The 144,179-nt window shown below is 44.9% G+C and overlaps 1 protein-coding gene across 3 annotated transcripts; it reads right to left on the reverse strand.

The window, feature by feature from the left end:
- Positions 1 to 12,464: 12,464 nt before the first annotated feature.
- On the reverse strand, positions 12,465 to 114,276 carry SERTAD2 (SERTA domain containing 2). Of its 3 annotated transcripts, XM_054023128.1 has the most exons (3): positions 113,922 to 114,276; positions 105,154 to 105,399; positions 12,465 to 18,288 (listed from the first exon to the last, which is right to left on the reverse strand). In XM_054023128.1, the coding sequence occupies exon 3, from the start codon at positions 18,282 to 18,284 to the stop codon at positions 17,328 to 17,330; it is 957 nt and encodes a 318-aa protein (XP_053879103.1). In that variant the 5' UTR covers positions 18,285 to 18,288; positions 105,154 to 105,399; positions 113,922 to 114,276; the 3' UTR covers positions 12,465 to 17,327. The 3 variants fall into 3 exon arrangements, with proteins under 3 accessions (XP_053879103.1, XP_053879102.1, XP_053879101.1); XM_054023127.1 differs by lacking the exon at positions 105,154 to 105,399; XM_054023126.1 differs by lacking the exons at positions 105,154 to 105,399; positions 113,922 to 114,276 and adding an exon at positions 38,331 to 38,615.
- Positions 114,277 to 144,179: the final 29,903 nt, after the last annotated feature.

Below are 144,179 nucleotides of genomic sequence, written 5' to 3' on the forward strand. Positions count from 1 at the left end.
CTTAAAGCTATGTCTATAGACTCTACAAGGCAGGGTTCTCCACCTTCTTATTTCTGTTTCAGGGGGGCTGCAACTGAAGACTCAAGCAGCGGCACCCCTCCCTGTGGGGCTGAAGCCAGGAGCCATGGGGCTAAAGACTCCAGGGCTGGGGACTTAGGGCTCTGGGCTCCGGCTACCCGGCAGGCATAGGCATGGTTTGACTTCTGTTTTGGGGGGCAGGGCCTAGAGGGGCTCAGGACAGCTCCACACAGCCGGACATGGGGAGGCACCACCTCCACGCCCTGACTCTCCTCTGCAGATCACCTAGCCTGGCTGGGTTGTGGGGAGGGGTGCAACCAAAAATTATAGCTCAAAGCAGGAGGGTGGCTCAAAAAGTTTGAAAACCACTCAAGGTGCAGGCAGGGTGCAGCTCAGGGTGCAGGCAGTGCGTGAGCAGTCAAAGGGAGCTGGGAGCAGCTGCAACCCCAGGCACCAGCAGGAGGAGGAGACAGGGAACGTTGCCACTGCCCACTCCCTGGCCCCAGCCAAAGCAATAGCAGCTCCCCTGCCCAGCTCTAGCTTCCGGCCCCTGACCTAGCCCGGGGCTGGGGGAGAGGAGGAGGGGTTGGGGCGGGGGAGCTTCCCCTGGGACTGCCCCTTCTGGCTAAGGCAGTGTAGTTTGGATTGCAATGCCCCTATGCCCCCCAACTCCACCCATGGGCTTGGGGCTTTAGTCCTGCAGTGAGAGTCGGGGCCTCAGCCCCACAGCTCCCGGCTTCAGCCCCCCCAGGGGGCATCGGGGCTCCAGGCTTCAGCCGCAGGCCCTGCGTCTTTCCTGAAATGACTTACCTCCGGTTGAGAACCGCTGCTTTAAGGTGTAGGTTCACATTCAGTTTTGTACATACACCGGTAGAGGTGATGCCTTAAAACCTGGCCTTAAAAGAGTATAGTGGTGGACTACATTCCCTCGCACTCACAAGCAGACAAACCGAGGGTGAAAGTTCTCCAAGTTCTTCAGTTAAAATAACGGGAAATGTCCCAAGCTGCCGAGTTCAGATCTGGATGGGGACTCCCTCCCTCCCCCCCCCAATGTCCATCAGGAATGTCTGGCTCTAGGCCTGAGGATTTGGGCCTGTAATGAAAAATAAGCTAGGTTACTTGTAGGACAGCAGCTTCCTGAAGTTTTCCAGAACATTAGCCTTCCCATAAATGAACTTCAGCAGGGTTCCCTGCTAAACGGAGTAGGTTGTGGATGGGTGGGATGTGTGCGAGAGAGATGCAAACTACATAGGGTACATCTACACTGCAAGAAAAAAAAACCATAGACCGAGTTTCAGCACCCAGGCTTGTGGGGCTCAGACTGTGGGGCTAAAAATTGCACCATAGACATTTGGGCTCAGGCAGGTTAATGCAGAAAATACAATACCAGCTGCCGAGAGTCCAGCTGAAGAAAAGGCAGCATTTGCCCAATGATTCCGTTTTCTCCATATCCTCGTACACCCGCCCAGACAAGTGGATTTATTTCCCCCTGCCAGCAGGTAGAGACAGGAGAAGAACGAGATGCGGCCAAAAAAGACCTTGCTGGCTGCATCAGCTCTGCTGGAGGGTTTCCAAGCACTGGAACTAAACTTACCCCGAGCTGCCTAGAATTGTTCTTTCCTCCCCTGAGTGGGAGGCGGAGGAGAAACAAGCTCAACAGGTATGAAATTACCCTGCCCCAAAAATCTTACTGCGGCAGCCTAGACAAGTCGACTACCAAAGCAATAGCCACCGTTCACGCCTAGAAAAGAGACAGGCACCTACGCCCTACAATGGACTGCAGACCCTGCAGCAGCGTCACCAACTCCGGCCACGGTTAGAAAGCGTCACAACATTTGGTGTCTTTCTTAAAGCCCCAGCGCTTGGAGTCAGCTTATTTCATGAGACTCTCAGCTTTCGGTTAAATAAATAAAGTTGGTCACTAGCCCTCATGGTTGAGGAGAAAAGGGGACCCTAAGGATTCAATAACCTCCCCCCCCATTTATTTTCTTTAACATCTGATTGTTGAGCCGGTCGGATGATTTCGGGAGTGCCTGAGGCATGATTTTTGAATGCTTGGGGGCAGCAATAGGGGGGCAGCGTCAGAGCGAGTGGCTGGACTCAGTCAGTAGTGATGGCAGCAAGCGTGGGGACAGGCCCCACGAGCCACTCACTGCACATACATGTCAGGACAAAGCCTTTGCTGTCTCCAGCCAGGATGCTGTCACTGACGTAAGCCTCCCAGGCCTCAGGAGGCTCTGCACCAACGCTGAATAACTTGTTCTCCCTGACTCAGTCTTGACTGTATGACCCCACTCCTGGGTGTCCCCAGGCAGTGCCTGTGGCCTGCTTTCCTAAGGGGGCAGAGACCTCTGAGGGACATAACCAGAGCCCATCTGCCATCCAGCATGGGAAGCCCCGTCTCCTTCTGCATCCCCGGCCAAGAATGCAAGGAAGGTGGGGACACAGCGGGACCTCGCCTGGGGCAGTGAGTAAGGAATAGCAGAGGAGCCAAGTATTGCAACTAACCTCTTCCCCACACTGTTTGTCCCTGACTGGCCTGGCATGTGAGTACGGCATTAACTGGTCCTTCCTGCAGTCGCACCAGGGGACGCCCTCTCAGGCTGGGTAGGGCTCTAATCAAACTCAGGGCAGACTTAACTCCTGGCTGGAGTCTAGAAGTGGCCCCACTAGAAGAGAGAGAGGGGAATAAAACAACAAATTAAATCTCATTAAACATCAGAAAATTGAAATGAACCTAACTGGCTCCGCAGGCCGGCCCTCAGCAAGTGCCTAACTGCCGTGCCCAGCGTCCATCCCTCCCAAGCCAGTCACAGCTGGCAGCAGTACTTCCCCCGGGAACTGAAATTACAGGGGGTGTTCGCTTTACAGGGACGGGAGGGATGGAAAACAACTAAGTTGGCAACACTCCATGTAACTAGTTGACTGCTTGGGTGGGAAGGGGGGTGTTCGGGGCGGGGCTAGGGAAATCCTGGTTGGTAGGCTGCCCGGGCAACCAAAAGGGCTAGGAATTCATTTGCGGAGGAGTGGTGAAGTTAAAAGGAAGCCGAGGTAGGAAAGATGGTGGACTAGTTCCCAGATATAAATACTGAGGGACACACTTCCCTCTGCTCCAGCAGGCAAACAGGAGAGATTACAGGGAAGAGGCGGCCTCCCTCCACCACACATACCCTTCCTGGTGGGGTGAACCCAGGCTCCAGGCTGGTCTTTAACTCCAGGGTTAACGTGTGCGAAAGGCTTTGTCCTGACAGGCGTGTGCAGAGAGCGTGTCGTGTCTACATGACTTTGGGTATAGCTCCAGTGGAGGAAATAAAAGCAAGGCCGCGTGTCTCTGCTCTGGGTTTGGCTGCACTGCGCGTAGCTGGCCTGTGCCGGCTGACTCCAGCTTAGGGGGCTGTTTCATTGCAGTGTCGAGGTTCCATGAGTGCTGGGACCCTCGCAGGGTCCTAGAGCCCAGGTGCCAGCCCAAGTCCTGACGTCTACACAGCAATTAAATAGCCTGAGGCACTACCTGCAGTGTAGCCAGACCCGCAGAGCCCAGGTCAACTGATTCAGGCTCACCCTATGAGGTAAAAGTTGCCGTGTAGGTGTTGCCACTCAGGCTGGAGCCCAGGCGCTGAAACTCAGTGAGGGGAATGGGGGAGGAGGCGCAGAGCCCAGGCACCAGCCGAAGCGGGCATGGCTACATTGCTATTTTTAGCCCCATAGCATAGTCCCACAAACCCAAAGCAATGGACCCAGGCTATAAGCCTTGGGGTTTTTTCACCCAGAGTGCCCCAAGCGCCACTGAATGGGAACAGTCCTGAGGCCTGGTCCACACACAGTTTTGGTACCAGTGTAACTATTTCAGTTAGAGGGGATGCTGTTTACTGATTGATACCAGTCAGCTCTGTGTTCTTGGGGAACCAGGGTGCAGTATCCAGCCTGTCTGACTCATGAAAGACCCCCTCTCCCCCCCCCCCCCACCAGCCTCTGCTTAAACCAAAACCCATCAGAGAAAAGACTTGCAGAGAGCAGTGAAGGGCGTTGGGAGACACACCTTGACCCCTCCTGACAAGGGTGACAAGATTAAGACATCTCCATTAGCATACAGAATGGAGAGCAGAGACAACTCCCCTAGCCTCATCTGCATGAGAGATGGGACAGGGAGACATCACACAGAATGGAGAGCAGAGAACCGCACTGAACTCTGGGACCAGAAAAAAGCAGAGAAGCATTGCATCATGGGAAACTCTGCTCCAGATGCTAATGAACCTATGCCTGCACACCCCCAGCTCAGCAATTACACCGGTCTACAAGTCGTCTGCTTCAGAGATAAAATGTGCTATTTATTATGTATTTTGATGTGCTGAATTCAAATATGACAATTAAAACAACTGATTGGCTACTGTTTCTAAGATATTTAAGTTTTTACATTTTATGTCTATGTATATTGTGTAGATAGTAGAGTTTTAATCATAAATTGTAAACCTAGGTCTTTTCATGTGTTTATGGTTGCTTTACATGATAATATTTCACCTGTCCTGTTTATGTAACACTTTAAAAAGCAGCAAAAGGGTTATATAAATAAAATTTATTATGAAACAAAAGGCAAAAAACTACTATGTACATAGTTTAGTCCTATTCAGTGTCGACTCGGCGCTTCTTGGCTTGTCTCTTGTATTCATTAAATGGAGCATCTCTTGTCACTGTCCAGCAATAGTCTGCAAGCATTGATGGGCTCCATTTGCCCTGATAGCGTTTCTCCATTGTTGCAATGTCCTGGTGAAATCACTCGCCGTGCTTGTCGCTCACTGCTCCGCAGTTCGATGGAAAAAAATCTAGATGAGAGTGCAAAAAATGTATTTTTAGTGACATGTTGCAACCAAGGCTTTTGTATGCCTTGAGGAGGTTTTTCCACCAACAACCTGTAGTTGTCTGCCTTGTTGTTTTCGAGAAAAATTATTGCCACTAACTGGAAGGCTTTCCATGCTGTCTTTTCCTTGCCACGCAGTGCACGGTCAAATGCATCATCTCGAAGAAGTTCACGAATCTGAGGACCAACAGAGACACCTTCCTTTATCTTAGCGTCACTTAACCTTGGAAATTTTCCACGGAGGTACTTGAAAGCTGCTTGTGTTTTGTCAATGGCCTTGACAAAGTTCTTCATCAGACCCAGCTTGATGTGTAAGGGTGGTAAAAAAATCTTCCTTGATTCAACAAGTGGTGGATGCTGAACACTTTTCCTCCCAGGCTCCAATGGCTGTCGGAGTGGCCCATCTTTCTTGATGTAGTGGGAATCTCTTTCACGACTATCCCATTCGCAGAGAAAACAGCAGTACTTTGTGTATCCAGTCTGCAGACCAAGCAAGAGAACAACAACTTTCAAATCGCCACAAAGCTGCCACTGATGTTGGTCATAGTTTATGCACCTCAAAAGTTGTTTCATGTTGTCATAGGTTTCCTTCATATGGACTGCATGACCAACTGGAATTGATGGCAAAACATTGCCATTATGCAGTAAAAGAGCTTTAAGACTCGTCTTCGATGAATCAATGAACAGTCTCCACTCATCTGGACTTGAGAGCAGACCCCAGCCCTCCGGGCAGGTGGAGGGTCTGCAGCTCCCCAGAGCTGCTCGGGCTTCCGGACCACTTTTACCTGAACCGGGCTCCAGATTCTGACCTGGCTGGGGAGTGGGACCTCGGGGGGAAGAGGAAGGGCAGGAGGCTGGGCCCATGCCAAAAAGTGGAGGGGCCAGGTCCATCCACTTTCAAAAATGGGAGGGCCATGGCCCCTTTGGCCCCCCCCTTATCTACTCCCCACCTCACCCCCCCAGCAGCACCTCCCTCCTAAACTTGGAACCCCTAGCGCTCCCCCCACTCCTTCAGATGAGCCCACCCCTTTACCCTTCAGTCCTACATTAACATTAGAGCTACCCCACCCACTGCCCGTTCTCCACACCAACTCTGAGTTTCAGCTTCACAGAAACGGGCTGGATTCAGTGATTGATCAGAAGCACCGGCAGGCTCCAGTGGTAATTCTGTCCTGTTGCCCCAGGTCTAGGGAGTTGCTATGGTGCCTGTACTATGCTCCTGCTGGAAGGTTAGGGGAGCAGGTGAGGAGAAATGGCGTCCCTGGTATGACGAGGGAGGACATCAGATACTCCTTGAACATAAAGGGATAGCCTGACGCATTGCCTTGATGGCTGGCAGCAGATGGCTGCATGAGCAAGGGAGACATGGACTTTGGGAAGGGAAAAGGTGCATTTAGATTGTAGTTGCTCTCTTGCTTTGGGGTGGGGTGGTACATTTAAACTCTTACAACTCCTCAGTGGAGTGACAGCAATACACCTGCATGACTGCCCCCTCCTTCCAGAGTGATCTAGGAGTCCAACTCAAATACCATGGGCCTGAGTCTGATCCCATCTACACTGATGTCATTGCATGGCCCTTAATGGTGCTGCACCTAATTAAACACGGAATGAGGTCAGAATCACAGCACCCCTCATTTCCCTCACTTGAGCCCTATAGCACTAAGAGCGCATCTATTGTTTGAGCTAAAAGAGTAACTCTGTTATCTAGCAGTTATAGTAGACCCTTCTCCTATATGGACCAGCCATTAAAGGGAGACACAGATCACCCTGCCAGTGTAGGGAAAAGCCCTTATTCTTATTGAATTGGAATGATAAGCAGAGCAGCTTTTAAAAAAGGGACAAACCCCACCCCCACCACCAATCTAGGCAGGCTAGAAACTGCATTCTACCAACAGCTTGAGATTTAGACTGAATCTATACCCTATTCTGCAAAAGGAAGGATCCATGTGAATAAATGGCCAAGATATTTTAAAAATTAAATGTCAACCCAAAAAACGGTTACTTACCTTTTGTAACTGTTGTTCTTCAAGATGTGTTGTTCATGTCCATTCCAAGCAGGTGTGTGCGTGCCGCGTGCATGCCAGTCGGAAGATTTTTCCCCTAGCAGGGTCCGTAGGGTCGACCTTGGCACCCCCTGGAGTGGCGCCTCCATGGCGCCCTATATAGGGGCCCACTGACCCTCCACCCCCTCAGTTCCTTCTTGCTGGCACTCCGACAGAGGGGCAGAAGGGTGGGTATTGGAATGGACATGAACAACACATCTCGAAGAACAACAGTTACAAAAAGGTAAGTAACTGTTTTTCTTCTTCGAGTGATTGTTCATGTCCATTCCAAGCAGGTGACTTACAACCTGATCTTAGGTGGTGGGGTCGGAGTTCACTGAGGATTGGAGCACTGCACGGCCAAAGGCTGCATCATCTCTGGCCTGGTGTGTGATGGCATAGTGCGACATAAAAGTGTGGATTGAGGACCATGTGGCAGCTCTGCATATTTCCTGTGTCAGGACCTGAGCCAGGAACGCCACAGAGGAGGCCTGTGCCCTTGTGGAGTGGGCTGTGATCAGCGGGGCAGGGACCTTAGTCCGACCGTAGCATTCTCGGATGCAGGCCGTGATCCCTGAGGAGATCCGCTGTGACGAGACAGGAAGCCCCTTCATCCTGTCGGCCACCGCAACAAAGAGCTGGGTTGATTTCCTGAACGGTTTGGTTCTTTCATTATAGAATGCCAGGGCCCTGTGAACATCCAGTGAATGCAGCCTATGCTCCATGCCGGAGGAGTGTAGCTTAGGATAGAATGCAAGGAGAAAAATGTCTTGACCCATGTGGAATTGAGAGACCACCTTCAGAAGGAACGCCGGGTGTGGCCTGAGTTGGAACTTTGTCTTTGTGGAAGACAGTGTAGGGAGGCTCGGACGTCAGTGCTCTTAGTTCCGACACCCTCCTGGCCGAGGTGATAGCCACTAGGAATGTGACCTTATATGAGAGCTATAAGAGAGCACATAGCCAGGGGCTCGAAGGGGGGCCCTGTGACGGCGGAAAGGACCAAATTGAGGTCCCAAGCCAGGGCTGGTTGTCAAGTATGCAGGAACAGTCTGTCCAGGCCCTTGAGGAAATAACCAACCAATGGGTTCACAAAGACTGAACCACCTTCCGCCCCTGGGTGGAACGCTGAGATGGCCGCCAAGTGGACCCAAACCGAAGAGAGGGGAAGTCCTAGCTGTCTCAAATGAAGCAGGTAGTCCAGGATGAGAGGGATTGGGGCGAGCGATGGAGCTTGACCTTGCTGTTCAGCCCAGATGGAGAAGCGTTTCCACTTGGCCATGTATATGGCCCTGGTGGAGGGTTTTCTGCTCCCGAGGAGGACTTGTCTGACTTGCTGAGAACATTGCATCTCCACGGGGTTTAGCCATGGAGCATCCAGGCTGTGAGGTAGAGCGACTCCAGGTTCGGGTGGCGGAGGTGACCCCGATCCTGTGTGATCAGGTCTGGGAGCAGGGGCAGCGTGAGGGGCGCCCGTGCGGACATATACAGGAGCGACGTGTATCAGTGTTGGCGCGGCCATGCCGGTGCTACCAGGATGACACGAGCGTGATCCCTGAGGATCTTGAGGAGTACCCTGTGAACCAGGGGGATCGGGGGGAAGGCGTAAAGCAGGCCACCTTCCCACGAGAGGAGGAAGGCATCCGTTAGAGACCCTGGACTGCGTCCCATGAGGGAGCAGAAACATTGACACTTCCTGTTGTCTCTCGAGGCAAACAGGTCTATCTGGGGATAGCCCCAGAGACAGAAAATTGAGCGTACTACATCTTGGCAAAGGGACCACTCGTGATCATGGAACGAGCGGCTGAGGGTGTCTGCCAGTCCATTCTGCTCCCCCGGGAGGTAGGACACCATCAGGTGAATTGCATTCTGTACGCAAAGCCCGGCACCCCCTAGTCATACACTGGCACCGGCAAGGATCATGGTTCTGACACCGCAGGCACCGCCCAGCACGCCTCGTTGTTTGGTGTCGACCCCGGTACCGGCCGCGGTGCCACATCCTACATCCGCACTGTCCACACAACCACAGTACCGTGTGCCGCAGGCCCCTGCAGAGACTGAGGGTACAGAGGAAAGCCTCTGGGGTGGCGCGGGGAGGGGACTGAGGCGACATCATGGCTGGCTTGCCCCTTGATTGTATCAAGAGTCAGGCCATGGTTGGCAGCTCTTTCCACCAGTGCGGAGAGGCCAGCACCGGGAGGTTTAATAAGTCAGAGGCCGCCTTGAACGCCTCTGGCATCGATGAGAGATGCACATCCTCGCTGAGGTCTGGGGATCTCAACCGGTCTGGACACGACCGCACCCTCTCCGGGGTGGGAGTCAACAGAGCTATGGGAGGGTTCGTTTGTGGCACGGCTTGTCCCCCTGCACTCGTGGACACCGCCGGCCTTTTAAGGTCCTGGTGGGGTGATGGACCCTTCACCGGCCTCTTCTTTTTAGCGGGCATCAGAGATGGTGATCGGTGCCTTACGGAGGCTGATTTTCTATGTCCCGATTCTCTCTGGTGCTGGGACTTAGAGGTTTTAGACTGGGCCTCCTATCTTGTTAGCGGTGCCGGGGCGCTGTGCACTGAGGAAGAGGTGCTGGACGCTGGGTCGGCCATAAGGCCGCCTCCATCAGGAGCACCTTGAGTCTCTGCTCTCTGTCCTTAAGAGTCCTGGGATGGAATCCCCTGCAGATATTGCACCGGTCTCTCTCGTGGCTCTCCCCAAGGCACCGTAAGCAAGAAGAGTGCGAGTCACTCTTCAGCATAAACTTCCTGCAGTCCTTGCAGAGTTTAAACCCTGAGGACCCGGGCATGCCCCAGCGGAAACCCCCCCCAACAACTATCAACTATCTACAACTAACGCTAATTCTAAACTAAGAGAGAAACAACTATATACAATTAAACGGGACACTGCTAAGCTTGCTGCAAGAGCGAGCCAAGTTCCAGCTAGCCATCACCGGTGGTAAGAAGGAACTGAGGGGCTGGAGGGTCGGCGGGCCCCTATATAGGGCGCCATGGAGGCGCCACTCCAGGGGATGCCAAGGCCGACCTACGGACGCTGCTAAGGGGGAAATCTTCCGGCTGGTGTGCACATGGCGCGCACACACCTGCTTGGAATGGACGTGAACAATCACTCGAAGAAGAACTGGTATTACTTAAAAAACCCAAATCCCCACCCCTTTACTAATAGTCTCCAGTTAGGTAATTAGGCTAATGATTCCTAATATTTGATTAGGAATATTAGATTCCTTAAGTGCAAGAGTGAGTGTACAGTGCAGATGGGTGTGCTAGGGAGAGTGAGCACACACACTACACGTCTGGTCAGGTATCGAAGAGTTTGGGGGGATTGTTTGCTTTATCATTGCACAGTTACATTTCCCCCTTATTTAAATGGTTCCTGGTCTTAAGAGAAATAGGAAAGCAAATTCCCCCGCTACATCCTCACCAGCCTGTCCATAAGCCTCCCACTCATCTCACTGGCCTCAGCATTTCTTGTGCCCTGTATTCCTGCAGCCACTTGTTCCTACTGCCGAGCCGCAGACCTTAGGAGCAGCTGGTCTGCAGCACTGTCACAAGTGTTCCAAATGCAGTACCCTGCCATTGCTGGCTGTGATTCCGGTCACATGAGCCAGTTCTCTGTAGTCGAGATGGTGTCTGTGGCATGTTAAGACAGGAAAACTCACTGCTTTCCTGCGGTTTTGAATCCCCAACTCAAGCTGCATCGCCAGTGTCTGAACCTATGGCCCTGACTGATTTGGTAAGAGACCACCGCCACCGCTGTGAATATGCAAGGCCAAAGGTAACCAGGGTGATATGATTCAACCCCTATGTACCTGACCACAGCAAAACCCAATCCTGATGTAGATTCTGCTCAATAAGATTCATTGCTTAAAACTGCTGGAGCAAAGACAAGCCCTTGCCCTCCCCACTCCTGCTATCCTGGAAAGTAAATACCACTCACCTAGAGCTGGGGTTTTGAGGACAAAATTTTTAGTGGCCTCAGAGTGCGGCCACCAACTCTTGCTGGTGGCCGCTCTCCAATTTTTTCCTAAAACACTTGATTAGCTTTAGGAAAAACAAATAAATATGCACCTAGACATCATTGTAATTCCTTTATTGCCAGCTAGTAAGTCTGGTGTGAAAAGTGATATTAACAAACATACAAGTATCACTTTTCACACCAGACTTACTCAGCCCAGCATGCTTGGGGACAAATTAAGCCCTGGATGTGGGGGGATAGGAGAGTGGGGGAGGCAGTGGGGGCTGGAGCCTGAAACCCCACAGCCACAGCCCAAAGCCCTGCGGCAGAGGGACAGGGCCCAGGGATGGAGCCCAAAGCCATGTGGCTGGAACCTGAGACCTGCCACTGTGCAGCCAGAGCTGAGGGCTAGAGCCTGAAGCCCCACGGATAGAGCCTTCCCCCCTGCCACCCCACAGCTGAAGCCCAAAACCTGGGCCCCGCCCCCCCCCCGGGAAAATGGAGAACTCACCTGCTGCCTGTTCTCCAGGAGGATGCAGGGCTCAACCCCTGCTGGCAGCCCCAGCAAGCAACACCAACTTCCAGGAGCAACAGGTATTGGGAGAGCCCCCCCCCCCCAAAAAAAAAAAAAATATCACAGCCCAGGAGACTATGGCTGCAAGAAAAGTCCCTGGTGGCCATATTTGAGAAATGCTGACCTAGAGGGATGAGAGGGGGACATCTGAAATCCAGCAGTGGATTATATAGCAAATGGTTCCAGCTGGCTTTTAATGTCGTAACTTAAAGTGCCTTCCGTCCCTTAAAACGGGACAGATTCTGTTCTCAACTGCACCAGCTGAAATCCAGAGAAACTCCACAGAAGGCCCCAGGGTTACTCCGGGCTCGCCCCAGTGCCAGTGAGAGCAGGATTGTTCCCTCCTCTCTGTAAACTGACGCAGCCCCACCAGTCAAATGCAGCTACTGATTCTACATCTAACACTTGGTGATTAATGCTGCAGGACATAAAACCAGGACCACACTGTTCCCACACTAAACTCAGGGCTGGCCCACCCTGCCCACAGCCAAACCATCTGGAGGGTGCTCCAGGGGCAGAATCTCCCTAGGGGGTGTCTTCTTATTGTTGTTGGGGTGCAGGGTCTGCTCCCCTGTGGAATGAGCCACCCCCCCCAACCCTGCAGAGGCGACTAATGGGAGTCAAGATCTATCCCTGTGGAGGCCCTGTGCCTGGGCAGTCCTGTTCCCTCACGCCCCTCATCCAGCGTAGCTCCAACTGCCACAGGCCATGATTGCTCTGAGAAGCTCCCTTACAAGGAAACTCCTACCATGCAGGGGGCTCCACAGACAATGCAAGTCAAAGCTGTATTTACCTTTCCGGGAGAATCTCCACAGAGGAGCTAGGGGATAGAATGCATGTGTCTCGCTCGCACAACCGGTCCCATCCAACACTATGTGAGGCCACCCCTAATCTAATGGGGATAGAGAAGTCTTGGGATGCAAACCCCCTTCCTCGGTCAATAAGTCTCCCAAGCCCTGTCTGGATTCCCTTTTAACACAATATTTTGGTCACGAAAATAAAAATAAGGGACAAGAGTTTTGTATCTTTTAATTGTTTATTGTATAATATAAAACTACAAAAGTAAGACTGCTCATTTCCATGTACATTTGTCCAATTGTTTTGATTACAGCCCATACCTACATGTGAATACAGTAATCTGGGTTCAAATGTATATGTCTGTAATATTGCATAGAAAAGGCACAGCGCTAAGGTCTGTGGGGGGAAAAAAAAATACAGCCTTCTTTTTGACAATAACAAGCCCTGTTCAACCACCATGCACTGAACATGTCACACTACATATATATATATATATATATATATACACACCTTTTCCAGAATCTCTGCCTTTACAGATTCTAGCATGGATTACATTGTTAACCCTCTAAAAAGTTTGTTTTTTTTTTTAAAAAGGATTTTAGAATTTGCATTAGGCCTATTTCCTGAAAGAGGGGGGGAGGGGAAGCTTAAAATGAACTAATTTCTGAGAAACATTCAGACTCATTAATGTAAGCACTGAAAGCAACTTTCACAAGAGCAGGATGCCGAAATCTGTTCAAAATTAAATCAACGTTCACGCCTCTTCGGAGTGAATGAACCCATTTCTCAGGCAGGAACCATTACAATTTGAAGAACGTGTAAACTTTGGAATCACAACACTGAAGGCGATTAACATACAGCAGGGAGAAACCTACAATGGCTGCAGCACAAGCTAAGAGTTTATTCTCACACTGGGCATTTCAGGTGGCGTCTCGATCATCTTATTTTGTAGCTCACTGCGAGGAACATAAATAGACAGATGCCTTTAATTTGTAATACTTTACTGCTCCTCAAAGTTTCTTTTAAAAGGAATCTCTCCTTGCTTTGCATACAGATATGTACAGTCCACTAGGACTCTGAGCAGGGACTGTTATTGGGGCCCAATCCTGTATTGCTGGCAACATTCCCACTGAGAACTACATGAATTATGTATGAGCAAGGACTGCCTGATCAGGCCCAATAAGCAATAGTAAAATCAAAACCCATGCAAAAAGACATGGTGCACTTGGAAAGTGCATTTACCACTTTTTGTCTGCATCTTACCAGTTTGCACAAATGCAGTGTCAGTTCTGTTGCACTTTCTGGAGTAAGGGCACCACCCTGCAAACTCTTACTCATATAGCCCCCACAGACTTCACGGGGACTGCTTGCATGAGTAAAGATTTAGGGCAAGTCTACACTGCAGCGCTGTATCAGCGCAGCTGCACCAATGCAACTGCGCCGCTGTAGTGCGTCTGGTGAAGACATGCTTTGCTGATGGGAGAGCGCTCTCCCACTGAGAATTACTCCACCTCGGTGAGACGCCAAAGCTACGTCAGCGGGAGAGTGTCTCCCACCGATATAGTGCTGGTCTGGACAGAGCGAAACTTGCGTTGCCCGGGGGGAGGCTTTTTCACACCCCTGAACGACATAAGTTAGATTGACTTAAGCGGTAGCGTAGACCTGCCCTTCCTCGTGCATTTACAAGATCAACCCTTAAAGGAACAGCGGTGGTATGCTGATCTTGCTGCTGCTTCTACTCACAACTCCATCTGACTTTAAAGAGTGCAAGAGCAGGCCCCTTTAAAGGAACTGACGCATTACGAGTCTGATTTTTAGGACTAATTTTGAGTATTAAAGTCTCCCTCACCCATACTTTTTGCATATTTCAAACAACCAGACCCATGTTGGAAAAGTGTGTGTGTGGGGGGGGGAAATTAATGTGAACCGTGCATATCCTCAATAGAACCCAATGCATTTTCTCTGAATCAAGGCTTCCATCCCCTTTCCATACAGATTTACATTCCTACAAGAGAATACATTCCTACCATACATTCTGTACATGTTACAATCCAGATGTTGTTAGCTTCACAATAAAATAAATATATTTACAATGAAAAAAAGGAATAAATAACTTATGAAAAAATCACTTCAAATCCAAAGCTCTTTTGTTCTGCTCCCATCTTGTCACTTCATTGCACATCATTGTCAATATACATCACCTGGGTATTCATCTTTTATAAAGAATTCTTATCTTGACTGTTATACTCAGACCTTTGCAAGAAGGCCATGCTATAGAAAGAAAGTTACTGCCAAAGCAGAAGATTCCAACAAGCATTTCAATCTATAGAATTAAAGGTTACAGTTCAAAATAAGAATTACCGACCTTTTGCCTAATTTTATAAATCAGGTGTTTTGCTCTTTGTGTATCTCCTGCCAATTTCCTTTAAGTACTCTATTATTAAGGATTTCCCTACTTTATTACCAAGAATACACAGATTTCTTTTGAGTGGTAAAGAGTATTTTGAGATTCTTTCTCCTGGTCTGCAAATACAAAGAGACTTCAAACAACCACTTTTAAACAACAGTTCACTGCTCTGATAATGGAGTTTATTTGAACTGTTGCTTAACATATGGTGCTTGTCTAAAAACACAATTAACTAATCCAAAGAAAGGGCAGTTGTTAAGAACTGATTTACAATAACTTAGAACAACGATAATCAACTGCTTACCATGTTATTGTTCTGAACTATCAACATTATTGCATGGCTTTAGGTTTCTGTATACAGATTGATACACCTTGTAGCCATGGTTCCTTGGGTGTTCCAGTTACAAAAGTTGCAGTCTGTGGCAGGATTGTTCTCTTACAAGGAATGGAAGCTGCTGAATGAACAACAGCCAAACATTACTGGATGCAAAATAGAGCGACCCTTCCCCAGCGCTGGCAATTAAAAATGGTCCCTAATTCTACAGTTGGTTGATGCCATTCTGTTTGAAGTTAGAAAATACTATATTGTAAGCAAACAATTGCGATTATAATCAACATCTTGTTGTGTTAGAGAGTTAGTAATTCACTTTAAAATATACTAAAACTGGCTGATTAATTAGGAGCTAGAAGCATTTCCTAATTGTACATGATGCATTGCATTTAGAGTAGCAGTTCCTTCATTGCAAAATTTATTTGCTTTGTATTATGTGTGTGCATTATATATATTTACTAGTAAATATATATGGCCTGTTTAAAGTGCCAATTTATAAAGCTGCCTTCTTAAAGGCAGACAAGACCCAATTTTATCCACGACAAGAAGGGAGCAGAATTGACTGAATATTGCCAAATGACATAAAACATAATTTAAAATTTCTTAAATAAATATAAAAGTTATTCCTAAAGAAGCCATAGGCATGTCAACAATATAGGTTGTAACCTGCACTCATCAGCTAAAGTACCATTGAAAAACCACAATGCCATAGCAAGTTCAGCAACAGGCAGGATACATTGCAAACGTTTTTTTAAATTAAATGTACACCACAATGAATACAAAAACGCTATTGGTGCAGTAATGAGAAGACTTCTCAGGTGTTACGGGGGAAGGAAACATGCATAGAAAGCCGTGTCTGTATATTCATTGTAAAACAGGTCTATAAAGTGTAAAGCAGGTAACGTGGTTGATACAAGAAACGAACCCTACAGGAGATGCCAAGTGATGTAACACGACTGGCTCCAGTTTCAACAGCAATGGATACTAAAATAAGTCCATCCAGTGCAGATAAGAGATGAGCTTCACTGCAGTAATACTGAAGTTGCATTTTTCAGCACTTATTAACACAGTGAGGGAGAAAGAATGCTCCAAGAAAGGGCAAGTGGAATCTTGAACACCAATTAATTGGAACAAATACCATGTATACCTTCTTTAAGAAAAATTACAAAGAGATGTATTTGTAAATGGCGTGTATATTCCCATTAAAATCATTCGCAATAACTTCAGCTAAGGAAATGCCGACTTGCTAAAAAGGTAACACATTTCAAGTAACAAAGACAATTGGCTGTTCCAAATTTAGAAAAAAACAAACAAAAACTTTGCTTAAAAAGAAAAAGATTATACATTTGCTTGACATACTGGCTTCGGGATCAGGTTTTCAGTAGCCTTGATCTCACAAGAGAACACTTAGAACGAAGTTTCACAATTATCTCCTGCCAACTGTTTAACATAGGTCTTGGAGTAGACATGGCTCTAGGTTTTCAAATCACAGTAGTGCACAGGTGGCTACAGCAGCGAGTAAATATTTGTGAAACAGACCCCGGCCCTTTCTTAAAGCACTGTTTGCATTCAGGGAGACCTAACTGCAGATTTATTTGATCCATTTTTCTCTTTGCACCATACACATATAAAACATTACAACTCTGTATAAAAGTACAAGTGGTTCTTGTACATCAATTATGCAGGAACTATGTGAGCAAACCCTATCAAAATAGCTATTTTTTGTGTGTATAAACAGCATTTGTTTTTAGAAAAAACAATATAATAAACTGCAGAATCTGTACAAAAATATAAAATAAATTTGGGCAGCAGTTTCTAAACAGCCATGTAAATGCAACACTTAAAGAAGACTAGTTAATGCCTCCAAAGGGCTGAATTGCTAAGTCAACCTATACAGGGCTAAAATGCCAAAAAGGTACTGAGATTATCTAAATAATAAATTTTTTACCTCTTGCAATAAAACTTATAGAAAAAATAGACAAATATGCACATGCAAATGTACAGCTTTCCCCAACATAATCCTTGTGCTTAGCTTTTACAATTCAATTTTTTTGTCGTAATAGCATAGTAATATTGTCTACAATATGTATTCTTTCCTATACCAGGGTATTAGGTCTTCCTTGAGGAACCACTTTAAAAAAATACATTGAAAGTGGTCATACATGGATGAAGGCACTCCAACTCTGCTTGAAGCAAAAACTAGTGTGATCCTTTTCTTTTAAAAAAAGGGCAAGCAAGGACGCATGCACAGTGCTGTGAATTTGGAGGGGCGGGGAGGGAGGGAAGGGTTGTGAAAATACTACCAAGTGTATATACTGGTACATAAAAAGTCGTTATACTTTAAGACCCAACAAGCACCTCCATTATGTGATCCAGTTCTGTGAGGTCCATTTTGAAAGGCTGATTTGGGGTTACTGGTTGACTACTATAGGGGGCTAGAGTTTTTAGGAGATCATCTGCTGAGACAGGAGCCATTTTTGAGGCAGCCCCTGTAGCAGATGTGCAAGGGTCAAAATCATACATAGATGTGTCAATGTCAGCAAACAGAATATCATCCAAGGTCAAGTCTGTAAGGAAACCTGTGGAAGTTGTTATCTCAAAATTGCCGGGTAAAGAGTCCATGAGTTTTGATTCACTTGTTCTGCTCTCTTGGACTCCCTCAGACTTTTGAACATTAGACTCACTGGAGTTCTCTTTAGAGTCATCCGTTGTTGCTGCTGCTTCTGTTGCTACTACTACTGCCTCGGTAGAGGTAGGTGTTGGACAGAGCTCCTCAATTTCGTCCAAGGCCGAGGAGAAACTGTCTTTTACCGGTTGGACAGCTGGAGGTGGTAGTTTTGTAGGACCATCGTGTTGGACAGTCTGGGAAGTGCAAAAAGTGTCATCCTCAAGCAAAGAGGCTGGGGTGAGGCAAGACTCTAATGGTGTAGTGCTTACTAAGTCAGTGGGGTGAACAGGCTGAGAGGCAAGATGACTGAACGCAGGCTGAGCCTCTCGAAAGCTGTCACCCAGAGGGTCAGTAGGCTGTGAAGTGGTGATGAACACAGGCCTCAAGCTGCCTTCTTGTTTGAGTTCCTCCTGGATTCGCCTCAGCATGTTGTTAATTAAAACTGTCTTTTGCAAGCTTGGCTCTGTTAATGGCCTGTGGTTATAAAGTTTCATAAGGGAAATGTTGAAGATAGTCTGGCGCTGTAAGGTGTAAGACACCTTAGATGGACCGTCAGTAGGAGACACCACTTTGCCTTCCAGCCCATCTTCATGCTCGTCAAACTTCCGCTTTCCTCCTTTCCCCAACATATATCTGAAAAAGAGGGGGCAGGAGAAACCATTACAATAAATCATTTAAATATTTATATCTTACAGCAAAACATTGTCTTTATGCTTCACACCGACAGCTCAGCGTCAAACAGTTTCTACCTACCCTAGGCAGATATAACTTAGAGAATTTTTTCACTTGATTTCTACATACACCTCTACCCAGATATAACGCGACCTGATATAACACGAACTTTAATATAACGTGGAAAAGCAGTGCTCTGGGGGGGCGGGGCTGCGCACTCCGGTGGATCAAAGCAAATTCGATATAACGCGGTTTTACCTATAACGCGGTAAGATTTTTTGGCTCCCGAGGACAGCGTTATATCGAGGTAGAGGTGTACCAGTGACACAGATGGGCCTGAATCAGATCCCACTCATACTGGTTTCCCACTAGAGTAACTCCATTGAAGACTTCAATGGAGTTACTCCTGATTTACACTGGTGCAATAGAGAGAACAGAATTAGGCATAGATAGGTAGCTTTTGCTCTGACTAGACCTTAGTACAATGCTACAGCTGATAATTTAAACAAACCTCAGTTAGTAAATTCAAAGTATGGTTAGAACTGCAACTATAATCCAGCCCTCTGCACACCTGTAGCATTTACACTATACGCTGATAGGTGCATTAGTTACATCCCTCTCACGCCAATGTGGGCAAACAGGGTGGAAACGAGGCTCTTCCATTCCTCTCCAGCATTTGCTGCTGTTTCCATTTGCTCTGCGGTGTTGAGGCTGACTGTTCTGCCCCCCTCCCTGCTAGGTGTATGCCTTCAAATACAGCTCTCCTACAGGCATTAATCATTCCCTGAGTTTTGCATTTACATTCCCAATCATAACACTGCATTTAACTAAGGGTGTTTTATACTGAATTTCCCTTTTTATTTTAAATTTAAAAAATTCCAAGCAACTGTACACAGAGAGATTGCAGAGTCAACTCTCTGACATGCCACATATATGCATACCTGTTTTATTCAAATGATTAAAATAAACTCTAGACCAGGAAATGCTTGTCTCACTTCTCCAAAGCACATACATTACAAATGAGGGGGGAAAATCCTTTCAAGTCATTTAGTCCATCCTCCTGCCAATGCAGGATTGTTCTCTCCTGTGTATTCTCCCGTTTAGTGTAATATTAACAGCTACAGCCACTTTCAAAAAGTGACTAGTAATTTGGGGCACCCAAAGTTAAGGGTGCCCAAATTTAGACTCCTTAAAGGGGCCTGATTTCCAGAACGTGCTGAGTACCCACCCTGCAGAAATCAGGCACTCCATAATCAAAACACTAAAAAACACCACCACCACCACTACTGATCCTGGTCTATTAGAGTATTTGTTTCTATGCATTTCAATGTCCCAAACCGAGGCAGTCACAAATGCACAGCTAAATTGGTCACCCTATTAACACTGAGCACTAGGATCATGATTGTCTGACAGCCTACCCCTGCCACCACCTGCCCTTTGGGTGGGGGGCTCTCCCTGAATATTTGCAATCACTGTGGATCTTAGGCCCTGACTTTTAAAGGTAGCCAGCATTCCTCTGCTCAAGGTTACAAGGCCTAAGCCCAGATTCGCAAAGGTACTGAGGTAAAATCAATGGGAGCTAAGCACCTAAATACCTTTGAGAATCCTGACCTAAATGGCTTACATGGCTAAGTCCCATCTTCATTTTACACTCCTATGTGCCTAAATCACATGTGGAACTGGGACTCGGCTGTCTAAGTCACTTAGGCCTTGCAACACAGAGAAGCAATGCCTTTACAAATCTGGGCTTAGCCATTTTCCATTTTAATTTACTTAAGGGAAGGAGCTTCCATCATTTTGTTCGGGGCACTATTTAGGCTGAACAACAGGAAACATTTCCTAACAATGTTGTCAAAAGTTTCATTTCACTCATTTTTCACCTTGTTTATCTGAAGAAACATCAGCTACCTTTTTCCAGTTGTTAGATTTGTATATACAACATCCACATGCATCTGATGCGTATATCTCGCAAATCACACTGAATCAACAGGGAAATGACACACTACTGCACATGCACAATGGGTCTTACTTTTAAATGCCTAATCAAAGCACCTTCCTCACTGAGGCCTATATCCATGTAAAGTTGGAAGCTTAAAAATTTCTTTTGAGGTATCAGAGGACATCTTTAAAAAGTGTCAGCATGCACACACACTTTCCTAACACGAAGATAAATTTAAAAAAGGACCATCGGAATTTCATCCAACTTTCCCAAGAACATAAATTGCCTTTGAACTAAGAAAGCAGCATGGTGCTTTTCCAGTCACAGATATTTTATCAGAAAGTTAGAGAGCACCTGAAAAGAGAGGCCTAGAAAGTGTCACTCCCATCTAACCAGAGTACCAGAACTGTGACCATATTATCGTCAGCAGTATTCATTGGGTGGAAAAACATTATATTTGAGATGCGTAGTAATCAGATCAACAAACAAATGCTACCATCATAATAAGAGGTGCACCTTATGCTATACACTTGGTGTACAAACAATACTCAACTACTTGTCAACCACGTGGAACTTCCAATAGTTCTGGAAGTAAACAGAAGTTTGGTTTTGCTTGGGCTGTTTTTTGAATCTCAATTATTACTCAGGAAAATGGATTTCAAAGCCTGATGTGGAAATATATTTTCTGCTACAGATGGCCTTCAGATATTCTTTCAATGCTTGTGAGATTTCAGTCTCGGTCATTTTTTCCCTACAATTAGGCTGCATGGAATGAATATATTGTACAAGAAGTTTTATTGGACCTAATCTAAACAGTCGAGAAGAAAGGCCATCAATACATCTCCCTTACCTGCACCACAAGCTCCACCAACCCCATCTGAGGAAAATCTTGGGGAGAAACTCTAAGCTGCTCTCACTGCATCAATCCACTGTGGGGGGTGGAATATCGCAAGTTCACACAGGGGGTAAAGGGCATAGGTCCCTAGCAAGCCCATACGGGCACAAAAGCCTCCCCCTTTGCATTGTTCACTTGGCTCCCGCACTCCTGAGTGGCACTCTTCACACCCAGGAGCTGTGCTACCACTGGCTCCCTGCCCGCCCTTTCCTCTTACTGGGGCGAGGAGGATAAAGCAGAAAGTGAGGAGCAGAGAACTCACATGGTTTTACCTGGAGACAACACAGAGCTTTGTGAGAGTGCCTTGAAACAGGCCTAATGAGAGCACGGAGTCAGGCGTGAAACACTGCAGAGATGCACCTACGTTTACCTGGAACGCTGCACCTACATTTCCTGCAATGAAGAAATGAACCACAGAGCTGCTGTCCCCTCACCAACCTGACACCTCACTCCCCCAAGCCCATGGAACCCCCAAAGTGCAGGGTTCACATGGAGGGTTATGCAGGGGACTGGAGGTAGGCTGGTGGGGCAGTGCTTCCCTTGCTCTAACATCCCCTCCCCATCGGACAGCGGTGGAGAGGAGGTGGCCTAGCAAGATTCTCATTTAATCAAACCATCTCTGCTCAGGCTCACCCATTTCTCTCTATCTTTTTATTTAGTAACATGTATGAGGGGAGGAGAATCAGTCCCTCGGGTAAAACACCGAGTGGCAGATGAGATCAGCTCCAGATGCACAGAGGGAAATTACAACAGAAACAGAAGTAGATTTGAACCCCGAACCTGACTCTTACACAATCCTTATGGTGTTGCCATAAAGGTCTACGGCAGAGGCCCCTAAACTATTCACAGTCGCGCCCCCCCTTACTCCTATTCACATCCCAGGGCCAGGAGCGGGGCAGTGTGGTTGCAGCAGAGAACTGCCTAAGTACACACACGCAGAATCGGGCAGGATTATACTTGGGAATGCACTCATGCTGCCCGCTCTATTTGTAGCGTGCTAGCTTGAACAGAGCTGGCGTGTGTATGTCTGCACAAGCTGGGCATTTCGTCTTCCAGCTGCTATGCAGACAGACCTTAAGGGGACACCTACATAGCAATAAAAAAAGAGCCACGGCCTGGCTATGGCTGGCTCAGGTCAACTGACTCAGGCTCAGCTTGGGTTCCCGGGCTCAGAGCTCAAGCTCCAGCGTGAACCAGAATTTCTACACTGCAGTTTTCTAGCCCCTGCGAGCCCAAGCCAGCTGACCCAGGCTCGGAGTCTCAGTGCCCCGGGCTTTTATTGTAGTAGTCATATCCCAAGAGACAACTTCTGCAGTCCTTATTCAAGCAGAATTTCCAGTTCACCCAATGGGAGTTTGGCCCAAGGAAGGACTGCACCACCTGTACCCACTGGTTTAATTCTTGTGCAGCTTTCATGTGAATTGATCTAAGATCTCCAACCTTTCTTCTCAGCCCCATGCTTGTTTTAGGAGCAGTTTTAAAAGCAAAAACCCTTTGCAGAGTGGAAGGCAGGAGGCAGGGTAAAAGAAGCGTCAGGGAAATACTCTGACACTTTCTGAAGTTTTGTCTAACATTGAATCTAAAACAAGTGTGGGGAAAGTCAATCTTGATGGCTAAAAATAAATCCAAACTCCAGATCTCTTTCTGGAGTTATACGCAATTTAAAAAGGGGGGCAAAAAAAACCAAACAAACCAAGAAAAGCTGAGGAACCCGTAGGCAATAATCCAAGTTTCTTGGCTGGCTACCAAGAATCCTTGTGCCTGGAATCTCGGGTGAACAAAAACTCTGAAATGTAGCATTACCCCATGGAAGTCTGTGTTTTCTCTCAACCCTAGTGCCAATTTCACTGAATGCTCAGCCTTTTTTTTTTTTTTTAAATTCTGCAGTGGCACGCTTCCTTTCACTTTAAATGTGTGTGCCAAGAGCAGAATCGCAAGGCTGACAGACACAGGATACATGAAAGTAAGTGTTCTGAGCCCAGCAGTTTTAGAAGCTTTGTGCTAGGATGGGCACTGGCAGTGTTACAAGCAGAAAAAGGCTCCATTAGAAGAAGACATATCAATAGAACATAACGGCCATACTGGGCCAGACCAAAGATCCATCTAGCCCAGTATCCTGTCTTCCAACAGTGGCCAATGCCAGGTGTCCCAGAGGGAATGAACAGAATAATCATCAAGTGATCCATCCCATCGCCCATTCCCAGCTTCTCACAGACAGAGGCCAGGACACCATCCCTGCCCATCCTGGCTAATAGCCATTGATGGACCTAACCTCCATGAACGTATCTAGTACTTCTTCTCCAACCTTGTATTTAAAGCAGAGTTTCTTAATGGTGTGGGGTCTGCTGGAGAAGGTTTAAAGTTTGTCAGACCCTGGAAGTAGTTAATGTTTTAATACTAGAAAATATTCACCGTACAAAGCAAACCCTTCCTCCCTCCCACTAAGAGGAAAGCAGGCAGTTTGGGTGGCTAACACAGCCTTCCCATGCCAAGTTTTTTGTTTTTTAAATGAGCTGGTTTCTCTACTAGGCACCAAAGAACACGGTACCTGAAGTAAGCTCCTAAAGTGACAAAGAAGGGAGAGAGACACAACCAATAAACAAAATAACTTCTCTACATTGTTTTCCAGGAAGCTTAGAAATGACTGAAGGCTTCCTGTACACATGACTGTCTAGCTTTCACATATCATTCAGCCTTTATGTAGCTCAGTTGAAACAGAGTGCTGTTGGTGTTCTTTTTAAAGTCAGAATGTATCAAGTAACTCATAACTTCATCTACTAACTTTACAGTATTTCCCCCCTCCAGAAATCCCCTATCAATGGGTCTAAAACTTTCAATCTACAGAAGTAGCTATTTCTAGCCTACACAAGGAGATTTTCATTTCCCTATCTAGGGGATTAGAATGACTAGCAATAGAACATAAGCTTTTAAAAATATTTTGTTCCAGAGCACAAATGGCTCATGACTTCTCCCCCCACCCTACCACCAGTGATCTTGGGTCTACATTAGAAAACATTTCAATTTTGCACATCTTGGCTTGTTAAAGTATCAAGTGATTTAAAATAAAAAAGATACTACGACAATATGCACCACCTAAGAAACACTCTCTCCAGCTTGACTCCACTGGTCTTGGTGAAGAGCCCACTCGTACACTCCCAAGTCAAAACTCCTGTTGAGGAACTGAGAAGGCCAACTTACCAGTCCGGCTAGGCAAAGAGTAAAGATTAGTGTAAAATTAAATATATTCACGCCCTCCACATCTAGGAAGTCACAGTAAGTCTGAGTCAGACAATTATAGAAGGCAGGGATAAACAACCCCACAAAATGCAGCGCTCTCATGGACCAGTTGGTATTCTCAGAATGGAGGTCTTACTGGGCACTGCCTAAGTATATTACATCTGTTAGGAGCTGGTCTACAATGACCTCAGGACCTCTTCCTGGCTATGCAGGTTCCTTTTCCTTGGTATTTGTATCCCATTTCTAGTGATCTCTTGCAACATATTTCTGTATTTGTGTTTATGTGCTATTCATGTCAAGCCCAAAGATGACTGGCTGCATGTTATGGCCACATGTTTTAAGGTTTAATGTGATCGTGGGCATGAGCTACTTTTAAAGAGAGACAATGTAGAACTGATTCAGCCATTCAAAAGAAAAAGAAAAGTTGCTTTGAGATTTTTCCCAAGATATTAGCCACAAAGTAAGCTTCACTGGCTCCAGCTTTTGGAAGACCCAGTCCAAAAAAGCATCTAAGAGCCATCCACTCTGTTTCAGTAAGTCTGAACTTGCTTTTTTGTCCTCTGCACTTTCGGGTGATTACATACACTCTAGCAGAAGATGAACTTTACAAGAGTAAAGCTGGTGTCATTTAGCACAGTGGGTTTGGTTTGGTTTTTAATTAAAAAGACAAGTGATGTTATTGAAAAACATCTTTTGCCCTTTATGAAGAAACTGGTTTTGTTTCACCGAAGAGAAACTGGTTTTGGTTTTGTTTCACCGAAGAGAAACAGCCTGAAGATGGTGGTTGTCTAGAGCCAACAGCAAAATGATTAGTAAGTGTGGGGAAGCTTGTAACATTTCTGGTCCTAATTACTGATATGAGCCCGTCACTCTCTAGAACACACAGGTCCATACACATCTTTGAAGAAGTATTTGCCAGTCCTGATCATAAGGGTATTCTTTGCTATTGCTGGGCCCAATCCTGAAGTCTTTACTAATTGGGAATTTTGCCTAAATAAGAACTGCAGCACTGGAGCCATAAAAAGTAAAATGAAAAAGAAAATGGTTTGGTCATCTTGTCCCTAGACAATACAGGCTTGTTCCCTACTGTATATACTCCAAGGCCTTGCCCGGTTTAGTTTTAAATGTCTCCCATTCACAGTGGCTTTTCTTGGAAAGCTATTCCAGAATGCAACAGCCCTCATTGCTAAAGAAGAAGAAATAAAAAAAGGTTGTTTTAAAAAACAGTTTAACACCTCAAGAAATATATCCTACAGAATCCACAGAATTGGAATAGGATCTTTAAGAAGCCATATCCCCAATCCTTTCACTTGCGCAGTCACCTTAGGAGTTCTCGATACTGAATGGTCTAAGACTCACTCTCAAAACTAACAAGGGAGTGTTTTTCAAAAGGTACTTGTATAAATCTCAACAATTCACAGGCAATGATTTGTCCTCATGGGTCCAAAGTTTGAAGGAAAGAAAAAACTAGGAGGAGCTGGTGTGTGCAGGGTGGTTTAAAGCAAACCTGGCAGCGTCTACTTCCTGACTGAAATCCTGTGTAGCTGAAACCACAGCACTTAAATAAAAATTAAAAGAGGGGGAAAATGGATTATTTCACTTTCTTTTCCCTCAGAAAAAAATAAAGCCCAAATCCTGCAGGGTGAAAAGGGAATTGGGGAAATTTTTTCTGACTAACTGAGTACACAGCTTTTCAAGCCTCAGTGGTGATCGCTCTGAGATTTTAAGTTTTTCAGGCACTTTCTGCGCTGTCTCTGTAAACATGGAATATTAGTTCTCTTCCCTACTTCAAATCTCAGAGGGCCAAATTCTGGTGAAACTGAAGTCAGTGAATGTTTGGTCAGGGACTTCAGTGGAATCAGGGTTTGGCACGCAATGCCACGGGACCACGAGTAAAGGGTATTTTGTGTCAATTGGGTAGTTCAACTGGCAACACCATGGGCCAGCTCTGATCCAGCCCATCTGTGTTTGGCACAAGAACAGAGTGGGCAACTTTAAGCCTTTTTGATACTCCCAGATCCTAGGGCTGGTCAGAGCAGCAAAGGGACAAGCTTAAATTGTACCCAGCCACTCCTGGGTTCAAGAGGCCATTTGGACAGTGAGGAGTAAGCAGAGCAAAAGCACACCTATTCATACACCTTTTCCCTCGGCCACACCCTGGAGTGAATCCCTCACAGGGCCAGACCTGCCAGCTTTGTGGCTGATTTGTGTTGCCCAAGCAAGGCCCAGGATCTAGCCCCTAAATTCCTGGCAATGCCAGCCTACGACTGGCAGCCTATGACCACCAGCTGGCCAGAGGAAGGAGTCAGAAGATTAAATCTGTCCATAAAAATGGAAGCCCTCCAACCTCCTAAAGGAACGATGGACCCCTTCTCCCACAACCACTTGTTCAAAGCTAGAATGGAAAGGTAATTACCAAGGATAAAAAGCGGTTACTCAGCTCTGGCTGGAGAAAGCTAACAAATCTCGCCTCCATTTCTCACTTCACTTTGTATTTTTTAAAAAGCCATACGTACTGGGTTTTAGCCCAAGGAATTGGAAGAACAAATTATGTTGATTTAAAAACAAAACACCCACAGTCCTTAAATACACACTTTCTTTAAGATTTTGTTTGCCTGGTACAAAGGGGTTTTTTAATCCTGGCACAGCAATGTCACACTAGGTAGCTAGTACAGTACGTACTGCATGGTAATGCGCGACTAGATTTGATATGCTGCAGCTGGCTCAGAATCTGTACATTAACTGTTTTTGCAAGACTTCTTAGTGTCAGATTCTGATCTCTACGATGCAGGCTGAACACCAGTGTGATTCAGCTTACTTCTAAGGAGTTTTACTCCGGATTTACGCTACTGTAGGCAAGAATCAAGACCTAGGTCTTGATATTATGGGCACATGACGGGTGGGAGAAGCCAGAAGAGATGGAAGGCTATATGGAAAGGGACAATACTGGGGTTGCTCTCCCCTCTGACTTTTAATAGTTAGGATTTCCCATTTACAGTGTGTTTTTTCCAATACCAAGTTGTTAGTTTTAGGTCAGTTCTGACCTAAGTTCCCTCTAAGCCACGTGGCCGCACAGCAAGCTATCAAGGGCCATGCAGGCAGGGAGAGGCACCTCTCCTCTGGCCCCGGGCTGCTGCTGCGGCGAGACAGAGCTGGGGGGAGTCCTCTCTCCCCGCCGCAGCCTTGGGTCAGCCTGCACCCCAAACCCTTCATCCCTGGCCCCACCCCAGAGCCCGCACCTTCAGCCGGATCCCTCACCTCCCTGCATCCCCTGACTTTTTTTTTTAAAGGAGTAAAAATATTTTTTAATAAGCATTCGCAAAACTTGTTCTGCTGAATATCAAAAATTACAGTTCCACATTCCCAGAGAGCACAGGGCATCACTCACGTTCACCAGCCTTCTCTTCAAAGTGCTAGCAAAAACTGTAAATGCCAGGTAGTTTTGGGGTGTATTCTGTATGAAGCTACTCCCCCCATTTGCTTTTGTGGGGGGGATTATAGCAAGTTTTAAACCTCAATTGTAGAGGCTAGTAAAAATGCACCCCATACATGTCAACTCAAGCCAGAATTTTCAGAGGTGCCAGTCATGCACAACCACAGTCATGACAGCCATTGTGTGTGTTTAGTTCCTCAGAAAATCTGGCTGGTTTTATACAGATACTGTAGTAGACGCACCGACACCTGGTAAATTAAATAATAATGTTTAAACAAAAGAAAACAAAAACCCCACTGGGGAAATTTTTAGTAGCTATCTTAAGTAGGCTTTAGTGCAGTGTAATGAAAGTTATGGCAGTCGTAAGGATAGGATGCCAGAGGAAGTTTAGAATCTGAGTATAGGAACATGTGAAGTCCCGCAGTTATCGCTGGAGTTCTACTTTGCACTTCCAGGAGTTCTGAGGTCCCTGCAGTGACATCCATGTTAATTGGAAAGTAAGGTGAAGCCTTCTCTAACAAATAAGCAATGCAATTATAAAGCAAGTCAATAGAGTAAAGCCAGCTAACGTGTTCCAGTGATATTTTGAAACTGTAATCCGATACTACTGTTTCCATCCTCGTGCCTTGCCTGCACTCCCTTGTTGCATACTGTACTATTTGAGGCCCAGAGGGCAAGGCAAACTCTTGCTGTTTATTAATGATCAGACGCTGCATTTCGACTGAGCTCCGCATGCACACCACCCGCACTACTTTCTCAATAGTTTCTTAAACTTGCAGATTATTGAAACCCTACCAGAAGGTTAACCTTTTTGGAACAACTTAAGCAAGCAACCCCTCCCCGCAACTCTCTCATTTTAAATCTCCAACAGTTTTTACTGTGCTAAAAAAGGCAAAGCCACTCTAAGCAAGTCTCTACTCTTGCAGTCTGCTAAGTTTTGCAGGAAGCATATGCTTCTATTAAATTAGAAACAGTTTCTAATGCTGTCAGTTTGCTAAGTGTAACCTTTTCTCTTGGAAGAAGAGAAGCTGGTTTAATGTTTTTGACAAATTGCACTCAGCAAACAAAACTATGTCAGATAAAGCTGGAACAGGCTCCAATAAATATAATTTAAAATAAATTAGGGCCTTATTAAATAATCATTTGAAAGAGGAGCAGGTTTTGTATGTTATAGGTGTGTTAATAAGAACATTCATAATAGTATAAATTGTATTAAGTTTTATTGCCCTAATACAAGTTGAAATCAAATTTACCCTCCCTTAGCTTGTTAAGCCATTAAAAATTACACTGAAAGAATTAGGAGGTGATCAAAAGTGCACAGGTGCTGTATATGGAAGGTAGACCAGGCATTTTTAAATGGCCACTTGAATAGAAATCAAGAGCAAATAGCACAGGTGACAAACAGAAAAAGGATCTTCTTTCTGATACAAAGGAGAACAAGTGATGTGTTTTTAGAATAAAGTATTAGTATGTAAAACAAACAAACAAAGCACTGCTTATTGTCTAGCGTGGAGCTGTCTTTGAAGTAGGAATGAACTGTTTGGCGGCAATATATATTATTTTTATGTCAGAGCCCCCAGCTAGTCAAAAGGTCAGTTCTGACATATTCTACCTTGTGTAGAACTTCTCTTTTGCCTCCTTGAAACAGTGACCAAGGGCATCAGTCAAGTGTGAATGTGATCACGAGACTCAAGCCTACTCCCTTTAGGGATCAACAACTAGGGAATTTCATGCAAAAATTTGCTACCATTGCTAACTCTGGCTCAGCTCCACCAGTGGGAGTGCTAGAATGGACCCTATGATCACAGGCATAATTTAGACCTGCTTGGGGCAAGAGTAGATAACACTGTTAAATACACTGGCAGCGCATTTACACCATTGCTACCACTGGCATTGGCAACGAGGGGGAAATATTTTCAAAACACAGACATAGCCTTATCCTGGGGACACCTCTTTGTCCAAAGTCCTCATTACTCTTTTCCACGGAATAGCTGCGCATACTGCAAACCAATGAAGGCAAAACCAGAGTTCCTACGTGGAATCTGCAATGCCGCCTGGGAGCGCTGGGAAAAAAAGAGCACACTCTCCCCTGGCAGAACAGGAGAGTTAGCTCTGCAAGGACTCGTCTCAGCAGACATGAAGAGCGAGACTGAGGTTATTCCGAAACTTGGATCTCCACGTGGCAGTGCTAAGGAAGTTGTCAGGCCTGCCAAGCACGAATCAAGTTATATTATGCTGTATACACATGGTTCAGACTCCTTTCAAATGGTGCAGTGAATTGTGCTGCCAGAATAAGAAATGCAGTAACTAAATAGTATCCAAGACTAATCAAGCTGCATGGACCGTACAGAATAATCCTAATCTGACAAAAAACAGGCGACGCTTTTTGTTATCTGAAGCTATACCATGGGGCCTATTCAAAGTTACTTCAGGGGGCTGAACTCAGTTATGACGTCCATGAGCAGGTCACATTAAGGGGCTCTCTTGTCCAGTAGTCAGCAACGCTACAGGCCACAATCCTGAAAGAACCATGTGGGCAGACCCCTGAATGGAACCTCACTCAAACCCATGGGACTCTCTGCAGCATCATACATTTCTACTTGGAGAACTCGGGCCCCAGTTTCTTAAAGCCTTGAAGCCTCAACAGTTAAGATGACTGGGCACTGCTTTAGGGCCAAATCCAGTTGATTGTCCTCCATTCCCACTGACTTCAGAGCCTTCAGGAATCCGTATGTTGAAGAGCCTACCAGGAAGGAGCAGCTTCATTGTAAATTAAATTCAAAACCATCTGAAAGACCTACTACACTAACAAATAGACATTTTCCTTTCATGGTTAAAATTGTAAACTGCGATCCCGGTATGCTACTGCACACAGAGGATAAGGGTGATGCTGAAATATTTAACACTTATTTATCCCTCCCTCCTCCCTTGTAATTTTGTTAATGTGCTAAACAATGGGGTATTGCTGTGCTGTGTCATGTTCAGCTGGTTAAACAAGACATCTTTATTGGCATGTACATGTCATGGTCTGGTTGATGTATTTAGTGTATTTAAAGATCCAAAGTCTTCAGAGTCTATTCTCCCCTGGATGCACGCAATTCCTGTAAAGGTTAATGGGAGTTATGTGTGCATCAAAGGGAGACTAGACCCCTTTGTGTATAATGGAAGGTAGTTTCTCTCATGTATTTATAATTACTTGGATGGAGTCCTTGCTTTCAGCCTTTTCATAGCGTCTTTTCCCCAAAGGTACCTTGTTTTTCCCCTCACATTTTAGGCCCTTAATAAAACACACTGAGAACCGCTCTCCCCCCCCCTCCCCACTTAAAACAGAAGCTGAAGCGTTTGCCAAAATGCATATTATAGCTTTGAAAATGGAGTATTGCATAAGTTACCACAGTCAAACTGAAAAGAAGCGACTTTTTTTTTTCTGTAAAGAAAAGTGTGGCATAAAATGCAAACTACATGTCAGCAATGGGAAATCATCTTAGCTTCTGTCTTGTAGGTTTCATATGTTAACCAGTTTCTTGCCACTGAAAGTAAAAAAAACCATGAACAGACTATAACAGGAAGTATTTCCATGATGCTGTTCTCAAAGCAATTGTTCTTATGTGCTTAGGAGTAGTTTTCAACATTTTTTGCTTTAATAAGCGAAGCACCAATTGCTTTAAAACAAACAGGTCACAACAATCCTCAGGATCGTTAGTTTTACATACGTAATCTAATCAGAGGTAATTGTTATTTTTGTGCCGGGTACTGCAAACTGAAGGCTTCAAATGTTCTGATAATAAAGAATCTGTGCATTATTACATGTAAGAAATCTTAATATGTAGAAAGGAGCATAAAACATTTTAATTTATTTCAATGGGAGGAGTAGCTATTATCCTGCCTCTACCACACATGTGAACACAAGCAGAAAAAATGGTCCCGAAGAGCCGGTGTGAAAGTTTGCCAAGACAGCATTAAATGAGGTTAGACAAGTGGACAACTGTTGGCCTTTCAATCTAGTGCACTAAAGCTCTTGCATTTGTTGAAATACAGTGTGTGTTTTCATGTTTCCTGAAGTAGAATTCCAAAAGCTGATAAAGGGAACTTTGGCTAGCGTTGAACTATAATGAATCTATGGCAATGGCAAGTAAGAGGCAGAGAGATTTAATTTTCATGGTATCTGTTTGATTCCACAGTCAGAATAACTAGACACACAAAAATAGTATAATTATGAATATTAACCCACTTGAGCTGCATAATGTCCAGTAATTGAAGTGCGAATATCCTCAGAAATGGTTTTATCCAATTATCCTATTTTGGAACACTTATATTTTATGGCACACTTTAGGATCAATTCCACATTTAAAAGCCTGGCTAATACAGGTCAGTTAGCCTGGAATACTGTAATTTAAACACTGATACAGCGTGTGCAGTTGGGGGGATGGGAAGCTGGCCCACATTTCACAGAAAAGTAACGTTAAGAACAGAATAAAAAGAAAAGAGAAAGTGTTCTAAGTTGCATTTCTCCTTTAAGCCAGACACAAATCATACATCATAGCCAAGTTCCACATTACATTAGTTTTCTTTCAGAGTTACAGTAACTAGAAAAAAAAATGTAACCCAACGCAGCAACTGTGTATTGTGCATGTCTTTTTGCACTCACAACTGGGGCAACACACCAGACAACCAAAGCTTAAGTTTAAAAATACAAAAAGGTATAATATTCCCTTCTGTACATTTGCAATATTTTGTGCAATGAGTTTGTGTGTAATCTTAGAAGCACCAATTTCCCAACTATATGGGGGTTGGGGTGTAACAGAGGCTATGTATCTGATCACAGGAGGGTAACAGAAGCAAAATTACTGTACCCACTGGAGGGTGGGGTACTAAAGTAGCCCTGTTCAAAGCCCTCCTGACTGTGAGTGATACAAGTTACTGCTCTTGGCGAGAGGAAAGGTAAGGGGATAAGGGCTGATTTGCAGAAAATCACACTACAGTGAATGCTTACATATTGCAGATTGAGAGAGAGAGAGAGAGAGTGAGTGTGTGTGTGTGTGTGTAAGAATGCAATAAGGAAGCAAATTGTACTACTGTTGAAAACACTCAGGTGGATTTCATGCAAACCAGAGTCTCCTTTTTATGATGAATTAAGGAGACTTACTCTAATAAAAGAAAAATGTATATTTTAATATTAAAATATTTTAATATTAAGAAAAATATTTTTTCCAGGGGGAGGGGCTACCCTTTACACATGTGAAAAATACTGAGTGCATGAGAACATAGGAAGATGTTGCCATATTTATGAATTAGATTTAAGAACTTCATTTTTGCAGCTACCCACAGTTAAGACAAAGCTGCCTTTAGGCATTTAAAACTAGTCAGACCTGCTGTAGCAGCTGCACAGTCTGCTTCGAATATGCCCTCCACACTCCTTCCAACCCCCACCCCTACATATCCGCATAGTTTACCTCCAATCATGGGCGTTTCTTTCTATAGTGCAGTTCACTCAACAATCTTATTGCCTCCTCTGCAAGGGAAAGAGTTTCAAAAAGAGCACTGTGAAAGACTACTAAGAAAAAGTTGGATATTAGCAAATCATAGATGCTAATCACATTTCAGTTGAAAGTCTGTTTGGATCCCACAGCACAATTGTTTTACCATGGATTGAAAATCATGCCTCAAAGAAAAATGTTTTGTTTGTTACAGATAATCCTGTCAGGTATTAAATCTGAGGAAATGAAATCCTTTACTTAAATACTGTAGTGACTGAACACGTGTCAGATAGAAGGAAGGGTCTAAACCACCCAATTCAAAATTCCTTGGATCAAATTAGTACAATTTTATGTCACTCCGTTTTTTTAAAAAGCAGTTTTTAAAGATTCCTGTCATGCATTTGTATCTGCTTCATAGAATTTTTATATATGTAGTAACACTTCTCTTTTGCTGTTCTTTTCTTAACAGGAAACACAGGAAACGGGACCAAATCCGGCTCATTCATTGATGTGTAAGTAAGACAAGTAGGATCTGGCTCCCACTGATTACACAGAATGGGACATATGACACTTAAAGTAATGTAAAAACTGAACTCCAAAGCCCCATAGGAGAGGCCATTCCAGCTTTGCCAAAGCACAACAGGGCTGTAATGGGACTGAGGTTCTGGCTCAAAGACTTCAATAGAGTCACACCAGTGTAACGGAGAGCAGAATCTAGCCATGTCATTTACCTACCACAGTCACATATTATTTATATTATGGTAGTGGCCAGGAACCCCAGTCATGGCCCTGGACCCCTTTGTGGCAGGCACTATACAAATACAGAACAAAATGACTGCCCCACCACAAAATGCTTACGATCTATACAGTCACTTTGAATTTGGCTTCTCTGGACTTTTCAGTGACTGTGCAATCTGAATGTTGCAGTAACAGTTTGTTTTCCGTTTACATTCCATATTATTTTTTGCTGACTGCACTGGTAATGCTGGGGAAAAAAAAGCAAGACCTCAGTTGTGGCAAACATTAAAGTTCACTTCATTTATAACAGGTAAAAAATTATATACATTAAAGGTCTTTCTCCATTTAGGAGAAGCAGGCCCTTCTGTTCAGAAGCAGCTATACTTTTCCTGATTGATCAGTGTACTTGTAAAATAACTATTGGTAGAAATGTGTCAATTGCATCTATTAAAAAACACCACCACCACCACACACCAACGATTCTCAGATCTGCAGATTCCACTTTTTATAAACTAATAATTAGCGGGAGGATCAGCTACACTAAGTATTTGCACTATTACCAGCTGGCTTCCCTTTAAACTGGACCTTGCTCTCTTTTCTTTAGTGCATTCATGATCTTTGGACTCAGCAATTGAAGTCTGCTGTTTCTGGCACAGATTGATTTTTTTTTTTTTTTGCCAAGAAACTGTTGCCACTGAAGCGGTCTCCTTTTGTGCCAGGCTTACAAATATGAACTAACTCACAAGAAAGTATACCTGCATTAAACAGAACTTATAAAAGTAAGTGGGTCATCAGAAGATTGTCTATACCTTTGAAGGGATGCATTCCCTTTTATGAAAAGCTACACTGTAGTATATGTTATCTAAATGCAAAAATGGTCATCACAACTCTGGATTACCTGCCTTACTTCAGCACTCCTAGTCGTGGACTATGGCAAAGCATTATACATCAGTGTGAAATATAAAACAACATTCTAAATTGTTTTTCAGATAAACAATTCACAGAAAAAAAAAGGCTCATTAATTGTTGGCAAAGTAGTTCAACTAGATACTACTAAGATCTGCTGCATCCAATGGAGGTGAAACTTCACTTAAAGAAAATGTCAACCTGCATTATAAAGTTGGAGTTTTCATGCTGACTGCTTTTAGTACATTGTGCCCAATTGTGTGATGTCTTTCAAGCAATCATTTTCGTTACTTGGGTCTTACGCATTATTTGTATTACTTCCACCAAAGGCATTGTGAAAAACTCATTGTCTTATATTTTGGGTAAACCATGCTAAGAATAGCAGGTGTCTAAGGAACATAGTTACACATCACAATAAATCAGCATACACGCCTGTTTAATTCTGTATATTGAAATGGTTTTAAATAAAGACAAACCTACATACGTTTAGGCTAAGACGTTTCTTTTGTTCGTCTGTTTTTTAAACAACTTCCGAGTGAATAAAAATCAGCTTGACGTGAAAATCAAAAGGAGTACTTTAATAAGCACAAGGTATAGCTTCATTCTCTAAAGAGGGTAATTCTGCTTCTACTGAAGACAATTGGAGGTTTTGCTATTGACTTACATGGAAGTAGAATCAGGCTCTAAAGGAGGAAACTGCAGCTGTTAGATGCTGCAATACTTGTCTGGACAATGGAAGTGTTCCCTAGGATACATGCCCTAATGTACCTGTCTGGCACCACAAGCTACTAATCCTCCTTCCACCTCTAATAAAGGGAATGACAGTATTAATACTAGCCCATCAAAGTAAATCAGGTTCAGAAGACACCAAACTTGTTTTCAAGTATCAGGGGGTAGCCGTGTTAGTCTGTATCTACAAAAACAACAAGGAGTCTGGTGGCACCTTAAAGACTAACAGATTTATTTGGGCATAAGCTTTCGTGAGTAAAAACCTCACTTCTTCGGATGCATAGAGTGAAAGTTACAGATGCAGGCATTATATACTGACACATGGAGAGCAGGGAGTTACTTCACAAGTGGTTCTCCTCTTTTTACTCACGAAAGCTTATGCCCAAATAAATCTGTTAGTCTTTAAGGTGCCACCAGACTCCTTGTTGTTCAAACTTGTTTTATTATGCATGAAAAAAATATCAGTTTTACTGTGAGCAAGAGCTACTTTTAATTAGCCTACCTAATCAACTGCTTAGTTTATAAAGCAATATATGTATGTTAAGCAGCAAGTTATAAGAAAACTTAATTAGTTATGCAATTACTTTACCATGTGAAAATCCTGATGGCACTGGATCAGAAAGCTAGGTAGGGTGACCAGACAGCAAATGTGAAAAATCGGGACGGGGGTGGGGGGTAATAGGAGCCTATATAAGAAAAAGACCCCAAAATCGGGACTGTCCCTATAAAATCGGGACATCTGGTCATCCTAAAGCTAGGTAGGGTTCACACAATCCTTGTGTACAATTTCTATACCCTCTATACACTTTGTCTAGATGTAGGGAGTTTTATGCAGGTAAATCTCGGCTCGCTGAAAAGAAAAACTATGAACCTGATTCTTCTGTCACTTTAACCCATGTAAAATCAGAAGTGGCTCCATTTACTTAACTGGAGTTACACTAGTGTACAATTGGTGTGATGGGAGAATCAGTCCTCTGCACTGTGGGCATTACAGGTACTCTGTTGGGGCAGAATACAAAATCCACTGGAGTCAGTGAGAGTCTGTCCACTGATTTCAATACACAATGGATAGGCCCTGGGTGAGGGATGCCTGACTGTTGCTTTGGACTCCTCTGAACCCGGACTGCCAACTGCAGCAACTCACATCACTTTCTATGTCACGACTTTGTAAAGGCACCAACCTCCACCTGGGAGGGAACTGAAACTGGCAATTTCATTTTGCACCATCAGCAGATCAGAACTGGAGTCCAAACTGTAATCAACCACTCCTGGCTCCTCCATAACTGCATATGAACAATACGGTACTTCCTATCAAAACTCTCCTTGCATTTCAGAATACACACATCACAAAATGCAAGAACTATAGCATGTGATATGCACTACAAATGAATGCCTTTCCCTTGGAAGACTCACGTTTCCAGAAGGACCAGTGAGTGACACACAAGAAGTGCTAAAACCTCAGGATACCCCAACAGCCAGGAATCTACTTTTACAAATCCCAAAACACTCATGCAAATAAAGCAGACCTCACTTTGAAGCCAATGGGCACTGCAAAAGAATAAAATAATTCTTGCCTAGAATAAAATGTTTCCAACATTCCCTAAATCTGCGTATTCCTTGATGTGCTGATATTGCCTCTAAAAAATGATCAAATCTTGTTCTCTAACACCCCCCGCCCCAAGCATGTTTTTTCCTCTGCTGGCATTGCTTCTATCGAGGAGAAATGTAAATACACTGCTGCTCGATGAAAAGACATAATAACCCCCTGCCCCGATGCCACATAGACACCAAGCATGGAATAACCCAGCTCTTCTGTAACCTATCTGGGACAGGCAGAGCCTCCACCAGGGTAAGTCGTTTCAGCTCCAACATATCTGAAGTCTTCTAGATTCAGAACCCTCCCCAAACCCTTTAGTTTGCCCTGCAAAGATCCACACTTCCAGGGGGACTCCCAAGTCCTGTTAGCCAGGGTCTGAAGGCAATGGGGGAAGGGAGGGGGGAAAAGGTGGGGGCAGATTGCAAGATGCAGCTTATATTGCACCTTGTCTCTTGCCGGTTTCCAGAGCTCTCCGGCCCATATTGAAAGTTATTACAGCAGAGACTGTTCCTGCAAGTTGGAGGTAAACATGGCTCTGGGAACACTAACGCGCAGCGCTCCTAGAGCGCTGCCCAACAACCCCCCTTGAGAAAGTACGTACACATTTAACCCCCCCCCCCCCAACACACACACACACACACACACTGGAGGAGAGCTCTGCACATTTGGAGACAGTCCTTTTAACAGGATCCTCTTTTCTGCTCATCCCGCTCACAGCCCAGCCGCCCCGGGAGGGGGCAGATCCTCGCTCCCGAGGATTACAAATACTGCAAAAAGCACCAGACCCGTGGCTCCCCCCCGTCACTTCTTGCAGAGTTTTTGTCTTTAGTGCTAACCAAGGGAAATCGATTGTTTGTGGACACAGCACCGGTGTCATCGTGTCATTACGTATCGACCCCCCCCCCCCCCCCCACACACACAAACAAAACAAACACACTTTTCTCACCAGTACCTCCCAACCTCCCCCCCACCCCAGCACCTGCAATCCCAGCCGCCCCTGACCCCCAGCAGCTGGACAGCAAAGACCCCCCCGCCCCGGGAGTTGAACTTACCACATGCAGTTCCACCTGAGAACTAAAGCATCAGGGTCTGCTCGCTCCGGATCTACACCCGCTCCATATGTCGCTCGCTGGCGGGGACGGGGGGCGGGTGGGATGGAAGCGGAGGGGAGGGGGGGGGAGAGGCGGAGGCAGCTTGAGGATTTAAGCCGCTGGTTTCTCCGCGCTGCTGCCGCCGCGCTCACGAAGCATTATACAATGGAGGAGGGCGGGGGGCGGAGAGCAGCCCGTGCGCCCAGCACTTGCCATGCACAGAGAGTGACGCGAGGAGCGAGAGAGGCTCTGGCGAGCTCCTTGCCCTCTGGCTCCCGGCGAAGCTCCGCCCCTGTGCTAGTCTCTCCCTCCCCCTTCCCCCTCCGCCGCCTGCTGCTGCTGCTGCTCCCCGGCTCCCGCAACGGGGCTGGGAAGGCAGCGGCGCATCCCCTGGCCGGGCCAGCCAAGGCCAGGCGGAGCTGCGCTCCCCGGGATCGCCTGCACGCGCCTTTGTCCCGGGAGAGCCCAGCGCTGCCCGCCGGGGAGAGGCTGGGAGCGTCCCCTCCCCGAGCCCCCGGGGGGCACCTGCCGGGGTGTGGGCAGCGGCCCCGGGCGCAGGCGGGGACAAAAGGCAGGGGGGCTGGCGCGCACAACGCAGCCGGCCTGCGCAGCTCAGCGCAACCACAACTATGACAAGCATTCGAGCTATCCGACAACTTGGGACTGGTCAACAAGTCGGGCTGGAGCGCGGCGAGTTCCTGCAGCAGCAGGCAGGCTCCGCCGGAGGAACAACAGCTGGGGGCCTGCCCCCGCAGCTCGCAGGCAGGGGCGGGAGCTGGCTGGAGCGCTGCCCGGCCTCAGGGAGGGCCTCACTCGTTGGCATGTGCAAAAAGAGGAAGGGCCGATTGGTCACCGAAGTTGTGCTGGACTTTCTCTAGGTTCCCCAAGCACCAGCCAGAAACCCCCACCCCCGCAGACAGCTAGGAGCTCCCACTGTTAGGTGAACGAGGAGAAATCCCAGCGAGTTGCGCAACTGCGTCCGGGATGCAGCAGAGAAACACAAGCAGCGCAGTGGGCTTGTAAGGTCCTGAGCTCCCTTCTGCTTGTGGACATGCTCTTGGCAACCTCAGAGGGCTCTAGAAACGTGTCAGCAATGTCCTGAACCCCCACGCCCACCCCTTCCCCAGGTCAAAGCCTTCATCCAGCCTGTCTGTGGGCTGCAAAAGGAAGGACTGGCTTAGAACAGTCGTTCTCAACTTTTCCGGACTACTGTATCCCTTTTAGGAGGCTGATGTGTATTATAGGTTTCGCCTCGCTTAAAAACTACTTGCTTACAAAATCAAACATAAAAATACGAAAGTGTCACAGCACATTATTACTGAAAAATTCCTTACTTTCTCATTGTTACCCTATAATTATAAAATAAACCTACTGACATATAAATATTGTATTTATATTTCAGCGTATAGTAATATAGAGCAGTATAAACAAGTCATTGTCTGTATGAAATTTTAGTTTGTACTGACTTCACTAGTGCTTTTTATGTAGCCTGTTGTAAAACTAGGCAAATATCTAAATGAGTTGACCTACCCCACGAAGACTTCTGCGCATCCCCAGGGGTATGCATACCCCTGTTGAGAACCACTGGCCTAGACCCCCGGTCTTTTCTATTTCAGAGTTAAGAATGTGTTTTGGTTTTTCAGAGTTTGTATAGTTTTAGAAGCTAAAATACAAAACAGAAAAACAACGTGCACACATCCCCCTCTCTGAACAGAAAAATAGTGCCTTCTGTACAAACACTGACTAATGGAGTCCTGTGCAGTTAATTATGTATTGCACCCACTTTACAGAAGGGGAAACAGATACAGAGAAATTAAATCATATGAACACGGCAACACAGCAAGTCAATGGCAGTGCTTGGATTATTATTAAATTATTAGTTCACAGACTTGCTTTGGGTGTCACAGTGCCCACCCCTCAACACCTCACCTTTCCAAAAAAGGGTTATGTGGTTTAAAACAAACTAGTAGAGACTAAATTAGCAGAGAAAACTCTGCACACTTGTTCTCTCTCATCTTGGAAATACATTTTTACCTGGGAAATTAATTTTGATAGTGATTTTTCTCCCCTCTATAGAATCCTAGATTCTAAAATTTGGCTTTACAGATATATGCCCATGCACAAAATTAGGCCAAACGGGTGTGTTCAAATGCATAAAGACTTGAGCAGGGAAAAGCTTTGAACCATGTGTTATCTGCAAAGAAAGACTTATAAGTTACGTAAATGATTCTGTTTTAAAATGCATTTCTAGACAGTATTATAAAAAGGCAATACAAACACCTTAACATTTTGGCTGCAACCCCAAAAGCATCTCAGTTCATTTTGGTCCACTAAACCAGTACTTTGTGACAATAAAGCGTTAAGACCTAACATAAAGGAGGTCATTAGTCATTAATATCACGACAAGTTTAGGTATTATGTTCAAAATGTTCTGGAATGATTTGCAATCAATCCAATTTATGATCCTTGTTGCAATTTTCAACCAGAGCACTGAAAGAAGTATCATACTTTTGAAAAAAGTTAAATTCAACTGGAAGCTGCATGCACATAAAATCCACAAAGTCAAAACATTTTAAAATGAAAATTACCAAAACAATAAGAAACCATTGAGGATTTTACTAATTTTTAAATTATAATTTAAAAAGACAGGTAATTTATATTTTAAATTTCTAGTCTTTTAGGGTCATTTTTAGATGGTACTCCACTTCACGTAGTTATGGCATACATCATTAAAAAAAATATTAGACCTGAAGCATTGGCGCGTCTCCATTTCCACCAGAGCTGTGTATTTTGGAGGCCTCCTCATATCTTAGTGTTTTTTCCCATTCCTCCCTTCCTATCAGCCACTCACTTTGAGGAAATCAAATGAAATAATACCTATAATCTCCTGTTGTGATACAAAGGTAGCACTGAACCAGATTTGCAAAGCAATTCATGAACCATTTATTGAATTTTGATAAGCGTCTCATGAATTGATCGGAAGCAGGCAAAAATTAATAGTAGTCTTTCTGATGGCTGGCTACTATCCAGCAGATAGGATAACCTTCTGTCTGCTTGAAGGAAGCAAATCTTTTCTTGAAGGCAAAAAAAAAAGTAACTGCATTTTATTGCTGAACTGAACTGTGATATAGCAAAGACTCAGGCAGGTTTCAGCATTCTCATAAGCCACTACATATTTTTATGTATATTTAAAAATAACTTTCACATGCTATCTCTACTCAATTTTGAGGCCAGATTTTGCTCTCTGTTGAGTCAATGAACATCCTGAGTAACCCTTTGATTTCAGTGGGTTTACACCAGAGAAACTATGAACAGATTTGGCCTACAAATTGTTAGATTTAACATTCCAGACAGTATTATGAATAGATTTTCTCCAATATCTTTCATAAAAGGCGGCCAAGGCACATCGTGGGTGCTACAACACCTACTTATACCACTCCTACACTAGGTGATTAACTCCTCTGTAAATGGAGAGGCCAGATTCTGATGTTTTTAGGCTAGTGTCATTTTGGAGTAATTCCACTGAGCCAAATTCTTCTTAGTTACATCAGTGGAAATCTGGAGTAATTCCATTACTGTCATCAGAGTTACTTCAGATTTACACTGGTGTAATTAAGAGCAGAATCTGGCACTGAGTGTGTTGCCTATATGATACATTCAGATTACAGAGGCCTGCACCATGGAATTCAAAGTTTACCATTAACTTACAGCTTCTGCACGCCAGTGAGCTTGCTACAACAAATGTTTGCTAAAGAAGCAGTTGGATTTGGTTCCGATATCTAAGGGCCCAGTCTTGCAGTTATATATTGCATGGCATAGGGCCAGAGTCCATTTCATATCAGTTTTAAACTGGTATAATGCAACTGACTTCAATGGAGTTGCTCCCAATGTACACCAGTCTGAAGAAAAATCAGATCCCTTCTGCTTATTATGGTGAGCAACCCCACTGAACTTTTCTTGATGAGAGGTTTTTCGGTCACGTTGTTACACAAATGTTCCCTACAGTGGGAATTTAGTACACCTTGCGTCTGTGCACAAAAGTCCCTCAACTGAGTGTCGTCACACATGCCTAGGAGCTTTAGCACAACTGAGGGCTTGTCTACAGTATTGCGCAGGGCCAATCAAAGATACGCAACTTCAGCTATGTGAGTAGCATAGGTGAAGTCGACCTACTTACATCTACTTACTGCGGTGTCTTCACTGCGGTAAGTCAACAGCTGACGCTCACCCATTGACTCCGCTTGCGCTCCTCGTTCTGGTGGAGTACTGGACTCGACGGAAGAGCGCTCAGCGTCGATTTATCGGGTCTATACTAGAGATGCGATAAATTGACCCCCGCTGGATCAATTGCTGCCCACCGATCCCCCGGGTAGTGTGGACAAGCCCTTGGGCTCCACTATGTCAGGTCAATGTCACTGCCAGTGTGCACAAAGGTTACACTACATATATCAGATTAGCCTACCACTGGCTGTCCCACACTGTGAATGTGGCTTCTCTGTAATAAAACTCTACTGCCTCAAGATCAACAAACTGACCAGATCCAGCTATTACGGCTCTAGGCTGAACTCAACCTTAGACCCCTTTCAGTCCCTTTGAAGTAGGTCGTTTAAAGGGCTGCACTAGCTTCCTGCACCTCACTCAGAGTGGAGCCAGGCAGTGTAACCTCTCTGGATGTCAGCCCCTCGGTTCTGAACCATGCTAACAACACAGGCTCAACTTGGTTTTAGCACCTGTAATACTTTCCTTTCAGGAGTGTGACAGTCTAAGTTTGCAGTGACATAGATAGACACAGTGTCTTCAGAACAAAGCCTTCTTTATTCCGCAAAGCATATAGAGCAAAGGGGAAAAACCAATAAGAGGCCCGCACACGGGTCTTACTTGTCCTTAAACTTTCCTTGCCAGCTGTTGCAAGTTCCCCTCAGCCCAGTTACCTTTGTCTCTAGCAGGGAGAAGGAGCCTATTCTACTGCAGCAGGTTCCCCGTCTCTGTGCGTCAGTCAGATGGTCAGCTTTCACGGCCATTCCCTGGGTAGCCTCCGGCCACTCACTCAACCCCTCTTTCCCAAGCATCTTTGAGGTTTAGGATCGCATTTGATCTTAGGCTCAGCCTTGGAAAGAGCCAGCCACTCTAGTCTGGATGGAGCCAGCTGGGGTATTCCCCAACTGATAGCTCCCCCCCATTGTTTCCTCAAGGAGCTTTATCTTTCTCATTGTTTCATTTCCTGTGGATTGGTTTCCCCCTTTACAGCCTCCTTATTTAACTCCTGTCATTCAAGCAGGTTAATATCAAATAGATAATCTAAGGGGCGAATGAGATTTGTGAAAAACACTACACAGAACTCCCTCATTCTCCACAATGCCTACATGAGGTTTGCCTAAACCAGAGGTCTCAAACTCAAATGACCAGGAGGGCCACATGAGGACTAGTACATTGACCCAAGGGCCGCATTACTGACACCTCCCGCCCCCGCCGCCCTCAGCCCCGCCCCCACTCCACCCCTTCCATGAGGCCCCGACCCTGCCCTGCCTCTTCCCACCCCTTCCCTGCCCCCATTCCAACCCCTTCCCCGAAATCCCCACCCCGACTCCGCCCCCTCCCTGCCCCCAGGGGGTGCAGGAGGGGTGAGGGGTGCAGCAGGGGGTTCAGGGCAGGGGGTTCGACTGCAGGACGGGTTCGGGGGGGCATATTAGGTCTTACTTCTGCCAGGACAGGGCATGGAATTAGGAAGGATTTTCAGCTTTGGGGAAAAAAACTTTACTTTAGCTGGAGTGGCTTAGCTCTTCATCCTCTTGGTTCCCCCCATCCCCCAGCATCTCCCATTGGCCGTGAATGGGGAACCACGGCCAATGGGAGCAACAGCAACACACACACCCCTGTGCCCCTGCTCCCCCACATTCTGGCCGCTCCTGGAGCGGCGCAGGGGCAGGACAGGCAGGCAGGGACGGGAGCCTACCCTGCCCCCGGTGCGCGTCGGGCCGGAGCCACTCTAGGTAAACGCTGGGAGCTTACGGGCCACAGAAAATAACCTTGCAGGCCGCATGCGGCCCGTGGGCCACATGTTTGAGACCCCTAAACCATGTCGGTCAGCGTAGAAACAGCTCGGGACTGAGACAGGTGTTGCTGCACAGGGAAATAAGTCGATGGAGGCTTCTAGAACATGAAGGAATTCTGGAAGTTTGACCATAATTCTCCTGGGCATGCACAAGTTCTCCCAGAGGGCAGTTAGCAATCACCCACAATGCACCACAGTTGGAATGGTGTGAGCAATGTTTTCCCAGAGGGCATTGCTGCTAAACTGACTGAATGCAGACCTAGTCTGGATGCAGGGCATAATAACAAGTCAACTAAAACATGAACACAAATGCCACAGGAGGATAGCCTGCATTGTGTTTGCTACAACTGAGTCCAAGCATAGTCTCACACCTTTGCTTTGATTGGTAAAAACATCCACAGGATAGATCAGGCTCTTTTACGCTTTCAAATATTTGATACTGAAGTATGAGCATAACGTTACCATTACAAGGCTCACCTTTGAACTCCTTACTTAGGCAAAACTCACTGGAGTAAGGATTGCTGCAGCAGGCCTGCCATTGGTATCCTTACCCAGAATCCAGGTTTTACAGCATTTACAGCTGCAGATTTTTGGTTCATCTCAAAGTAATTCATTAGACTATTACGAACTGATCAATAACATTTGAATACCAAGATGCGTGCTGATTAGGAAACAACAGCACTATTGAGGCTGCAATATTAGCTTGAACAGCTACATCTTTTACTTTTTCAAAAAGAATCAGTACAAACAGTTTGTTACATTTCTAGTGTGATCCTCTACCTATTTTAAAATGTATCGGACACTAGGGTTTTGTGAGATTTCACCAGGTAATTCTAGTTACAAATCTAGTCGTTAACAGCATTCTCGCGGAATGATTTTGTATTGAACTGAATTCAAACAACAGTATTTGGTGCTATAAGGAATTTTTTCCACCTCGGTTCTCAATTTTTGGACAAGATTGAAAACACAAGTGATGATGTTTTTTAAGACACTTTTTTAAAGAAGTGGGAAAAATAGCAATACGGGAAGGAGTCCTTAGATGGGTCAATGTAAAACAAAGGAATACACTCTAAATAAAAGTGCAGAATTGTTGGGAAAACACCAGAGGAAGCAATCTGGCTATCGGTCAAATTAACCATTGGCATAAAGAGATTTAACTCCATGGAATCTAGCAGAGATGGGCCACTAATTCTAGTTCTGAGCATGCCCCAGTGTGTGGATGGTACTGCTGATTACTTACAGAGTGTGTTAGCCCAACAAGGTCTGTAAAAAGGGCACCCAACTCAGTTTTATTGATGCATTATTCACTTCTGGTTCATAATCAAAATTAGACTAAACTTCAGTAACTTAGTGTACAGCAAGCTCTGCAGATACTACAGATCTTTTTTTGCAAGAATGCTTGTAATAAAGTCATTTCCACAGTGATGTAATACAGAGACACATTTACTAGTGCAGATGCACCCAACACAGATCCTTAACATATTAAAACACAGTTTGGTTCTTTCTACACAGGCAAGACCAAACATGTTATAACATATTTGGGTCATTACCATGAAACAGGGCTTGAATACCATACATTTTTAAGCACGAATAGGACCAGATAGGTAATCACAAGCCGAATTTGGCTAGCATGGCTCATAAAGGAAATGCTCTGGCTCACATTGGTCGATAGCAGTGACTGTTGCTCGTGCAATTTCAGTCCTAGTAAGGATAAAGCCTAGATGCGGATATGGATTGATAAACCCATACTGTCAGAGTTCCAACATGCTCGTTTGTATTTGCTATGAACATGCTTGTGCCGAAGAATAAATTTCAGTCTAGTTTACGTGTGAACATGCATATGCATGTATACATCAAAATGGATGAGCATATTTCTACCTACTTTTGCTTTAAAAAAAAAAGAAAACAAACAAACAAACAAAAAAAAACACACACCACCACCAATGGTACATCAAGCTAAGCTTTCATAGAGTTTCTGAGGTTTGGCACTCTATTAAAAACTTTAGGAAACATCACAGGGAGTACAGATTTAAGAGGTGCCAACTGACTGATACATAGACATTTTATTAATAACCCAAATTTGTAATGATATAACCCTGCTCCGACCACCACAAAAAAGTGCAAAAAGAAAAAAGAAAAAACTATTATGCAAACATGCAATTATCTGAGGGTCTGATCAAACAGTGAATGATCTACAGCAGTGGTTCTCAACCTTTTTGGGCTCAGGACCCACTTATAAATGTTTATTTACTGGGTGGCAACAGGCCATAGTCTGGGGTGATTTTGGTAGGATCCTGCCCCCCCTCTGGGGGGAGGAGGGGAGAGGGTTGGGTGCTGCCCAGCACTCACCCCACAGGGGCAGCTCCTGCGCTGTGTGGCTGGCTGGGCTCGGCTCTCCATTCTGGGTGTTGCAACCTCTAGGGTTGAGCAGCACTGCTCAACTTTGGCCCCGCCCCCTTGACTGGATCCCTCACAGAAATATGGAATTGTGACCTGGCTCATGGGGTTGCAGTGCCACTCACTCAAATTTAGCCTACTCGGACTCCCATCCTCACGATGGCTGGGCGGAACCGGAATGCCACTGGGAGGGACCCCAGAGGTTGCAGTGCCTGGAGCAGGGAGGTGAGCCCAACCAGCCCTGTGGGACAGGAGCTGCCGCCCAACCCTTTGAAACATTCTAGCGACCCAATTTTGGGTCCCGACCCACAGGCTGAAAACCCTGCTCTATACAGCTTCCCCTTACAAAAACAAAACAAAAACAAAACAAAACAAAAAAAAACAGAAGTTGAATCTGCACCACCAAATTCAGAGGAAAAAGTGTCTGACAGCAACTAGCACGAGACCATCAGATGTAGCATAAACTCCCACTGCCGTTCTGTTCCGTTACAAATAACGACACGGCAGACAGAACCTAAACTCATTGAACCAATGCATTAAATTACATTAAGAGTTTCCCCTTCCCTCCCTTTAAAAAAAAAAAAGGGGAAATGTACAATCTTTGAAATCCAGATCAGTGAATAAAGCATCATGTCCGATTCTTTACTGACTACAGCTACAGTAATGACTCACTTGGCCTCATTAGATTTATGTTAGTGCGAAGACGAGTCAGCAAAATCCAGTACTGTATATGCAGGTAAATAGCTACTAGTTGGTGGAAGCAACATTTGCACTCCCAGCACCACCTGAAATCATCATCATAATGGTCATTACCACATTACCGTCTAAATGATTAAATAAAAAGGACTACATATATAATAAAATTCATATATTTCCCTTTTAATCATTTCTAATTCTTTCCCACTTCATGTACAGAATGAACAAGAGCAGTTCTCCATCTGCAGGACAACAATTGGAGAAGCTAAGACTGAAGGCTCTACAAATCACTATTTCTAATGTAGAGGTAAAACGTAATATCCTTGTGGACAGACTCAAGAATCAGTGTCCATCGCAAGGGAGAGAAAGCAGTAGAGACTCCGCAACTTAACACAAAGGGCCATGTACTCCCACTCTTTCCACCTGTGCTAGCAGAGGGAAGCTAAAGCCACCAGAATCTGGCAGGGGGTGTGGAAGTGGGGCGAGGCAGCTGTGCTCCATTTATCCCCACCCCTCGGCTGTCATAGCCTGCGAGTCGGGATTCAGAGGAAGGAAAGGGGATATTACTGAGGCAGGATGGCATGGAGCTGGGGAAGCAGCTGCTGTATGCGGCATACTCCTCCCTGGGCCTGGTGGCGTTCTCTGAGTAAGCTGAAAGCTGCACAGCTTTCAAGTAGCATTAACTCCCGCTTCTGCGCTTTCTAACCACATGGGAGTAGGGAAAGGAGAGGCAATACAGGACACTAGGACGGCGGGGAGCCAATGACAAGGCAGAGCCATTATGCCAGACAAAAGGAGTCGCTAAGTCACAACCCTGGTACCTGCCAGTCTGCAGCCTGGCTAGGCTCAGTGGGGCTTCCCAGCTGCGCCCCTGGGAAAGGAGAATGGGAAGGAAATTCCATGAGGCAAACCAGAGTTTCCCCCCCCAGCTTTTCCTCCTACTGTGGATATTTCAGCACAAAGAAAAGGCCAGGCCCCCAGATCTCCTCTCTTTCATGAGCAGATGAATTGAATTTGGTGGAATAACTTTATAAGCAAGTTTCTATTGAAGCACATTTATTAATGTAAATACAGGAATTGCCATAAGGCCCATAGTCCATCTAGTCCAGCAGCCAATCCTTGACAGTGGCCAGCATCAGATGCTTCACTGCAAAGCGCTAAAATCTCTGTAAGGAACAATTTAGAAGAACATGCCTGCAGGGGAAGTTTCTTCTAACACCCTGTCAGTCAGTGGTTGGTTTCTGCACTGAAGCATGACTGTCTATATCTTTTTATTAGCCTATCTCAGGGGTAGGCAACCTATGGCACGTGTGCCGAAGGCGGCACGCGAGCTCATTTTCAGTGGCACTCACACTGCCCGGGTCCTGGCCACCAATCTGGGGGCCTGTGCATTTTAATTTAATTTTAAATGAAGCGTCTTAAACATTTTAAAAACCTTATTTACTTTACAGACAACAATAGTTTAGTTATATATTAAAGACTTATAGAAAGAGACCTTCTAAAAATGTTAAGATGTATTACGGGCACGCGAAACCTTAAATCAGAGTGAATAAATGAAGACTCGGCACACCACTTCTGAAAGGTTGTCGACCCCTGGCCTATCTAATGGAACAGTGGATGTTCTAAATCATTCATAGAAGTAGCTAATCATTTCTTGAGCACTGCTAAACCTGTGGCAATGAGTTTCACATAGAGATTTCCCCACATGGCTCTGGATTTTAAAAGGATTTCTGTTAGCCTTTAGTTTAAATATCTGTTGATGTTCTCTTCTGCAAACTCCCTTTACTCGAATGTTTAGCCAAGGTCACAGCGATAACAGTAGAAGCAAGGCACATCTTCAAGTACACCCTCTCCCACCCCCCATCCCTGGTCAGTGCTCAGAAACCTCTCACATGCCGGTAGCTCCCCCAGAAGGCAACTCTCTCTCATCTGATATGTTGAGATTCAAGAAATGCAAGTACTGTACTCCTAACATAAGTAGTTATGGTGCCAATCAAAAAAGCTGTCTCCTAAAAATGGCAGGCACTACTTGCTGGCCCCTTAATGTTCCAGACAGCTTATTTACACATTTAAAAAGGAAACCTGGGGTTTGTTTTCTTTTAAAAACACATTTGCTTTTAAATAATATGGTCTCCCCCATGATGTTCAGGTGAACACCTCTAGAATTCCAACACATTTTGCTTGCCTTTTGTTAGCTGTCTCTTTTGGTGGGAGAAAAAAAATGCATTTGTTGTCTTGAACTTTGGGAATGTGAGTGGTCTCCCACTTTACTGAGTGAATCTTCACCTTAAGTAAATTGAAACAGGGAGATCTTTTTGAAATAAGCCTTAAAAAGTTTTAATCACACAATTTCTTGCTAGCTCGCAGTCATTCAGTAGCTAGGTGGTTCTAAATAAAGAATTCTAGTCAACAACAGGAAATAACTCCCACAGAAAAAAGGGCAGAATACAAACTCTCACCAACTCTTGTATACAGCTCACAACGGCCTTTTGTTTCATGCAGAGTACATCTAAAATCTTTACTTTTCAGAACATGTTCTTACTAAAAAAGTTTTTTTGAACAAGATTTTCAAAATGGACTTGTTCTCAGGCAGAGACGTTTTACAAGGGCCTGATTTTCAGAAAGTGCAGGGCACCTGCTGTCTGAAAATCAGACCCTTTTAAAAGGCGTCTCCAGTTGGGAATACCACAACTCACCAGCCATTTTTAACAGTTTAGGCCTTTATCTAGAATGATCTACTTCTAAATTATATGTTATTGGCCTGATCCTGGAAACGCTCTTAGTTGCTTGCTTCTTTACCATGTTCACTTCAATGAGACTACACGTTACCAGGATCGGGCCCTACAAGTAACACAAGCAACAATACAAATCTGAGTCTACATATTCTGGGGGGAAAAGGAAACATTTATACGGATTCTTTTTACACCACATTTCTGTAATTCAGATTAACCAGTCCAGATTGATGGGCTACTCAGGCCTTCATTCTACAAATTAGACAGATTGAGAGGAGGGGAAGATGTTCACACTGACAACTCCTCGAGGTTCCCCGCTCAGTCTAGCCTCCACTTCAATGTTTCTGTAGAAAAATGCAGAGAAAAACTATGCCATCTGCATGAATCAGCTGAAATGGAAGAATTCCGGAAGGGTGACTGAGGGCTTCTCTACATGAGCATTTAGTTCACAGCAAGCGGAGGTGTAAATCTACATCACATTAGCCTGCTGCACGCTACCTTTCTGCACAGACCCTACTGACATGCACTTACAGTTCCTTTGTGTGCTTCGATTTAGCCCCACTTTGAAATGTGACTAAACCAAAGTGCATTAAGAAACTTAGTGTGCATCAACAGGGTCCACCATGACTGTTAGTGCAGGGCAGATTTACACTCCAGTTTGCCACAAACTACATGTTCACGTACACATGCCCAAACTCAAAGAAGTCAAGCTCAGCCTGGCCCAGCTGTGGAACAGAAGTAGTTCTCTACATTGCTGTGTGGAAGACCGGGGGGTTGTTGTTTCCAACGCTGGCTGGGGCTGGATTTGTGGTAGATTCAGTGCTCAGTCTCTTCAGGAAGGAGTCCAGAAAGGGAGTGCTTTGTGTTGCCCCACGGTAACAAGAAGCATTAATGGGCTCTGGAAGGAATCCAATCTTGCAGAAGTCTTTAGCCAGAAGGATGACCAGGATGCAAACCCTAAAAATATGCTGGGCTATAGACTGGGAGCAAAATGAGGAAGGACCCTCAGGGCTCCAATATGATGAAATAAGAAAATCCAACTTACAAGTAGGAAATTTCCCTTCCTGTGCACACGGATAGGTTCTGCACAGTTGTCTCATCCTGCCATTAGTTAACAGGGTGAGAAAGCGAAGAGGAATATACATAGCGAAAGTTAGCGCTAACTTGAATGAGAGCAATGAAAACTCTACAGCCAAAATCCCGCACTAGCAGAGGCACCGACATCTAGTCAACTGCATCTAGAAAATTTATACAAATCATACGCATTCAGAAATAACTCTCTCCATATTCACATAACAGAGCCATTAAGGAAACCTGGGTCAATAATCTGTATTTTTTAAAAAATCCTTCAATTTTCCTTGACCTTACTCTGTTATTGTCAACATCCTGGCTGCAAAACGTACTAGGATTTGGGGGCAGTGGGGTTTGAGTACACATCCCTGTGCTCTCAGTTAGTGGAAGTTTGCTGTTCTCAGCCTCAAAAAAAAAAAAAAAAAAAAAAAAAAAGGGGGGTGGGTGGGTACAATCTGCTCTGTCAGGAGGAGATTTTAAACTAAAATTTCCTTTAAAAAAAATAAGGCTCTGGTCCCAAAGGGTGGAGTATCACGCTGTCACAAGGTGGACTGGGTCCTTTAAGAAGGAACTGCTCCTGCCCACCGGTGCCACATTAACAGCCTTGGTGTGGCCTGATGAAGGACAGGGATGCTGTAAGAGCAGCAGGAAGTGACAGTGAGAGGGAGAGGAAGCTGTGGCAGAGAGCATGAAGCTCCTGGAGACCCTGACTGGGAGAAGGGTGTTTGGGCCTGGAAGCCAGAGCCAGACAGCTGAAAAAGGCTGAGGGCCAGAACAGCAGAGGGTTTTGACTGTTCACTTCGCAAAGCTGGAGAGCAATGGGCACCAGGAGGTTGTTGGACCCTTTCCTGGAGAAGAAAGGATTCCAGGTGGGAATACTGGGGAGTTCTTGCTGGGAAGAGGAGGGACGGACTCCAGCTAGAAGTCCTTAAAAAGCGGGCTGGCACTGAAGAAGAGCCTCAGGACTGGCAGAGCTGAACAGGCGTTGCATTGATGGACGATATTTTGGGACTTAGAGGACAGCTGGAATTATTTTGTGTGTGTATTTGTTATGGATTTAGGACCCAAATCGACCACCTTTACTCAAGTACAGTAGTACTCTACTCCATCAAAAATAACATTTGATATCTCACCGAATGGCAGAATCAGGTAAAAAGATTAAGGGCCTGATCCTGCAATGTAATCCTCACTCATCAAATAGTACCATTTACTTCACTGGGACTACTTGTGGGAATAAGGATTACTTAGGTGAGTGAAGGTTACAGCATTGGTCCCCATGTATAACCATGCATACTGTGAGACATACAAATATACGGATTATTGACCCAGTTATCCCCCATAGATCAACTGTGCAAACATGTAGATAGTTTCAAAATGCATATTATTTGCTAGCTATTGTGTGTTTAGGCATCTTTAGGACATTGTTACACTTTGTAAATACTGTACATATTTAGAAACCACGTTTTAGGGTTACATGTCTCAAGCATTTCTACTTCAAAATGCCAGTGCTATTATACCACATTACAACTTAATCCCAAAATAAATTTAATTTTAGAACTCAAAGCCTGGTTTGAGTCATACAACTGCGAGAAGTCAGTTTGAATTGGTAAGCTCGCTTTTCTTATTCCCCTTCTCCCCCTCGTTCTTCAAAAATTTACAGAAAGGTCAAACCAAATTTATTTTGTAAACAAAAATTGACTCGTAGGCTGAAAATTCTGTATGGAGAGATTTTGCCTGGGATGAAATTTTGTGACTGTGTGACGAAGCCCTGAAAAAAGTAGGTGTACAGAGTGTTGATATCATGGTCTTTGCTACTATCGAGAAGCCGTGGTGGTCACTGCTGTAGTGATCGGACCTGACTTTAGCACTTTCAAAAGGAAGAAAAGCTAAACTGACCAACACATATCCAGCAGCAAATGCACAAAGTTCACAAGCTCTCAGCTGCTGGCTGAAATACTGTAACTATTTCAGTTGATTATCTGACTTTTGAACAAGTACTATACCTTCAATGATATTTCAGCCCACATACACTGACACACACAATGTCTAAAACTGCCATGATTCATCCTCCGTTCTAGTCATGCTCACAAGTGATGTGGCATGCGAGATGTGCCTACAGTATCTGCGTAGTTTAGCTTCATTTTCCTCAGCCCCCACCCTGCATTAAGTGAAGCTCCAACAAAACACAGTCATCCACCTCCAACTCATCCTCCTACCTGCTTGGAGGATGCATACAGCAGGATACTGATGAATAAAGGATGACAAAGGTAGAGAGAGTTGTTAGAAAGCTAACATCTTCCGGGAGTCGAAAATAATAAGGATAATAACTGAAATAGTCACCGTATAGTGTAGCAGTATTGTAGCAGCTGCACTTATCTTAATTAATTATTACACATTTCATATTTGTGACCTTGTCTTTAAGTGACTGTTCGTATTAAAGAAGATTTCTCTCTTCCTTTTTAAGTCACAATCCAGGTTTCATGAAGGCAGGCACAACAACAGCTGCTTTCCACAATAACCCTGTAGCGACCACTAGCTTTCCTACCCTGTCCTGGTCAGACTGCTCCGACTAGGCACAAGAGTTAGTGCAACCTCCCTACCAGTCCAATTGTAGATCTCTTGTATCCATGGCATCCAGTGACTGCCAGCCATTCTGAATTACGTGTGGTGGTTTTGTGATCCAGCTTACAGATCACTGAAGACTGAGCTAAACTCCACTCGGTGGAGACATTAGGCCGGGTTTGAACAGAAATAAAAGGCAAGCTCTTTATTTGACAAATCTCAGACCTCACTGACATTCAAAATACACCCCAGTCACAGAATTACAATGTCGTTCTAAAATTACTTAAAGCGTAGCGATGCTTCAGCAGATAAATGGTGTGTGATTTAGAAAATGTTTACACCTCTTCGCTAACATTTCCAACCTTTTTTCTTGTAACTAGATGGAGGGAATAAACACGCCTTTTTATTCATTTGTTTACAATTGAAAAGCAAAAAAATCAAAAGGTCAGTCGTGTTTCTTGCAGCAGCAGGAGACCCCCAGACAGAATGAGTCACCTCACCTCCCTTAACATTGCTCTAGAGGGGCTGCGTGACTTCCCTCCCGCCCCCAGATGTTATGAAACTGGGAAGAAGGGCAATTAGCATCAGAAGACAGGAGGAGAGAGAAGGTGCTGAAATACTATTACGTTAGGGGCCATAGAAGTACCTAGGTAAATCTAGAGTAGAAAAGAACAACAACAAACTAAGAGAATGGCTAAGTTCCTCCATTTACAGGGTCACTGTGTCTGCTCGTCTGTCACCATCACCCACAAAACCTGCCAGCTAGCCAGTGTCACATTGCTGATTCCCCATTCATGATCCTAGCTGACTCAACACCAGCAGGCCAGAGCAGAGATTAAGTTCCCTACCTGCCCATGGGCCCTCCCTTGCTCACTGAACTGTCATTCAGCTCTGCCTGTCTGGCTTGCCAGCCTGCTTTCTGCTACATCCCTAGCTGTTGCCGGGCACGTGTGATTGACAGGCATGAGTACAACTCCTGCTGGGGTGTACAAGCTGGCTGATATGTCAAGACCCAGTGGATGAAGCTCACAAGACAAACTGAGTTATCCACAGCCTGCAAAAGTTGCATCCTAGTGGTGTGACTTGCTTGATGAGAAAGTGCTAAATTCTGGGCAAGTTCTGTTCAAATCAAACTACGAATCAGTCAGAGGGACTATAGCAGTCTGGCTGCCTCCCCTCCCTGCCTTCTTTTACCAAAGCCCCTGAAGTGGTGAGAGCCACTCTGGATTTTATTTTCTTATGGTACATTTTGTTATACTGCATTGGCTCAAATGCCAAATCATTGCCACTGGGTTTTAACTCTCCCTCATTCCACCAAAGAACTTGCTTTCTGCAGGGCTCGCCCAGTTTTAGCTCTTAGGCAGTTTGAGAAATACACTGAATTTTCTTGTGTTCATTTGTTTCTGCCCCCTCCTTTCCTAGTGCTCACAAATCCTCACAAACAAGTGAAAGAGTTGTCATAGCTTGAGGGGGTGAGTGGTCACTGGCAGGAAGCTACTGGGGTGTGGGTTAGCTATACAGTAGAACCTCAGAGTTATGAACACCAGAGTTACGAACTGACCAGTCAACTGCACACCTCATCTGGAACCAGAAGTACACAATCGGGCAGCATCAGAGAACAACAACAAAAAAGCAAATACAGTACAGTACTATGTTAAATGTAAACTACTAACAAAATAAAGAGCAGCATTTTTCTTCTACATAGTAAAGTTTCAAAGCTGTATTAAGTCAATGTTCAGTTGTAAACTTTTGAAAGAACAACCGTAATGTTTTATTGAGAGTTATGAACAACCTCCATTCCTGAGGTGTTTGTAACTCTGAGGTTGTGCTGTACATGAGGGCTGGAGGAAAACCTAGTCATAAGTTGGGAGGGTGCTGGCCAGAGTCCCACATGGCTGTTAGACACGACATAGGGCTCTGCACATGCTGTGTTAGGCTCTGAAGGCTTTAGGGGATTTTAGTAGTAGTAGGAGAGTAACACCTAAAGGCCCCAAGACAACTGGGACTTGTGTTAAGGCACAGTACAGACAGACAGTAAGGATATATGTCTATGTTGTAATCCAAGGTGTGACAACAGCGTGTGTAGGTATAGTCATATTAGGATGGCTAAAAATAGCAGCACAGATCCCCTGGCACGGGCTGTACACGTATGCTGGGGACACTAGGTATGCGCTCCTGTTGCTAGCCAGTGCCAACGCCCATTCCATCACTGCTACAGTTAAGACATACTCGTACAGGTATGTCTACTTGTTTCTGCAATCACACCTCGGGTTGCAATGTAGACCTACTCTAAGAGATAGAGCTTACAAACTAAACAGACAAGACAAAGGCTAGGAGAAAGGAAGGATTAATCCCATTGTACAGATGGGGAACTGAAGCACAGAGAAATTAAGTGACGTGCCCAAGGTCACATAGGAAGCCGGTGGCAGAAGTAGGAATTTGAACCCAGATTTCTTGCATTCCAGTGCCTTAACCACAAGTCGATTTTTCCTCTAAATGTCTAGTTTATAAACCAGATTGTAAGGTCTTCAGGGCAGGGATGGTCTCTCTTACTTTTCTATTTTATGATGTGCTCACTCTAGGTTCCTCCAGAACCTATAGGTTCCTCATTCTGTGCACCTGGTACATACATCTAGATAAAAACATAACATAAAATGGCTATACTGGGTCAGACCAAAGGTCCATCTAGCCCAGTATTCAGTCTTCCAACAGTGGCCAATGCCAGGTGCCCCAGAGGGAATGAACAGAACAGGTAATCATCAAGTGATCCATCCCCCTGTCGCCCATTCCCAGCTTCTGGCAAACCAACACCATCCCTGCCCATCCTGGATAATAGCCATTGATGGACCTATCCTTCATGAACTTATCTAGTTCTTTTTTGAACCCTATAGTCATGGCCTTCACAACATCCCCTGGCAAGGAGTTCCACAGGTTGACTGCGTTGGGTGAAAAAAAATACTTCAGTTTGTTTTAAACCTGCTGCCTATTAATTTCATTTGGTGATCCCTAGTTCTTGTGTTAGGAGAAGGAGTAAATAACACTTCCTTATTTACTTTCTCCACACCAGTCATGATTTTATAGACCTCTATATCCCCCCTTAGTCATCTTTTTCCAAGCTGAAAAGTCCCAGTCTTATTAATCTCGCCTCATATGGCAGCCGTTTCATACCCCTAATCGTTTTTGTTGCCCTTTCCTGAATCTTTTCCAATTCCAATAGATCTTTTCTGAGATGGGGCGACCACATCTGCACGCAGTATTCAAGATAGACACGGAGGCACTCTCAAAGTGTCCCAAATTGGGCCTCCTGCCCTAAGCCTCAGTGAACATAGTTTTCTCATTATTTCAGCTCTTCCTGTCCCAAGGTAGGAAAGCTGTTGGTTTCCCATGTGGTAATGCATTATGTTGTCAGCCCAGCCTATTTTATTTAATTTACTCAAGAAGGTAAGTGGCAGACCTCCTTGTGCAAAGGTTTCCAGTGTGATCTGAGAAACAGCAGTCGTAATCATATACAATGGCAGGAATATCCACCAGGGAAATAATGTTAATTCATGGGGATTTTCCCTTCTCCCCTCCAGCAAGTGTTATCGCCAAGAAATTCAGAATGAGCCTCTGTTAAATATCTCCTGGTTAGGCTAACAAAATGGGTCAGTGTCGGTTAGCCCACTGTTTCCCTAATAATGGGGTTTACAGTTCTCAGCTTCTCTGAAACATGAAAAAAGATGCTTCAGAGCTTAGCTAGAGATGGCAGGTTCATCAGTCTGTGCCCACAAGAAGTGCCGAAGCAGAAGGGAAAAAAATGGTTTTGTCACTATTATCATTTTTCCCAGTAGAGATACAACAACCCCACCCCCAAACTTTGCACAGTATCTTGACCAGGGTCTAACCAAGCCGCGAAAGACTTTTCACATGACAAACCACCAAAAATCAGTTCAGTCATTTGTGCGATGGAGAACACATGTGCAGTTTCAAACCCATTCACAAAAACTGTTGCCACTCTTAACTTTCAGCAAAGATTTTTTTAAAAATGAGTAACGCCGAAGCTCTGAGAAGCAAACGCTACAAACATTGCACCACAATGGAGCCCATTCTTTTCCCCATGCACGTGCATAACCCATTAACATGAACGGGAGTTGAGCTTGCCCAGAGAACATTGTAGCCTAGTGTTTTATAGTTCTAAGCTGTGCATGCTTTTTTCCCCTCCCAGAATCGACCAAGGAGAGCCAAGCTCCCAGAGTGATGATCTTACACTTTAAATATGGATTCTGATTAGCCAACTCACTCCTGGCTATTTTGAAAGATTTTGGTAATTATTCTTCCTCAACTGATGTACATCCCGAGTTGATTAGGTCACAACACACTTGTGTACAAACTGATGTAACAGAGATATCTTTAACCAGCTAAATAAAGGCATAGTTTCTCAATACAGAAAGCAACTTAACTGGAATCATGCATGGAGACTAAGGGCTACTTATTGAAGCAGTCTAGATACAGAAGTGTAACATCCACAAAAAAATAAGGTTAGAGCTTTGAAAGAGAAACTATGCACAGCCATCTGTATGTTAATTAAAAAAAACTTCACTGTCATACACTTTTGGTTAATTTTGTTTGCTAGTTGTGCAGATCACAATGGTTCCAGAATAGTTACAGTTATACAACAACTGTCTCCCAGAGGCACAAAGGTGATTCAGTCTATGGGATGGATAGGAATTGAAAAAGGTAACTTCTGCCCCACATAAAAGAAAGCAGAGCCCTTGTCCGCTCAAGTCAGGCCTATTTGCTTTAGTCATTAGAAACGTACAAAAGTTAATTTTATACACACGGCTAAGAATTGCAGCATAGATGGTTGACTTAGTGCTGATGGTTCCCTAAGCTTCTGAACACCAAGGTAATGCCACCTACCGCTGGCCTGCATTCTGCTAGAATTTCTAATGATATATCCATCATAGTACAAGTTATTTGCTTCTTAAACCCCCGCCCCCCCCCCTCAAAACAAACAAAACAAACAAACAAAAAAAAAAAACACCACTCATGATGACCTGACTTCAGAAAATGCCCTTTTTACTTCTTATATTTAAAACAAGATTTGCTTTACGGACTATGCACGTGCTTAACATGAGCACGTGAGTAGTTCAACTGAACTCAAGCATTTGCAGGACTTAGAGTAGCAGCCGTGTTAGTCTGTAACCGCAAAAAGAACAGGAGTACTTGTGGCACCTTAGAGACTAACAAATGCATATGCATCCGAAGAAATGGGCTGTAGCCCATGAAAGCTTATGCTCTAGTGAATTTGTTAGTCTCTAAGGTGCCACAAGTACTCCTGTTCTATTTGCAGGACTGGAACCTATTCTTCCTGTTGCATCGAAGAATACATTATAGAGTTATGAATAATAAATAAATAAATAAATAATAAAAACTAACAGGAGGTTTGACTGTGACACAGAATTCCCCCACCCCACCCACAACCCCAAGCTGACAGAAAAACATTTACAATTTTAAAAATATATATGATAAGGACTTGGCTAGATCAAGCGCCATTAACAGCTTTAGACCACGTTGATTTTAAAGCCTGGAAACAGACTGGGTGTCATTTAATCTCCTAGATTAAAATCACTTAGCGAATATTGTATTGTTTTACTGTCCTTGCTGTCATTTCAGCATTCAGGGGCCTCACTGGAGTTCTTCTGCTGGCTAGTTTACAAGCTAATGAAACCTAGCACAGGAACAGCTGCCTGAATCTATGTCAAACTGCATCTGGCACCCATCTATCTTCCAGCCATCTAAATTCACCTCTGAAATCATACAAAAGCAGCCGCAGAGCTCCCTGCAGCCACTCCAACACACCAGTCTTTGTCTCATCAAGCCTGTTAAGCAATTTATTTTTTAATTTGCCTTGTATTTTATAGTGGCAGCTTTTCAAAGGAAGGGGAGAAGTTAAAAAAAGGAGTATGTGTGTAGAAAATAAAGCCTTAAAAAAAAAAAAAAAAGTGCTGTCAAGCTCTGACTATCATTAAACCAGTTTTGGCTGAAACTGTATGTTTAGGGGTTTTCCAATGGAGACACTCTGGTGCCTGCAACACCCAGACAGGGAGGGGAGACTGCTATACAATTCTTGAATTGTTGTCACGGCTATTAAATATGCCGTAGTACAAATACCCACCAGGACTGAAGGTTTTCAGTGCATTGGCTCTGGAGAGGTATCAAAAATACTGGCATTAACTAGCAGATAATTTACAGTTACAAACTCTGAACAGAAGATTAAGTCAATGTTGGAAAAGGGTTATTAAATCCCCCTTATCCCCCACAATTATTTGGCTTAAGTATCTTGCAAGTTAAACATTTGACATTTATCTTTAGTGTTCAATTGACTGAACTGCCCTTAGAATTTGGGGAACTAATTTCTGTCCCCCCTACAGCACACAGTCATGCATGCACATCCAGTGCCTTGCATTTTACAGCTTGCTACACTTGGGTAAAGATGTCTGCGGCACTGACACAGACAAGCCACAAGTTGCTGACTAAAACAGGCGAATGAAAAACAAGCTAGTGAGTGAAAATGAAACTTCTCATTTCTCCCAAGAATAGGGTGTATTTTTCACTTGCTGCACTAGCACAATTAAGTTTAATGCTTGCAAAAGCTCAACAGACAAAGTCAGGTACAACATGGGTGGCGGCAATACAAGTGTCACTGCACTGCCTGGGTCAGAGCACACTAGCAGGCAGGCCCGTCTCTAGAAGGAAAAGGCCTGGCCCTAGTGTCTGAACACAGACTCTGGACTGGAGCCAGGAACTCCCCAAGTTCTAATCCTGGCTCAGTCTCTCACCCTGAACGTGGGCATGTCACTTAGGAACGAATTTTCAAAGAAGCTTGCATATACATGCAGCGGGACTTGTAGGCACATGCTCTTCTGCACACATTGGGGGCATCAGTTTCCAAAGATTTATGTGGGCATCTAGACAGAGTGAAAAACTGGACAGCCATTGTGTGCAGCCAACCCCTGGGTCGGCAGAGATTGCAGCTGCATGCACAACAGCGGGATCGTGAAACAGGAGCTTGTGTGCATCATACAGCTCACATGTCTGTTTCTCCTCCCTGGGGGCATCGGCAGCTCAGATTGTCATTGTACCACAGGGCCAACAGTAAATGAAGCACCAGGCTGTTTTGACCAGATGCAAGCTGAATGTTACAAGCTGTGGAATGAGCAGAAGATGAACTGGATGAATGGGCCAGTCTCCTCAATACACATCTTTCTAAGACTTTGATAGTTTCCTAAGAAAAAGACCCTCCTTTCTTGACTGGACCTAGAGCCTGCACAGAGCTGCTCAAATACATTTTGAATCATTTGCAGTCGATGTCTGAGGGTTGGGGGAGACGAATACTAGGACAAACTAAGACTACTTTTGCATATAGTCCTCCTATCTATCCTATGAATATTTTTTGTATATTGTGGCCAGCACCACTGCACCTGAACTGCTTTGGCGGGTCCATGCTCTGCACATTTCCAATAACCCCCTTTGAAAATTCTATGCATGCCCCTTTCTTGCTTGCATCCGAGATTAAGCATCCACGGACTTGCACTCATGCAAGTGTTTGAAAATTTGGCACTTCATCTCTCAGCCTCACTTCCCCTCCATCTGCAACATGAGGATGCTAATATGTGCTTACCAACCTCAGAAGGGTGTATGGATTAAATCTTGTGAGGCAACTTTGAACATGAAAAGGGCAATTTCAGTTTGGTCTCCAGGCCGTCCGATCCTATGTCCTCCCAGCTGGGATTTGCAAAAAGGAGGCCTGTTGAGATGGTGGTCTTCTTGGTATGGAGAACTGTCCACTAGAAAATGGACTGAGATCAACAACTCATTTTACACAGCTCAATGGGATGCATCTAAACCAGTCAGGGACAGAAGTCACCTTAGCCAGCCAGCGGAGCTATAGTACACTGAATTTTTACAGGGTTGTTCCCTCCCCCATTTATAAATGTGACAATGCCAGAAGTTGTGAGCATTCTCACATGCTGAAGTCACTGCTTGGAAGTGAGGTGCGCTTGTGGAGCATTGTTTGCGTGACATGCAGCAGAATGCAACAGTTGGCATATATGATGGTCATCCACAGAATGGGTTTGGGTGTCATCGTTTGATTTGTATCTATGCTGGGAATGTCCATTTCATATTGACACTGTCCTCAAAAAAGGTTTTTATTATAATTTAGCATCATTGGTGTGCTAAGCCCTGTACAGGCAAGTCGTCAAAGTCTCAGTCCTGAGGAACATACAATCTAGAAATACAATGTGCTGATGAAGGGTGGAAGACAGAATGGTGACAAGAAGCAAAGTGACGTGGGAACGCTTTTAACTAGAGTAGAACCTCAGAGTTACGAACACCTTGGGAATGGAGGTTGTTCGTAACTCGGAAATGCAACGCTTTGTTCAGAGTTACGAACGGCTGTTCTTTTGAAAGTTTACAACTGAACACTGACTTAATACAGCTTTGAAACGTTACCATGCAGAAAAAAAATGCCGCTTTCCCTTTATTTTTTTAGTTTAATACAGTACTGTACTGTATTGGAGGTTTTTTTTTTTGGTCTCTGCTGTTGCCTGATTGTGTACTTCCGGTTCCAAATGAGGTGTGGGGTTGACTGGTCAGTTCATAACTCTAAGGTTCTACTGTAGAAGATTTTACTAGGCCTCATGGAAGAAGAATAGTATCAGAGGGGTAGCCGTGTTAGTCTGAATCTGTAAAAAGCAACAGAGGGTCCTGTGGCACCTTTAAGACTAACAGAAGAAGAATGGAAGAAGAATGTTTGCAGAAGGAAGTAGGAGGAGAACAAGATGGAAGCGCAGCAGACTAGGACTACAAAGGGAGAGTACTAAGCACAAGGACCCAAGTGGAAGAAGACACAGTGAGGTGAGTGAAGGAAATGAAGGAGTTCTGTAGCTTAGATTGAGCGAAAAGAGATGAGAGAGGATTAAGTGTCTGAAACTAAACTGTGTAGGCCTTAAAGGTAAAGACAAGGAACTTGTATTCAATGTTGATGCATGAGTATATAGAATAGGATGCTATATTTAGGACACTGTACATGGTAACTACTAAACATGTCAAAACCCACGTGAAAGAAAAGTCCCTTAATTGAGGGTTATGTGTGTGAAAATCCACAAAAGCCCAGGGAGGGAAACTACTACTGATCTTAATCTCAAAAGATTTAGAGCTCAGTTTTGGAGGATTGTGGTGATATCATCCTTATGATGTCCTCCCACACTGGGCTCCATGCCTACCCCTTTCCCTTCCCCGGCCCCACAAAAGTGGCAATAAAGCACTGAGAACCTTCAAACATGTTGAGAACCTTTAAACACTACCAATCTGGAGTGGCCAATGGGTGCAGAGCAGATCACCTGCAAAGGAAGCACCCATCTCTCTCAGCTACGGAGCATCATTGTAATTCTACCCAGAATGTGGTTTCATGACCAGCATGAGAAATTAGTAGGGGGGTATCTAACACAGGTAAAAATTTTTCCTCTGCTGATATATTGCCTTCTGGCAAGTAAATTTATTCCTTAAATACATTTTTCCCAAAATGACCATTAATTGGGGAACCCATGATCAGCATGGTTAAGAACTGTCTCAGGTCATATTTATTTATTAACTGAATAGGTATGACAATTGAGTATAATGGCAGATGTATTGCCCACAGAGGTTCATTCCTTTAACAGATAGAGTATTTGTTTAAATAATCCTCTATTTCACATAATGTGCACCACAAAATTAGTTTCCTGGCAACTGAAAACTGGGACCATTTGACAGATAACTTTCAGCATCCTGTATAAGATTTTCTTTGGCATGAATTGATGCATCCTTGATCTCCTTACCTCTTGTTGCCAATTTTACACAACTTCTTAGAGTGACTTTCACTGCCAGAGGTATGGAGCTAGGCACTAGCATCCTGAATGTTTGCAGGATATTTATAATACACCCAGTACCCAGCTAAGCATCTCCACAAAAGATCTAGAGGGCAGGGAAAGAAATACTCTCTCCACTGCCACTCTGCAGAGGGCATTTCCACCCAATAACTTTGAAGGAGCCCTCCTTGGCCTCAGTGCATCATCATGGGAGAGGACCTGTGCAGCAGAAGATCCTGTAGGCCTGTCTCTTCCTTGATTCCTACCAACTCATTGCTCAATGCTGCTATGCAGGGAATTCCTGGGCAGCTGTATCTTTGCATCTTGCAGTAGGTGACCTGTCCTGACCCACTGCTCTGTGCTGATGCGCAGGGGATCCCCTTCAGAGCTGTGATGCAATAAGCATGTAGTGCCTGCGTGGCCCACAAATCCAGTTCCTTCAACCCTTCCTTGCCTTAATGGTTCTGATGTGTCTGGATGTGTCTCTTGAGACATAATTTGGAAGGGTATTACTGTTTCAACAAAAAGTGTTTTTAATGGAAAATCCAGAAGGCTTTTAATTTAATGGAGCTGTTCTTGTGTTGGGTGTTTGTTAGGTGAACTTTACTGTAGGGAAACAGTTCTCCAAACAGGCCAGCCAAGAACTCTCACATCTGGTTATCTATCAATCAGGGCTGGAGAGAAAGGGAATGTGGTCCCAGGGTGGTGCGTTTCAGTTCAAGCCACTGCTAAAACAAGCCATGCAGGTAAACAGCTAAAAGACCCCATTAACAGTCAAAAGGGTCACATATATGGTGTTAAAGCACAGAAACAAAACTACAACGAAGTCCACTTATTTATGCGGAAGAGACGAGCGAGCTATCAGCATGCATTTTACAGACAAACAGGAGGAACGTAGGGTGACCAGATGTCCCATTTTTATAGGGACAGTTCCATTTTTTGGGACTTCTTATATAGGCGCCTATTACCCCCCCCCACCCACCCCCGTCCCGTTTTTTCATAGTTGCTATCTGATCACCCTAACTAGGTTCCTGTGGCAAAGAGCTTACAACTTAAACAGTATATAAAAAGAGGGATGCAATGCAAGGGGCAGCAAGTGACTGAGCCGTGAGGTTATTCTGACGTTTTGTGAGATCGTGATTATTCGTGATCTGTTTTGCTAACACTTCCCTGTGGAGGGGACGAGGATTTACAGGCCTTGTATTTCGCAGAGGAATTGTTCTGAGTTAAGGGTGAAGGCCCCTTTGGATGGGAGATTCCGATCACAGGGAAGATGGTGCGAGAGATGGGAGGGACACAATAAAGGGTCTACTTGGGCAGCTTGGGCATGGCAAAGATAACAAGCAAAACACCAAGAGCACAGAGACAGGCTGGAGCTAAACCGTGCAGCCTGAAGGTAAGAATATGCTACTTAAAGCGGGTAGAGAAGGCGCTCCAAGCCAGTGAAAGGATTTGAAGAGGGGCTAGACCTGACTAGAGCAGCAGGGAGCAGACATGATTTTTGCAGCAGCACTTTGGATGGATTAAAGGGGGCTGAAGTGAGAGCTTGGGAGGCCAGTGATGGGGAAGGTCGCAGTAATGCAAGCAAACAATGATCGGGTTTGGACGAAGGTGTTAGCAGAGGGAACGGAGAGGAACGAAGGGAGTTTGGAAATGGTCTGGAGAAAATACAGCAGGATTCGGCAACAGCATCGATGGGCGGGAGGAGTCAAAAACCACACTGAAGTTGCAAGCCTCTTTTCACAGCATTAATTCAGCTAAGAAACACTGAATCAAATGGGTCTGAACAATGGACTATTCATTGAGGGGGTGGGGGGGGGATGTTGTTCCCTTCAGCCAAGTAAACTATTGTCCAGAGATTTTAAAATATTTTTTAAAATTGCAGAGGGTGAACCACTACCCGATAGTTTTGTTCAGAACTGCTGCCCTTACGCCCAGTCACAGCACTGTCTGTTCTTTAGTTTTCTGGTGAACATGGGGTAATTGCTCTCTCTGTAAGTAAATAACTATAACTACAAAGTGACCCCCCCCCCCCCCAATCTGGAAACATAGTCAGAGTGATGCACAAAAGGCTGCTAAATTTTCAAATGCAGTTCTACCCTGGAAATCGAGTCTGTTTAAATAAATAAATAAATAAAACAAAGACACCCTCTTACTCAACAGATGCTTCCTCTGTGTGTGTCATAGCTGGTCACTTCAACAGCAGGCTTTTTGCTACCCCTGCCTTTAGCACTGCCGCTATAGGAGAACGAGCTGGATTCTATTCTAACTTGTGCATCACCAACAGGTGTTTCGGAAGTTCTAGTCAGAGGTTGCTTTCACTGACAGCCATGCAACCCCACTGAAGAGACTGCTTGGAACAGAGGGCAGAATTTGGCCTGCAGAATCTTTCTTGTTGATGTCAAGAGCCGGACAGACCCTAGCATGGCTTTCAGAGCCCATGATGAGGGTGTCAGACTGGCTATTAGAAATATACATCATTGGGCCTAAAAAGTATGATGGCTGGCACTCTCTAAGTACTTAAGATAGGCTTTCTGCTTGTAAAATGAGCACCCTGGTATGGAAGTCAAAGAGGAACAAGGAACCCCACAGTGACATTTCTATTTTGCACACTAGTTAGGGGCAAACCTCAGGAGGCTCCGTGCTGATAAACACTTAGGGGCAAACCATAACGTTTAGCCACCAGGCTGTCACGTGCACAAATCACACGGCCTCGTGGGGGTGCTCTACGATGGACGTGTCTCAGCCACAATGCTCCCATGAGCGGCCAGCCCAGCAGACTGGCGAACATGATATCCTGCTTATCCATTCATCACCGCCCCGGCCCGAGTGTGGCCTCCATGCTTTTGGGGCTAGCATGGGGATGCAGCCCCACCTCCTCTAGGTTCCCAGGGGCATAGGGAGGGAACAGTCCTTGTGCTCTGCAGAAAGCAGGGACTGCAATTGCGAGAGGCATTTGCATCATCCATGCAAGGGGGGAGGAAGGCAAGGCTGCCTGTGCTTCCCTTCCCTGCGCACACACGCACAGAAGCACTTGCATAAGAACCTGTCAGTCTGGCCGACCAATATTCAGAGATTAATAAGGCCAGAAGGGACCATTATGATCTTCTGTGCTGACCTCCTGCAGGACACAGGCCACGGAACCTCACCCAGCAGTTTGTACATCAAGCCCATAACTTGTTTGTGCTATGGCATATCTGTTAGAAAGAATCCAACTCTCAACAAACACCACTCTCCCTGCAGAACTGGAGTGGAAATCACCTGGGTAAGGGGCTGTCTCACAAAGTTTCTAGTATTTCTTGCTTCTGCTGAGGTCAGAAATACCATAAGAGCCTGTCTAGTTGGTATTTCATCACTACTACTTCCACCAGGAACCAGGAGTTACTTCTATGCATTGCTAAAATGATCCTTTTAAGCAAGTCAGCCAAAACTTTGGACTGTTTAGCTGAAGCTTTGCAGAAGAAAGCTCAGCTCCGTTCTTTTTTTTTAAATCCAAACAACTCTATCCAACCACAGTCTTGGGAACACTGGCAATGACAGAACGCCACCTCTTCTGTTTTGTCTTTCATACAGAAATGCCATGGGCTTCATTTAGTTCTGGAATACACTGCCAGCACAGGGGCCGATCAGAGGAATGTCAGCCTGACTAGGTGGGAGTGAAAGGGGGGGGGTGGGAAATGTACAAGTAGCATTTAATTTGTAACTTAAAATTGCATAAATGTAGTCTGTGCATATTATATATTGCACATACAGTTTGCACACAAAGAGCATACCTATTATGCAGGAGAGAAGTGAAGGCAGATGAGGTGATCGTACATAAAACAGTCCAAATCATCAAGTTTACAATTTTCATATACACATTATATATAATTTCATATTGTTTCATATTTAGGGTTAATGTAGTTCACAAAGTATCTTAATACATCAGTCAGGCATCGTGAATGACTCTAGTTTAGGGACCGACATATAAAAAGTGTCAGCTAAGCGCCAAGACGTATACCTTCAAAACACCACACTTCAACTCTTTGAAAATCCCCTGGGTAACTGGTTGTGCCTGGAGTCGACCTTTGTGGCTCCTGGCCATGAGTCCCATGGTTTTTCAGGTCTCTCTAACATTGATCTGAGCTTTCATTTTAAGAGGGGGGGAAAAAAAGTTTCTACCTCTTTTCATTGTGAAAAGAACCTTCAAAATGTAAACTGAAGGCTAGGGCTGAAAGGACAACAAAATAACTCTCGCCCCCCCCAAGTCATTCATAGTCCCAACCACATGGATAATGGTCCATTTAAAATCAGTGAGTTAAATTTGGGTCCCCACCACCCTCTTCCCCAAAAGAACCATTTCACTGGGTTACCAAAATAGCAAGGAGTGACCCCAGCTGTGTAGAGAATGCCTGCTTGCAATACTTAGGCTATGCAGAATACACACAGGCAGATAACTGTACTTCCCAACACTGCTCTCCTCACAGCTTTGCCAGTATGCCTGCACCACACATTTTCTTCTGTCACCTACACACCGAGGACTTCTCCAATCCCCTCCATCAAAAGGTGCAGAGGGCAAACGATTCACAGGCCGGCTTGCAGAGCCTGCCCTGCCCTTCAGGAGCACTACAATCCCCCGAAAAGCTACTCCCTTCTCCCTCCATGCAGCCACCAACATACAGAAGAGAAGGAATAATGCAGGGGACAGGAGGGATAGGGTCAGGGAAGAGAACCACTGGGGGAGGAAAGACCAAGAGAAGGCCTGAGAGGAGATATGAAGGTGAAGTCAGACCAGTGGGTGAAAGGTTTGAGGGGAGAAGACTGATGAGTGGAATGAAAAAGAGAAAAAAAACACACACCGAAGTTAAGAATTAGAGGGAGGACATGGCCAATTCAGAAAATAAAAAGGAAAAAAGGCTATTTTATAGACCGAAGAAACGATCAAACATTTAAAAAGGGTGACGTTAGCCTGAAGACATACACTTATCTTGAAAATGATTACAAGAAAGATATACCAATAAAGAGACACAAAACAAGTGGAGGATAGGAAGAGGAAAGGAAAATAAGGAGGGAACGAACATGGAATCATAGTTCTTTTTGCCTTCACTCTCCTTAAAGTTCATGTTTAAGTGAGACAAGAATTGGGCCCCATATTTGACAGTTCCAGCAGATCATCTTCAGACTAGGATTAGTGCCCCCCTCCAAAAAGGGATATTCTACGAATGCCTCTGCCAAACCCTCCAGGACCCGGGCAGCGTGAGTGCCACTGAAAATCAGCTCGGCACACGTACCATAGGTTGCCTACCCCTGATCTAGACTATGCTCATTGATTTTAAAATCCGATTACCAGACTCAAGGTACCAATCAACCCACATTATCAGTTCAAATTATTTCAGCTGAAAGTTTTTATTTATCAAATACATTTTTTACTTGTAGGTTAAACATTGTAGTAACAAAATTTCGAAAAAGCATTGCACTGTCCCCTACGAAATAAAAATAAGGCTCCCCCATCACGTCCCGGTACTGCACTTTGCCTCCAAACTCCATGAAAGTCTGGCATGAACTTCCCTCTCAGACATCATACTTCCCAAGGACAGACTTATAGAAAAGATGCACTAGTTCCCTTACATCATATGTACATGGACTCAGGGGCAGATAAAAATGGCTGTGTGAATGTACTGTGTGCAGATGAAGCTGCAAGCAAATGTCTTCACTCTTTCTGTTGTAATATGATACCTGGCTTTCGTGATCATTCCAGCTCTTGAATTAGGAATGGAAAATGTGAAAGCTCTTTCACAGCAAAGGTTTAGGCACAAAAATCTCCATGCTACTTTCTTATGATATTTGCTTTACAATGGACTTTAACACCTGTGATAGGTACACACACGCACAGATCAGTGTGCAAAGGCTGCCAACCAGTGTCTCTTATACTGTGGTTCCAGTAAAGCCTAAGTTTCCTTGAATTTATTTCAAGTGCCATATTTTTAAAGGTGGCCTCCCCAGCTTTGCCGCTGTAAGTTGCAATTTTGTGGATGCAAAAAAAAGCATTTAAACAAACAGCTACAGCTAGCTAGTTAATGTTGCAAATCAGAGAGTTAGATATCTAACTGCCAATAGCTGCTTCTGCAAAAACTGTTCCCGTAGTTGACTGCAGGAGTAAAATGAGAGGCTGAGTTGAGATCTCTACAAAAATGTTGTCCTTAATTAAAAAAAAAAAATTTCCTTCAGTATACATGAGCAAATGAATCAAGGCATCTTCGTGCACATTTGCTTCTTTTTGTACCCTCTCATACAACTGGCAACTTTAATTCCCTAATGAAGTATATGTTTTGTTTTGCAAGAGTTTACAGTCGCTATAATTTGCAATATAAATCTAAATGCTTGGCTTCTGCAGACAGTTGTGTATTGGTGAAAAGCATGGTGTAGTCCAGGGATCGGCAACCTTTGGCACACGGCCCGCCAGGTAAGTACCCTGGTGGGTCAGACCGGTTTGTTTACCTGCTGTGTCCGCAGGTTCGGCCGATCGTGGCTCCCACTGGCCGCGGTTCGCCGTTCCAGGCCAATGGGGGTGGCGGGAAGTGGCGGCCAGCACATCCCTCGTCCCGCGCCGCTTCCCGCAGCCCCCATTGGCCTAGGACGGCAAACCGCGGCCGGTGGGAGCCACGATCGGCCAAGCCTGCAGACGCGGCAGGTAAACAAACCGACCCAGCCCGCCAGGGCACTTACCCTGGTGAGCCGCGTGCCAAAGGTTGCCAATCCCTGGTGTAGTCGCATGCTACAAAGGAGAAACTTTCTCGCTGAGTGTTGTGGCTAAGTGATTTCAGTTAAACAATTATACACATTGCCAAGCATTATTGTAACATGCTGCAAGGCTTTTGATGGCAACATGATTTAATACAGGGGTTCTCAAACTGGGGGTTGGGCCCCCTCAAAGGGTCGTGAAGTTATTACGGAGGGGGGGGTTGTGAGCTCTCAGCCTCCACCCCAAACCCCACTTTGCCTCTAGCATTTATAATGGTGTTAAATATATAAAAAAGTGTTTTTAATTTATAAGGGGGGGGGGTCACACTCAGAGGCTTGCTATGTGAAAGGGTCACCAGTACAAAAGTTTAAGAACCACTGATTTGATGGGGGGATGGAGGGGGAGGGAAGAGAGGGGCACAGCCTCACAATCCTGCTGAATCCAGCATAATTATTCCTGATGTCAGATTACCTTTTTCTACAGTAATAGTAGCAAGAATATCTTCTTTCCCCTCTGTTCTAATAGGGCTTCCCACTTAGGCTCGAGGTCTACAGGAGAACAGAAAAATGGTTCAATATGGGTCAAGAGAACTTGGTAGCTCTTGAGATTAGCATACTGATCGCTTCCTCCCAGAGACAGAGGTTTATGTCTAGCTCAGGTGGCAAATTTCTGCATGCCTCACAGTGAAGGAAAAGTAAATCAGTGCATCACCAGTCAATGATCATTCGATAAAAGACCAGAATTAGTTAATACAGCATCAGGACAGTCATTTTAAGCCATCAAAAGATGCAAGCAGATTAAATTACAGAAGCAGGGCCAAATTCAGAGGAAGTCAAAGATGGTATCATTTCACCCCCCGCAAAGGTTTAAGCATTCATTTTTCCGTTGGCAGTGTTGTTGTTATAACCATGTTGATCCCAGGATATCAGAGAGAAGGCAGGCGAGATCATCTCTTTTATTGGACCAATTTCTGTTCAGGAAAGAGACAAGCTTTTGAGCTACTCAGAGCTCTTCTTCAGGTCTGGCAGATCTCCTCATTTTTCTGAACAGCCGAGAGGTTTCTAAAACTGCAGCTACTGTGCATATGGAATTTACTTTAGTGAGACCATCACGGATCCTCATCAATGTTTACATTTGTCAGTGTGGTGGGAAATAGGAATTCATTATGCAAATGAATAATGAAAAATAAAAGTCTGCCCTCTGAACTAAACATTGGGGCTGGGGTATCCTAGACTGCTGGGTCCTAAACTACGTTTTGTGGAGCGTTGGCTGGTCACATGTTGCTGGCTTTCTAGCTCATTTCCAGCTGCTTCTACAGATGCCAAGGCTCTTCATTGCAAAAAAAACTGGCAGACTAGTAAAAGCAGCTAGAGGAAAAAGAGGAGAAGGAAGCAGACCGGCTGTCTCCAATAAGAGCATCAGAGGGCACAACTGCACTGCCCTCAGGCACCACTAGTATGACTGGGGCTGCTAACCACCGGTAAAGGAATAATAACCAGGGAGAAAGGAATGAGGCAGCAAGATATTACCATACGTCCGGATTTTCCCAGACATGTCCAGCTTTTTGGTCCTCAAATCCCCATCCGGGGGGAACTGCCAAAAAGTCGGACATGTCCGGGAAAATAGGGAGGGAGGGGTCGTGGGGCTTGGGTCCAGGCTGGAGCCGCTGGGGCCGGGGACGGAGCCGCTGGGGCCAGCAGGTGCTCGGCTGCCGGCCGGTGCCGCTCGGCCGGAACCGGGGCCCGAGCCAAGCCAGCCGGAGCCGCTGGGACTGGGGCTGCTTGGCCGCCAGCCAGCGCCGCTCGCCCAGGGCCGGGCCCGGCATGCTCGGCCGGAACCAGGGCCAGCGCCCCAGGGCCCAAGCCGAGCCGGGCCGGAGACACTGGGGCCAGAGCCTCTTGTCCGGGGCTGGCCGCAGGAGGGAGCCGCTCGGCTGGGGGGGCTGGACTGGGCCGCGCCTCCTCGCACCCCTCCCCCCCAGCCCCAGTTTACCTGCTGCCTGCCTGCTTCAGGCTTCGCGTGAATCAAGTGTTCGCGGGAAGCAGGGGAGGGGGAGGAGCAGGGGGGCGAAGCTTTCAGGGGAGGGGGCGGGGACTTTGGGGAAGGGGCAGAGTTGGGGCGGGGCCAGGGCCCCGTGGAGTGCCCTTTTTTTGGACACTTAAAATATGGTAACCCTATATTATGTCTAGGGGAGAAGGGATAGAAGAGGGCCAGGTCGCTGGGCAGCATCTTAAAAGAGATGAAGAATGGAGCCAAAGGGTACCCGATACGGCGGGTAGCAATCGATTTATCCGGGATCCATATATCGCGTCTCATTAAGACACGATATATCGATCCCCGAACGCGCTCACAGTCGACTCCGGAACTCCACCAGAGCGAGAGGCGGTAGCGCAGTCGACGGGGGAGCCGCGGCCGTTGATCCCGCGCCGTGTGGACCTCAGGTAATGCAATCCAAGATACTTCGACTTTAGCTACGCTATTCGCGTAGCTGAAGTTGCGTATCTTGGATCGATCCCCCCCCAGTGTAGACCAGCCCAAAGAGAGGAGAAAAAGTGATCAAGTAACAGAGAAGCATGTGCAAGAAAGAAGGGACAGAATCACAGAGTAGATGGGAGGAGAGGGGAAGAGATGAGTAGACACAGTGCGAGCAACTTCTTTTTCCCCAGATGGGACTGACCACAGTAAAGATAGCTAAAATGTAGACACACTTTCCTAATATTACTTTGCTATGTAGATGGTTGAGATGGTCCACAAGACAAATCTCTTTATTCAGATATGATCCAAACCATTAAAAAAAAAAAAAAAAAAAACCTTCATCCCAGTCTCCTAGTGCTAACGAGTTACACGTTATGCTGTATCTGTCTTTACTGTAGTGTCATGGTGGCAGTTCTGCATGTAACACAGAGCAGTCCTATTGCTTCCAGCATGATCTCCCAAATACTCTCACCCCCGCCTGTGGCCAGGCAAAAAAAAAAAAAAAAAAAAAAAAAAAAAAGACTTGCCCTGCAGTGTAATTTGAACCCCTATCCTAAACTTTACCTGCATCAGTAGCCAGACATCTAAATCTTTGATGCCACAGTGCTGGCTTCTGCAAAACACTGCTCCTGTAAAGGAGCCATTCATGGAGCAGCTGGGAATGCTCCTCTCAAGGTTATTGAACATGGATATATGAGCTAAGATTTGCTATTGCATAGATTTATAAAAGATGCCCGTCTAGACCCATTTTACATGATTTAGATAAAGAGACATTATTCCTCATTACAGAGAACATATACCCCTTTTTCTTCTGTATTTATTGGGCCAACCTCCATGAAATGGGAGAAGAGCCAGAAAGCCAATCGTGGAAAATTCTTTACAGGCCTGGACAACTGTAGCCAGAATCAGGCTCAGATGGGTCTCTGGTGAATGCCAGCTGCTGAGAACACGCTGCACCCAGCTTCTGTGAGCTCTCCTACTGGGACAAAACTCAGCAGACATATCCCTGCTGAGCCCAGGTGTCATGGTGGTAGCATACAGGAAGAGGCCATCTTTGAGAGAGCCAGATTCTAGACCAGGCACAGCTTTGCACACCATAATAATTGGTCCCTTGAATTTTTCCCAGACAAAAGATTGGCAGCCAAAGTAAAGTATGGAGGACAGGTGTAAGATGTTCTGGCCAACACGCCCTCTTCCCAAGGTGGGCAGCTGTGTTCTACAATAGCAGCTCTTCTGGGAAAGGCCCATACAGAGAGCCCTGCCATAGTATAGCCTTGAGAAAGGGAGGCAAGATCGCATTTGACAGAAAATGTTGCAAAATCCTGGCAAGCCAAAAGATGAAAAGGGGCATCTCCTGGGTCACTAGAGAGTGGGAATCCAATAGAAGTGACTGTGATCCCCTTTGTTAACTGGCAGGCAGATTAATCAACTGGGAGTGCACTCATTGACCCTGCAAATTTCTCAAAACTTTCTCCTCTGCCAACATGCTTCACCTCCCTCTTATCCAGGCGGTGCCAAAGCTCACTAGATTTCATGCAAGTCACCATCGCCACCAGACACTCCACTTAGGTAGGTGCCTTAGGCAGATGCTAAGTGAGCAGGGAAAGTTCAAACTGGGCCTGATGGGATGGAGACAGAAAGAGGAATGTTGTCAGTATATTGATAATACTTGCAGCCCTCAGCACCTCACAGTATTTATATATACACGTCAGCAAGAGAGCAAGACTGAACCCTTCAGGACTCCAAACAAAGTATCCTCATGGCACAGGCTGGTAAAAATGTCCCATGCTGCAATTACATTTCCTTTAATGCGTGGCTTCTACACACGCCTCTCCTGCTTCATCTCTCACAGTTCATTAGAAACTCATGGCGACCTCTTAGGATGATTTGGGGAGAGGCCCATTTGGGCCTAGAGCATGTCCTAAACCAGGGATAGGCAAACTACGGCCCGGGGGCCACATCTGGCCCTTCAGATGTTGTAATCCGGCCCTCAAGCTCTCGCCGGGGAACAGGGTCTGGGACTTGCCTGGCTCTGTGCCATGGCTCTGCATGGCTCCAGGAAGCAGTGGCATGTCCCCCCTCTGGCTCCTATATGTAGGGGCAGCCAGGGGGCGCCACATGCTGCTGGGCCCAAAAGCTCCCATTAGCCAGGAACCATGGCCAATGGGAGCTGTAGGGGTGGCGTCTGAGGATGGGGCAGCGAGCAGAGCCCTCGACTGCCCCTGTGCGTAGGAGCCGGAGCGGGGACATGCCACTGCTTCTGGGAGCTGACTGAGGTAAGTGCCGCCCGAAGCCTGCACCCCGACCCCCTGCCCTAGCCCTGATCCCCCTCCTGCCCTCTGAGCCCCTCAGTCCCATCCCAGAACACCCTCCTGCACCCCCAACTCTTCATTTCCAGCCTCACCCCAGAGCCCGCACCCCCAGCCCCCCACCCTCTCCGGAGCCCCTTCCCACACCCTGAACTCCTAATTTCTGGCCCCACCTCAGAGCCCTCACCCTCTTCCGCACCCCAACCCCCAATGTCATGAGCATTCATGGCCCGCCATACAATTTCCATACCCAGATGTGGCCCTTGGGCCAAAATGTTTGCCCACCCCTGTCCATCACAGCAGGCCTATTGAAGGCTGGAAAGGCTTTTAGCTTGGGCTGGAAGAGATGGTGTTCAGATCATGCAAGTTCCCTATACCCCCAACATCATACTGTAAAAATCAAGTCCAGAGTGTATCCACTTACACAATCAGAATCAACAGTCACATGGGATGACCTCAGAGGTGACATGAAAGTCATGAGATGCCAGGTCACTGAGCTAAAGATATGGTCTGCACAAAGTCCCCCAGGGCAACCAGTCTTGGTGACACCAGGACAAGCACCAGTCTGCCAGCTTAAATAGGAAGCCTATAAGGGAGAGGAGTGGGCACTAATAAGGTTCCCAGCAGATTGTCACAGGAGTTGCACATCCAGAGGGTGCAGTTAAACAACAACTTCAGCCTTGATATGGGGCATCTTCTACATGTAGGGCCAGATGGAAAAAGCAACAGGAAATGGATGGTGCTGTGGAGGAGATGGTCTACTTGTAGTTCATCTGTAGAACTATCTTTAAAACAATATGAATGCATTTTATCAGGCCAGTTATGCCAGGATATTTAGAATTGCTGCTGGGGATTGGAATCTTGTAGACACATCAGACTAACAAAATTCTTGTTTTTATAAAAACACTCTGGTATCAAGGTTATATTGTTCGAAAACAGTTCAAACATGCAGTTTCAAATCATGGTTTATTTGTAAAATGTGTATATCAAAGGGGGGGAAAAACAGAGCTCTGGAAATTTCATAGCTCTATGCAACAGGAACACAATGGTCAGCAGGATTTACTGCATTCGGAAGAATACTTGGAAGCACTGGGTGGGGTGCCCCAACAGATGCTGACCACTGCTACTGAGGGATGTAAAATAGAAGTGAGGCCAGGAAATGGGTGGGGAGGGGTGAATAGTGAATGACATGGCCATGGTCAGGAAATGCACTTGGCAAAAGGTGTGGAAAACAGAGCTTTACAGGAGTAAAACACACACCACAAAGCAGGAAGAGGAGGAGGAGAATTACCAGCTATGGAGAATTGGGAATGGTGCCATTTGACCTCACATTATGACCAGCAGTTGCTTGGTGCTGGTTAAGGCCTGGTATCATGTGATCTGTGCTCAGATAAAAGGGAGTAAAGGAAAATGAAGACTAAGAGACACCTTTATAATAAGGTAATAAAACAGTTAAAATTAGGAAGTTGGAGCAAACACCTCTGTCAACGGCAGTACATTGGAAACAATGGATTTCTATAGAGGGTTAGTTTTGCAGTAAAGGCAGCCACCAGTAAACTGTATTCTAACAAGCAAGTTAACTACAGAGCTGTCCCTTTACAAGGCAGAGCTGAAGTAATACTTTCCCCTTTTTAGGATGATGTATCTTTTGAGAAGGGAATAAAGTAAGAGATCAGAGTGCAGGGCACTGTACCATTTTGACACCGACAGATGGCTCAGTATGTCCCAAGAACACCATCAAAATCATCCTGCTGCGTCTGGATGCCAGATCCAGCGATAGCAAGTAGACAGCCTGTGCAGGAGTTACACCCTCTTAAATGAGAGAGTGCATATGTAATGTAGGTCAGAAACTGGAGCAACAATAGGGCAAAAGAACACTAAGAGAGAGAGTCACTTGAAGGGATGCTCGAGTGTATTTTCTAGTTCCCAAGATAAGGAGTTATCTAACGACAAACACCGTTTAGAAATCTAGTGGGCTCTCCAAGATGTGAGCATAACCGAACTGTCCTCCTCATACTCACTCCTGGTGTCGTCTTATAGGACATGTTTCTTTACAAATACATGATGAGAAAATCTCTGCCCCAAAGAACCTACACTCTAAACAGAAATGACAAAGGGTTGGAGAATGGTCATATTATTAATGGGGAATTGGGGCTGAAAAATTAAGTCACTTGCTCAAGCTCACACAGCAAGTATGCAACAGATCTGGGAACTGAACTCAGGTCTAGTTGTGCCTTTAGCACAAGCCCATTCTTTCTCTCCTTATTGTCTCAATCAGTCAGACTGCACATTCTTCAGGGCAGGGATCAATCCTTTTATTTGTTGTGTGAGGTGCCGAACATTTTCGGGTGATGTAAAAATTAACGTATTCCCTTAAAAAAAAAAAAGAAAACTAATCTGACTTGGAAGGTAGGAAAACGTGCTGTCCTATTATTTAGGGACAGGTATCTGTATTTGGGGCAGCAGAAAGAAGAACATCAGGGCTACACAGGACGGAAAAGAGTAAGAGAAAGTACAGTCTCATGGTGGCTAACTGAAAGCTCTTTGAGACATTACAAATGAGTCATGTTTGCACAGCATTTTGTAAACGTAAAACAAATAATAAGCATTAAATATGAGGGATTCCGCTTAAGTCAAGCCTAAGAATGTCTTAATCTGAAGGACTATTTCCAGTGACACCCAGTGCTTCTTGCTGAGCATTTAGGAACGGAGGATTCTGCACATTAGTTTTTGCAAAATACAGTACAAAATGAATCATGAAGCTGGTTATTAGTGGAGTTACTGGACCAACCATGTCAACCAGGTCAGAGGTTAGCTCATAGATGAGCAAGCCTAGAAGCGTTCCTAAGGCTAGAGCTTTATAAACCAATGTGGTCCTTCACAGAGGCATCTTTTTGCCCAAGTGTAAATTAACCATTAACCATTTAAAATTACAAACAACATCCTTTGTGCACATATTCCGAGCACCCCATCATTGAAAGGTCAGTATAATGTACAAAATGTTGTCCATTTGAAATACAATACTTTGATGAGAATTGTTTTGATTTAGCCAGCTTTTTGGAACACAACAATTGACCTAACTTTGTGCAGCACGCTGACACAAGTAGCTGTTTAGAGCACACCACTAACATAAATTTTTATATATTGTGGTTTGACAATCTCATTCAACACGTGTCTGATTTAACACGCTTATCTGATTTTCCAACGACTAAGAAAAAGAAAATACTTTGACAAGGATTAGCACTACGCAAATATTTTGTGATTACAATTTTTCAAAAGTTTGTTTAAATTGGCTCCTGAGGCACAGTAAGAGAGCCCTTCACAACGCAGTTTGGAGAGAACTGTAGTTTAAGAGCACTAGAGGATATGTTTGCTCTCCGGGCTTACAGGAATCCCATTTCACCCCTCTAGAACTTCTACTAGTTGATCGGCACAGAGGCAATGAATTTTGCCTTCCTGGATGGTGCACAGAAAGTTATGATGAGTGCTGTAGGTTAACACACCTCAGCATACTCCGTTTCTGCCATCTGAAACCAAACGCAGTACTCCCTACCTGTAACTAGAGTCACCAGTTTATTTCAGTGTTGCTTGCAAGTTATTTTTATAGGGACTTAATTATTTTTCTCTGGGTCTTGGCACTGCCAACTAATTATCCTGAGCAAAACCCATGGGTGGTTGCAGACTTGCAGTCATGCACCTGTATCTGTGATTAGGTGACGGAGAATTGGACACCACTCACCCACCCTGACAGTGACACACACAGTTCTCGAAACACCTTTCCAGGCCTTGAGAAAGTTCTCGGATGAAATTCTGGCTGCACTGATGTCAATAGCAATTGACTTCAATGGAGCCAGGATTGCACCCCCGTCTTCAGCCCATCCCCTCAACCCAATCCCCTTTACGATCTCTGTAAGGTAAAGATCATAAGATAAATATCATCTTATTAAGGTAAAGCTCCTATTTTAAAGGCTGGTGGTCACAAGAGCAGCACTAAACTCAGCAGCTTCAGACCACCTGAGTTTTGCTTTAATTTGCAAGTTTGAATGAACCCAAAGCTGAACATGAAGCTTGTGAATTTTGCCTGGTTTTGGTTCGAAACTAGAAACAGACACTGCATTTAACAAGTCCCAAATTCACTCGAATTACTGCCAAAGATCATCAGGCCTTGTAATGAAAGCCAAAGCCTAGCAAGTTTTGTTCAGTTTCAGGTTTTGTAACAGAAGTTTCTCTCAGTATTAGTCATTGCTTGTTTACCTTAAATGTTGGGGGGGGGGGGGAGGGGAGAATGTAAAGCGTGTGTATTTCAAGTGGGAACATATATCTCAAGTTCATATCACTACAAATATTCCTGTGCCCAAACAATTTCTAAATAAATAAAAAAAACCAAATTGTGTCCTTATTTATATTCAAATCAAGGGCATTGCCTGGTTATAACCAAGGACAGAATTTGATCCACTGTGCAAAGTTAAGTCAACTAAAAAACTGGAAAGTGAACTAGCCCTCAGGGACTGGATGGCTCAAGGGACCCAAATGCAGTATAGAGCACCAGGTAACCTGTTTGAATCCAACCCAGACAGAAACCAAATCCCAGCTGCTGGCTTTCCCTAGGGATAGTCAAAGTCAACATTCCCCCCAGAGAACTTCTCAGAACTCACCTCTACAGCTGGCACTAACAGACAACCTGGCTAGCAGCATGCAATCAGAACAACCAAGGTATGAATGGATTTGGAGACTAAGCAACCCTTATCCCCAGAGATAGACACTTCAGCTTAAGGCTGAGGTATGCTGGCAGGACATGTTGGGGCAGCGCACATGGACGCTGCCTGGGCCACACCTGTTCTGTGGGTAAGCAGAGGACTTCAGTCTCCAAAACCTTTGGTTAATCTGGCTCCTTTCACAGTCACTTAAAACCAGGCATCATCAAAATAAATGTTTTATGGATAATAGATGAAAAAAGGAAGGACTGAAATTATTTGGCTGTAGCATTTATTAAGAGTGCATCCATGTACAACTTCTCTCCCTCATTGATATAATCAACATCAGTCCTTACATTTTTCTGGCCTACAGCCATACCTTAGGCTGTGATCTCCTCAGTTCTTGCAAGCTGAGCAGGGTCAGGTTGGGTCAACATATGAAAGAGAGAGACCTTCAGAGAAAAATCCAAGTGTTGCAGGAAATGCAGTAGGTAGGGATTCAATAGTAGCACTCTTCTTCCCTCTGACTCATGTTGTTGAGCCAGTAAGTATTTTTAAGGTGAGATACTGAAAACAAAGTCCTGATCACCTGATCATTAAAGATCTAGCAGTACTTTTTGCAAGAAAAGACCCTCTCTCAGTTTAGGTTACCTGTTTACTTAAGTTCCCCGTACACTTTCAAATAGCTACAATAAACTTCTCCACTTCCTGTCCTAAACTTTTGTATGTTGCTGTACTGTTAAACAGCTGCTGCATTCCACCCTACACGTGGCTGCTTTTCATTAGCAAGTGAAGTGATTTCTGTATGTGTATATGAATAGCTTGCAAAGTGCATTGGGATCCTTCATGATGCACGATCCATTATAAATGTGTAATATTAGTTACTTTTGTTAGAATTGCCAATGCGAGTGATTTCCGCATCTATAACCGACAAACAAATGCATTTAAACCAGATAAATAAAGTGCACAAGATACAGTTTTTTCCAGCTGTAATTCATTCAAAAGTTCTAAAACTTTCTGTAAAAGCTAATGAGTTCATTTATGCGAGTCCCACGTGTCAGCTAGCAAAATGATCGCTTTTACACTATGTCATCTGACAGTTCCTGCACTCCCTGCAAATTCGTCTTGATTTGAGATAGCACAAACTCTTGCGGATACATTTTCCAAGGAATTATGTGGCATACTAACTGCACAGTTCCCATTGGAGCCAGTGAGAGTCAGATAGCTAAAATCCCAAACAACTCATTTGAAAATTTACCCCATGGAGTCAGTCACAAAGCTTTAATGATGGGACTTCCTCAGGGAGATGGCTTTAAACAGTTACAGAAACTGCTAAAGAGAACCTTACAATAGCAATAATAGCAACTTGCTTCCTAATCTTTGTACTTTCAGCTACTTAAAGGTGTTTGGAGTTACTCCGAAATGACCTCAACGTGACTATGTTTGGCATTCTACCACAGGGAAAAAAGGGCACTCTCAAAGATTCGCCTTCTCCTTCATTAATATTTCCTGCAGATAAAATTCAGATTTTTGTTATCCATTAATTTATCAATTAAATGTTTTCAATTCCTCAGTCCATTAGGTTGCTTTTAATTAGGCCTCGTGCCTGTGTCAGAATACAGTGTAAGAAACTCTGGAGTTACATTTTCCATTGATCATGTAGTAAACAGTCCATCAGAAAAAGTATCCTCCTAAAACATACATACAAAAATATAGGAGAGAGGAAGAAAACCAAACCCAGCATAGTTCTCTCCTACCAGAGCCATCCTGCATCATCACACACATATATGCTGTATGTATTTAGAAGAAAGATACAACAGGATTATTGTAAAGGGGTAATGTTGGTGAAATATGGGGGCAAAGAGAGAATAATATTCTAGTACAATTTAAGAAAAAGATGCCTCTTCTTTTTAAGATAGAAAAAACTTCCAAAACAAACAAACAAAAAAACCTTTCAAGTAACTTCATATCAGAAGAACATACACATTAACACTTCAAGCTAAAAAAGCTACAGATCTGAAACAGAATGCTCTATGGCTATTCTGTGCCCCCCCCCCCCCCCGTGTACCAGATGAACTGTATAGTAATTGTCTAGGCAGCAAGATCACTGCTTATTTTGGAGTTATGGAGTTAAACTAACAAGCTTGGGCTAAATTCTGCCCTCAGATCCACACAAGCTTCTCCTATTGACTTCAGTTGTACAATATGAAAGTGACTGTGTCCCACATCTTACTTAAGACTTTTTTTAAAATATTTTTCTGTTTCTTAACAAATATATATATATATATATATATATATATATATATATATATATATATATATATATATATATACACACACACCTCAGGGTGCAACTGAAAAGCTGCAACTTTGTGCCAAAACATAGTTGAGACAGACACTTTTTAACTTGACTGGAAAGGACACAATCCACTTGAAATCTAGCCAAGTGGGGGAGGGGAGGAACAGTTTACAAATTACTTTCAGTTCTATACCTGCCCCCATTGTCCCCTGTCAATTTTGGGGGTTTTACAATCACAATGTTTCTATTTAAAAAAAAAAAAAATTCTCTACCAGTTGCCCTGTGAAAGACACACACACACACACACACACACACACACACACAAAAGGAAACAGAACAGAGCAAAGTGTGGAACTAACTAGCTACGACCAAAGCGTTATCAAAATTCACTACGTCAACAAGCTGGGAAAAGAAAAGCTTTCCCCTCTAATCTCTTTCCGTTATAGTAATTTTGGATATTTCTTGTATCAAAAGTAGATAAAATATTTTGGGGCAAATGTGCGATTTTTTTTTTTTGTTTAAAACTTGATCCCTTTCAAGTTAAAAAATATGCAGGGGAGGGCCCTAAAGAACTACCCTCCGCCTAAGACAACAAAATAAAAGCCCTCCCCCCCATTCTGGAGAGTGTGTGCTGTTATCACAGAAGCAGTTCTGTTGCTTTCTACTGAAGTGTTTGGTTGGTGAAACCACACCCTCTGTTTGGCGCACTGCATATGCTGCTCCTCGCTCCCTCAGCAGGGCCCTGTGTTTGAGACGAGTACAGCAGAAAGGAAGTAAAAAGCTTTGGCCAGCAGCTGTTACTGCCGCTTACTCTCTGTCACTCACAGAAAGGGAAAGAAAAATGTTGAAGAGGCAGCAAGTTGTTTTCTTTGTTGAGTTCTCCCCCTCCGCCCCGATCTATTATTCATTCAAATTGCCTTTGTTGCCACACATTCCCCTTTTTAAGACATTGGTTCAAAGTCCTGCCTAAGTATTGCTTCAAAAAGAAAAAAAAAAAAAAAAAAAAAAACGATTTGTCCATTTTAAACCAAAGTGATCATTTTTACAACAGAAATAAGTGAATCTTCAGAGGAGGAGACAAGAGTTTCAATTGAGCGCGGAGAGATTTTTAACAGTAATGTTAACGCTATTCATAAAATCAGCCACCCATTTGCTCAATCACCCCGACGTTATGCAGCTGTGTAAGGGCCCGCACAATCTACCTAGCTGTCAAATTATTCAAATTCTTATTTGTGCTGCACAGGTCCATAAAACGCTGTTTCCTTCTGCTCTTGAGTTTCCCCACCCTCTGGTTTCCCTTCCTGACTTCTTCCTCCCAGTCTGACTTCTGTGGCTTCCCCGCCAAGGGAGATCAGTATATTTCCTGTGCCTGCCACTGCCCTTAAAAGGGCAGATCTGGAGGCAAGCAAGAGGGAGATCCTTTCCAGAGTAAAGGACAGAATCAAGGTCAAGAATGATTGCCTGGCTGCAGAGACCTTCTCTTGGAGCTGGGAGAGGGTACTTCATGAAGCCTTACTGTCAGGGCTAAGGTGGCAGATGGGGTGACAGCATGGAGAAAATTCCTATCTACTTAGTGCTTTGCAGCAGGGGAGACTCTGTGGCCTACTGGAAAAATGGAGTGGGGGAGGGTAGAAGAAGGCCATGATATTTATAGGGACAGTGGGATACTTGCAGGAGGGCTTAGTTGCTCTACATAGCAGCTGCCTTCCTCAGTTCCGTAGCTCCCAGCTGCATAGGGGTAGGGTTCTTCTCCAGTGGAGGCCAACACCAGAGAGGAGATGACTGTGTGGTCGGTGACAGGGCTAGGGCAGCAGAGGCAGGCAGCAGGAGGAAGGTTTGTAGCACTTCTAGGGCCAGGAGACCGCTTGCAAGCGCAGGTGTCTTCCTTGCAGATTTCCGAAACCGCATTACCGCTGCCTGCCCTCCTTCTATCCACCTAGCCTTGCACGAAAGAAAAACGTTTTTTTTTTTTAAAAAGCCATCCCTCCCCCCACACACACACACAACTCCCCCCCCCACACACACACACAAAGAGCAAAAGCTAATGTGAACAACCCTCCTCTGTACCACACTCACTTGAGCCAGTGCTTGGAGCAGCAATAGCTCTCAGAATAGAACCCTAAGTACACCTGAACTCCAATTGGCAAGAGTCCCAATGTCTGTTACGACCCGTGATGCTGTCACCCTGTTCTCCTTCCCTCTCTAAGTCTAAGCTTCCCCCTGCCAGCTCACTGCGACAAGCAGCACAAGGTGCCTCAGTGGGGTGGACCCTGAGACCTACTCTTCATCTTTGTGAGCCTCTCCCTCCTCACACCACCCTGTTCATGCTCAAGGGAGCAGAAAAAGGACACACACACCCCTAACTGGGTAGGCGGCTGGGGTAGCAAGAGCTCAAAGGGAAGTAGATGGTCAGAGCCCCAGACAGAGGAAGGATTCCCAGCCTTAGCAGCAAGGGAATGGAAGAGCAGAGAGCCAAATGCCAGCCAGCTAGCCATCACCACCTCTCCCCCAAAGTGATCATTGAGATTCACTCAACAACCTCCCGCCACAACAGAGGGTGTGTTCATAAGAATATACGGTCCATCGCTGACCTGAACAAACTTCATGGAAATGAGAGGGACTTAAATTCTGAAGTCAGATCAAGGAGTGCTTCAGCCATGAACCCTCCCCACTCCACAAACCTCGGGCTTGTGTACTTAGTAATTTGCTTCATGCCCAAGGGTCTGAGGAGAAGCCATCTTTGCAATAGTTCATCACTATTTTGATCACTGTGGAAATTCAGTAAGATACCAGGGCAGTCTCCTGCGGTATTGCCAGCTCTTGCGATTTGATTGCCACTCTCGCAATACGGGGGGTTTTTCTTAAAGCCCCAGCTCCTGGAGTCAACTGATTACATGACAATCTAAAACTTCACTTCATTTTTAATAACATTAATTTCTAGCCCTTATGGTTGTGGAGAACAGATTGAAAACTGGAACCCTAAAGCTCAAACACCAGAAGGCAAATAAAAATCTTTTTTTTTAAATGAATAGTTCCAGGATTGTTAAGTTATTCTCCTGATTTTTCAGGGACTGATCCATGACTTTGACACTGGAGCTGGCATTACATGACAAATGCCTAAGCTACATGACAAATAGGAGCAGTGGCGGATTAATGATTTTGCCGCCCCTAGGCCCTGAAATAATTGCTGCCTGCCCACCCCTGGCCCCGCCCCAACTCCACCCTTTCCCCGCCCCCATTCCAACCCCTTCCCCAAAGTCCCGCCCCAACTCCGCCCCCATTGGATCCCTTCCCCAAATCCCCGCCTGGCCCTGCCTCTTCCCCCAGTGCCCCGCATTTCCCCTCCCTCCCTGCCCCACAAAACAGCTGTTCCACAGCGCAAGCGCTTGGAGGGAGGGGAGAGAAACAGGACGCGGCGGCGCGCTCGCGGAGGAGGCAGAGGCGAGCTGGAGCAGGGGGCGGGGAGGGGAGATTCTCCATGGGTGCTCAAATTTGCCGCCCCTGCAAATTTGCCGGCCTAGTCCTTAGAGTCATAGAATGTCAGGGTTGGAAGGGACCTCAGGAGGTCATCTAGTCCAACCCCCTGCTCAAAGCAGGACCAATCCCCAGACAGATTTTTGCCCCAGATCCCTAAATTGCCCCCCTCAAGGATTGAACTCACAACCCTGGGTTTAGCAGGCCAATGCTCAAACCCTTGTCGGCCTAGGCGATAATACGCTGTTGAATCGGAGCAGAAGTGCAAGACTGGAATGGACCTCAGTAGGTCATCTAGTCCAGTCCCCTGCACTCAGGGCAGGACTATGTAATAACTAGACCATTCCTGACTGGTGTTTGTCTAATCTGTCCTTAAAAACCTCCAGTGGGAGCTTCCACAACCTCCTTAGGTAATGTGTACCAGTGCTTAACTACCCTAACAGGAAATTTTTCCTAATATCCAGCTTAAGTCTCCTTTGCTGCAATTTAAGCCCATTGCTTCTTGTCCTATCCTCAGAGGCTAATTAGATCAATTTTTCACCCTTCTCCTTGTACAATCTTTTCTGAACTTGAAAACTGTTATCGTGTTCACCCTCCCCTCCGCGTCTTCTCTTCTCCAGACTAAACAAACCCAATTTTTTTCAATCTTTCCTCACAGATCATGGTTTCTAAACCTTTAATCACTGTTGTTGTTCTCTGGTGGACTTTCTCCAACTTGTCCACATCTTTCCTGAAAAGCAAATAGACATTGAAAACAGACCAAGCAATCTGACACACTTTTTTAAAGAATTATTTCAGTAAAACAGAAGGTTATAGAAAACATTCATAATCAATTAACATAACTCTGTAACTCTGCTGGGCAAGTTTGGGACCATTGCCACATAAGTTGGGTCTAATGTGCTGCATGATATAAAAGGGGCTGCCTATAAGCAATGAACCCTAGTTACAAAAACAGAGGAAAATGCCATCCTTACCTGGGGGAACCACATACAGAGGGGGTGAGAGATCCCAGGGCGGGGTCAACGGTGCAGCCATCTCAAGAGCCATCTTGCAGTTGCAGAGCAGGAAGTCTTGGCAAAACAGGCTGCAACACACGATTACTGTTCCTTGGAACAGGACTAGTTTGTAAGTGTCCGGCTAGGGATTACCACTGACAGCGGGTGCATTATGTACAGCCCATATCCCCGTTAAATTGCACTGCGTGACCAGCATGTTAGGTGGGCAAGAAGATGAAACAAAAGAGCACCGTGGACCTTACACATGGGAACAGGGAGAAGAGGAGAACCACCCTATTCGTTCTTTCTTCCACCCTTTGCAGAACAGACAGCAGGATCCGGTCTGTAGTGAGGCCGCACCTGAGAACTGAAATGCCTTTGTCGCTAGCTGATATTGGAAATTTACACATGCTGCAGAGGGCCAGCACGAGGCCCGCTATGCCACTTACGCCTCATATGGAAACTCTGGGAGAAATCCTGGCCCCACAGAAGTCAGTTGCAAAACACCCATCGATTTCAATGGAGTCAGGATTTCTCCCTCTGTGGGCGTAAGTATAAAAACCGTGCAGGACCTTGGGAGAACGAAGACACACAGCAGAGACTGGGCGTACGCAATATAGCAATATGCCACCAGATCAGGAAGAGACAGAAATGACAGTGGACGCAGGGCACTGAACCCCACACATAGTGTGTAACCGCCCAGGATGTGTCCTACCCTCTTTGAACGGAGATCTGAGGGGATGTCTTTTTCTTACACTTTGGCAACACTTCTATAAATTTCTCATGCCCACAAATTCTCACTGAGCTGTGCTGTGTTTGACACTCCGAGAGAGAGATCGTCTGCACATCCATTACATGAGCAGAAAGGAGCTACATGCTGGCCCTGAATAGATTGGTGCACAAACCTGCTCCAGGGTAGAGGCCTCGGGATCCACATTTACATGGATCCAGTGGCCCCCAGCTGGTGCAGAGGTGTGTGTAGCAAATCAGTTCACTTACTCTGGCTTGGGAGGGGTGAATTTCACCCCGCAGCCCCTCTACATTCCACCTGCAAAGAGTCCAAATATTTGGGCTTCAGGCGGGTGGATGAATTTTACCCAAGTGGATTACTTGTGAGCATTCTTAGCTTAACTGGGTTATCTTTCACTTACAAGTCTGCTACAATGTAAGGGTTATCTGAAGGCTTAGAATCATAGAATATCAGGGTTGGAAGGGACCTCAGGAGGTCATCTAGTCCAACCCCCTGCTCAAAGCAGGACCAATTCCCATCTAAATCATCCCAGCCAGGGCTTTGTCAAGCTGGGCCTTGAAAACTTCCAAGGAAGGAGATTCCACCACCTCCCTAGGTAAAGCATTCCAGTGCTTCACCACCCTCCTAGTGAAATAGTGTTTCCTAATATCCAACCTGGACCTCCCCCACTGCAACTTGAGACCATTGCTCCTTGTTCTGTCATCTGCCACCACTGAGAACAGCCGAGCTCCATCCTCTTTGGAACCCACCCCCCAGGTAGTTGAAGGCTGCTATCAAATCCCCCCTCATTCTTCTCTTCTGGAGACTAAACAATCCCAGTTCCCTCAGCCTCTCCTCATAAGTCATGTGCTCCAGACCCGTAATCATTTTGGTTGCCCTCCGCTGAACTCTTTCCAATATTTCCACATCCTTCTGTAGCGTGGGGCCCAAAACTGGACACAATACTCCAGATGAGGCCTCACCAATGTCGAATAAAGGGGAATGATCACGTCCCTCGATCTGCTGGCAATGCCCCTACTTATACAGCCCAAAATGTCATTAGCTTTCTTGGCAACAAGAGCACACTGTTGACTCATATCCAGCTTCTCGTCCACTGTGACCCCTAGGTCTTTTTCTGCAGAACTGCTACCTAGCCATTCGGTCCCTAGTCTGTAACAGTGCATAGGATTCTTCCGTCCTAAGTGCAGGACTCTGCACTTGTCCTTGTTGAACCTCATCAGGTTTCTTTTGGCCCAATACTCCAAATTTGTCTAGGTCCCTCTGTATCTGATCCCTACCCTCCAGCGTATCTACCACACCTCCCAGTTTAGTGTCATCTGCAAACTTGCTGAGAGTGCAGTCCACACCATCCTCCAGATCATTAATAAAGATATTAAACAAAACCGGCCCCAGGACCGACCCTTGGGCACTCCGCTTGAAACCGGCTGCCAACTAGACATGGAGCCATTGATCACTACCCGTTGAGCCCGATGATCTAGCCAGCTTTCTATCCACCTTACAGTCCATTCATCCAGCCCATACTTCTTTAACTTGGTGGCAAGAATACTGTGGGAGACCGTATCAAAAGCTTTGCTAAAGTCAAGGAATAACACATCCACTGCTTTCCCCTCATCCACAGATCCAGTTATCTCATCATAGAAGGCAATTAGGTTAGTCAGGCACGACTTGCCCTTGGTGAATCCATGCTGACTGTTCCTGATCACTTTCCTCTCCTCTAAGTGTTTCATAATTGATTCCTTGAGGACCTGCTCCATGATTTTTTCAGGGACTGAGGTGAGGCTGACTGGCCTGTAGTTCCCCGGATCCTCCTTCTTCCCTTTTTTAAAGATGGGCACTACATTAGCCTTTTTCCAGTCATCCGGGACCTCCCCAGATCGCCATGAGTTTTTAAAGATGATGGCCAATGGCTCTGCAATCACATCCGCCAACTCCTTTAGCACCCTCGGATGCAGCGCATCCGGCCCCATGGATTTGTGCTCATCCAGTTTTTCTAAATAGTCACGAACCACTTCTTTCTCCACGGAGGGCTGGTCACCTCCTCCCCATACTGTGCTGCCCAGTCCAGCAGTCTGGGAGTTGACCTTGTTTGTGAAGACAGAGGCAAAAAAAAGCATTGAGTACATCAGCTTTTTCCACATCCTCTGTCACTAGGTTGCCTCCCTCATTCAGTAAGGGGCCCACACTTTCCTGGACTTTCTTCGTGTTGCTAACATACCTGAAGAAACCCTCTTGTTACTCTTAACATCTCCTGCTAGCTGCAACTCCAAGTGCGATTTGGCCTTCCTGATTTCACTCTTGCATGCCTGAGCGATAGTTTTATACTCCTCCCTGGTCATTTGTCCAATCTTCCACTTCTTGTAAGCTTCTTTTTTGCGTTTAAGGTCAGCAAGGATTTCACTGTTAAGCCAAGCTGGTTGCCTGCCATATTTACTATTCTTTCTACACGTCAGGATGGTTTGTTCCTGCAACCACAATAAGGATTCTTTAAAATACAGCCAGCTCTCCTGGATCCCTTTGCCCTTCATGTTATTCTCCCAGGGGATCCTGCCCATCTGTTCCCTGACGGAGTCAAAGTCTGCTTTTCTGAAGTCCAGGGTCCGTATTCTGCTGCTCTCCTTTCTTCCTTGTGTCAGGATCCTGAACTCAACCATCTCATGGTCACTGCCTCCCAGGTTCCCATCCACTTTTGCCTCCCCTACTAATTCTTCCCTGTTTGTGAGCAGCAGGACAAGAAAAGCTCTGCCCCTACTTGGTTCCTCCAGCACTTGCACCAGGAAATTGTCCCCTACACTTTCCAATTTGATTGTTCAATTGTTTTGTCTTATCTAAATGATCTGAGTCACATAAGTCAAGAAGGACCAAATCCTACTACCACATGCCAAAAACCTTGCATGTGTACTGAGTACTTTCTACCCACACTGATTTCAAGGAATAGCCTGGCTAAAAGCAGGCTAGGGCTCTTCTAGGTTTAAGAGATCCTTTCTGAGATCTAAACAATCCCTGTTTTACATTCTTTCTATTAAAATATGTGGGAAATACCCTATGGTTGTTTTCATCCTATACTAAGTAGTTTCTTTATGAAGTGATCTATGACTCTGCACTGATGGCTGTAAAAACACCTAACAAAAAAAGGCCCCCTTCTCGTCTCTCCCCTTCCTTGCCCCCACAAATAAAGCCAGATTGTATTACTAACCCCGTTCATGTATACCCTTAAAAAGAGATTTAAACATTTTTGTAATTCAGAAAACTAAGTTTACTATTGTTCTCACTCCCTTCTGGGGTTTTACAGTTTCTGCAAACTCTCACTACAAAATTGACAAGGAATACGTACTTTTTAGCTGTCTCCACATCTGCACAAGGAATAATGCAGACATGCAGCTCTTTTACACAAGACAAATATTTTAACATGTGACAGAGTACTTTTCTGGCCCGTATTTTAACCATGAAAAGTTGTTTATAGCAGTTTGTCAACTTTTTGCTATAATGTTCTGATTTTCTGTCAAACAGTACCGTGATTTTTCATGTTTGTTTTGACCCTTCCACTGTTACCAGCACAACAGAATTACAAACCATTCATTTTTAGCTGTGGATTTTGGCACAGGAATATTGTATGTTCATAATACAAACGAGCTTTCAGTGGTAAAACGGAACAATAGAAAAGTCTCTTTAACTGTCTGGATATGAGGAAAACCAGCTGTTAATAAATTTAAGTCACAATGGCTCTATTTCAAAAGTACAATAGAGGCTTCTCTAGCTGTACAATCAAAATATTTGTAGTGTTACACTAGAGTAAGTATTCACAGTTCCCGCTCCCCAAGGAGATCCCATGTAAAGGGAGGTAATCTATTGGTTTCCAACCACTGCGTACTGTTGGAGATTCCCTGAAACACTTCACTACAGGCTAATTTATCCATTATTTATTTAGCCATTCACTGTACCAAAGACTACACCTTATTACTGGTGTCTAAATTTTGGTATGAACAAAAGTGTATGCATTTGGAAGAAATATTCTTTATACTGGTAATATAAAAGTAATAAAATATATAGAACCTTAGTTAGAAGCTTAAGATATCAGGTTCAGTTCCCTGACCTATATCTAGACTAAATAAAAAACAAAACACTAAGAATTAAAACCATAATGAAAAAAAGAGTGTTTAATTCAACACAATGGGAAAGTCAAATTTCATCATCATCTGCTTGATTGCCTGTTATATGGTACTTTAATTGTGCTGCGATCTCCAGTACAATCATGTCAACTCTACAAAGCAGTAAATATTTTAGAGCATGAATTGACAGAAAGGACTACTACATACAATGAGATCAGAATCAAAATACCTTTTTTATACAGCACTTACAATCACTTCTCCACTGCATGCAAAGTTATCAGGAATTGCTCTATTATTTCTGTCATTAGCCAATCTTTTTTTTTTTTTCCACCAAGTCCTCTAAAGTCTAGCCAGAGATTATCAAAGCCAACGACAGGCTTTCAACAGCTTGGCCAGTTGAAAATCTCTCAAGTTGTGCTGCTATCACCACTGCACGAGCTGACGTCAGACTGTTGTTTACAGGAGATGGGATACTGCCAATTTCCACTGAGCTGAAGACAGCAGTGCCCGGCCTCTTTTGGCTGTGCACAAGCAAGAACAATCTCCTTTTGTGTGTTGGTGCACGTGGGAGAGAAAGAATGAGAGAGTGAGCACATGTATGTAAGTGCATGCAGGCAAAAGGCTACTTATTCTTCACTAGGACACCAAAAAAAGCCAAAACAAAAACAATCTTCTCTAGGACAGCAAAACCTCATTGTCAGACTGCAAATAAAAACATGGTTCTGTTTTTATCATATTAGATATCATACTGCATATGAAAACCATAGTTGCAAACACAATGGATAGCAAGGAAGTTTGGAGTTCTCCCTAGTGCCCCTGTAAATACTCCCAAACTCTAAAAATGTTTGCCCACCAATAAAAGGATTAAGATGAAAATGTGAATACACAGAATGTCAAAACTTTGCACTGAGTGACCAAGCATTACAGGAACCATTTAAAATTTCAGAGTAGCTACAGTTCCTTCCTCTTCTAAGACCAGGAAATCCCCTTGTCAGTGCTAACATACATGAATAGAATCCACCATAGGAAGATATTGTGTCAAATTTACTGCCAGTAGAGACAAAAATAAGAGCGCCTGACTTAACTTTTTTTTGTTCCATTTATGGTATTTCCTGGAACACAGCAAACTTAAATGTAGGTGTGTTTTTGGGGTGGGGGGGTGGAGAGGGTGAGCAATGGGAAAGCAGGAGCAGGAGGTGCGGAATAGGGACAGTATCAGGTCCAGTCTTTCTTCAGCTAACTTTTACTTATTAATCTTGCTTTAAAAAAAATAAAAAACAAACAAAAAGCCAAACCAACAACAGACAGACAGACGGATCCATATCAGGTTTGCAAGTGCCACACCATAGCTTCTGCCTGTAAGAAAGTTTCAGTTAAGTTCTAATCGTGGGGGAAAAGAAGTGCATGTATTTGAACCTAAAGTGAAGCCTCGAGGATTGGAAGAACAGGAGTACTTGTGGCACCTTAGAGACTAACAAATTGACCCAAGAGCCTGCATTTCTGTTCTCAGCCCCTATGGCTAGAGGCTACAATGCAAGAAGCTAAAATATCCAACCTTCAGCATAGAGTTGGCAGAAAGCATGTTGACAGACTTCCCAGAGGCGGCAACACGTTGCAGATTTCCTTTACAGGAGTCTACTTCCCCTCAATCCAAAAGCCAATGATTGCCTTTTTCAAATACTCCAGGCCAAAGTGGACAGGATAGCGCTTCTGCGATCTGTCTGGGATTCTGCTGCACCTCAATACTAATTAGGAATAAGACAGACACTTCCCTTTGTAAGCTGACAAAAAGGGCATTTCACCAGCACAAAAACTACCTTTCCAACAATACCATTTGGACAAGATTCTCATTTCTGGGTCTTGTGCTTCTTAGTACAAGACAGGTGCCTCTCCGTTAGGTTTTTGATCCCTAAGGATAATGGTAGTTGTATACTACCAAGGACAAAGTCAGTCAACTTGCTTGATCAGTCTGTAAAAGAAGCTGTGTAATATGAATGTTACACAAAAAGGATTGTGCTGGTAATAGACTGGACCCATTGATAATACATAGTCAGGGCTTGACGTGATGTGACTGAAAGGATACATCAAAGAGGGCCAATGAAATGACTCAGTCATGAATTGTGGGCCATAGCCATTATTAGCTCATGGAATCCTATGGTGAACAGGTACAATACACAATATGTTATTGCATTGTTACTTGATGTGTTGTCTGTGCCAATCTTGGACCAGGGCTGAGTGGAAATTTCATGCAGCGCTTTTGCATTCTGCTTCCTGTATTTATTACAGATTTCAAAAACTTATCTTCAGTAGCAGCATGAGTGCCTGGCCACAACATGACATCCCAGCCTCTGTTCTTGCATTTTTCTGTACTCAGATTGTGATTTGCATTTATGGCCTCTTGCTGTGGTATTATGACATAACATCCTTTACACAGAAATCCATCATATGTAGAAATTCCATATCCCAGTAAGTTTTTATGCTTGAAGATACCTGGGCTTGACTCACTTTTTGTTTCTTATTTGAGCTTATCAAATTTTGTTACAGAACTGGGTAGTTCTTGAGCTGCACTTATTTCAAATTCTCTTCCTACAGTTCTTTGCGTTCATTATTTCTAGACATCCAACCACATGAACTTACATTTACTCCGATTTTAGGCTCCAGGTTCATCTCAAAATATTTCAGTACGGATGTTTCTGTAACAATTCTTTCTTTTTAATTCCATGAAGTTTTTCCTTTTTCCAGTCATACTATTGCCATTCTGTATGGTCCTCAAGCTGTGGTCACACTTAATTGTAACAAATTAGTAATCAATTTACTTAGTGATAACATGCCCATGGATCTCTATGTTAGGCCCCCTTGTTTTGTGGTCTTTCCACTAGTACAACTGCTTCAAGCTTTCTTGTGTCTAGTCAAACTCCTTTGTCAATGGGTGTGTGTTCTCCCCAATTCAAGAGAGCATCAACAATTACCTTCCCTCAATTCCCTCGATTAGAAGATGTGAGAGATGGAGTTTTCTACCAGAACTGAACATACTTTGGTTTTTTAAAGTCTAGACATGGTTTCCTCATCTACTTTCATGGTCTAGAGCAGGGGTCTCAACCTTTTCCTTTCTGAGGCCCCTCCTCCTGACATGCTATAAAAGCCTCCATGGCCCACCTGTGCCACAAACAGCTGTTTTTCTGCATATCCAGTAGATTAAAAGCCAGAGCTGGCGTTACGGGGTAACAAGCAGGGCAACTGCCTGTGGCTCCACACCACAGGATGCCCTGCAAAGCTGAGTTGCTCGGGCTTTGGCTTCAGCCCCATGCGGCTTGGGCTTCAGATTTCTGCCCTGAGCCTCAGGGAGTCTAACGCTGGCCCTGTTCTCCGGTTTATTTTGGTGGACCCCTGAAACCTGCTTGCGATCCCCCCAGCGGGCCCCAGACCCCTAGTTGAGAACTGCTGGGCTAGAGCTCTAGTGTTTGATGGCCTTATTTAGACTTTTTTTTTTTTTAAATAGGTACACATATATTTAAACTTTTTTTTTCAGTGACCACACTGTTAATTCAGCTGCTATCTGTATTGAAGCAATAATTAATTATTGTTTGGTCATTTTCATCTTTTGCTTCATCTCTCGCATGTGAGCATGGTGCACGTATCTTGGTGATACACTGAGATCTCTCTCATATGTTGCATTATATCCTTAATTCATCTCAGTCCATGAAACCTCATCATATTCTTTAAGAGCCCTATTCTGTACACCCATTTGAGCATCCGTATTTGTAGACTGTTCTTCAACCCTACAGATGAGTGGTATCTGCCCTTGTTCAGGCATGCCTGCGTGGCTTTGCCACATGGGTTTGTTGTGTGCCAGCTATATGAAAACTAGCTTAGTTTATTTTAACATCAGGCAGTCACTAATGTTTCTGTATGTTTGCTGTGATTTCTTTGCACTTAGCTCCAGTATCTATTTTGAAATTCATTGTTTGTTCATTTATTTCCAGGGTCACACACCACTCTGTTGTAGAACCTTCCTTGGTAATTTTAATTAAGTGATCCAACTGCATCATTATTTGATTTTTGTCCTTCAGCTGTATGTTCATGAACATCATTTGCTTATATGCTTTGAAACTGGTGCTGACGTGATGTGCTTTTTCAAAATGGCAGCATACTTTATGTACACATTGTGCTGGACCCCTTGGCTTTATATTGCAATTACCTCTGCATTTGTTACAAACAAATCTGGGTCTGCCATTTTTGTTTACGAATGAATTCTGTCTTTATGGCTCCATATGTTTTTAGGTTAGCTACACTTCAGTTCTTCCACTGCTTATTAACTTTTTCAACGAGGGAAAAGCACAGTTTTCACCAACCCTGCAAATACCCACTGCTCTTTGCAAAGTCAAGGCTGTTGCTCACAATACCTTTTTCATCTTATCAGTTATACCACAAATCATTTAGTTTCCAATTAGTCCATCTGCTCACAGTTCAAAAATCGCATGACTTAGCTTTATGTAAGTGTGGAGTACTATGGTAAATGGGAACCAGCATAAAGAAAGTGTACCTTTCCCAAGTGATATTCCTGCATTGATCAAAGGATTAAATGACGTATTTTAATGACTTTCTAGCAGTTTGCAGTTCTCCCCATGCTTCCATAGGAATCAGCTGTAGATCTCAATTGCTGCATGTGTCAGAGTCAGAACTAAAATGCCCTCCCCAATTTCTCTGCAATGCCACTGGTTTTGAGAAAGATTTGGAAGTACTGCAACCACATCCTCCAGTTCTTTGCCAGGCTCCCTTCCAGGCCAAGGGATTCAGGTGGCTTCGTTTGCTCAATTTTTGTCAAGTATCTGGTTTACTTCCAATACCATTTAATAGACGTCTGACCATACAGGAGTGCAAGTAAGGGCAGGTCTTCACTATGCGAATAGCGTAGCTGAATTCGACGTATCTGAGCCGACTTACCCCGCTGTGAGGACGGCGGCAAAATCGACCTCTGCGGCTCCCCGTCGACGGCGCTTACTCCCACCTCCGCTGGTGGAGTAAGAGCGTCGATTCGGGAATCGATTGTCACGTCCCGAAGAGACGCCATAATTCGATCTCCGAGAGATCGATTTCTACCCGCCGATTCAGGCGGGTAGTGTATACCTAGCTTAAGAGACTGAACTTTGTTTCCTGACATGGGTCAGAGCTACAAAAAAAAAAAAAAAAAAAAAAAATACTGCTGGTCACATGACAGGGGTCAGTATCCACAAGCCACTCCTCCAGCTTTCCATCCCATCCCAGCTTTCAGGCAGGTTCAGATATACTTTTCTGGTGTGTCCCTTCCTGCCTTCCAGTCGGGTCCATTCCTCATATTTGCTTTTCTGGAGGCCAGAAGGCTGCTCGCTCCTATCAGTCAGGAAGCACAGAGAGCCCCAGTCTCTGCTCTCCAAAGACCCTGGAAAAAACTGAGCCATGCTTGGATCTTTGTCAGTGCCTTGGTACTTCAATGAAAATTCTCCCTCCTCTTTGCCTGCCATGATCCCTCCTGGCAGACAGAGCCACTGGGCCGATGCCACCAGGTGAATGAGGAAAAGGATCTCTTCTAGGCACCTTCTGATCCTTTGAGACATGAGGGCCCCAGCTCTCTCTGGGTCTCAGGGACCTCAGTCAACACCCAATCAAGGAAAATTCATGGGATTGGGGTGCTTGTCAATGGAAGGTTGAGTCCCCCCACTCGCCATGCTGTGAGATGAGCGGGCCAGCAGGCAAAGGAGATACTAGGAGGGGCTGCTGACAGAGCAGGAGTCCTCCCCTACTAAACTGAGGGGCTGCACACTTGGCACATATCCAGGATTGGGGCCCGTTTAACTCTCCAGGGCTGAGGGAGAACGCAGCAATTCTAAAGCCCCAGCTGCTTCAGCCTTAGTGATAAGAGGCCCAGAAGGAGCTGGCAAAGGGCCGTAACTCTCCTTTGCTGTCTTTTTTCCAGGCTGTCACTGAAGCTTTTGTTGACGAGGCTCAGGTGTACTGAACAATAGTGGTGGAGCCGGTTGCAACTTTGCTCTTGGTGGCAGACTAGAAACTGGCTCTCAGGAGAGAGAAACTAGTCAAGCCAGTCCCAGAACACCATCATTCCTACTGGTTCATTGTGCCTGAGTGACAAGCTAGAGAGACTGGAAATTAAATTAGTCTAAATTAATGGGTATGTTGAGTGAACCAGATATTCCAAAGATACGGACCGTGTTTTTACTTAGGCTGCATCTGTAACTGCAGTAGGGGACCATGATTGTAGCTCTCCATGCTGGCATCACAGTCCCTTCCTTGCCTTATCCTTACCTCTGGCAATTGCTCATAGGGGTGAATTGCTCCCATCCTCTCCCTAAACCGGATGCCATGAAGCTGCAGGGAAGTGAATGCTGGGGGCCCATTACCGCAGCCCCAGCCATTGTGGGGTGGGCACATACCCCCCAATCCTCCAGAAACCAGCTATTCTTCCAATTCCTACAGATCCGTGCAGAAAGGACAATCCCCCTCTACTGAACTGACACCAACTTCCATGACTCCACACAGTGGGAAGAACAGGCATTCCAGCTCTCACTCCCTGTCTTTGCAGCAACTGACAGAACGGTGTGCGTGGCGGGTCCCTACTCTCCCGTCCCAGACGCTATTGCTCCTGCATCCTCCCTATTGCACAACATCGCTTGCTCTGCTCCTTAGCTGGCGCTGTTCTTGGGAGGGGGAAAGGAGCAGGGTCTGGGGAGAATCGGAGGACTCATGTTAAAATAAAAATTTAAAACAAATTTTAAAAAACTTAATTTTATACTGAATTTTTCATATTGAATAGGGGAGTTTTTCCCATATGCTCAATTGTATATTGCCCCCCTCCCCCAGTACCATGAGAGCCCCCACAAATGGAGAGTTTCCAGCAGAACCATCACAGATGGGCAGATAGAGGCTACAAGCAGTACCCCCGGTACTAGCTCCGAGAGCTAGGATCATGACCGTACAACGACTGTAGTTGCTTCCTTGAATTTACTGTTTTTAGCATCACAGTGAATTCAAAAAATAAATACTTGGCCCATGTATAGCACTGCTCATCTTCAAAGTGTTTTACAGACAGCAGCAAAATCAGCCCTCTCAACAACTCTGAAGTGGGCAGGTATCACTCACGTTCTACAGATAGGGAAATTTGGGGAGAGAGAGTAGGGGATTTGGTTCTGGTTACAGAAGTCAGCATTTGAGAACAAGCATTTGAACCCCAAAGATCCTGACTCTCCATCCTGTTATCTCTCTTCTCACTGTTACTATAAAGTACTATTTCCAGTAAAATCAAAAACAAAAAACCCACAATATTTGTGCTTACGTGTTAAACAAGATGAATGGGGAAGCAAATGAATTGAACTGAGGGGGAGCTACTAAACTTCTGCCTTGTAGGAGTATGGTCTGAACTCCACTGTAGTGCAGTCCTTCGCAAACATCTACCTAAAAGCAATATATAGCAAATATTGACTTTTTAAATGGAAAATTGCTAGCAGATGTCACTTATCAAATGTTGACTTTCAATGGCAACTACTGCATCTTTGTCAGTTGTTCAATAAAGGTATCACATTAGATACTTTGCTGACTTTTGCCTCAAGGACCAGGCTGCATGCACGGCCATACATATCATGTACAAAAACCATGCGTAAGTATCACACCACCAAGTACCAATAGGAGGGAGAATCTACTGCAGACATGTGGCTCAGACACGGCTGGGAGTTTCAGCATCCCTCCCCACACTGAATTCACTCATTGCAACCTAACTGCATGTGAAAAATCTCTGCTTAGAAATTCCAGCTCTTACAATTAAGCTTATGGACAAAATGTCCTTTTCTCCCCTTTAATGAAATTACTATTTATTTCAAAACTATGATGAGTACTTATTTCATTATGGTATCCCGTGACAACTCATCATTCACTGAACTTCACTTTATGATACATGAGAAACTGCAGCACGAGCTTAGACAGTTCTATTTAAACTAGCCCCTGCAGTTGAAACAAATCATTCCAACAGCAGTATTGACTTATGGAAAGGGCCATTCAAAATCTGAAGACATAATATTCTTCAGTATTCACAGAGCTTAATATCGTCAAACAGAAATTACTCAAGCTGATGTATCTCATTATTACGGAGTCAAAGTTCCTCCCAAAAGGAGAAAAATGTAATAGAGAATAAGAGACTGTCGGGGCCCAGCATACTGAGAGATGAGAGCCTTACAGCCACAGGTGAGAGCAGAGATCAGTTCCTGTCCCTTTCTCCAACCCAGCAAGACTAGGAGTGCTACAGAGGAAATACACTTTGTACCTCCTGTTTAAAATAGGAAAGTCCCTCCTCTCATTCGACAGTGCTCCTTCTGGCACCAATGAGCCAAGAACATTGCCCGAGCCCTCTTGGCTAAAAGGATGGTAGCTGTGATACAGAGTTTTAAAGTTGGAAGGAATGTAAAAATGCAGGGAGATAACATGTACTCCATAAAAGACTCCCCTGGCCTTTTTCCTCCCATGCCACAGGGAACAATGTCATACAAGACAAAAGGCCTGATCAGGAGATAAGTGGAACACCTGTAACACCTCTCAGGATCAGGCTCTGCATTTTGTAAGTACTAGTGGGACAAGTTTGGGACTTAAGTTGCTCAAACTGGGGCTGGTGAGTGGCTAGGAGCCCAATCTGATATGCATGGGAGCCCTCTAGAAAATGAAAAGCTCTACCATTGGCCTACGCAGCTCTCCAACAGCTTCAGATGATTTCAGAGGCAATATATTAAAAATATAAAAAGGAGATTAGGCCTTTCAGTGTCAGAGTGGAAATACCCCAATTCTGACTCAAGCTGGTAGATGCTGAGCATGCGGGATATGAGAAATACGCCATCTGCAGTATGTGTAATACTTCTTGGTGCGTCTGGGGCCCCATACGTTGTCCGCTGACCTTTCACATAGGAAACAACAGCGTGGAATCTGTGTAAAATGAAGTATGTGTCGCAGTCAAGCATTGCAAGCCACATGCACGACATGAGGGACGTAGGATTGCCATCACTGGTCTCCTCTATTCCCAGCCTACCAGAGCACACAGCTGCCTGGAGTTAGCCTTAAAGAAAACCAGTTTGTACTTTATACCTCATGCTTATCGCTGCACCACCCCTAACCAGAGTCAAGCCACTGAACTAATTTCCAACTCTGGTTGGTATTATTTCCTTTCCTTCTGTTAATATATATCAGGAAATAGGTATAATGGCCATGCCTCATACATAATTAAGAAAGATGGCAGTGGTACTGTGTAATATATATATAGCATCCCCCACACCTGAAATAAGTCAGTCAGTATCATGTGTAAGCCATTAAAATGGAGGAGAGATGAAAGTAGCTGCTTGTGATACAGTACAGGAAAAGTCCTCCATTATGAAGACTTAGATACTCAGCATTAACACCCATGTGTATTTTGCTGTGGGACCACCACATCAAGTGGCTTTCATCTACATACCTACAAAAACTCGGTGCCCAAACTACATGCTGTTGTTACAGAATAGCTTCAGGGAGAGAAAGATGCTGTTTAGAATTTCCCCTCATTTTCTATCTAAGACCCTCGTATGGGCTCTCATCAGCCTAGCATTTAAGTGCCTCGCAATATTGAGTATATTTATCTTCACAACTCTCTGAGGCAGAGAAGCACTATCACCTCCATATTACAGATGGGGAACTGAGGCAGAGAGAGACTAAGTGACTTGCCAAGGACCACACAGGAAGTCTGTGGCAGAGCAGGAATTGAACTCGTCTCCCGCACAGCTCAGGCTAGCACTCTAACCACTGGGCCATCCTTCCATTACGTTCTTACAAGTCATCTTTGCTTGGTCCATGAACACCTTTTGTTCCCTCTGTGCCTAAAAGCCAAGAGGATGATTTGACTGCACATACTGTTACCCACACATCTGTCTCCTTATCGGTTATTAACAGCTTAGAAATAATATGAGAAAGCCAAAAATACAACCATAGTGCATAAGCACTAAGACACGTGAACAAAACCTCTCCCTATGACATAATTTAGTGCGCTATGTAAAGAGAAACACTAACAAAATATCTCCACTTATTAAGTGATCATTCACTGTATAAACAAGCCTGCATGGGGAGGTCGAGCCACTAACAGGGTAACAATCTAAGCTGCTTTTTAGTAAGTGGCTCAAGAAATATCTTGTGATTAAAGCAGAGGACTGATAATCAGAAGGTCTTGCTTCTACTACTTCTTCTGACACAGATTTCTGGGGGAGGGGAGGAATATCTGTGCTTCAGTTTCCTCATCTGTAAAATAGGGATAAAACTCTTTCTACCTGACAGGGTGCTTGCGAGTTTAAGTTAGCTGGACCAGATCCTCAGCCCCGTCAAACAGCTGAAGCAGAGCAAACATAGTCAATGCTGACCTAAGTGGCCAGGTGAGGATCCCTCTTGCATAGCAGAATCCTGTAGGAGTAGGGATCCAGGATAGCCAGCACTAAACTACCCCCCTCACAGCCTCCAGCCCAGGGGCAGGCCGAGGTCAGCCACAGGCAGCGAGGGCCCATTCCTGTCTGAGAAGCCTTCAGATACGACAGCGACTTGTCAGCAGAATTTACATGAAGATTTTTTTCTCCCAAGAACTTTCATACCCCTCCATGCTGAAAAGGACAAGACCAAGGCCTCATTAACATCCCAACTGTGAGAACACCACAAATGCAAGCACAGGATTGATAAGCAAACAGCCCATGTGGTATTTGCAACCAACACCCCCTTACGATATATTGAGCTTCCACAGGTTAAACAAGCTGAACTGTTTCGGCCAGGCTGTTCTCCATCAGAGCCTGCAGTCTGACGTCAATGGGTCTTGTGCTCCTGAGTCACTTAGGTGCCTAAGACTGAGCTAAGAAGCTAACTGTAGGTTGTTTTTGAACATTTTGATCTGTGTGCGTAAAAAAGTTTCACAATAACTTTAACATATTGACAATGTAAATAACTTTTCACGGTTTACACAGAAGCAAATTTTTTTCTGAAGTGACAGATTTTATGCCACTAGGAGAAATTTGCTTAACAAAAACCCAATTTTAGCCCTTTGAAATCAATGGGAACATTCACGTGGGTGAAGCCTCGTACCTGCTTGTGTGTTGATAGGATAACGCCTCAGTTTTCAAAATTTTGATTTTTGCTTACAGCAATTTTGTAAAATTCCAATACGATACCCACTGAGTAGTGGCACTTAAATTATAATTAGACATTGTAATAGCGTAAATTTTCCAATTAGTTTTCATGAAGCCTCAACCTGATTTAAGTCAATTACTAAAAAAAAAAAAAAAAAAAAAATAAAACCAAATGATTTAAGTAAATGATCAAAATGACCTTTAATTAATCACTCCATCTTGTTGTGCTCAGGGCATTCAGTGCTATTATGGTATTACTTTATTATGCGAAGAATGCTGAGGGTTAGAAATTATCTGAAGTCCTCCACCACACAATGGCACTGCCAATTACCTACCCTACTTCTCATCTCCCCACCCATCCCAGGATGTTCCCACTGCTCCTCTGCAAATTCGGCTCCCGTAGTTCTCACCCCTTCCATCGTACTGTCAAAGAAAAAACGGTTTATTACCGTTGCTCCCAGGCCATGTTCTTTGGCCACCAATGAGGCCACACGCAACCACACTGTTTGTGTGTCCCCAGGACTGGCTCTGCACGCAGATGTCTTATGAATGAGCACATTGCACGAGCATTATGTTTCCAGTGGCAAGAAGGATGGGCAAATTGCCAACAACTCGCTGTAACCTTTTTGTAATGCCACTTACTGGCTAATTTGAGGACACATGTTAGATACCTTCTTAGAAAAAGCTCTGCATTTCATCCTTCCAAATGGAGGAAGAATGAGAGAGAAAGAGAGAGACACACACAAGTAATGATAGAATTATGGCTGAAGAGTTTTTATTCTAAATTATTATAAGAACATACATAAGAATGGCCATACTGGGTGAGACCAAAGGTCCATCTGGTCCAGTATCCTGTCTTCTGACAGTGGCCAGGTGCCCCAGAGGGAATGAACAGAACAGATGATCAAATGATCCATCCCATCGCCCATTCCCAGCTTCAGCAAACAGAGGCTAGGGACACCATCCCTGCCCATCCTGGCTAATAGCCATTGATGGACCTGTCCTCCATGAACTTATCTAGTTCTTTTTTGAATTCAGTTATAGTCTTGGCCTTCACAACATCCTCTGGCAAGGAGTTCCACAGGTTGACTGTATGTTATGTGAAAAAAATACTTCCGTTTGTTTTAAACTGAATTATTATTTGTACTACCCTAGCACCCAGAGGCCTCTGAGCACGGCTTGAAACATAAACAAACAAGACAGCCCTGGCCCCAGTGTGCTTACAGTCCAAGTCCCTGGTTTCAGGTACTTACAACTTTCAGAGAAGTTACTCTTTGCACCGAAGTTTGTTATGGTTGTTCTCAACCCAAAGGTAATGGGAACTCAACATGGTATGCACTCAGTTAATGTTTTTTACTCCTGTTAGAAAGCTTAGGAAATTAGATGCAAAAGAAATAAAAATAAAAAAATCCCTACACAAACTTAACATTATATAGTTGAGAGTTTAAACAAAAAAGAGCCAGAAAATTCAAGCGTACAATAGCTGCTAACATAATAAATCCAACCACACTGCAACTTGTATGTACATTGTAACTTAACTCTCCTTTTTGAATCCTGCCATTGGCTTCTCATCCGATTATACCAAACTCAAATTTAAGCTTCTGGTCACCACTCTCAAAGTTCTGTCTCTCCCTTCTTATCCTTCCTGTCAAACACTGTCTTGCCTCCCCCGCCTCTCCCCTTCCCCATTCCCAACCTTGTTCACTCATTTTGTCAGATTTTCACAAAATCTGTGCCACACACCTCCTTTCATGCAGCCCCCTACACATAGTTTGACCTCCCTGAGGTCACCTGTAAGGCACCTAACCCTGCCCGCATTTACATGTCTCTCAAAAGCCCCAGCTCTCGCACGCTGCCTATAGTAAATCTTGTTGATTTGTATATAAATTGCCTATTGTTATTCTCCTTCCCCCTGACTTATGGCTTTAGAGTGTGAGCTTCTTGGAGCAGGAACTGTCACCAAGTGCCTGGCATGCAGTGGGCACTATTGCACACAAATAATAGCACAAACACACACCAGTATATATATTAAGATAACTAAATACTGGTCTCGTCTTTGACCCAAAAAATTAGTACAGTAGTAGCTCCTGGAAGTGATGGTGGGGAACCTGCACCCTTTGCTCACCCAACAACTGTGAAAGTGTTCAGATTTGCCTTCCCCCAGACATGTTACCCATCTCTGAAATGATCCACTGCCCCCTTTTCATTATAATAATTTCTAATCAGTTTTGTGGCATGGCAAAAATCCAGCATAACCATTAAAAACACACACATAGAAACCACACACACACAAATCTAGCCTCTTCATTTAAAATAAATAACTCATGTATGTAATGCAGATACACAATCTGGTGAGATCCGGGCCAGATGAATATCCCCTCGGCTCTCCAGCACTTACCTGATGTTGATTTTTCATAAGGGGTGCTACTATCTCACTCCCCTTTTCCTCTGGAAAGAGGAAATTTCACTGTCCTCTCAAAGAAGTCAAGGAAAGGGGAGCAGCAGGGAAACCTTCATTCCTCTCCCTTGGAGGCAGAAGGATGTCATTGCAGGGCCAGAGGGAGCCCTTGGGAGCTTTCTCTGTCCCATCCCTGCTCCTCCCATGAGCTTGGGAAAGCAGTAGGAGATCTTCCCAGCTTCTCCACTTCAGAACATGAGTCCAATTGGTGCATGGGGAGGGAAAAAAAAGACCATCAGAGGAGAAAAGCATCAGAGCTACTGGTTAGAGTTCTAACTCTCCATGTGACCTGGAACACAGTACTCGCTACAGACCCCCCTTACCAGAACCTGAAGGAACCCGTTTGCCTGAATAAGAGCAGTAAGGATTTATACTACATTTATAAATGGGGCAGATAGTGCTTGCTTCCTGCTCTTACTCTCAGGCAAAAGCAGGACCCTCGGAGGCCAGGATTCTCAGGCAAAGCCAAAGAGAGTCCTGCACCCAGAAAAAGAGAGGGAAGGAGAAATCAACAAGCATTTAAAGAAGAGCGGCTGCGTGAGCTTGAATTGCAGGTGATGAGAGAACGTGGGTGCGTGCAGGTGAATCACCCAACATGCGTGTACGCCCTGGATAAAGGGGGTATGTTGACCATGATGGGCATAAATCATCAATATACACAGGAATATTAACAAGTGAGTGTGCAAAAAAGGACAAATGCTCTGGAAAAAACTGTAACTTTTGAATTTTCTGCACTGTGTAATTAAATCCCTAGCAGGATCATTTTGTGTGGGTAACCACTTATTCTTGGACAACTATGATGCCGCCCCTACAGAATAATAAAATGTATGAAGTAACAAAGTTTAATCCATACGTTACCGTCCAAGAAATCCAATATTTGCCCTGAGCAAGAAGGCAGTTCATCTAATTTTTAATTAGCTACTGGAGATTGTGATTTAGGAGAGTGGATTTTCTAAGTTAGGGATGCCACATGTGCCATTATGTCAAGCCCCTCAATCTAAAAGTCTGAAAGATAAGAAGCACTTTTTCCTGGGAACAAACTAAAATATTGGAGAGTGAGGAAAATTTTAAATTTAAAAGTTTAAGCAAACATAATTTTCTCAGTTTCAAAGTTAAAAAAAATTGCGCTTGGGAAAGAGGAAAGGGGACTACTGCTACTTTATGTTTTTTCTGCCATTGCAAGCCAATTTCCAACCTGCTTTCAGTACTGATTTAACAGTCTATACATCAGCTTCGTGCTTTTACCCTCCAGAGTCATCATAGCAAGATGACCCTGGCTATCAGTAGCCTTAGATACGTCAAGTCTATTTAGAAACTATACCTTCAAATAGGTTACTCATCATGGTGAAAAGCACTGCTTACCTTTCACATTTTCAGACTACTGGGCCCAGCAAAATAGCTGATGTAGTCCTTTAAGAACTAATAGGAGATGTGTCTTATCTCTATAGTATTCCTGAGTTGGATTTGTGCAGCATGTAAATTACAACACAAATGCACCAAATATTGCCTTTTCCCTGTCTACATTCATTTTTTTAAATATATATTTTGGTGCCTAACCTGAACATACATGTATTCTTCTGGTATGTGAAGCCAGGGGGCCTAATTGTGATTTCACATACTCCTGTATAAGTCAGGAGACATTCCACTGAAATCAGTGATGCTTCTCCAGTGTAAATCAGAAGAGAAATGTTTATGGCTACAGAACAGTCTCAAAATGTCACTCCAACTCAGAGTGTATTTAAGATGGAAAAGAGCAAATGGATGAGGAACACAAAAAATAGAAAGCAGAAAGAGGTGAAAAGATGTGAGGTGGGTGGTCTACTGGACAGGGAACTAGCGTGGGGCTCTGGACCCATCTTCTATTCCTTGCTATCCTCCTCACCTGCTTTGTGCCCCCTTGGGCAAGTCATTACACCTCACTCTGCCTGTTTCCCCTCCCATCCTTTGTTTATCTTGTCTGTTAAGTTGTAGGCTCTTTGGAGCAGGGACAGCTACTATGTTTTTGTATAGTGCCTAGCAAAACGTGATCCCAATCCTGACTTCAGCACCTAAGTGCTAATGTAACTCAATAACTGATAATACTAATAATGGTACTGAGGTAAAAGAAGAAAGAAGGAGGAAAGAAACAAAAGGGATCAAGAGGAGAGAGAGAAGAGGAAATGGAAGAGATACGAGACAGAAAGAGAAGTAGAAGGAGAAGGAGTAAACACAGGGGTAAATATGCACATCTTCTATTTTATTTCAAGAAAAATACAATGCATATTCCTTACCACAGTGTTAGTGCTTTATCTTCCCCAAAGTTTAAACAAACTAAAAACTTCCCCAAAGTTTCTAGTATATATAGGAAAATGCAACAAATTCAAATTTTAATTTTGACAAGGAAAATTCCAAGTTCACAAGAAATTTGATGTCAGAATTAATGCTCTTTAACCTCACTGTTAATGGCCGAATGGTTTACAAGACAGAAACAATGGTGTAATTACAATTTCCTCTCCACTTAGAAGCTTCACATTTTATGTGACTTTATGAAAAGTAACATTTTCGTTATTTCTTGAGATTCTGGCTTTATGTTATTGAATCTAAAAAAAGTTTGTTCTGGCTCAAGTTAGGATTTCTTTATCCCTGTTTTTCACTTCTATGTTCTTACAACTATCCTTGAACTGATTCCCACAGCAGTGCCAAAGAAAAGTAGTGAAGGCCACAGGGTCATAATAAGTTTCCTTAACTACAGGCAATATTTTGGAGAATCAGGAACCTATTTGTAAAATGTGCTAACTCTGACTCCCGTGGTCTTTTGGGAACACAACCTGACCAGAAGACAAAATACAGCTTCTAAAATGCAGATGAACACTAAAGGCCCCACTCTGACCCTCACTGGCTCTGTTTAATAACAAACAATCAAATGCTGAAGATTACAAACATTTTCTCAGTTTTACCATAGAAAGGATTTTGGATGGGGTGGAGAAAAGGGGAACACTGCTGATTTTGTGTATTTCAATGCAGTGAAAAATGCAGGTCCATGGGAACCACCAGAACAGACTGGGGTGTGGCTCACTCCAATCTGCATTCCCTCTGAAATGTCAACATGAACCATATTATTAATTTTCCAAGTTGGTGACCTTTACTGATGCATACATCATGAATCTGGCATTTTGAACAGTTTCTGTTCATACAAAAACAAGCTTTGTAAGCCCCCAACATACCAAAACTCAGTACTTGCACTCCTCACATGTGTCATGAAGTAGGTTCTTCATAAAGCTGCGGACTTGGACTTTGTTATACATGAATTCGAGGGGAGTTAAGAATTACAGTATAGATCACTAAGGCAGGCAAGTTTCCTCACAAGAAAAGATTCAGAGTACCTTATCTTGCTTGAATAAATGTTTTGGAGTATCTGGTTAAGGGTCATAACACTCTGGAGATTTTAAACAAGTTTTCTTATTTTAATCAAGTAATTATCATTTCAGTTGCAAAACACAAAGTCCCAACATTAAGGGTTAACAGCTCCCATTTACTGTCCCATATCATCTCATACAGATCACCAATACTTAATGTTTCATACATGCTACAGAGGAAGGCTGTCAATTTGTTACTTCTTTCTCCCCAGGTACTTAATGTGATTGATGGTCTAGTTACTTGTTTTGCTAATCCCAGAACAGGTGGACCTTTGAGGCAAGGAGAGGCTAACACACTTTACAGATTCTACAGAGATCAATACCAACTCTCTCCACCCCACCCTCTAAAATAGTTAAGGTCACAATTTCTCTTTCAAATTTACTTTGGGTACATCACATCCTGGTATAATGGAACTTTCCATACACCTGAGTTACTTCAAAGCATGAGCATGAGTATGGAACCATGAGCTGGAAGTGAAGGAATACACAGCATTAAGGCAATAGGAACCAATGTCATGCCAGCATGTCATCTGAAAAATAAGTGACCTTCTCTCTTGATTCTGCTGACAGACCCACTGAAATCACTTACAGGCCAGCATGTTAGTCTGATTTCTGGAAGGCAATCTAATAAATAAAGATTTAAAAAAACAAAAGCAAAAAATATGTATCATCTTTACATGTATTGTCTAAACTGAAGAGAATGCCTTTCTAAATTAACTATTTAGCAAGCCAATGTGAAATGCTACCAAGAAACAGCATCTTTTTCTTTTAACATGGATCTACAATTAGAAGAAAAATCAGCATTTTGTTGATTTTCATAAAATCACTTCCATGGCTTAACAGACTCACTACATTGCTAAATGGTAATTTTCTAATACTATGGAATCTTCCCATTTAATTATATAACATCCACTTGTTAGAGCCCAGGGTACTGTTTTTAACATTCCAGAGAACTACTGTGATGGTCTTGCACAAAAGACAAATATTGAATACAAACTGAAAACAAATGATTGCTTATTTGGTATGGAAAGTCAGAGGAAAACTGGGAATCGTTTTCTAATGTCTTACAGTAGGTTTATACACCAACACTTTAGAATGTTGACAGTGTAAAAGAATTCCAATTTAAATTCTCCCTCCGCCATGGTATTTCTCCTGTAAGTATATTATGAATATAAAAACAGAACACAAATATCCCTGCAATTATGATTTCTATTGAGACTCTAACATGAATCACTTTCAGCTCTCAAGTATTTCATAGGGGCAATTCAAAGTCAGATTTAAAGATTTCTATTAATTTCACTATAATCAATCTGAAAGAATTAATTCAAATATAATTACTGTACTTCCTCTATATAAAATATTATTAGATTTTAATCATTTTTTCTACAAGCACTTCTGTTTAGAAAAGTTAGGGTGTAAAACTAATCACCCTTCAAGTTGATGTGGAGGTTTTTAGAGACAATAAAGCAAAAATTAAAAACAAAAAAAGAAGAATTAAGCAAAAAGTTGCCTGTTCCATCAGCTTGTTTTGCCAAAGCTAGCACTTTACTACCTGCCAAATTCTGTTTTGCTTAAGCAGGCAAAAAATTCTCACATACTTAAATGGAAACTTTATTCAAATAAGGACTGCAGATTTTACTCAATAATCCTGTCTATCTTGAAAGAAGATGGTGAAACTCTAAAGTCTACATACTCTCTTCACACAGCCACTATACTTACTTCCTATTTTGTATCCTTGTTTACTGTGCCTCATTATTTCAGATCAAATTGTGTGACTAAGCAGTGCTGTCAAATAAAAATTTCACAAAATGTTTGAGCTAAAAGTGGCATTTGCTTTTGTTTCGCATGCAGATACTATTTTGTAACTAAGAGCTGTAGTTCCTCCAGCATCCTGAAATGTATGCATTCTTGTTTAACAAACAAACAAGACGACAGTATCAGTACAGAGTGGGAGAACCTCTAAAAACAATCTAGTTTGCATAATTAATGTTAATTACAACAATATCGCAATCAGTGACACAAAAGCGTAGCAATGAATACAGTCATAAAAGGAAGTGAAAACATGAAACAAACATGAAATAATTGTCTTTCATCCTGAGCGTGTCCAATACAAGTTTCAGGAAATTTATAAAAAAGTACATGAAATGCATCAAGGCAGGACACAACACCACTTCACTTGACAGGTTTTCTTCTTAACAGTCTGTTTAACACAGGTCTTCCTACTAAGACAGAAGTCAGTCAGAGGAGTAGCGTTGTGAACACTTCCTACAACATCAACTGCTCTAACAAAGACTATCAAAATGCTTCTGTGCCCATTGAAATCAACAATAAAATTCTTCATGCCATATTGTAAAAAAGCACCTCTAACACTGCATTATCAACTTGCCTCCCGCAAGACCTTCAGTTTTAAAAATTCTCTCCAGCACAGAATTTCATTACAAGATACTGAATTTCACAACAATCTTTTTCTACCTTCCACAGCATCAAGAGAAACACCCAGAATACATACTTGCTTGCTTATTTCATTTGTAGCATAGGGATCATCTTAAACAGTTATTTCTGGTGTAATCATTTAATAGAATAACTTCACGCTTAGTTCTCAGAAAATTTTGCCATGACCCCAAGAAATATATCAGTAATCCAGTATATTCTTATTTCAAGGAAAAAAATAAATATTAAGGGCCTGATCCTGTCACCCTTACTCACACTGATTGGTATTTTAGCATGTGAGTAGTCACACCGGGATAAAAGGGACTACTCATGTAGTAAAATATCATTCAGTGTGAGTAACAGTAGCAGAACTGCCTCCGATGAGAGTTGGAATCACAGTTTGTCATGTAAGTATTTGGAGGCTTTTTGAAAACATTGGATTCTAATCTCTTCCCATACAGATGGGAATGAAGAGAACTCCATTAAAATTATTGGAGGTGCACTAGTATAAAAACTGGTTCCAGAGAGGTGAAACAGGCCTGTGTATAGGGCCCCACCAAATTCACAGCCATAAAAAACACATCACGGACCGTGAAATCTGGGCTCCCACCATGAAATCTGGTCTGTTGTGTGCTTTTACCCAATACTACACAGATTACATGGGGGAGACCAGCGTTTCTCAAATTGAGTGTCCTGACCCAAAAGGGAGTTGTGGGGGAGGGGGAGGTCACAAGGTTATTTTAGGGAGGTCGCAGTATTGCCACCCTTACTTCTGCGCTGCCTTCAGAGCTGGGCAGCTGGAGAGCGGCAGCTGTTGGCCAGGTGCCCAGCTCTGAAGGCAACACCCCGACAGCAGCAGCACAGAAGTAAGGGTGGCAATACCATACCATGCCATCCTTACTTCTGCGCTGCTGCTGGCAGCGGCGTTGCCTTCAGAGCTGGGCTCTCGGCCAGCAGCCGCCGCTCTTCAGCTGTTCAGCTCTGAAGGCAGCACAGAAGTAAGGGTAGCTGAACCACAACCCCCCTTACAATAACCTTGTGACCACCCCACAACTCCTTTTTGGGTCAGGACCCCTACAATTACAACACTGTGACATTTCAGATTTAAATAGCCTAAACCATGAAATTTATGATTTTAAAAGTCCTATGGCCGTGAAATTGACCAAAATGGGCCATGAATTTGGTAGGGCCCTACCTATGTAATATTGACTCAACAGACCATATCTAAAAGGGCCCTATGAGAGCAACTGTAACATACATTGGGCAAATTCATGCTTACTGTAAGTACACGGGGTCTGACAGTGTTATGCAAGCAATGATTTTGGCTCATAATTGATATGTACAATAAAAAAAATTAACAAAAAGTAGTTACCAAGCTCTGAATTTAGTATCTCGGCCATCTAAGTTTTTTCCTTTTTCAATATCATGGGTGACAACATATGAATTTCTCACCTGTCCAATTTTATTGTCTCTGGACAATGGCTGAAATCGCTGGGTTTCATTTCAGTAGTCACTGACTAACGAAATCATAGCTATCTTGATTTCTTCTCATTTACAAATATATATATTTTAAAGGAGTGTTGAACTTGGTGTACAAGAGCTTAGTCTGGCATTGATTTTAACAAAGTTTAGCGGAAATTTCTAGTGACTGTTTTTAGCCACGAGATAGAGACAAAATTGGAGTGTTGTAATAAAGGAGCATAAACATCCAAACACCACAATTCAAAACTGCTTTATTTACCTGATTTGAATGTTGTAAGTTATTAGTCTGCTATTTAAAATATTTTATAGATAGGTAAAGTACTGAGGCTTAGAAAGTATCTTCTGGAGATACACTGTAACTACTTGTTGGTGTTGGGACTTAGTTTTTCATTTTAGCAACTTTGGATATTATGGTTATACAAAACATGAATTAATGCTCCAGTCTCATTTTTTAATTATATATTTAAATGATCAATACAAACAAACTCCAGGTCAAACTATTTTACACTAATATTTTGAATCTGAGTTTAGTCCACCAAAAGGACATTCAAACGGAAAGCTAAAAATCCAATTGGATACACTCATTTCCCTGTGATTCAGTCATAAGGCTCATACATTCCATGTGTGTTGAAATATCTAGACAGATCAGAGTGTGGTAAGGATGCAGTGGTAGAACAAATGAATTTCCTTGTTTGTTGTGGGTTTAAAGATTTTACAACTACTTACTAGTTTCATTTTAATAAAAAGGACATACACACAACACAAAATTTCAAAGAGTTGAACTGCAGTATGATTTGGACAGTGAGCTATCTACTGCTCCATCAATATATATTTCAATATGAATTACTTTCAAAAGTTAGTGTATATATATATATATATATATATACACACACACATACACACACTAACTTTTCAAAGTATATATATATATTACATAGTTTTTTTTCCAATCTCAAAAAAAGAAATAGTTTTATTTCAAAACAATGAATGTATCTATAGCCATTTCAGGTGGATTTGTACTGATCACAGGTACTTTATAAAAATTAAAAAAAAAAATCTAGACAGACAAGAGGGAAGTAAGGGAGAGGGAGTAAAATAAGAGAAGGAGAGAGAAAAAAGTATCATTTTTGATCCATGTCAGAGTTAACTTTAAAGAAATCAATTCAACTTTTAAACAGTTTGCAACAGATAAGTGACCCATTCAGCAAGTAGCAGTAGTAAAGGATAACGATCATATACCCTCTCTCCCACCCCCATTTTCTTTTTAATTCTAGATCTTTTATTGAATAAGCAAACAGCACATGCCAAGGCAGACCCCAAACCCCATATAAGACTTTTTTCCCATTAAAAGAGGGTACCACTCAAAAACGTTAAGTCAGAAAGGCCATGTCTTGTACTCACCCTTTCCAGAAGAACTCAACAAATCTAGGCTCCAAGACAAGGGGGAAGGGAGGAATAAAATAAAGAAGGGAAAAGGAAGAGAGGAAGAAGAACCACCAAGGAATAGGACAGGGAGACAGGCTGTAATAAACAGAAGCCCAGGTGCTGGAGTGGCTTTGCTCTATCCCATCACTTTGCAGCAGCCCCGGGCAGGAGGAGACTAGCTGGGGGGGAAGTTGGTGCTGCAGCTGGCGGGGAGGATGTGACACTGTAACAAGTCCAGCCAGCCAGCCATGTATCAGAGGGGGAAGCGGCGGCAGCCCATGCACAGGGGCTGGGGCAGCGCAGGGAGCAGCAGAGGCAGCACCACCAGCCTGCCCGCACACGGCATTTAATGGGATTGATGGGTTGTGCAGTGACTCACAGACTTTAGTTAGTCACAGGAGGGGGAAGAGCCCCGCCCACACTGCTCCAGGGAGCCTATGGCCAGGCCAGCCAGGCTGAGTAGCAGGGCTGCCAGCGAGTGCCCTGGCAGCTCTCACCCAAGGCCGGGGGGCGGCCCCTTCGCCCAATGAGTCTTCTGAGGACACTGCTGCGAAGGGAAGGGGGAGGAGGGGAGCCCTGTGGGGACCGAGCCTCTCCTGGTCTGGCAGCCTGGCCAATCCGCTGCGGGCTTCAATTTGATGGGCATGGCACAGCCGGCCAATCAGAGGTAAGGGGGAGGCAGAGGAGGCGGCATCGTCCCCCTCCTCCCTCTAAATTGGTCACGCAAAGACAGGGGGAGGCTGGGAGCCTGACAAGGAGGGAGAGGGACAGAGAGATTGGGGAGGGGCGGGCTGCACGGGGACAGGGGGCTGTGAAGCCTGCTGCAGGCGCAGGGGGAGGGGAGCCCTGCCCTGGGGGAGCCTGCAGCACGCGTGGGGAGCCCTGCCCTGGGGGAGCCTGCAGCACGCGTACGGGGTGGGGAGCCCTGCCCTGGGCGAGCCTGCGGGGGAAGGAGAGACCTGTCCTGGGGGAGCTTGCAGCACGCGTACGGGGTGGGGAGCCCGCAGCACACGTGGGGGGGTGGGGAGCCCTGCCCTGGGCGAGCCTGCAACACGCGTGGGGTGGGGAGCCCTGCCCGAGCCTGCGGAGGGTGGAGGGCCCTGCCCTGCCCTGGAGGAGCCTGCAGCGGGGGAGGGGGAGCTGTCCCCGGGGGCGGGGCAGGACCTGGAGCGGGCTGGCTCTTGCAATGAGCGGAGCAGAAGATGGGGAAAGCGGAGGCGCTCCCGCCCCTCCGTGCAGGGGGAGACCCGGCCCTGGAGCATGGGCAGAGCTTATTTTGTGCCCGGGCTGAGCTCCGGCAGCGCTGAGCTGGGCAGGCCCCAGCCCCGGCACCTGTTTCGTTACAAATCAGGCCCGGGGGCGCCCCAGAGGGCCCGGGGGACGGTCTCCGGGGCTGTCTCTGACAGCCTGCCGACCCCGTGGGAGGCGCGGGGGCTGCCCGGCAGAGCCGCCAGCTCTGGGCGTGGCGCGGCTGGAGCCCAGGAGGGCGGTGCCTGCCGGTCGGAGCGGGGGCCAGACGCTGCCGGGGCCGCCCTCGCTGCTACAGCCCGAGGCGGGGCCCTGTGCTTTCGGGGCGGGATTGGAGCTCGCTGGCTCCGGCTGCAAGTTGCGATGGGATTTCCAAGTGGAGGGTGGGGAAGGCTTGTTACCGCCACAGCCCCTGCTGGGAGTCAGGTTCCCTGGACTCGGGCAGGCCCATCCCAGCCAGGTTTGCAAGTAGTGACTTTCCCTGTGTTCCATGAGATTGTTATAGGTATCGCTACTCAGTGCCCAGGAATTTTTTCTTAAGTGTGAGTTGACTTTTTAAAAACTAGGACACTTAAAAATACTCACATGCTAATTATTTACACAAAATTGACCCAGGTGTGGAGATACAAAGCAGAGTCGGTGATAAACTCATAGTGGCATTACAAGTATTAGTCTCTTGACTTGTGGATTGCCAGACAGAACTGACAGCTAAAGAGAACATTAGTTGTGGATAAGTGCAACATACATGATCTTTCCAGACTACATTTCCATTATTAATCCTGGACATTTTTTGTTTTTTAGTGTTTAGGGAAAGTAAGAAATTGACACTTACTACTATTTGTTAATGAATGCTGATCCTGCCAGGCAAGCCTTATTACAACCAACAAACCAGATATTCAAGGCTGAGCATTCATACATACATACAGCAACCCTAAAATTCTGCAGTATTTTAAGAGTTAATTTTTACAGCAAGAGCATAAGATAATTGTCAGCCATAGGTATAGGGGTTTTTTTGTTTTGTTTTTTTAAGCAAGGCTACCAAAGGAGGAACCATCCCGGCCTTCTGCAAAACTGCAAAAAACATACCTGTTCTAAAGATGATCTGAGAGAGAGAATTGCATTGTGCCCTTTTTGCATCATGATAAAAGGCCTGAAAAAGAACCTTAAATGATTTATTCTGCTTGTTTTTACCTTAGAAATATCAGGAATAACAAGACTCCTCTTCTTTGCTTTTGCTATGGATCAATGAACTAGAGTGGAAGCTTTCATATCCCTCCACCGAAAGAGTAGGACTGTTGAATCACAAAGATCTTTTCTCCAAAGTGCTTTGGTCTCTCTTGGTGTTTGTGATGATGTCATCTTACTAGTTCTCCAGTCATCCATTGAGCCTTTGAGGAAACACGGGTTAGGCAAGACCTGAATTTCCAGTATGAGAGAGTAAGCAGAATAAAGCCATTTGGGCCATCATAGGCATATACATTTTTTTTTACCTTTGCAGAAAGGCATACTTTCATTGAAGGGCTCCTGGCAAGTCAGAGCAATCCTGGCTATGCTCACATACATGCCTAGGGCTACCCTGATCCTGCAAGAAATTTTAGGAAGTAGGCTGTCATTTTAGTAGTATCATCATTATATTTTAAAACTTACTATGGAGACTTCTGACTCCTTCAGCACTGCATGTTTTCTGAGCCACTCCCCCACACCTCTGTTACCATGCTTTAAACCCCATCAGTGGTTGTAGTGCAGGGGTAGGCAACCCATGGCACCTGTGCTGATTTTCAGTGGCACTCACGCTGCCCGGGTCCTGGCCACCGGTCCAGGGGGCTCTGCATTTTAATTTAATTTTAAATGAAGCTTCTTAAACATTCTTTACTTTACATACAACAATAGTTTAATTATATATTATAGACTTATAGAAAGAGACCTTCTAAAAACATTAACATGTATCACTGGCACGCGAAACCTTAAATTAGAGTGAATAAATGAAGACTCGGCACACCACTTCTGAAAGGTTGCCGACTTCTGTTGTAGTGTCTACCACAGAATCCTCTGTTGGTTGTAGAATTCTAGAAGCAATGGCTTTTCTCCATTCCTTGGCCATTGTCAGTAATCATGTCAGAGTTTAACCCCTTCCAGTACCTTTATGTATAGTATGTGTAGACCACGGGGGGACACATTCATTGGTTGGGAGGTGGAATTCCATTTTTAGATGTGCTCAGTGTGCTGTGGGTGCATCCATTCAAGACTTCATACTCCACTCAATCCATAGGAGAATGCCCACTGGTATCGGTGCACAGTTTGCACAGACATCAGTGGTAGAATATATAACAACTTCTAGTATTACCATTATTTAGTATTTGGCAATACCAGATTGTCACACTCACATTAACTTGTAACTCTACACCTTGGGAGGACTGAACCTGTGATCTCTGGATCAAAAAAAACCTCATCTGCCTCTAGTGCTTGAACTAAAGCATAAGAAGGAGCTCAAAGGCAGTAGCAGACTCAAACTTCTGTATATGGGCTAGCAACTAGAAGGAGATAAAGAGCACTGTGTTAACGTAGGTTATATCTATTTGTGTCTCCTTCTTTCGTCCCTCTGCATTTCTTGCCTTGTGGCAACTCCTAATTTCCACTAACCTGTGAGCTTCCCTCCTCCCATTTCCACATTCTATGCTCTAAAACGATCAGCAATGCAATAGTTATGTTGACATGAATGAGCTAAACTCACTTTATATTGTGCCGCTGCAATGAGATTAATTGGGGGTACAAGGGAGTTAACATGTGTCTGCAGACCCAGGAAAACAGTACTGCTTTAGCTACACTCAGTTCGCAGGCATGAAAGCTAGAAACTCTCTCCCAGCCTGGGTAGACAGACACATGCTAGCTCTGCTTGAGCTAGAATGCTAAAACTAGTGGTGTGGGTGTCACAGGATGAGTTAGCCACCCAAGTACAAGCCTGTCTGACCCCCTGGGTCTGTGCTTGGGTGGCTAGCCCATCCCACGCTGTTCACAACACTGCTACTTTTAGGCTTTGTCTACACTGCCAATTGAACGACAAAACTTTTGTTCACAGGTGCTTAAAAAAGCTTCCCCCTGAAAAAACAAAAACTTTTGCGGCGGAAGTATTTGTCAGCAAAAGTGCCGACAAACAGCATTTACACGGTTGTGTCACTAAAAGCTGTGTAGAATAGACAAAGCCTTAGTGAGCAGAGCCAACATGTCTGTCTACCTGGCCTGGGATGCATGCTCCCAGCTGCAGTGTACCTTTAGAGTGAATTCCAGACCCCGTTGAAGTTAATGGCAAAACTCCCATTGACTTTAATGGAATCAGGGTTTCAAACTTAAAAAAAAAAAAAATCTTAGATACTGCACAATCTGCATATGGATGAGGTGAGGGTCATGTAGAGCAGACCAGATTTGGCCTATGGGACATGTTAGACACCTCTGGTGTAGGCAGACAGATACGGCATAGACTAGTGAACCAAACCTAGAAACAGAACCGCAAGACCCTGCCCAAGAAGAGGTAGCATCCTGTTACACAATGATATTTTCCTCCATATGTACTGAAGATATTAAAGTACGTTTGTCTGCTCTTCATAAGAGGACACTGGCATTTTGAACTCATGCTTTTGATTTCTTCTCCAGCCCAGTTTTGCAGTCCTTTTGTATGTAGACTGTTATTAATGTCAATGGGAGTTTTATGTAGCCGAGTGCATCAAGACTGGTTGTCAGTATAGGCAGGCAACAGATACCAGTATTTGAAGTGACATTATGTGGCATTTTGGATGCTGTACATTGTAAGTTTACAGTCCAAAAGTTAGAACATAAAACAGAGTTTTCCCAAAAGGTCTAAGGTGGTAACCTCGCATGTTTGCTTTCTTAACCCTGCACCTGCATCAACTTTTCTGAAAGTCACAGTTAAAACCAAAACAGTTAAAGCTGTATTTTTTATCAATACCCACACCATATGTTCCAATTTGGGGAGCACATGCGGAGAATGTTTGAAGGCTCCCCACAACTGTTGACTAGTATTTTGAGTGAAACTTTGTAAAGTCCCATTGAAACGAGCTGGGTTTTTATATTTCCATTCCTTTTGTTCTATATCTGAAATATGGTAAATGGTACTATGGAAAATTCTACTTCAATTAATACGGGATTGTGGTCCAGAAGGGACTAAATCCAAACACTGGATCAAAACCATCCTATTATTATCTAGTTTCATTTATGTATCTCAAATTTTGCTTTTCTTTTCATGGCTTTTCACATTAAAATGTGAAAGTCTGAAGACACATTTTACTTGGAATGGGCCCATTTTCACTCAAACACAAGCCAATTTACACTGGATAGGAAGTTCATTTTTAAGCTAAAAATTGGGACACATGGCAGTTTCTGAATCAGAATAAAATGCCACCATTTAGTTTTTCAAGGACTTTTGCTTGGCATTATGAATATTTTGAATACCAACTGTCAGGCACTGGGAACTTTATCAATATTTGTATGGCTCTCCATGCTCAAAGACTTCTGGGTGCTGCTGAAAAACATGTCTTAAAACCATAGGCAAAATGTCTAGCAAATAAAGTCAGTGAGAAAATAAATCAACCCCTCACCAAAACAAGTCCCTTCAAAGAACAAAAGTGTGTGTTTGTGTGCTTAGGGGGGAACAAAAGTCAGCCATATGAGACCACTGATCACACACAGCTACCACAATGCGACATAGTATATCCACACTACAGCTGTCAAGTATCAAGAGGTAGCCGTGTTAGTCTGTACCACAAAAACTACAAGGAGTCTGGTGGCACCTTAAAGACTAACAGATTTATTTGGGCATAAGCTTTCGTGGGTGAAAAACCAAGTGAAACTAAGGATTCCTGCCACATGTAAATCCTGTTTAAGGCAGGGAAGTGAGTTAATCAGGGTTCATTCTTCACTGAATCCCCGCTCAGAATGACTACTGGAAACATCTAAGAAACAAAGACAAAAAGGGGGAGGGAGAAGAGCTGAGCCCAGGCTGGAAAAGGTGTCTGGCCTATGAAATAAATGCCTAAAACAACATTTAGGGTGAGAAATTACTACTTGTAACCAGTTTCTTTTGTGTCTTAAGATTACATTGCGGTTTTTGTTTTATTTGCTAAGTAATCTGCTTTGATCTGTTTGCTATCCCGTATAATCACTTACAATCTACGTTTTGTAGTTAATAAACTTGTTTTTGTTTATTCTAAAACCAGTTTGTGGAATTCCTAACTGGGGGAGGGGGGGAAGCTTTGCATATCTTCCTCCACATTGAAAAAGGGGGCGAATTTCATTCATTTACACTGTACAGTTCTCTGTGCAGCGCAAGACAAAACAATTTGGGGTTTACACTTCAGAGGGGGTGTGCATGGCAAATCTCCAGTTGAGTCTTCCTATGCAGAGCTGATCCCAGTATCTGTGTCTTTCTGCAGCTGGGTGTGTCCCTACCCGTGTGTGTGCTGGAGGAGCCTTAAGGAGGCTGTTTATGGAAACAGCTTAAAGCCAATTTTAAAGAATATTTGCAGAATGCAAGGGAGCCTAGGCTGGTGGAACAAGCGGGCTCAGTGGTACCCCAGTACATCAGGTGGCACCTTGGAGTGGGGGGTAACTCATCATGGTCACTAATGCACAGCTTTATTATACCCCTGAAATCCAGCACCGTCTGTCACAAATAGATACTATTCCATAAAGGGGGAGACCTCAAGAGTTTGACTCTGCTCTCTCTCTCTCTCTCTCTCTCTCACTGCTCTAACTCAGGAGTAACTCCACTGAAGTCTCTAAAGTTATACTAATGTTAAAAGACTAAGAGATATGAATCTGGCAGCAAGGGCCCAACTTTCCACTGCCTTGCATTTCGGTGCATTCACACCTGTGCAAAGTGCATGTAAAATACTACCACTTCTGAAGTCTTCACTCACACCAGTGGTAGCATTTTACACCACACTTCTCACAGGTGTTAAATGACTATACAAAGTGCAAGGTAGTAGAATCAGGCCCCGAGAAACATGGATTTCAGTGAGAGTTGTGGGAGATCAGGATCCTGTTGGGTGCTGAGTTCTTTGAAAATCTGGCCCCAAATACGGGTATTAAGCACTTAAAAATCTGGCCTTAAGTGATTACATTTCTAACTACATGGAGGCAGTCAGTAACCTCCTGATTTCTATCAGGGCCGGCTCTAACTTTTTTGTCGCCCCATGCAAAAAAGAAGAGTGCCACCCCCCCCGCGAGCGCCACGCCGCGCCGCCGTACCCCCCCAGTGCTGCCGAAATCCCCGCCCCCAGAACGCCATGCCGCCCGAAGCCACGCCCCCTGCGAGCACCACGCCAACCCCCGCCCCTCCTCCGAGCACCAGCCCCCACCCCCCCAGCGCCGGGCCGCACCAACCCCTGCCCCTCCTCCGAGCGCCAGCCCCCGCCCTCCCAGCGCCGCGCCACACCAGCCCCCGCCCCTCCTCCGAGCGCCAGCCCTTGCCCCCCAGCGCCGCGCCGTGCCAACCCCCGCCCCTCCTCCGAGCGCCAGCCCCCACCGCCCCAGCGCCGCGCCGCACCAGCCCCCGCCCCTCCTCTGAGCGCCAGCCCCCGCCCCCCCAGCGCCACGCCACGCCAACCCCTGCCCCTCCTCCGAGCGCCAGCCCCCGCCCCCCCAGCAGCATGCCACGCCAACCCCTGCCCCTCCTCCGAGCGCCAGCCCCCGCCCCTCCTCTGAGCGCCAGCCCCCGCCCCCCCAGCGCCACGCCGCGCCAACCCCCACCCCTCCTCCGAGCGCCAGCCCCCGCCCCCCCAGCGCCACGCCACACCTGCCCCCGCCCCTCCTGCGAGCGCCAGCCCCCGCCCCCCCAGTGCCGGGCCGCGCCAATCCCTGCCCCTCCTCCGAGCGCCAGCCCCCGCTCCCCCAGCGCCACGCCAACCCCAGCCCCTCCTCCGAGCGCCAGCCCCCCCCAGCGCCGCGCCGCACCAGCCCCTGCCCCTCCTCCGAGCGCCAGCCCCCGCCCCCCCAACGTCGCGCCAGCCCCCACCCCTCCTCCAAGCACCAGCCCCCCCCCAGCGCTGTGCTGCGCCAGCCCCCACCCAATAAATAAATTAATAAAAACCTGAGCGCCACCCCAGCCCAAGGTGCCGCCCCAAGCACGTGCTTGGTCGGCTGGTGCCTGGAGCCGGCCCTGATTTCTATGCACATCCATTAGCTACATAAACACTTCCACCTACAAACATTTTTTTCCCAGGGAAAATCCCCAAGTTTTTGTTGTGTTAAAAGAAATAACTTACTAACAACATTATTTCTTTTGACCATATAGCTGCAACATTTGTAACTGGTACACCCAAACCTCTCAGGCTGGCCTTGTACTGCATTATAGGTGTCTGCAAAACACAATGGCTTAGCTATAAACCAACCACTGGGGGAATACCTCTAAAACTTTTCTGCACATATTTGCTCAGATCAATAACACTGAATCCACTTCAGTTGTGTTTTCATTCACTTTTAGAAAATATTATAGTAAATGAGAGTAGCAGAAGGAATGTTTATGGAAACAGCTTAAAGCCAATTTTAAAGAATATTTGCAGAATGCAAATTTTTCATCTCAGAAACACAAGTATTTATACTGGAAACTTTGAGTTGAAGTTATATTAATCCAAACAAGGAACAAAAGCAAATATTCTCTGATCTGTGTGGTCAAACTCCACACCTCTCTACTTACACACACTCGTCTGTTTGTGTGTCACCCCACCGCCCTCGTCTGCTCTGCCAATGGTGCCAGCTTCAACACTTTATTTGTCCACTTCTCCCACAGCATTTCTAAACTTTCCACATTGTTCTCTGCCTAGAGCTTCTTCCAGTGCCGGATCCAGCCCAACTCAGGAACTCCTGCATAGAACCTACAGCAGTCCTGCTGCAGGGATCATAAAATAGAATGGGGGCCCTGGAACATAAGATTACTGTCCTCTGCATTCAAATTCCTCTTGAAGGCCTACGTGCACCATGACACCTATCAACAGGGTCTGGTTATGGCAAGGTTATAGACACTTGGAGATAACCTGGATATAACAAAAGAAACAACAACATGGTGTTCCCAAGGTGTGGACAATTACCACTTTACTTATATTCTCCTTTCTCTGGCTTCTACAGTCTATAGTCTACTACAGGCTATTTGGGGCAGAGATTGTCCTGTTTGGACAGTGCACAGTACACGTAACAGAAATATAATAAACAACAACAACTAACCAACATAACTCATACCTTAGACCCTGTATGCTCACAACAGCTTTTGAATGATCTACAGGTCAAAAATTAGTTACAGATTTTACAAATCTAATTACAAAAAATTAGGTTTTTGGGGAAAAAAAATCAAATAGCGAAAATTCAAGCAAATTATAACCTGCTCCTAGACAAATAGGCTAAATTCATGGAATATGTTATATACTATGAAATATTTGCTGAGTTCAGGATTTTATAACAGAAAAGCCATCAGACATCCAACTACAGATGCTGCTACCAATTACCTACACATTGGAATAACAAGAAGTGGGATATAAATAAAAGGAATGGTGATAGAAAGTTGCTTCACCCAGACTGGTGTATTTCTATCTTAATTATGCTATGGAAAGCTCAAATCTGGATCCATGTTGATGGATGGAAAATTTGCTTTTATAAACGAATCTCTCCCAAACACAAGACCTGAGAAATTAAAATGATTTTTTTCCTCCAGAGATCTTGGGCTCCAAATCTGATTTTAAAGCAGTCTTATGAAGATGTCATGAAATTTTACTAGTCCAGTCCCAAATCTATTCAGTTTAGTCTCCAGTCCTGCACTGAGAACCTCAGGAGTGCCCCCATGGTTCTCAGTGCAGGACTAGGGCTCTCTCTAGGACTCATATAGAAGCGTGTGACCCAATCTCCATGTTCAGGCTGTATTGGGGGTGGTGAGGAATCCCAGCACCTCTGGACAGACACTGGTCTGCTCTGAGAATGCCTCTTTAGCTCACCATTTGTGCTGGGGGAGCAGTGTCTGCTACTCTCCTTTAAGTGTTGCAGCATTCCCTCCCCCACCCCCCAGTGTGGGCAGCCAGCCAGGTTTGTCCCTTCCCCCCACTTTCAGCCAACTTACTCTTTGGGGAGCAACTCAGAAGCAGCCCCTGTACTCCCTTAAACTCAGCAACTGTGATTCTGGGAGGACTTTAGAGAGCTGCATAACAGCAGGGAGAAATTCCTTACCTGTTCCCCATTCCATGCCGCCCGTACAGACTAGCCACAATCCAGCCATAGCATGGCTCAACAATAAGAGAAAAGGGAAAACATCAGAGGAAAACTTATCAGCTGGAAGGATGAGGAGGGGAGAGAGAAGCAACAACCAGGTACCAAATAGCCTCTTTAGGACTACAGCTGCTTGTCTATACAGTACTGAATTTAAAGGACCAGAGATGAGAAATGCAGGCTGGGAAAGTTTCCTGTTAAAAGGTGATCCTGCATTTAGAAGTTTAAAACAGATGACCAGGGAGTTGAAAAGTGGTGCTTGTAGGGAAAAGGGCAAAGACAGAGAGACAACTCCAGGATGGAACCTGAAATAGCTGTGTCTTTTTGTTGTTTGCAGTGTTGTTGTAGCCATGTTGGTTCCAGGATATTAGAGAGATAAGGTGGGTGAGATCATATCTTTCATTGGACCAACTTCTGTTGGTGAACGAAACAAGTTTTCGAGCTTAACAGAGCTCTTCTTCGGGTTTGGGAAAGGTACTCTGTGTTAGCTTGAAGGCTTGTCTCTCTCACCAATGAAAGTTGGTCCAATAAAAGATATGACCTCATACACATTGTCTCTCTAATATTTTTTTTCCCTGATATGTTTCTAATAAGCACAGAGATGTAATTTTGACATCAACCCCGTACTGTTTAACATACTACCTGCACATCACACATTCTCATTCTTTCTCAGGAGGGGCAGATGCAAAAATTATTATTTATTTGTATTACAGAGTGTGCTTAGAGATCCTACTAAGATTGGGGCATTGTTGTGAAAGGCATTGTATACACATATAACGAGAGACAGCCCGTGCCCTGAAAAGTTTACAATCTTAATCAATAGGACAAAGAGCGAGAGGGGAAAAGAGGTATAGAGAGGGGAAAAGATTTACCTAAGGTCATACTGCAGGCCAATGGCTGAGCAAAGAATAGAACTCACACCTCCTAAAACCCAGTGTGGAGCCCTATCCTCTAGACCAGTGGTTCTCAAACTAGGGTTGTTGCTTATTCAGGGTAAGCCCCCTAGCGGGCCAGGTCGGTTCATTTACCTGCCGTGTCCGCAAGTTCGGCCGATTGCGGCTCCCAATGGCCGCGGTTCGCCGCTCCAGGCCAATGGGGGCTTCAGGAGGCGGCATGGTCCGAGGGATGTGCTGGCCGCCCTTCCTGCAGCCCCCATTGGCCTGGAGCAACGAACCGCGGCCAGTGGGAGCTGCGATCGGCCGGACCTGGAGACGCGGCAGGTAAACAAACTGGCCCAGCCCATCAGGGGCTTTCCCTGAACAAGTGGCGGCTTTAGTTTGAGAACCACTGCTCTAGACCACATTCTCTCTCCAGGGGGTAAAAGTGGCATGATGCATACGTTCTCTCAGGTAGACCCATAGCTAATATACCAAAAAAGCTGGAAATGCAAACTTCTTTAATTTTGGGTTGAGGAACCAGACAGAGTTGTCCCTACCACCTTTATTATAAATCAGGGTCACCTGTCCATGTAGATATTTCCTACCATTAGAAATTATTCCTATGGCAAATATCTTGAAAACCTTTCGTTTAATACATAGGACACATACAAATATAGAAACCCTTGAATCAACTCTGTTTTTCACCTTACTGGTTTAATAACGTGATCCAATGGCTGGAAATTGAAGTCAGACAAATTCAGAATGGAAATAAAACAAATATTTAACAGTGAAGATAATTAACCATTGGAACAATTTACCAAGGGTCATGGTGGATTCTTCATCACTGACCATTTTTAGATCAAGTTTGGATGTTTTTCTATAAGATCTGCTCTAGGAATTATTTTGGGGGAAGTTCTATGATCTGTGTTATACAGGAGGTCAGACCAGATCAGTGGTTTTCAACCCCAGTGGTCCGCAGACAATGTCTAAAATTTCCAAAGGGGGCCACACCTACATTTGAAATTTTTTAGGGGTCTGCAAATGAGAAAAGGATGAAAACCAATCAACTAGATTAACACAATGGTTCCTCCTGGCTTGGACTCTGTCAGTCTAATTATACATTTTTATTTCTCCATTTTGTGTGGATAATGTTAATTGTTTTCCTTTAATACTCATCTTGCACTTTATATAGTCGTTTATTTGTCTATCCAAAAAAGCTATCACAAGTGGTCGAGAAGAATTCTTCAAAACTGATTTCCATTGTACACAGAAGCTCCCCCATCAGGATCAGACCCTCTCTGCTGGGCGCTGTACAAACAAATGTACACGCAGTTCCTGCCCCAAAGACTTTTCAATCTAAAGCTCTGATTTTGCCAGTGGCTCTGTATAAATTAACCCCTGGGGCTCTGCACAGGTACAGGGATCTGCCTGAGCAAAAGCCAGCTGCAGGGCAGGTGACAGATGAAGGTTGCGGGAAAAGAGAAACCATCACATAAGGCAATTTAATAGACACATTTGTGTCTATAAAAATAAATGATAATAAATAGATAAAGTAAGCTTAGAGTGTTGGAGCCAAGATGGGTCTTGAGAGGGGATCTGAAGGCCAAGAGGATAATGACTTTATTGATCAATTCAGAGAGGACGCTCAATGCATCATGGGTACAGATTCGTGTGGGAAGCGCATAAATGAGACTGGCATCTCTGTCAGAACTAAGGACGTGGAGTGTGGGGCCCACATGATATGAGACAAGAGCAGACCAGTAGGAAAAGAGAGAGCTGTGGAGGACCAGAGCTTGAACCTGATAGAGAGGACGGCCTGAGCCACTGGCGGGAGTCAAAGAGGATTCATTTAAAAAGGTTCTGCCAAACCTTAAATGAAAACAGAACGGTTTCCATTATTTCTTAAAATGTCAATAAAGCCTGATGTATTTAACCACAGCTAGCAACCCAAACAACCCCGCGCTGGAAAATGAAACTGAGGAGAAAAGGAGAACCAACTAGTCTGTTTTTATTCTCCAAGGAGAGGGAACTGGAGAAAAAACAAACATTGACAAGCCAGTGGGTTGAACCAGTTTTTTCAGGTTAACTCTGCTGTGTGCTCAGGAGTAGAGGGGCCGAAATCTTTCTGTACGGGGGAATGTTACACTTGGGAAACTGCTTTATTTACAGCATTTCTTTTTTCCTTCTGTGCAGAGCCTGAGCCAGACTCAGAGCCAGAGCCAGCCAGAGAGCTTCTGCGGTCTGGGGAGTGTCTATAAATAGAAGGTGAAGTGTACTAATACCAATAGGGTGCGTCATAATGTCCCTCCCTGAGACTCACTCCCACAGCAGGAGCAGCAGAACTGGTAGTTGCAGCAGCACCTAGGCGGAGGCGCCTTTCCTGCTGCTCTGCACGACACAGGCTGCTGCTGGCTGCCTTTTGTGTCCGCTTTACCAAGAGCCCTTTTCCTGGAGCTGGGAGAATGCAGGAGGGAGGAGGAGGGGGAAGGAGGTTGCCCATTGACTGCTGCAGTCAATCACAGGAAAGAATGAGCAACCCATTGTATTAGCCTGAATTGCATTGCCTGCCTGTCACAAAAAGCCATGCTACTTACATGCCACTTGCATGTCACTGCCTGAGAAATTCACCCGACCCTGCCAGGGTGCCCATGTCACTCACCGTGTCTGGGATTCGCTGGAAGTTGGGAGGATGATTTGAAGTCCTCCTGAGCGGTTTGTTCCCCCAGCATTGTGTGTCAGAGGAGGTGGCAGCTCTGCAATGTTAACATCCTGGGCAGGGCCGGCTCCAGCATTTCTGCCGCCCCAAGCAAAAAAAAAAAAAAAAAAAAAAAAAGCTGCGATCGCCGGGGCAATTGTGGGGGTGGGGAGCCACGATCGGTGGCGGCAGTTCGGCGGCAGGTCCTTCGCTCCTACAGGGAGTGAGGGACCCGCCGCCCCTCTCCCTTGGCCGCCCCAAGCACCTGCTTGTTAAGCTGGTGCCTGGAGCCGGCCCTGATCCTGGGTGTTCACTGCCCTTGGGCTATCTCCACTGCACTTCAACCACCATTATCAATGGTTGGTGGCCACCCTCTAAAGCCTTGTCTACCCCTGGGGTGTTTCTAGCCCAGGGGTTCTCAAACTCCATTGCACCCCGTAACCCCCTTCTAACAACAAAAACTACTACACGACCCCAGCCAGGGGTACTGAAGCCTGAGCCTGCCCGAGCCCCACAACCCCAGGCGGGGAGGCTAAAGCTAAAACCCCAGGGCTTCAGCCACAGGCCCGGGGGCCCATAACATGAGCCCCGCCACCCCGGGCAGTGGGCTCGGGCTTCGGCCCTGGCGACCCCATTAAAACGGGGTTGCAACACACTTTGGGGTCCCAACCCACAGTTTGAGAACCAGTGTTCTAGCCAAAATCTCCCAGTGTTGCTAACATCAAGTGCAGCTGGGCTGGAAGGTGCCCTGGCATAGATAATGCTCCTCTAGTCACTGGCATTTTTAACACAATGTTTTCTAACCCTACACAGAGCTGTCTGAATGACAGATGTTAAAAAACTCAGTGCAGGCAGGGCCTAGGGCTCCTATTAGCGCCACTGATAGAGCTACACCAGGGTTAGCACTGGTGGAACATTTATGTAACAAGCCTAGTACAGGCAACATGCCTATCTGAAGTTAGGGGAGACTTTTCTCCCCTTCTAAAATTAGTATCCCATCGTTTTCCTTTTTTCCTCTCATGCTACAGCAGAAGCTATTCTGCTATCCATGCTCCTGTCTCATTAGTGAAGCCGTCTGGTTCTTTTAAAGTTGTTTATTTTTATGTCTGACCCCTGTAAATCTTTTTCACTCCTTGGGCTTCACTTGTTATTTTTAAGCTGGTCTCTGTCCTACGGCTTCTTTTTTCACCAATTTTCCCCCTTGCTTCTCTACCCCATGTGTTTTAGGCCCCATCCTACAAACAGTTATGCCCAGTGTTTCTGCTGCATAGACTAGCTCCCGTATAGCACTTTTCATCAGTAGATCTCAAAGTGCTTTACAAAGGAGGTAGATATAAATATGTCTTCACTTTTCCACCATAAGTTTCTTTCTTTTTTCCCTTTCTTGGTGTGATGCAGTTTCATTTGCAAGTTGCTTCTCTCCCTCCTTTGCTTCGTCCCCTTCAATTGCTTGTAGATAATTTTTGTAAACTAGGATATATTTGGATGTATATTTCAAGTGACATGGGCAGTGTGATATCATTATAAGACCTTTTTTCCACTGGATTACAAATATTATGAAAAAAATGTTTTTTTAGATCAAAAGTGGCAGGCTTTTTGGCTGCCCCAAGCAAAAACAAACCGGGACGGCCAGAACGGCAAAGCAAAAAAAAAAAAAAACCTGCGGTGCGGCCAGAGCGCGGTGGAGGGGGGGTGAAAGGGGAGGGAGAGGGCGGGAGAAAGAGAGAAGGGGGCAGCCAGGGCTACAGCAGGGGCACTGCCATGCAGCCCCTCCCGCTGCGCCGCCTCCTGCCGCAAGAGCTCCACTCCGGTCGGCGGGGAGGGAAGGAAGAGGACTGCCCTGCTGGGCGCTCTGGTTCTCCGCGCCGCCGCCCCCTACAGGGCGGCCGGAGCGGAACAAGAACAACAACAACAAAAAAAGCGGCCGTGCCGCCCTAGGATTGGGCAGAATGCCGCCTTGAACAATCTGCTGCCCCAAGCACCAGCTTGCTCAGCTGGTGCCTGGAGCCGGCCCTGAAAAGTGGGTACATTTATCTTCCTCAAAAGAGGAATTTTTATTTTTAAAATAGTGTTAAAAGTGCACAAGTGAATTTGGCCCAAAGAAGCACAATAGGTTTGTAGCAATTTCTAATTTGTATTTGTTTACCTGTCACAACAAATGGGCTACTAAAAAAGAGAGGCCTCACAAGTGACATTCTGCTTTCATCACTAGAGATGAGACCCATTGGTATCTGGGAATTGCATGGTTATAGTGCAGGAAACTTTGTAGCCCGGCATTTTTTCTCCTCTTAACATAAGTGAACGTAGTGTTACAAGGTGGTGAAAGCTGCCGTGCCGACAGCATAGGCACCACGAGTGCCAGCTTCCTCACACCGCTCTGCAAACATGCCTCAAGCTTGCTCTGAAAGAGTGAAAGGATAGTTCAGTCACCAGGCTTGGAAGCTACCAACAAAGGAACTGATTGTCGTGGGTGGTGTTAGCCCTGTGGACACCTGTGCTCTGCAAACCAGACTGAGGCCATTAAGTCATTTAACAGAGGCCACCCAACAGCTGCTGAGTTATGACTTTTAGTTAATACTAACCTGCAGTGGATTTGAACTGGAAACCCAGAAGCACAAAGCCATTACCAGTCACCTCCTAGACCAGCTGGAGCCTGTGCTGGTGCTTTCTGTAAGTTTTTAGAAACACTGTTTTAGCACAGCCAAGGAATGGATTTCTAAAAAGTAACTGGTGTGCAGATAATCCACTGATCATAAAGGGCCAGGCTGTGGCAAGTAAGGACACCCCAGCCTCTTGCCTGCCCTGAATAAGGGGCAGCTACTGCTTTCAGAGGTCACAGAGGCTACTACTAAGTTGCTTTTCCCCAGGGGCAAAAAGTAGGAAGACAGGTGCACGCACACACACACACCCCTTCCAGTGAAACTGACTGGCTGCCCAGAGCACAGCATGCCACAGCCTTTCAAGGAAATTACTTCCCCCATGCAGCTAGGGAGGTCTGGGAGGCCCTGTGCCTTTCAGAAGCACAAGGCCTCCCACTACTCCCCATGAGGGACTGGGCTTCTGCACTAGATCTTACACTGGGCTGTCACAATTTTAGCCCTTAATGTTAAACGAACAGAAGCAAGTCACTGGCATTAAGATCATAGTACCACAGGAATACTGCAGAATCAAGATTTCCCAGAGAGCTGAATTATATTCGTTCCCCAATAATGTATGTGGACTTTCCAGATGCTCATCAGTTCTACGCTGCTGTATGATTTACTCCTGAACAATGCACAGGTAGCCACGGACACACTTAAATAGTGGTCTAGCTAGGGCTAAATACTGCCCATGTTTATTATCCGAAGTACAGATGCAGGAACCTTGCACAAAGAGATGTGAGAAATAGCTGAGTGTATTTGGCCATTTGCAGAGGTCATTGACATTCTGCACTTAAACACGTGGATCTTCGGAAGGTCAGAAAGTGGGACAGACTCTGATCTCTGTTACCCCGGTGTAAATTGAAAGGCTTGCACTGAAATGGGTTTATACAGTTTTGATTTATACAAGCACAAGGAAGAGTCTGGCCCAGGAAACACTTTTCTTTATTTCCACTCAAAAGGGGCCAGAGGTCTTAAAACCAGTAAATAAAACATTAGCTACAGGCTGACATTAAGCTTCTGATCAAAACAGCTGTTCACAACAAAGTATAAACCCCTGAAAGTAAAGCCTGTCCATTGGAAATAGCCAGGGCCCCAGGAGACAGCCGTCAGGAGCACAGAGAGGCAGGGTTCTTGTTACTTGTGCCCCTTTAAGCACAGTTTACATCCCTCTACTCAGCTGGCCATCTCCACCGGACAGTGCTTATGGGTGGCAAAGCCATGCCCCCACCTCCCACCGCCAGTCCACCCTTCCCCATCCCTCTGTCCCCAGAAAGCAGGGCTTGCCCTTCTGAGCAGCCTTTCCACAGGCTGCAGCAGGGTGGGAGGAAAGCTCCTTACACTGTCCCTTCCTGCTGCAGGCTCATGGGAGGCCAGGCAGACTCTGATCCAAAGAGATACTCATAGCAAGAGCTAACTCTGAACAGGAGCAAGACAAGGCACTCGTGGGTAAGGCACTGGACTGGATTCAGGAGGTCTGGCATTTGCATTTTTCTACCCCGTAGGTAACACTTACCTGCCAGCATGGAAGGGACTGGGATATGGCTCCCAAACCCTGTGGATCTGCAAGAAGCCAGGGCCGGCCTCCTCGGCTAGATGCACAAAAGGACTTGGGTGTTACAATGCCTAACTTAAGTGCCCTGCTGCTTGGTGTAATCCTCAGCCCTGAGTTAGGTACCCAGGCTCCTGCTACAATGCATGGGGGGAGCAGGGGACCTAAGAATGGGATTCATAGAAGTCAGCAAGCTGAGGAGAGGGGCAGAGTCTAAGCCCCACCTCTCAAATGTAATTAAGCACCTAACTCTGTGCTGGAGAGAGGCACCTATCTCTGCTCGGGACTCAGAGCTGTGAGTTAGGTGCCTGAGCCAGGTGAGTCTTTTCTCACAAAAAGCACAGAGAGGGATGCCCACCCCAGTGTAGCCAACAGCCCAGTAGTCAAGGCATTCGCCCAGGATGCAGAAGACCTGTTTGCAAGTCAGCTCTGAGAATACCTACAGGATCAGAATCTGCAGGCAAGGTAGGTGGAGGTACACTTAGTTTGTTAAATCCCACCGGGATGTAAGTGTGAGCAAGGTCACCGTGCACTCACTGGCATCAGACTCTGCCACTCGTAGAAACGGATTTTACCAGCAGAAATGTGGGTACCTAGGGGATTTGAGTACCTACTGGATTTGAGCACCTACTTGCAGCATCTGAGTGGAGGGTTTTTTGTTGGGACGGGTTCCTGGTCATACTTGCAGGCTAGGGGGCTCTATAGGGAAGTGTGAAATCAGAGTTAGTCTGGAAAGGGCCAACTTAAAGCAAGACGGGGTGAGCTGTGCCTCTCTGCCTTATTGAGCAGCCTGTTTCATCTCTCTCTGGTTTTGGGTTCTTGAATGTATTTCATTATGAATTCTAAGTATAGTCGTGTTATGCTACAAGCTTCCTGCAAGAGTATTTATGGTTTATCTAACTTCTGCATGTGTGTAATTACAAACCCTCTTCCCAAGTATAGATCCCTAAAGCCAAGGAGAAGGTCTGGGGAAAAGGCTGCCAAGAAGTTGGCTAATCCCCCTTTCTACATGAGGAGGTGGAGCTCTGCATATGGAGGGTGCCACCTTATCTCGGCATAGTCTGGCCCTGTAAGTTTAAAAGGTCTGCCCTCTGCCTCAAACAGGCAAAGTATTCCAGGAGGGCTGTAAATGAACAAAAAGATGGGGCTTTTTAAAGACAAATGGAATTTTGCTTGGATATTTTAAGCAACCCTATATATGGGGACAGTATTATTGGTCTCAAAATATTCTGTCGCAGGGAGGACACGGGCTGCTGGTTACTTCTGGCAGCAGTCAGCGCTCCACCCTACTCCCACCCACCCACCCACCCACCATAGTGATGAAGAACCGTTATGCTGCCCTGGCAATGAGCGATGAGGAATCTCATCCAAAGGTGGTGAAGGAGAAGCTCTATACTCCCAAGGCTGGGAGGATCGGAGCCACCACTCCTAGGAGGAAACATAGGATAGTGGTGGTTGGTGACTCTTCTGAGGAGGACAGAGGCACCCATCGGTCAGCTTGACATGGCATCCTGGGAAGTATGCTGCCTGCCAGGCACCTGTATCTAAGACATTATGGAGGGATTGTCAAGGACCATCTGGTCCTCTGACTATTACCCCATGCTACTCATCCATGAGGGTACTAATGATAGTGTGAGGTATGACCCTGAGCAGATCAGACGTGACTACAGGGCTCTAGGAGTAAGGGTGAAGCTGATATTCTCTTCAATCCTTCTGATCAAGGGTAGGGACCCAGGCAGAGACAGATGAATCCTGGAGGTGAATGGTTGTAAGGATGGTGTCACCAGGATGGCTTCAGCTTCCTGGACCACAGGATGCTGTTCCAGGAAGAAGGACTGCAAAACAGAGATGGGGTCCACCTATCATGGATGGGGAAGAGCAGATTTGGATACAGAATGGCTAACCTAGTGAGGAGGGCTTTAAACTAGGTTCTATGGTGGCAGGAGACAAAAGCCCACAGGTAAGTAAAAAAAAATGGAGATCTGAGAAAAGGGTTGAAATCTGGGGGGAACATGGGCCGTTATAGCAGGGATAAGGGACAGACAAGAGAAAACATCAGGAAGAAATCAAATCAGTATCTTAGATGTCTGTATACTAATGTGTGAAGTATGGGGCGTAAGCAGGAAGAACTAGAAATGCTAGTTAAACACAACTATGACATAGCTGGCATCGCAGAGACCTGGCGGGATAATACATGACTGGAATATTGATATATAGGTGTAAAGCTTGCTCAGGAAGGTCAGGCAGGGAAAAAAGGGAGGTGTTGCCTTATGTATCAAAAATGTACACAACTGGACTGAGGTTAAAATGGAAATAGGAGACAGACTAGTTGAAAAACTCTGGGTAAGGATAAAAGGGGTAAAAATAAGGATGAGGTTGTGGTAGGGATCTACTACAGACCACCTAACCAGGAGGAAGAGATGGATGAGGCTTTTTATAAACAACTAACAAAATCATCCAAAGCACAGGACTTGGGGATGATGGGGGACTTCAACTACCCACACATCTGTTGGGAAAATAATACAGCAGGGCACAGATTATCCATCAAGTTCTCGGAATGTATTGGAGACAAGTTTTTATTTCAGAAGGTGGAGAAAGCTACTAGGGGAGAGGCTGTTCTAGATTTGATTTTGACAAATAGGGAAGAACTGGTTGAGAATTTGAAAGTGGAAGGCAGGTTGGGTGAAAGCGATCATGAAATGATAAGAGTTCATGATTCTAAGGTACAGTAGGAGGGAAAACAGCACAATAAAGTAAATGGATTTCAAGAAGGCAGACTTTAGCAAATTCAGGAATTTGGTAAATAAGATACCTTGGGAAGCAAGTCTAATGGGAAAAACATTGAAGACAGTTGGCAGTTTTTCAGAGAGACATTATGAAGGGCACAAGAGCAAACTATCTCACTATGAAGGAAAGATAGGAAGTATGGCAAGAGACCACTCTGGCTTAACCAGGAGATCTTCAATGATCTGAAACTCAAAAAAGAATCCTACAAAAAGTGGAAACTAGGTCAAATTACAAAGGAATTGAAACAAACCACAAGTATGTAGGGACAAAATTAGAAAGGCCAAGGCATAAAATGAGATTAAACTAATTATAAACATAAAGGGTAACAAGAAAATATTCTACAAATATATTAGAAGCAAGAGGAAGATCAAGGCCAGGGTAGATCCGTTATTCAAGGGGGAGGGGGAGAAGGAGGACAACAACAGAAAATGTGGAAACAGCAGAAGTGCTAAATGACATTTTTGTTTCAGTTTTCACCAAAACGTTTAGTAGCAATTGGACATCTAGCTTAATGAATGCCAGTGAAAATGAGGTAGGATCAGAGGCTAAAATAGGGAAAGAACAAGTTAAAAATTACTTAGACAAATTAGATGTTTTCAAGTCACCAGGGCCTGATGAAATGCATCCTAGAATACTCAAGGAGCTGTTTGGAAGATATCTGAGCCATTGGCGATTATCTTGGAAAAGTCATGGAAGAATGGTGAGATTCCAGAGGACTGGAAAAGTGCAAATATAGTGCCAATCTATAAAACAGGGAATAAGGACAACCAGAAATTACAGACCAGTCAGCTTAACTTCAGAACAAATAATTAAGCAATCAATTTGCAGACACCTAGAAGATAATAAGGTGATAAGTAACAATTAGCATGGATTTGTCAAGAACAAATCATGTCAAACCAACCTAATAGCTTTCTTTGACAGGGTAACAAGCCTTGTGGGTAGGGGGAGAAGGAGTAGACATGGTATATCTTGACTTTAATAAAGCTTTTGATACTTTCTTTCATGACCGTCTCATAAACAAACTAGGGAAATGCAACCTAGATGGAGCTATTGTAAGGTGAGTGCATAACTGGTTGGAAAACCATTCCCAGGGAGTAGTTATCAGTGGTTCATAGTCATGCTGGAAGGGCAAAACAAGTGGGGTCCCGCAAGGATCAGTTCTGGGTCCGGTTCTATTCAATATTTCATATACCATTATCTAAATCATTGATAGATTACACCTATAAAGTTTGCAAACAATATCAACCTGGGAGGGGTTGCAAATGCTTTGGAGGATAGGATTAAAATTCAAAATTATCTGGAGAAATGGTCTGAAGAAAATAGGATGAAATTCAATAAGGACAAATGCAAAGTGCTCCACTTAGGAATGAACAATCAGTTGCCCACATACAAAATGGGAAATGACTGCCTAGGAAGGGGTACTGCAGAAAGGGATTTTTGGGGTCCTAGAGGATCACAAGCTAAATATGAGTTAACAGTGCAACACTGTTGCACACAAAAAAAGGAAACATACTTCTGGGATGTATTAGCAGGACTGTTGTAAGACATGAGAAGTATTTTTTCTGCTCTACTCCACGCTGCTCAGGCTTCAGTTAGGGTACTGTGTTCAGTTCTGGGCACCACAGTTCAGGAAAGATATGAACAAATTGGAGAAAGTCCAAAGAAGAGCAACAAAAATGATTAAAAGTCTGGAAAATATGACCTATGAAGGAAGATTGACAAAATTGGGTTTGTTTAGTTTGGAGAAGAGAAGACTGATGGGGGACATGGTAACAGTTTTCAAGTACATAAAAGGTTGTTAAGGAGCAGGGAGAAAAATTGTTCTCCTTAACCTTTGAGGATAGGACAAGAAGCAATGGGCTTAAATTGCAGCAATGGGCTTAAATTGCAGCAAGGGCAGTTTAGGTTGGACATTAGGAAAAAACTTCCTGTTAGGGTGGTTAAGCACTGGAATAAATTGCTTAGGGAGGTTATGGAATCTCTGTCACTGTCTAACTTGCTCTTAAAAATCTCCAAGCACCTGTCAGAGATCAGTGGTTCTCAAACTGGGGGTCCATGAGGGTACTCCAGGGGTCCGTGAGTCATGTCCAGCTTCAGGGGGTCTGCGAGTGAGAAGATGTTTAGGTAAATCACAAAGAGAAGGGTAAGGGGTGACTTGATCAAAGTCTATAAGTCCCTCCATGGGGAACAAATATTTGATAATGGACTCTTCAGTCTAGCAGAGAGAGGAATAATACGATCCAATGGCTGGAAGTTAAAGCTGGACAAATTCAGACTGGAAAGAAGGTGCAAATTTTTAACAGTGAGGGTAATTAACCATTGAAACAATTGACCAAAGGTCATGGTGGATTCTCTATCACTGGCTATTTTAAAATCAAGATTTGATGTTTTTTTCTAAAAGAGCCTGTACTAGGAATTCTTTTTTGGAAGTTCTCTGGCCTGTGATATACAGGAGGTCAGACTAGATGAGCACAACGGTCCCTTCTGGCCTTTGACTCTATAATCTTGTGTTTCTATGGCTCAATCAATACTTTTGTAACTTCAGACAACACGGCTATTGTAGATATTGACTACATTGCTCATGTGATAGCTACCTATCTAGTTAGCTGCTGAAGATCAGCTAATGAAAAGATTTGTTCTGGTTTTTAATTCAGAAGATTTATTTTGCAGCACTCTTGTCAGATGTTTATTTTAGCTGTTATCACAGAGCAATAGGCCACTGGTACACAATAGCTTCTAGTACCATTAGACAGGAGTTATTCACTGCCACTGCTCTGTGATAACAACCAAAACAAACATCTTGAACCTGATCCTCCCCTGCCTTGCACCTGGCAAAGCCATTTATACCTGAGCAAAGTGGGTGTAAAGTGTTATCGAATCAGAATTCTCCACTCCACTCACTCCACTGGATCACCATGACCCAGGCGTAAATGGTTACATCAAGGTGTAGGGCTGTAGAGAATCAAGACCCTTATACATATAGCTCCTGAAGTAGATAAGAGAAACATGCATTGGCTATTTCATTGCCTTAAGTAGCTAACTACGTCTGATCGAGCTGCTTTTCTGGAAACCATGGGCCTGATTTTGCTCTCAATTACACAGGTGCTGCATCTGTGTAACTCCATTGACTTAATGTAGATACTTATGACCTACAGTGGTGTAAGCAGGGTGAGATTCAAGCCCCAAATCTTTATTTTCATAATACATTAACAAATTGTACGTGTGAATTATTTTAGCTCACATAGGTGATTTCCTGCTACACCACCCTGGGGATCTGGTCCATTATTTTAAATTGATATCTATAGACAAATGTCCACATCGCGAAACCAGATTTGTTACCAGAAACAATGGGTTTAAACTGCAGCAAGGGAGGTCTAGGTTGGACATTAGGAAAAAGTTCCTAACTGTCAGGGTGGTTAAACACTGGAACAAATTGCCTAGGGAGGTTGTGGAATCTCCGTCTCTGGAGATATTTAAGAGTAGGTTAGATAAATGTCTACTAGGGATGGTCTAGGCAGTATTTGGTCCTGCCATGCGGGCAGGGGACTGGACTCGATGACCTCTCGAGGTCCCTTCCAGTCCTATAATCTATGAATCTATGAATCTATGAATCTAAAACCACCACCACAACTGGTACTGATTGACATTGTTACGTGGCAGACATCAAAGAGAGGACAAGGATGAAATGGGCTTCGAGAGGGACCGAACAGCCATCTTGCCCCTTTGTCACTCCTGGACAGGATCAAAGTAATGAGCAGTAAAACACGAGTGAGGTTGCCAGTTCTGTGAATAACTAGAGTCTCCTAGAATAACAACTCTGAGAAGCACTGCATGCTCTCCCTTCCTTACCCACTCCGCTAACATGCTGAGCTCAGAGAATCCATGTACACAAACAATCCTGCCGTTCAGCAATTGCTTTTTCTCTGTTCTCATCTCCTTTTGAGAGAACATGGGTAACTCCAAAACAGGGGAAGTTGTTTTGCATGCCCATTTTTAAATACGTAGGGAAACGCTTCAAAGTTGAAGAGAATGTCTAACAGATCAAAGCTCACCCACAGTTGGGATTTTTCTGCCTAGCACCTACACACAGCGTTGTCGTCGGTCCCAGGATATTAGAGAGACACTGTTAATCTGCTTTTTAAAAAATAAACAGTGTCTCACCATACACTTATCCAGTTCTAAACTCTGGAGCATATTCCCATGGGTTGAAGCTGAGGCATGGTGAAAAGTGCCAACACTCATACAGGTCTGTCGCATCTTACGTGCATTTAACATGCGCGATTTTAGCTTTACGCGGTCGGCAAAACCAAAAAAAAAAAAAAGAGAGAAAAATAACAATTTTAATACTGTACCTGTAGTGCGGGCGATTCCGCCTGCCATTGAACTCAATGTAATTTTGGCTATACGCGGTTTTCGCTTTACGCGCTAACCGCGAAACGGAACCCCCGCGTAAGATGAGACAGACCTGTATTGTTTTTCTGATGATCCCTACTGCAATCAGCACTCCTTACCATGGTTTTTAAAGTAAGAGTTATTTGATCACTTCATTTGCTCATCACATGCATGATATTTCTTTAGCACTTTGCCTGCTACATGAGTGCATAAATTCAGGAGATGGATGGCTTTGTCTGCACTGGAGATTCCAGACACCTCTATAACTGCAATGGCACAAACTCTTGTGTGGAAGAGTCCACTCACTGCAGGTGACCACCCCCTCTTGTGGCTAGGTGTGGTGTAACAGCTCCCCTCCTCTGTCCCGGCAGTGATCTTCCACTTTCTATGACTTGGCCATCCAGCCAGATCACTTTTAGTTCTGCCTCTTTCAGGGAAACTCAAGTCTAACACATCAGTGATCTGGCAGCATTACACCAGAGGTTTGGCCCACCTTCAGGCTTCTGGGCCTGCTGGCCCTTGACTCCACGGTCATCATGTCCCTGCCCTAGGTGGGCTGGTAGGGGAGCCCAGGCCTGCCCACTATTTGGGTTCCATGTATGAAGCATATGAGGTCTGTTTGTCCACACACTGCTATATCCCTGGGCTGCTTCCTGACATGGCCTGCAGGTAGGTCTTTCTGATGGTCTCTTCCAAGGAGGACTCTTCTGCAGGTCTCAGTACAAAGGGGATCTAAATTAGTTCAAGAACAATAAGGTTCTGCACCAGGCCTACCTGCCCTGGGCTCTGACCCGCAGGAGTCTCTAGTTAGGCTCTATCTCTAGTCAGGCTTCCCTTCACAGGGCTAGTGCACAAGGTCTCCCTCTTCCAGTCAGCCACAACTGAGCTGGGCTTTTCCTCTTTTATCTCCTCCCTCCAGGTGTAACAGGCTGCGCCTGATTGGGCCCAGATGCTCTCAATAACCTTTCTTGGTCTGTGTGGGGTCTGTATACCCCAGCAGAGCCTAGTGGAGACAGGCAAAGCCTTACCTCTGCTTGAAACTGCAGCTTAGCCTGTCCAAACTAGGGATCCGCACTGTTGTAGCTACACAAGGGGCTAATGTCAAGCACTGGTACGGCCTGGGTATGTCAGAAAGCTGCAGTTAGCCTTGGCACAGATTGGTGCTTGTAGTAAGAACCACACCCCGGAGCACCCCCTGCAGCAGGCCATGGCACAACAGGTACACCTGTCTCCATTTCCCTGTTATCTGCCTGTAGAAAGGAAGATTGTTTCACAGCATCCAGTACAAAACCTGCCCCTGGGCACAATTTATTCATATACACCAGTGCAGGAGTTCCCCAACCCCCTTGTAATAAAGCCATTCTCTAGTTCCCACCATAAACATAACATGTCTGGGGGTTTTCCATTCCCCCGCCAGGGACATCACTTCTAGGTCACCCATCAGCACTGTGCTTTCAATTCCTTTTGCCCCCGTTCCAGGGCCCCCCCTCACCAGGCCTCTACCTGAGAGTAACCAGTCCCATGACTCTTCTACCACAGCCCTCTTCATACGAGCTCCCCACATGTTCCACTCCCCAGCCCTCCCTACCTGGGAGTCCAAACCCAGTGAACATCCCTCCAGGGCCAATCCCTTGTTCTGGCCTCTTCCTGCACCTTTCTGCTCAGGTCTTCAACTAATGGGGTCCCCTTCCTGCAATGTCCCTAGGCCTCTCTGCCTCACCAGAACTCAGCTCTCTCTCCTGGATCTCCTGTAGCTATCTCCCAAGCACCTCCTGCCAGCACTCCATTGTTCCTCTCCTCCTCAGGCAGCTTTACCCACCCCTCCAGGGAGTGACTCTCCTAATCACCTCCCCTTTGGGATCCAGCTGCCCTCTTTTAATTAGGAGTGAGTTGCCCAGGCACAGTTGCACTGGCCTCTTCCCTCTGAAAGGGCCGGTGTCCCTGGGCCCCAGTCAGAATGAATATTAGCTCTGCTCCTACCCGAGTGCTCAGGTTGCGGAACAATAAAGATCAAACACCAGCTACACCAGGAGGAAAGCGAAATAATATTCCAGCCTCTTACAGGTCAAAGACATACAACCAAATGAGGGCAAACACTAATAATAATAACTTGAAAAAGAAAAGTTTCCAAGTGTTGGTCAAAAGTGAGGACAGACAAACTGTGATGTATCTGAAGGGGAGCATGGTCCATCCCTGAGGAGCCTCCGCTACAAAGGGACAATTGCCTGTTTATCCTAGACATGATGCTGGAGTGGGGACCTGCATTTTCCATGTATAGGCCCCTAAATAAGTGGCCTGCTTTTTTAGAGCACCAGCAGCTCCAATTAAAGTCAATGGGTTTTCTCAGTGCTCAGAACCGGGATACCGTTTTGAGTGTTCAAATATGGATTTGGGTGCCTGATTTCAGGCAGCCTGGTTTGACATTTTTGTCGGGAATCCCTAAAAAAAAGGAAGTATCAAAATTCAGAGACCAACATGGACATGGTTGTCACAGAACGGCCTGTTTCCTTTTAGCCAGCTGAGCGTTATTTTGAACACTGGCATCTCCTATAGTTTATGGGGGGGAGCCATTCGTGTTCTCAGTTGTTGCTTTTTTATAAAACGAGAGGGGCAAATGAAGATGTAAACTTCATTACGCATAATACAGAGTAAATTACAGCCCCCCATTGTTTACAATAAATATCCCGCTCATGTCAGAAATAAATCAATTTCCCTCTGAGCTCTGCTTTTATCCCCCTCAGCAGTACTGCATTGATCATAAACTATAGGAGGCTGCAATTTCCATAGCTTTATAATATTTGCCTTGGAACAACACAAGCAATGTTCAGCTTTTCAGGAATTTTCTGTTTCTACAAAAGGAATGTATGGGGTGTTCTCTGTATTTCACAATGAGAAGAGCGTATTTGGTATCAAAACACTTGGCTATTTGCAATGGACATTGTAGTTATGATTCAGGAGACACTTTTAGTCATATTTTCAGGAATTAAAATGACCCACTGGGTTGAAATTTCTTATAGTTGTTGTGAGCTGAAAGGTGGATTTTTGTGCATGGAAACTTTGGCATAATTCCATTGGGATATTGTGGTGAGTGGGTTATTCTAAGCATGAAACAAGTCCAGTTTCATTGACTCTCTCAGAAATTCTTTTTCCATAGGGATAATTCCAAACCACTTTCTTTTTGACAGGTGACCCCAGACATGTATCTAGTTCTCAAGATAGCACTCTAGCTTTGCAAAGGAGGGTTGAGAAACAAAGTTATAAAGCAGTGGATGGCACATTGCATATGGCAGGGTTTCTCAAACAGGGGTCGCCGCTTGTGTAGGGAAAACCCCTGGTGGGCCGGGCCGGATTGTTTACCTGCCCCGTCCGCAGGTCCGTCCGATTGCGGCTCCCACTGGCCGCGGATCGCTGCTTTGGGCCAATGGGAGCTGCTGGAAGCGGAGGCCAGTATGTCCCTTGGCCCGCGCCGCTTACAGCAGCTCCCATTGGCCCAGAGCAGCGAACCGCAGCCAGTGGGAGCTGCAATCGGCCGGACCTGCGGACGGGGCAGGTAAACAAACCAGCCCGGCCCGCCAGGGGCTTTCCCAACACAAGTGGCGACCCCTGTTTGAGAAATCCTGGCATATGGGCAGGGCAGCATTTTCCTAAGCCAGAGACTGTGCCAGTTAGAAGGCACATCCAAGGCCAGAATGCTTCCCCGCTCCCTACTGTGTGTGAGAACACTAAAAGGGCTGTCGCTCCTTTAAGGGGTGTACTTCCCTCCACGTGACAACTGCCCAGCACTGTTGGCTGTAGGGTGACCAGATGTTCCGATTTTAGAGTCTTTTTCTTATATAGGCTTCTATTACCCCCCACCCACTGTCCCGATTTTTCACACTTGCTGTCTGGTCACCCTCGTTGGCTGGCATGTGGATGGGGTGGAGCTATGGCTCTGTTATTCCCTACCTATTCCTTCCCCCTGGAGAGATCACACTACCTGCACTCCCCAAGTGGACGGTGTAAAAGAGAAGAGACTCCTTGCACCCTCCCCACTCTCTGCTCACGTGTGCAGTGCCCAGGCCAGAATCTAGCCCTTGCTGATTTAAATCCAGACTGAGGCCCAGATTCTGCACCCCTGAAGACGAGTAGCACCAACTCACAAGAGCAGTCCCATGTGTGTGCTACTCAGCATGATTAAGGCTTGCAAATCAGACAGGTAACCAGGTTGCTGGGGTGGAACCCCTTGTGGCCCTTCCAGGCACAACTCACCCAGCTGCGGGTCTGCACTGGTGTCCCAACAAGGTCCAGCATAGGGGTGCTTCGGCCCTCCAGCCACACCCCCTTCAGCCCCACCTCTCTCAGGACATTAGGTAATGGGCAATGAAAACAAACATAACTCCAAACCAGAGTCATCCCACGAACCATCGGTGGGGCCCTGCCCTTCTCTTCAGGGCTTGTCTCCCAAACAGTCTGTTTGCTTCCATCAACTCCCTTCCCAGGATCTGGTTGTCTTTTCCAGGAGGGCTGATTCGGCTGGCAAGTGAGCTCTCTCTCAGGGCTCTAACCAGGTTTCTCTCCCACTGAGAGACACAAAGCTCTGTCGTCCTCCCTGGTGAGCCCTGAACTGGGCTAAACCCTCTCCATGCCTTGCATTGCTGCAGGGGTAGCATCGCGGGGCCAGCTGGGTCCACAGGCTTTCCCTCACCTTTTCATGCCAGTGGAGAACCTGACAACCTCCTTAACCCTTCTCGCCGGTGTGGGGCCTCTCTGCCCTATCACAAGGCCTATCAGTCAAATCCTGAG

The sequence above is a fragment of the Malaclemys terrapin genome, chromosome 3 (assembly GCF_027887155.1).
Source record: "Malaclemys terrapin pileata isolate rMalTer1 chromosome 3, rMalTer1.hap1, whole genome shotgun sequence".
Classification (NCBI taxonomy): domain Eukaryota; kingdom Metazoa; phylum Chordata; order Testudines; family Emydidae; genus Malaclemys; species Malaclemys terrapin.

Coding starts and splice junctions, on each gene's coding strand:
- SERTAD2 (XM_054023127.1), bottom strand. CDS start 18,284: ATGTTGGGGAAAGGAGGAAAGCGGAAGTTTGACGAGCATGAAGATGGG.